Consider the following 144,179-nt stretch of genomic DNA (forward strand, 5'->3'; position numbering starts at 1 on the left):
CTGCTGCTAAATTTGCACCTCCATGATTAATGTATTGTCTGTGAGCTACAGACTAGTATTAAACAGCGATGTATATAAATCTGGTAGTTACTGGATTTGCATCCTGCTACCAACTCCAATCAAGAGCGAGTTTTAACAGTTCCGTATAGCTCAGGTAAATGAAATTTGCATAAAATGTGTCAAACAAATACTAAAAGTTAAAGTTTATTTTGTTTAACGACGCCACTAGAGCACATTGATAATTACTCATCGGGTACTGGATGTGAAACACTGACCCGTGATCTTGAGAGGAAACTCGCTACATTTTATTAGTAGTAGAAACGTAGCTTTTATATGCATTTTCCAAAAGACAGGACAGCACATACCACGGCCTTTGGTATACAAGTTATGAGAAACTGGTTGAAAAAAACGGTGGTTCGATCCTATTATTCAAGCATGTCTGGCGATGGACAACCGATCGAGTAAAATCCCGCACTTGGGGGTGGTGGTGGGGTGGGGTGGTGGTGGTGGTGTGGGTGCGGTGTAAGGCTACAACACCGACTTAACTCTTGCTAACCAGTAACAATTAACAAAGAATATGAACAGACAGCCCAAATAGCAGAAGGAAGGAAGGAAATGGTTTATTTAACGACGCACTCAACACATTTTATTTACGGTTATATGGCGTTCGGATCCCAGATAGCAGAGGCAGATAGCAGAGGCAGATAGCAGAGGCCTCTGCATTAAATATTCACTGAGAGTAGGGACGTAGTCCAAAGGTAAAGCGTTCGGCTGATGTGCGGTTGGTTTAGGATCGATCCCCGTCGGTGGGTCCATTGGGTTACTTCCTATTCTAGACAGTGCACTACGACTGGTATACTACAAGCTGTGGTATGTAATATCCTGTATGTGTAATGGTGTATATAAAAGATCCATACATATGTATGTATGTATGTATGTATGTATGTGTGTATGGATGGATGGATATATGTATGTGTGCCTATGTATGTATGTATGTATATATGTATGTATATATGTATGTATGTATGGTTGTATGTATGGTTGTATGTATGTATGGTTGTATGTATCTATGGTTGTATGTATGTATGCATGTATGTTTGAATGTATGTATGTGTGTATGTATGTATGAATGGATGTATGTGTGTATGTATATAGCCTATGTATGTATGTGTATATGTATGTACGTATGTAGGTATGGTTGTATGTATGTATGTATGTACTACTCAAAAGAATTTAAGGGTCAAAAATTTATAACCAAATAAGTTTCAGAGTGTATTAGATTGATGATGTAAACTACACCAAAATTTCTATTTATTGTTCCATATTTACAAAAAACCACAAATAAACGTCACTGTATACAAGAAAGTCACATGACATGCTGTCAAAGTTGAAGGTGTCAAACATGGATTTTACACATTAGAACATTCGTTTAATAGTGTGTGAATCCACCCCTGGCGCGAATACACTCGACACATCGTTGCCTCATGCTGTTGATCAGACGTTTGAAGAACTCTTGGGGAATGGCCTGCCACTCTGCCATAAGAAGTTGACCCAGATCATGAAGGTTGGCCGGAGGGGCATGGTTATCCCGAACTCTCCTGCCTAATTCGTCCCAGGCGTGCTCTATTGGGGCCAAGTCAGGCGAATATGCTGGCCAATCCATCCTGGCGATACCTTGTTGTCTGAGAAAGTCCGTTACCACCCTGGCGCGGTGGGGTCTGGCATTGTCATCCTGCAGAACTGCCCCGCCGCCAATCTGTTGAAGGCCTGGGAGAACCAACGGCCGGATAATCTCATTCAGATAGCGGATTCCATTCAGATTGCCATCCACCACATAGAGGGGGGTCCTGTGGTGGATAGAGATGCCGCCCCACACCATGACGCTGCCACCACCGAACCGGTGACGTTGTCTAATGTTAACGTCAGCGAAGCGCTCCCCAGGACGTCTGTAGACACGAACCTGGCCGTCGTTGAACTGGAGACTAAACCTGGACTCATCAGTGAACATCACTCGACCCCACTGAACACGTTGCCACCGCAGATGAAGCGTGCACCAGTGACGTCTGGCCGTTCTGTGACGTGGTAGGAGTGGTGGTCGAACAGCCTGGCGACGGCAGCGTAGATTATTGGCTCTCAGACGATTGCGTATGGTTTGATCAGACACTCGAGTTCCAGTCGCAGTCCGCAGATTGTCACGTAATCGGCGTGCAGTGGTTGTGCGTTGACGTAGAGCCATATTGGTGATGTAGCGGTCCTCTCTATTTGTAGTGCTTCGGGGTCTTCCCGAACGTGGACGATTTCGAACAGAATTCGTTGCTTGGTACCGTTGCCACAGTCGGCCAACGACACTCTGACTGACGCCAAGTCTCAGAGCAACATTTCTTTGCGTATTGCCATCCTGAAGCCAAGCAATAGCCCTTCCTCGATCTTCGATAGTCAGTTGAAGTCGAATTTGGAGTGTGCACCGTACACGAACGCAAGCTCCAATTATACGGAAATTCAGCATTGGGAACATGGAATACACGTGCAAAGCGTGCAAATGAAGCGCTTTGTGAAAAAGCAAGTTATGGGCACTTAGCAGACCTTTCGCTTTCGCCCTAATTTACGTGCAAATGTAAGCATGTTTTCGCCATTAGAACTAGTCGACAGTGTCAATGACAGTGGATTTTAATTCATTTAAGGGTTGCTTAGACCCACTTTCATCAAAATGGAACAATACCATGCGTGACATTATGGTCTAGCTAATATAATTGACATTCAGAAAATAATGTCGAAAATATCGTCTGACCCTTAAATTCTTTTGAGTAGTATATGTATGTATGTATATATATACTTATCTTCATTTTGATGTAGCGGGTTTCCTCTCTTAAAACTATCTGTCATAATAACCGATGATTATTAAATAAATGCGCTCTAGTAGTGTCGTTAAACCAAAAAAATACCTTAGCTTTAAACATTCGCTGATGAAACAATGAGCTGCTATGTTAGAGAAGCATTCCTGTCATTTCATTTCTCTTGTTGTTTTCAAAACGTTCAATCTTAATCGCCGAACTACTGACAGTTTAAACATGCAATGACATGGATATGGTTGTAATTAATGATAATGTCCCATTAATATTGCAACAACCTACATAATCTATTTATCGATAGAGGATGATTGATAAATTCGAACTGGGATATCCATTTTATTAATTACCACGTTGAAAAGTTTAAAATTTATTGCTTACCTTGTTCCGGCTTGCCAATTAATCAAATGTAATTACCCTCTACATATTTGTAGAAATTCAAGTCGTTAAAGACTTGGTATTAAGTGCTTTATAGAAATAGTACTACCATGTAGACTTTGACCTTGGATTTAGTTGGGAGTAAGTAAAACAAATCGACCACCCCTTGCTTGCTAGTAGTAGGAGTAACAGTAATAGTAGTAGGAGTGTTAGGAGTAGTAGTAGTAGTAGTAGTAATAGTAGTAGTAGTAGTAGTAGTAGTAGTAGTAGTGATAGTAGTAGTAGTAGTAGTAATAGTAGTAGTAGTAGTAGTAATAGTAGTAGTAGTAGGAGTAGTAATAGTAGTAGGAGTAGTAGTAGTAGTAGTAGTAGTAATAGTAATAGTAGTAGTAGTAATAGTAGTAGTAGTAGTAATAGTAGTAGTAGTAATAGTAGTAGGAGTGTTAGGAGTAGTAGTAGTAGTAGTAGTAGTAATAGTAGTAGTAGTAGTAGTAGTAGTAGTAGTATTAGTAGTAGTAGTAGTAGTAGTAGTAGTAGTAGTTAGTAGTAGTAGTAGTAGTAGTAGGAGTAGTAATAGTAGTAGTAGTAGTAGTAGTAGTAGTAGTAGTAGTAGTAGTAGTAGTAGTAGTAGTAGTGATAGTAGTAGTAGTAGTGATAGTAGTAGTAGTGGTAGTAGTAGTAGTAGTAGTAGTAGTAGTAGTAGTAGTGATAGTAGTAGTAGTAGTGATAGTAGTAGTAGTGGTAGTAGTAGTAGTAGTAGTAGTAGTAGTAGTAGTAGTAATAGTAGTAGTAGTAGTAGTGGTGGTAGGTATAGTAGTAGTGGTAGTAATAGTAGTGGTAGTAGTAGTAATAGTAGTGGTAGTAGTAGTAATAGTAGAAGTAGTACTTAGTAATAGTAGAAGTAGTAGTAGCAGTAGCGGTAGTAGTAACCGGCCTCGGTGGCGTCGTGGTTAGGTCATCGGTCTACAGGCTGGTAGGTACTGGGTTCGGATCCCAGTCGAGGCATGGGATTTTTAATCCAGATACCGATTTTGGTTCAACAAAGGCCATGGTTTGTGCCATCCTGCCTGTGGGAAGCGCAAGTAAAAGATCCCTCTTAAAAACAGTGTCAGAATGACCATATGTTTGACGTCCAATAGCCGATGATAAGATAAAAAAATCAATGTGCTCTAGTGGCGTCGTTAAATAAAACAAACTTTTCTTTACTAGTAGTAGTAGTAGTAGTAGTAGTAGTAGTAGTAGTTTTAGTAGTAGTAATGGTAGTGGTGGTAGTGGTGATGGTGGTAGTAGTAGTAGTAGTAGTAGTAGTAGTAGTAGTGGTAGTAGTAATAGTAGTAGTAGTAGTAGTAGTTTTAGTAGTAGTAATGGTAGTGGTAGTAGTGGTATGGTGGTAGTAGTAGTAGTAGTAGTAGTAGTCCGTAAGTAGTAGTAGTAGTAGTAGTAGTAGTATCAGTAGTAGTAGTAGTAGTAGTAGTAGTAGTGATGGTAGTAGGTGGTGGTAGTGATGGTAGTGGTGGTGGTAGTATTAGTAGTAGTAGTCAGTAGTAGTAGTAGTAGTAGTAATAGTAATAGTAGTAGTAGTAGTAGTAGTAGTAGTAGTAGTAGTAGTAGATTTAGTAGTAGTAGTAATGGTAGTGATGGTAGTGGTGGTGGTAGTATAAGTAGTAGTAGTAGTCTATGAAAATAATTACTGAAACTAAAAATAATAAATATACATGTAGCAGGCCTAAGTTGACCATCATACCCGTCATATATTTGACTTCATCATATCCCTGAAGAGAATTCTCAGGGGGTACATAACGTCCTTGTTAGGTTATGTATACACACTCTCGGGGGAAATAGCAGTTTTGTGCCTTTTTGTGTCTTTAATTTAAAAAGTTAATTTTGTTTAACGACACCACTAGAGCATATTGATATAGTAATCATCGCCTATAGGATATTAAACATCAAATGTTGATAATTCTGAGGCGTAGTCGTCAGAGAAAACCCGCTACATGTGTTTTTTTATATACATTTTCCCACAGACAGGACAGCACATCCCACGGCCTTCGATATACCAGTCGTGGGGCACTGGTTGGGAAGCGAAAATGTCTTAATTTAGAAATGCTTTTGTCCAGCTGAAGAAACCCTATGTTTCTATGACCGGAATCTTTTTTCTTTTTTTTTACGTGGTATGTACTATCCTGTTCTGTGGGATGGTGCATATAAAAGATCCCTTGCTGCTAATCGAAAAGAGTAGCCCATGAAGTGGCGACAGCGGGTTTCCTCTCTCAATACCTATGTGGTCCTTAACCATATGTCTGACGCCATATAACCGTAAATAAAATGTGTTGAGTGCGTCGTTAAATAAACCTTTTCCTTCCTTGCTTCCTTAACTCTGATGTAAACAAAAGGTTATGTAGTAGTCACGAGCCGATTGTACCATACAATAATAAGAGTCGCGTTTTCTTGTGTGTGTTTTGTTTTGTTTTTCTATGGGAGACCTGTCTGCCATAAATCCATTTAAACCTGTTGACAGTGTGGCGACAGCCAACGTCTCAACGCTGATATTAGTAAACATGCAGTGCACGCTTTGGCAGTTTAGCAAAATGCGTATTAGAAAGTAGTATATTCATTAAAGTGTAGTATATCCCGGCCATGAACCGTCCCATTAATCCTTGCCCTTGTCTTGTGTTGTCAAGCTGTTTTGATTGACGTTCACTGAAAGGAGGAAAAAATATCATAATATTGTCTAGAAGGCAATTTCTCATAATATGTTTTCTGACAACGAATCTCAAACGGCAGCGTTGAGTAGTTACTGGAGAGCATTTATTTTTCTTTCACTATTGTGTTTATATTTACTAAATATTCTTTAAATGGGTGGGACGTATAGCTAGCCCAGTGGTAAATCGCTCGCCTGATGTGCGATCGGTCTAGGATCGATCCCCGTCTGTAGGCTCATTGGGTCATTTCAACCAGTGCACCACGACTGGTATATCAAATATCCTGGTGTGTGCTATCATGTCTGTGCGATGGTGTATATATATATATATGACAGAGACAGGAAGAGAGATAGAGACAGAAAGAGAGACAGAGACAGACAAAGACAGTTAAAAGTTTGTTTGTTTTGTTTAACGACGCCAATGGAGCACATTGATTTATTAATAATCTGCTATTGGTTACCATAGTTGACACCCAATAGCCGATGTATTTTTCGTGCTGGGGTGTCATTAAACATTCTTTCATTCATCTGCTAGTGGATGTTAAACATTTGGTAATTTCGACATATAGTCCTAGAGAGGAAACAAGCCACATTTTCCCGTTAGTAGCAAGGGATATTTTATATGCACCATCCCATAGACCGTATAGCACATACCATGGTCAGTCGTGGTGCACTGGCTGTAACTAGAAATAAGACAAAGAGTGAGAGAGATTTTAAAATGATTTTATTATTGGAGAGAGACACACAGAGAGAGAGAGAGAGAGAGAGAGAGAGAGAGAGAGAGGGGGGGGGGGGGGAGGGAGGGAGGGAGAGAGACAACAGACAGAGACAGAGAGACAGACAGACAGAGAGAAAGATAGAGACAGAAAGAGAGACAGAGAGAGAGAGAGAGAGAGAGAGAGAGAGAGAGAGAGAGAGAGAGAGAGAGAGAGAGAGAGAGAGAGAGAGAGAGAGAGAGAGAGAGAGGGGAGGAGAGAGAGAGAGGATGAAGACACAGGACAGACAGGAGAGAGAGAGAGGGGGGGGGGGGAGGGGGATGAAAGACGTATCTCTTTTATGAAACTCGCTATACGTTTTAACCAGCGACTAGAGGTCCTATTTAAAATCACCAGTTGGGGGATATATTAATAATGATTGATTCTGGCGCTCTATATCCTGGAGCTGCTATCGGGTTCGTATTCCCATGGAAAGCTTTGAACGCTCTCGGGTGCGTTAGGTCATCTTTTAAATAACTTTCCTACCGGCTAGCTTTCTAACATGATATTTGCGACATACAGTCGGCGCCAGTGTTGAATCATACATTTTGAATTTTAAACTAGTGCTAGAGTCAGACTACCAACTGCCAGCACAAAGTTGGCCAACTCGACAGTTGCGTTGTAATTTAACCAACTCCCGACTTACGACGGGTGCGCTCAGATTAAAAACTAATGGGTCATACGAGAATCGAGTTGTAAGAGCGCTCAGACTAGCAACTGGACAGTCGTAGAGGTCGTTAGAGCAGAAAGTTGGCCAACTTTGTACTGACAGTTGTTAGTCTGACCCTAGCATTAAATATGTACACTTTATTACCTGAGGTGATATTATGTCGTATTCTGTATACGCCCAGTTATTAGAATCGAGTGTCCTTTAGTCGTGTTTTGTTTATATAAATCAGAATACGGCTAAAGTGCGTGTATTGTTAAAAACTGTGAAATTTCCAATTGGAGACGGCACAAATGTCATTAACTTGGACTGTTTAAAATATTTTAAATCTGCTACCAAAGTCAGGCCTTTAGTTTGATTATTTGCGATTTCACTCGTAACATTAAACATATATGCTTACCGATACGGAAATTTTTTATATGTTTACCGACAAGGACAGATGTTATATGTTTACCGACAAGGACAAATGTTACATGTTTACCGATAAGATCAAATTTTATATGTTTACCGACAAGAACAGATGTTATCTGTTTACCGACAAGGACATATGTTATATGTTTACCGACAAGGACAAATGTTACATGTTTACCGACAAGGACGAATGTTACATGTTTACCGATAAGAACAAATGTTATATGTTTACCGATAAGGACAAATGTTATATGTTTACCGATAAGGACAAATGTTATTTGTTTACCTACAAGGACGAATGCTGCAAGAAGAAACCCTACACCCCTTTCAAAACACAGGTTTGTAGCGTTTGTGCTAGTCACTAACATGTAAGTTTAATGTTATGAGTAAACTGAAACACGATCAAACTAAAGGTCTGTGACGTCATATTTGGAAACATGTGTTTTTAAAACATAGTATTTGGCGACCATTTGGTTGTCGAAAATTGGGCAATATCTTACTCTTCAAAAATTTCAGTTTTCTTTCTTTTTCTCTTTTTTTTTCTTTAAGCGTGTGAATTTACTAAAATTTATGAACTGCAACTATTCTGTCTATGGGATGATGCATATAAAAGATCCCATGCTGCTAATCGAAAAGAGTAGCCCATGAAGTGGTGACACCGGGTTTCCTCCATCAATATCCGTGTGGTCCTTAACCGTATGTCCGACGCCATATAACCGTAAATAAAATGTGTTGAGTGCGTCGTTAAATAAAACATTTCATTCCTTCCTTTTCCTCCTAAAAACCTATTTTATTTTGCTTGATCTTCCGTAACTGATTTTAAACTGTGTATCTGTTTATGTTTATGTATACTATAGGGATACGACTCTTGCAGTCTTACCTGATGTGTATGTATCTTTATTTATCATAGAGATACGACCCTTGCAATTTTACCTGATGTGTAGATATCTTTGTTTATCATAGAGATACGACTCTTGCAGTCTTACCTGATGTGTATATATCTTTATTTATCATAGAGATACGACTCTTGCAGTCTTACCTGATGTGTATATATCTTTATTTATCATAGAGATACGACTCTTGCAGTCTTACCTGATGTGTAGATATCTTTATTTATCATAGAGATACGACTCTTGCAGTCTTACTTGATGTGTACATATCTTTATTTATCATAGAGATACGACTCTTGCAGTCTTACCTGATGTGTATATATCATAGAGATACGACTCTTGCAGTCTTACCTGATGTGTATGTATCTTTATTTATCATAGAGATACGACTCTTGCAGTCTTACCTGGTGTGTATGTATCTTTATTTATCATAGAGATACGACTCTTGCAGTCTTACCTGATGCGTACATATCTTTATTTATTACAGGTATGCAATCCTCTGATGTTAATGGATGGTAGCCGTGGGCGAAAATAAAGTTAAACTTCGTTTTGTTTAACGACACCACTAGAACACATTGAATTATTAATCATCGGCTATTGTATGTCAAACATTTGGTAATTTTGACATAGTCTAAGAAAGAAAACCCGCTACATTTTTCCATTAGTAGCAAGGGATCTTTTATATGCACCATCCCATAGACAGGATAGCACATACCATGGCCAGTTGTAGCACTGGCTGGAGCAAGATGTAGCCCAAGGGGCCCACCGACAGGGAGTCGATTCCAAACAGACCGCGCATCAAGCGAGTGCTTTACCATTGGGCTACGTCTCGCCTATTGAGTGAAATAAAGAGCAGGGATCAATCATTTTACGAAATGTTTTACACGTAAACGTAAATTTCTGACTGGGAAAACACGAACGGTAGAAATACTAAATTTATAAATAAATTCAAATAATTTTCTTTTGTCCTTACTGTGATCTGTCTTTCAAAATGGTGTAATTTCCTTTGTAAAATAAATTCTAAAACAAAATGTTTTGTGAAATACACTCCTGCTTTGTTCTGTTCTCTTATTCTGTTTTCTCTTCACAGAATATCTCAGGTACTTCCTGATTTTGACTTTGAGAAACCTTTGGATGTCCATGGATCCCCGTTTTAGAACCGCTGATTTTATCGATTAGCTGAAAACAATTATAGTTTGTTTCGTTTAGGTTAGGTTAGGTAATTCTATTAACGTGCCTCTATCCAAAAAAGATGGGCGGGACGTAGCCCAGTTGTATAGAGCTCGCTCGATGCGCGGTCGGTGTGGGATCGATCCCCGTCGGTGCGCCCATATGGCTATTTCTCGATTTCTCGTTCCAGCCAGTGCACCACGACTGGTTTATCAAAGGCCGTGGTATGTACTACCCTGTCTGTGGGATGGTGCATATAAAAGATCCCTTGCTGCTAGTCGAAAAGAGTATCCCATGAAGTGGCGACAGCGGGTTTCATCTCTCAATATCTGCGTGGTCCTTAACCATATGTCTGACGCCATATAACCGTAAATAAATATGTGTTGAGTGCGTCGTTAAATAAAACTTTTCTTTCTTTCTTTCTATCCAAAAAAGGTGCAGGCACGTCTGTCCCATGCTCAGTCTCTGGCAAGGCTAGTGACTGAGCATGGGACAAAGAGTAATTTATCATTAAGGGGTCAATTTGAATTAATTATAAACAGGGAAAATTGGTAGGGGGATTTTGATGGCGTCAGTCAAAACAATCAACAGTACAATAGTTCCTGTTTAAATTACTTTATTTGACGGGCGATCTGAAATTGTTTCGTTTAACGACCGACATCACTACAGCACATTGATTAATTAATCATCGGCTATTGGATGTCAAACATTTGATAAATGTGACATTAGCAGCAAGGGATCTTTTATATGCCATGTCCCGGAGATAGGGCAGCACATATTATAGCCTTTGATATACCAATCGTTGGCTACTAGTTTGGAAGGGGAATTGGATGTCAAACATTTTGTAAATGTGACATTAGCAGCAAGGGATCTTTTATATGCACTGTCCCAGAGACAGGACAGCACATATCATGGCCTTTGATATACCAGTCGTTGGCTACTAGTTTGCATGGGAAAAACCTAAATCAGAGGACGGGTCCACCGAGGGGATTTGATCCTATGAACCATGAATTTTCAGCCGAGCGCTCTACGAACTGAGCTAAATCTCGCTCTGATTAAAAGCAAGGGCACGGATAAAGGTTTTTACGAATTAGAGCCACGCCAATTAGGTAACAGAGATGGAGGTAAACGTCGTTACCATGACTACAACGTTACGGCGTGTGCAGCGTCTCCATTAACAATGGACACGGTTGATTTATTGGATAATTCTACATCCAATGATTAATGCATCTCTAACGGCACGCATAGTCTTAAAATAGAACTACAAACTATTTGTTTGAAGTCGATGACCCCTTTTTCTGACAATATTTCCACCGCTTTGGGCGACACACAAAGTCCGTTTGTTGTCTTCGTAGATTCTAGTAACTTGTATGGTGCTTCGTTAGTATGAATGCAACGGATTGTATCATGGGGTTTTTTATAAGCAGAACTCCGCGGCTTTTGATATAACAGTCGTGTGGCTCTGGGACGGGTGGGGATTCGAGGGATCGATCCTAAGACCGCTGTACCATGGAGCAACAACAGTAAGTTTGTTTTGTTTAATGACACTAGCAGAGGAAATTGATTAATTAATCATCGGCAATTGCATGTCAAACATTTGGTAATTCTGACACGTAGTCATCGGAGGAAACAAGTTACATTATTCCTAACGCAGAAAGGGATCTTTTATATGCACTTTCCCACAACCAGAAAAGCATATACCACGGCATTTGACCAGTTGTGGTACATTGGTTGGACGAGAAAACACAACCAATCAGTTGAATGGATCCACCGAAGTGGTTCGATCCTGTGACGTAAGAACCTCTAACGAGCACGTCTTGCCGTTATATTAACTTACTCCCCGGGTGAACACACACACGCATGCACGCACACACACACACACGGTGCAAGAGGTAGGTAGGTAACAAGACATACAAGCAAGCAGTCAGAACTGATTTTATATTGGGGGGGGGGGACCTTCTATTGGGTGGGGGGTCAAACCACACTATGTATGTACGGGGCAAGTTCAAAGCAGACTTGGCAGCAACATCTGCCTTTTCGTTACCCTTAATTCTAACATGGCTTGGTACCCAACAAAATATGACATCTTTATTGGCAATTGATAAAAAAAAAAACACTTTCGTATCACCATCCCAACTAAAGAGTGCTCCAGTTTCATGTACCGTAAACCTTGGACACACGAAAGTGAGTCTGTAAAAATAATATATTTGGATGCACGTGAATCCTTAATCTGTTCCAGGGCTTTAATGTCTGTTCAGATTTCAGCAGTAAAGATTGATGCTGAATCGGGCAATCTCATGGAAATTATTGCGTCTGATGGAAAAACTGTAGCAGAAGCTATAGAATTCCCATCCCGTGATCCGTCTGTCTAAACAGGAATGTAAAAACAGAATCAGGGAGAAATACAAACAGAATCAGGGGACAGTAATAGAAAGAAAGAAATGTTTTATTTAACGACGCATTCAACACATTTTATTTACGGTTATATGGCGAGAGGAAACCCGCTGTCGCCACTACATGGGCTACTCTTTCCGATTAGCAGCAAGGGATCTTTTATTTGCGCTTCCCACAGGCATGATAGCACAAACCATGGCCTTGTTGAACCAGTTATGGATCACTGGTCGGTGTAAGTGGTTTACGCCTACCCATTGAGCCTTCCGGAGCACTCACTCAGGGTTTGGAGTCGGTATCTGGATTAAAAATCTCATGCCTCGACTAGGATCCGAACCCAGTACCTACCAGCCTGTAGACCGATGGCCTAACCACGACGCCACCGAGGCCGGTGGGACAGTAATAGATCAGCCCTTCGAGGTAGGCAAAGACTTTTCGTTTTTGCCTAGCTATAAGCCTCAAAATTGGTAAGAAAATATAAAAGCGACCATTGTCTTTTTTGTGTATTTTGTTCTCAGCTAGTGACCCACGACTGGTATATCAATTGTAAAGGCCGTGGTACGTAATGTTCTGTCTGTGGGGAAAGTGCATATAAAAGATCACTTGCTGTTAATGGAAAACAAAATAAGTGATTTTCACTAAAGATAATGTTTTTGAATTATGAAATGAGTATGTTGTTGTGAAGCCACAGTATTTTCCTTTCGGTATGAGACTATGTGACAGGGCCGTGCTCTACGCATGCTGTCAGTTGAGCTATCTCGGTATCACCAGAGCCCGGGGTACACGGAACCTCCAGTGCCTGCCGGGTAATCATCCGCCATTTGTGGTTATACACTCCGGTAGACGCACCCATGATAATCGCACCCGTGAAGTGGGTGAAACTCTTTGTATGTGGCCTTACATCTCCCCCATTGAGCCTAGTGGTGCAATTACTCTAGGTTGGAGCTGGTACTGGCATGAAAAATCACCCATTGCCTCAGGTGGGATACGAACCCAGGGCCTATCAGCCTCAGGTCCGATGGCATAACATTACACTACCGAGGCTGGTCAAGTCATGTCAATAAATAATTAATCAATGTGCTCTACTGGTGTCGTTAAATAAAACAAACCTTAAATTGGGTGGTAGACGGGGGGGGGGGGGGGGGGGGGTATTGTGGGGGTGGGATGTGGCTCAGTAGTAAATGTTCGCCTGATGCGCGGTCGGTCTGGATCGATCACCGTCAAAGGGTCCAAGGGACTATTTCTTGTTCCAGCCAGTGCATCACGAATGGTACATCAAAGGGCGTGGTACGCACTATCATGTGTATGGGATGGTGCATATAAAACATCACTTGCTACTAATGAACAAATTTTTTTAGCGGGTTTTCTCTGAAATTTCTATGTCAAAATTCGCAAATGTTTAATATCCAATATCCGATAACTAATTAAACAACGTGCTCTAGTGGTGTTGTTAAACAAAACAAACTTTAATTTCGTCGTTGTTGTTGTTATTGTTGTTGTTGTTGTTGTTGTTATTGTTAGTTTTATTGTTGTTGTTTTTAGTTTTGGAGTTTGTTTGTTTTGGTTTTTGGGGATGTAAGGTTTGTTTGTGGTAATTCAGGTGGCCCACATGGCCCATAGGCATTAAATTCAAGAGGATTTCCTCACACCTGAGTTCCTTTTCGTTAATTTTTAAAACAACTTATATTATAGATTAGCCTGTGCAGGTGGACACAATTTTAGATGCACGGGTATAGGATAATAAATTGTATATGCCTGCAGGCAAGGAAATATGCTTATCTTGGCACCTGCAGTGTATGGAAGCTGAAATTGGGGCGCGGAGGGGGGGGGGGGGGGGGGGGGGGGGGGGGGGGTACGCAAATGTTGTGCACAATACGACACAAATGTATTGGACAACAGTAAACTATTTCAGTGACCATATCAAAAATTATTCATAGCATACACCAATTAGTCCGATTTTAAGTTAAAGGTAAAAATGAAACAAGCAAAAATTAAATTTCGAAAGAAATTTAGCAAAAGCATTTTTTTTTCTGCATGTCATGACGTTTTTGGAAAGCTTATTTGTTTGCTTATTTTCGTGACGTTTTGTCCTCCTCTGAAAATCTCAGTTCCTTTTCTACTTTTCCTTACCCCACCCTCCCTCTAAACTAAAGTAGCATTATTATTTTTTTGCTGGGGGGTTGGGGGATTAAAGATTTATCAGTATTCTTGTAATAATTTCGCATCTATGGTCTTGCTCGTGTCATCCATTCATAGAAGGAAAGAATGTTTTATTTAACGACGCACAACACATTTTATTATTTATGGTTATATGGCGTCTGACATATGTGATTGAGCACCGCACAGATAATGAGAGAGGAAACTCGCTGCCTCCACGCATTGAGCTATTCTTTCCTCTTGGTAACAAAGGATCTTTCATTTACATCATCCCACAGACAGGATAGTACATACCACGGTATTTGTTACACAAATTATGGAGCACTGGCTGGAATGAGCACTAGCCCAATGGGACTACCGACAGGGATTGATCGATTCATAGACGTCTTTATATATATACTCTTCAAAAAAAGAAACGCAAAAGGGTACAAATGGGTTATAACTCCGATTTTATGTTTCCTACCGGTTCATGCTTTGTGAATATAAGGTCATTGCATGTCCCAAACACATTCCCACGGTTACATTCGATAAAACGCAGCTACTGTACAATAAAGTTCCAAAATGTGAATATTCGCAAAAACGCAGCCACGTGCAAACCATGTCACCACTGCACGTGTATTGTCTGCACGTGCAACATGAACACCGACAGTATAAAAGTGCAGGGTGTTCGCTTGCCTGGCCTCTGTATCTGGCCGACAATTGACAATCCAGGACATGCCACGTCTCAGTGAACCGCAGAGAAACCATGCCATCGGCCGACTAGACGCAGGCGAATCCAGAACGGCCGTTGCCAGGGCATTCCATGTGTCCCCAAGCACCATCTCCAGACTGTGGGACCGTTACCAGCAACATGGATCAACACGTGACCTCCCTAGATCCGGTCGACCACGGGTCACTACCCCCGGGCAGGACCGCTACATCCGGGTACGCCACCTTCGGGAACGATTGACTACTGCCACCTCCACAGCCGCAGCAATACCAGGCTTGCGCAGGATATCCGACCAGACCGTACGGAACCGCCTACGTGAGGTAGGAATTCGTGCCAGACGTCCAGTTCGAGGTGTCATCTTAACACCACAACACCGTCGACTCCGACTGCAGTGGTGCCAGATTCATCGACAATGGCCTCAACTGCGATGGAGACAGGTGTGGTTCAGTGACGAGTCCCGATTTCTGCTCCGACGTCATGATGGAAGATGTCGCGTGTATAGGCGTCGTGGTGAACGTTATGCGGCAAACTGCGTGCAGGAAGTGGACAGATTCGGCGGGGGTAGTGTCATGGTGTGGGCAGCCATCTCACACACTGGCAGAACTGACCTGGTCCACGTGCAGGGCAACCTGAATGCACAGGGCTACATTGACCAGATCCTCCGGCCACACATCGTTCCAGTTATGGCCAACGCCAACGCAGTGTTCCAACATGACAACGCCAGGCCTCACACAGCACGTCTCACAACGGCTTTCCTACAGAACAACAACATGAATGTCCTTCCTTGGCCATCGATATCACCGGATTTGAACCCAATTGAGCATCTATGGGACGAGTTGGACCGACGCCTCCGACAGCGACAACCACAGCCCCAGACCCTGCCCGAGCTGGCAGCAGCCTTGCAGGCCGAGTGGGCCACCATCCCCCGGGACGTCATCCGTACTCTGGTTGCTTCAATGGGCAGGCGGTGCCAGGCAGTTGTCAACACACGCGGAGGCCACACCCGGTATTGACTCCAGATGACCTTGACCTTGGTGGTGTGTCCTATCACTTACTCACAATGGACTAGAGTGAATTGTGAACAATCCTGCAACATTTGGTAATTATCGGACTCACCATTCAATAATTAAATCAATTCTCCAAATGTTACGACAATGTGGTTTTGCGTTTCTTCTTTTGAAGAGTATATATGACAGTCGGAAGTTGAATTATATATATATATATATAATTCAACTTCCGACTGTCACTTTAAAATGATTGTATTAATTGTTGCCCGATACAGTGGAGCAATTGTTTTAATAAATCACGAAAAAAAAAGATTCGTATTCCTTTCAGTTCACAGAGACATGCATGGACTACCAGCCTAAAGCTAGCGAAAGAAAGGCTTTTCCAGGTGCAAAATCATTAAAAACAAATTTATATCATCTAATGCCGCGACATATAACGATGCCTGAAGCAGCTCTTTTCCTTTTACAGTCGCTGAAATGTACAGACCCGCGTAGACTGGCCGGCGATTACACGAAATCGCTAAATAAATTCATCTTTATGGTAACAATAAATAACGACGGTCGCAACAGGGCCCCCTGTCATATCTACCATTGATCAAGGTAGAGCAACAGTTGCCGCTGTCCACAGAACCTGGATGTGTGTGGGTCTTCCTGATTAAATTTGATCAACCACCGCATGACTTAATTATAGTACAATTATATACGTCATACCCCCATCTCTGATACGTTTTTCTAAATGAATCAGCATTGACAGCGCAGTGGTTAATTCATCGAGTTCATTTTTTCCCCTGTGCCTCACGATTGGTATATTAAAGGACGTGGTGTGTGCTGTCCTTTCTGTGGGAAAGTACATATAAAATGATCCCTTGCTATTAACAGAAACAAAACGTGTACTGGGTTTATTTTAAGAGTAGGCCTTGTATTAACAACGCAGTGGTTAATTCACAGATTTCGAGGTTTTTTCCCCGTCCCAACCAGTGCCCCACGACTGGTATATTAAATACCGTGGTATATACCGTCCTGTCTGTAGGAAAGTGCATATAAAAGATCCCTTGCTATTAATGAAAAAGAATGTAGCGGTTTTTTTCTAGGAATATATGTGTCAAAACTTACCATATGTTTGACATCCTATGAGCTACAAAAAAACGTTTAATCCTATGAGCAACAAAAAAACGTTTAATTTTGATCGAGGTTATCGTACTGGTTCTAAACTAGCGTCAGTGCACAGCTCAGTTTATGGCCACGACATCAAGATTTGTCCTTCCTTAATCTGTAATCATTAATATACCCTGAAGATACAGACAAGATAGCTGATGTGTGTGTGCAGGTCAACGTACTTGAACCTTAATCGAATGACATTACAAAAATAAATTAAAATTAGTGACTCACGACTGATGATAAACATAGACTACAGATGCTATAGTGAGGTTACGCTTTTTTAAAGAGACTCAAATTTAAAGTTAAAATGAATTTTTTTATAAATTCAAAGAAATGTTTAATTGCGATAGCATAAGCACCCTACTTAAAATGTCAACATTCATTTCTGAAATTACAAGTAAATTCAGTAAACCATAAATAAACATCTTCAATATCATTTGATACTTTTAAAAGTACTGACTTGTAAAAATCTCTCTGCTATATTTGAATGTCTTGTCACCATGTGTCTTTATTTTTAAAATGTACATATATAGCTATTTTGAATTATGTTTGTATGTATTCTACGAAGAACTCCTGTTGTCATCTTGTCACTGAAAAGAACTATTGTACAATAATGCCTCTTTCAAAGTTTCAAAGTATAGCAAGAAATAACAAAGAAAGAAATGTTTTATTTAACGACGCACTCAACACATTTTATTTACGGTTATATGGCGTCAGACACATGGTTAAGGACCACACAGATTTTTAGAGGAAACCCGCTGTCGCCACTACATGGGCCACTCTTTCCGATTAGCAGCAAGGGATCTTTTATTTGCGCTTCCCACAGGCAGGATAGCACAAACCATGGCCTTTGTTGAACCAGTTATGGATCACTGGTCGGTGCAAGTGGTTTACACCTACCCATTGAGCCTTGCGGAGCACTCACTCAGGGTTTGGAGTGAGTATCTGGATTAAAAATCCCATGCCTCGACTGGGATCCGAACCCAGTACCTACCAGCATGTTGACCGATGGCCTAACCACGACGCCACCGAGGCCGATAGCAAGAAATAAGAGATCACACGAGAACTAACTAAAAACTCTCATCCACAGTGTTATGGTATTCAGTTATTCAGATGTTGCTGACATTCTACACACAATCCATTGTTGTACTTTATGCACACATTACGACATGAATAGGAGGAAGAAAGGAAGGAAATGTTTTATTTAACGACGCACTCAACACATTTTATTTACGGTTATATGGCGTCAGACATATAGTTACGGGCCACACAGATATAGGAAAGGAAATGTTTTATTTAACGACGCACTCAACACATTTTATTTACGATTATATGGCGTCGGACATATGGTTAAAGACCACACAGATACTGAGGGAGGAAACCCGCTGTCGCCACTCTTTTCGATTAGCAGCAAGGGATCTTTTATATGCGCCATCCCATAGACAGGATAGTACACACCACGGCCTTTGATGTACCAGTCGTGGTGCACTGGCTGAAGCGAGAAATAACCCAATAAGCCTACTGATCGATTCCAAACCAACTGCGCATCAAGCGAGCGCTTTACCACTGGGCTACATGAATAGAGACAGAATGTTTGTTTACAATACTAAGTGTGTTCCCTTGTGTCTTTCACTCAGTGTTTAATACTCTACTTGGTGTTGTTTCTTTTGTTTTCTAACTTGGTAGGAGTCTCCAAATAACCTGTTGCGAGCTAAACGATTTTTTGTTTAAGGGTAAGGGTTTAAGAAAAATGTAGCGGGTATCCTAAGACTGTATGTCAAACTTACCAAAATAATTGATATCCAATAGCCGATGATTAATAAATCAATATGCTCTAGTGGTGTCGTTAAACAAAACAAACTTTAATTTTCTTACAGTCGCTGGAAATTTAGGACAATCCCATAAAGCACTCGCCTGATGCGCGGTGGCTCCAGGATCGATCCCCATTGATGGGGCTATTTGGCTATTTCTCGTTCCAGCCAGTACACCACGACTGGCATATCAAAGGCCGTCGTGTCTACTACCCTGTCTGTGAGATGGTGTATATAAAAGATCCCTTACTATATGTCTGTAAAGTTAAAATGTGTTTAAATTTTATTCCTGCTTAAACCTTGAGCACTAGATCAAATTCCACCACTTATCACTGCCCCATCGGCCAACCGCTGACATAAATTTATTGTGCAGAACTATTTTTTTTAAATAACCCAACCCCACGCCCACAAAAAAAAGAGAGAAAGAAACAAAGAATAAAAAAGAACACAAAAAAACCTATTAAAAACCCCAAACAAACCCCGAACAAACATACTGAATTAATGTGAAGTGAAAGTAACAGTAATGTAAAAGTGAAAGTAAAAGTAAATGCAAGGTAAAGATAACCTTGTTCGTGGATTTTTTTTTTTTTTCAATACTTATGCTCTTATTAATTTACATGTTTACCCTTTACGACCAGCCTAGGTGGTATTGTGTTTAAGCCATAAGGCTGATAGGTACAGAGTTCGCAGCCCGGTACCGGCTCCCACCCAGAGCGAGTTTTAACGACTCAGTGAGTAGGTGTAAGACCACTACACCCTCTTCTCTCTCACTAACCACTAACAACTAACCTTCTGTTCTGGACAGACAGCCCGGATAGCTGAGGTATATGCCCAGGACAGCGTGCTTGAACCTTAATTGGATATAAGCACGAAAATAAGTTAACATGAAATGAACCTTTACATAATACGGTTTTATTATTTTACTGTCACAATTTTACAAGCGTAGGCGTATTTGTACCCCATGTGAAATGTATCAATAAAAACAAATACACAACACAACGAAACACAAGTACACAAACACACCTATATCAAAATATGTATGCCCTAATTCTTCTGATTAGAACAAAAAAGAAGGAAATGTTTCATTTAACGACGCACTCAACACATTTTATTTACGGTTATATGGCGTCTGACATATAGTTAAGGACCACACAGATATTGAAAGAGGAAACCCGCTGTCGCCACTTCATGGGCCTTTGATATGTCAGTCGTGGTGCATAAAAGATCCCTTGCTGCTTGTGACGGAACATGCTCTTATCTTTTCGCCTGTGGCGATGTTAATTGTTTTCGAGGGCCGTGTGCAGCTTGCTTACGTAATATCCCCGCACGAAGGTGGTAGTCCTGCGTCCCAATACACACCCAGACCAGGTGTGGGGGCCATGTGGAGAGTGGTTATGTAATACCTCCGCGCGACCATGGTAATTCTAGCGAACTGGCGACGGTCGGTCTGGCCATCTAAGAAAATATACCGTCCCTGGGAGTTGTGGAAATATCACATGATAGGTGAGGTACCGCGTTGTGCCCACAGGCGATATTCGCTGTCTCTGAGATTTTTGAATAAATAGATAGGATTTTAGATATATCGGGGAGAAACATTGGAAGGCTCCCGGGGAACGTTGTCCGTCTGGACTGGTAAATATATTTGTCTGCTCTGTTGTATAACCTTGATGTGATTTATGCGACTTTAAATATTTTAATACTATATTATACCAATATTATTTAGACAGTGTTTCCAGTAATCTGACGAAGTAAATTGTAGGCTTCACTGTTCTAAAATATTAAAGCGTAGCCAGTCATCCTAGAGGACCTAGGTAAACTGTAGGTTATTGTCTTTATTGTGATAGGTACCAGTATTAATTCTGTATTATAAGGTTACTGAATGAGTATTTAAGGGTTAATTAAAAATTAACCAGTTAGGAATAGAGTTGTAATTCCTTTATTAATTAAGTTCCCCTGGAAGCGTTTCTCAATTATCACACGTGTGTGTTGTATCACGGTGAAGTGATTAGAATATTGTGTAAACTAGACACCTAGTGATTAACTAATTAAGTGATTAGCTCTGGGTTGTTATTATATTGTTGTTGTTAATTAACTACTGCGGCAAGTACATTTGTCAGCCTAGTGCTAATACAGATTCCAAAGTGTATTGTGTTTTGTTGTGTTTTCTAGTGAACTAAACGTGCTATATTAACTATATTTATATAAGATCTTATCTCTGATTACTCCTAGAGCCGGGCCACTCGGGTAGGAGCCTGCCCGATACAGAGATATCTAATAGATATACATTTAGGAGAGATATTTGGATAATCGTGTTTTATTCAGTTACGGGTATTATAGGATCCCCGTGACAGGAGTAAAAATTGGGGCGCTCGTCCCGGATCTGAAACGGGACATGCATATTTAAAAAGTATTGTTTGTAAATGGGGGCTTTATAAATTATTTTTACAAATTCACTAGAAGTAGCAACGTTGTTCACTAGAAAAAAATAATAATAAGTGCGTTATACCTAAACATGGATAAGAATTTGCTGGATACGCTCAGTGTAGTGGCGATAAAACGGGCGCGTAAGGCCGAATTAGTTGAAATCGCGAGTTAGCGGGAAATTGATTTAACATCAGCTAAAACCTTAGGAGATATAAGGACAATTATTATCCAGGAAGTTTTTGGTGATAGTCCTGTTATGGAAGAAAGTGAGATTGTTCCAGAGACAGAGATAAATGAGTTGAGTGTGGAACAACAATTAGCTTTTAAAAAGCTTGAGTACGAAAGAGAAGAACGTGCATCAGATAGAGAGAGAGAGAAATAGCAGAGACGGACAGAGAAAAATAAGATAGAGATAGAGAGAGAGAGAGAGAGAGAGAGAGAGAGAGAGAGAGAGAGAGAGAGAGAGAGAGAGAGAGAGAGAGAGGGGGGAGGGATAGAGAAAAAGAAGATAGGGAGAGAGAGAGAGAGAGAGAGAGAGAGAGAGAGAGAGAGAGAGAGAGAGAGAGAGAGAGAGAGAGAGAGATAGGGATAGAGAATTCCAGTTAGCAAAATTAAAAGTGGAACATGAGTCAAGGTTGAATACTGAAGAAGTTAGACGAGAGGCAGGAAATGGGTTTAACATGTCGGAGGCTTATAGATCAGTGCCTGTATTTGACGACCAGGAGTTAGATATGTTCTTCCAACTTTTTGAACGGGCCGCTAAGCAGCTAAATTGGCCGCAGTCTAAGTGGACATTGTTAGCCGTGTCTAAGTTTAAGGGGAAGGCTAGCGTAGCTTATAATTCAATGAGTGATGAGCAAGCAAGTCAGTACGACCTAGTTAAGTCTGCAGTGTTGAGGGCTTATGAGTTGCGACCTGAGAAGTATCGTTTACGGTATAGCGAGTTGAAAAAAACGCAGGGTCAGTCTTATAGTGAATTCGTGGCTAAGAAAGCAGGGTTGTTTGATAACTGGGTGGTTTCTCATCAGGTAGGGTCATATACAGAGTTACGGGAATTGTTGATCTTGCAGGACGTTAAAAATGGGTTGCCAGTTAGCTTACGTATTCATTTAGAGGATCGTGATATCAAAAAGATAGAGGAGGCAGGCATAGTGGCAGATGATTACGTGTTAATACACAAAGCTCAGGCAGTACAGGGTAGCTCTATACAACAGGGTGATAAGAAGAAATTTCAGCCAGGTTTTTCCCGGGAAGATAACTATCGGGGAGAGTCATCTAGATGGTCAGCTAGTCAGGCAAGGAATGCACCTGGTGGGCAAAGTAAGGATAAACCTGCATTATCAGCCAATGCACGAACTTTTCGTCCACATTGCAGTTACTGTAAAAAGGATAACCATCTTGTCGGGGACTGGTTTAAAAAGAAACGCGATAATGCGCAAGTGGTCGGTTTAGTGAGGTCAGCTCCGTTAGCGAGAGAGTTAATGGGTAGTCCTATGGCAGAGAAAGTAAACCCGTATGTGTCCACTGGTATGGTTTGTGATGTAAAACAAGAGTTGAGTCCTAAGGCAATATCAATCTATCGAGATACAGGGTGTAGCCAGTCTCTTATAACGTCAGATTGTTTCGCTGGTATTGAAAATTCAGATACAGGGCGTAGTTTGGCCTTAACCTCGGTTACTGGGGAAAATACGGTTGTCCGGTTACATAACGTTTTCTTGTGTTTGATGTTTGTGACGGGACCAGTCATTATGGGTGTTGTGAAGGACTTGCCTTTTGAAAACATAGGAGTTTTGTTGGGTAACGATTTGACTAGTCAGTGTTGCCAGCCGCCAGATGACAAATTGTTAATTGAAGACAGCCCTTTACCAATAGAAGAGTGTGAGTTGATGAGATTAGATATCCTGCGTGTGTAATGACTAGGGCTATGGCCAGAAGGGTAGCACGAGACCCAGAGGAAAATTGTGATTTGTCTGATACGTGTGTGAGCCATGAAATTGGAGTGGATGAGGTTATCAGTAAAATGGTAGATAAGTCAACTGAGGACTAAATGTGGTGGAACCTGTTGACCTCCCGCAGAGGGTAAATTAACCAGTTGTGTTTGATAGAGGGGACTTACCTTGTAATAGGCAAGAGTTAATCCTAGAGCAGGGGGCTGACCCAAATTTGTTGGCAGCTCGCACTACATTGTTAACTGAGGGTGAGATGGAGGATCAGATGTCAGGTTATTATATGGACAAGGGAGTATTAATGAATAAGAGAATTAGAGACAGGAGGTGGCAGGCAACCGAACTAGCTAGGAAGCAAAATAAAATCGGTGTTTGATAGGAAGGCTAGGAGTCGGGATAAAGTGCTGCTGTATCTTCCCATTAAACGGGGTTCATTGCAGAACAGGTATTTCGGGCCATATGTTGTGCACAAACGGGTTAATGAGACAGGGTATGTGATAAACGCTCCTGATAGGGTTAGGAAAAATAGGTATTGTCACATCAATTTGCTAAAAGGTTATTTTGACAGACTGCCGATAGTTCCAGTGTTACCGGTCCAAATTGAGAGTCACTCAATTTCCTTTGATGACGTCAAGACTGCAGAGATCAAATTAACCAACAGCCAGATTCTAGCAGACTTGAGTTCTTATCTACAGCACCTTGACAGCCCCCAGTGAGCAAAGTTGACTACGTTGATACAAGACAATGTTTCCATTTGTCAGGACTTTCCAACGGTTACCAATGCCTTAATCCAAGATGTGCGCTTGGAACCCAACGCTACTCCGAGTCGACAGCATGCCTATCGGATAAAACCTGTAAAACGTGCGGCACTAAAGAAGGAATCGAAGTTCCAGTGGTCAGATGAATGCGAGAAGTCATTCAACCTTCTTAAGCAGATGCTCTCCTCGTCTCCCGTGATGGCAGCACCAGACTACCGAATGCCTTTCAAGCTGGCTGTGGATGCCAGTGACGTGGGAGCCGAAGCTGTGCTGTTCTAAGAAGACGAAAATGGACTGGACCATCCTGTAAATTTCTTCTCCAAAAAGTTTGACAAACACCAGGTGAACTATTCCACTATAGAGAAGGAAGTTTTGGCCATGGTACAAGCTCTGAAGCATTTTCAGATCTACGTGAAATCGGCATTGCATCAAATGGTTGTCTTTACTGATCATAATCCGCTTACTTTCATTCACAGAATGAAAGCCACCAACCAGAGAGTTTTGAGATGGAGTCTTCTTCTGCAGGAATTCCCAATTACCATTGAGCACATCAAGGGCACATCCAATGTAATCGCTGATGCCCTGTCCCGAAGTTGAGCGTTGTGATAATGTGTTGACGTTCTTGATTTCTGTTTTTGTTTTTATATATTTTATTGTATACCACGGACTCAGAGACTCAGTGTGATTACTGGTAGTCACCTTATTACTATGTGTTATAAATGCCCAGATGCGTCGGTTAACGCACTCTTGTTTTGTTTAAATGTAGTATATTTCCCTATTCCTAGAGTAGAGGAAATATCCTTTTTGAGGTGGGTGTGTGTGACGGAACATGCTCTTATCTTTTCGCCTGTGGCGATATTAATTGTTTTAGAGGGCCGTGTGCAGCTTGGTTACGTAATACCCCCGCGCGACGGTGGTATTCCTGCGTCCCAATACACACCCAGACCAGGTGTGGAGGCCATGTGGAGAGTGGTTACGTAATACCTCCGCGCGACCATGGTAATTCTAGCGAACTGGCGACGGTCGGTCTGGCCATCTAAGAAAATATACCGTCCCTGGGAGTTGTGGAAATATCACATGATAGGTGAGGTACCGCGTTGTGCCCCCAGGCGATATTCGCTGTCTCTGAGATTTTTTAATAAATAGATAGGATTTTAGATGTATCGGGGAGAAACATTGGAAGGCTCCCGGGAAACGTTGTCCGTCTACGTTTTTCTGCTATGTTGTATAACCTTGATGTGATTGATGTGACTTTAAATATTTTAATATTGTATTATACCAATATTATTTTGACAGTGTCTCTGTAATCTGACGAAGTAAATTGTAGGCTTCACTGTTCTAAAATATTAAAGCGTAGCCAGTCATCCTAGAGGACCTAGGTAAACTGTAGGTTATTGTCTTTATTGTGATAGGTACCAGTATTAATTCTGTATTATAAGGTTACTGAATGAGTATTTAAGGGTTAATTAAAAATTAACCAGTTGGGAATAGAGTTGTAATTCCTTTATTAATTAAGTTCCCCTGGAAGCGTTTCTCAATTATCACACGTGTGTGTGTTGTATCACGGTGAAGTGATTAGAATATTGTGTAAACTAGACACCTAGTGATTAACTAATTAAGTGATTAGCTCTGGGTTGTTATTATATTGTTGTTGTTAATTAACTACTGTGACAAGTACATTTGTCAGCATAGTGTTAATACAGATTCCAAAGTGTATTGTGTTTTGTTGTGTTTTCTAGTGAACTAAACGTGTTATATTAACTATATTTATATAAGATCTTAACTCTGATTACTCCTAGAGCCGGGCCACTCGGGTAGTAGCCTGCCCGATACAGAGAGATCTAATAGATATACAGTTAGGAGAGATATTTGGATAATCGTGTTTTATTCAGTTACGGGTATTATAGGATCCCCGTGACACTGCTAATCGAAAAGTAGCCCATGAAGTGGCGACAGCGGGTTTCCTTTCTCAATATATGTGTGGTGCTTAACCATATGTCTGACTTCATATAACCGTAAATAAAATGTGTTGAGTGCGTCGTTAAATAAAACATTTCCTCCCTTCCTTCCTTTCTGAAACGGTTAACACCGGCTTCGGTTAAGCCCTCGGACATAAGGCTGGTAGGTATTGGGTTCGCAGCGCGGTACTGGCTCCCACCCAGAGCAAGTTTGAACGACTCAATGGGTAGGTGTAAGACCACTACACCCTCTTCTCTCTCACTAATCACTAACCATTAACAACTAACCCACTGTCCTGGACAGACAGCTCAGATAGCTGAGGTGTGTGCCCAGGACAGCGTGCTTGAACCTTAATTGGATATAAGCAAGAAAATAAGTTGAAATGAATGAAAGTTTAAGAAGAGGATTTTTTTTTTATGTTTCTATTATTTTTAATGGATTGGGTTTTTTTCGGTGATGGGAACTGCCCCCACCCTTGTTCTCCCTTCCCCCCCCCCCCCCCTCGCCCGCTAGGTGACGGCCCTGGGTATGTATTTTAATATTGGATATACTAGTAGATCCATATTAGGATTGCCTCATAAATCGTCATATCGTGGTATGGAGAGTGAGGGAAGTCATCGTATGCCTGATTGATAAGAGTATGTTTGTGGTGTGTTTGGACATAATTCGATGTATTGTAAGGGAATTTGACAGGAATTTAATGTGCGTGACGTTGCAAATTTTCCAAATTCATTAAGATAATTGATTCTTAACAATATTAATGAATTAACTTTCAACTTACATACATTATTTTAAAACAGCATATTTATAAAGACGTTTAACACAAAGACAACGACATGTTTTTTTGTTAGGACATCACAAACATGATGAGATGAATGGTGAAGCTGACGATCATGTATGGTATGGGACTATTTTAACAGGGACGTGCCAGCGACACCCGCTAGGTGTCGCTGGGTATTTCCGTTCTTACTCTGTTTACTTGTGTTTTTATGGTTACTCCCTTACCTATATTGTCATAATATATTTGATGTAAAGAGTAGAATATATGTGGAGTTATATGGTGTAAGGATATGGCAGTTTTATTTGTTAATGTAAATAAAAGTTCACAAGTGACATATGTTTGTTGAAACCTATATTTTTATTGCAATTCGGCACTTTATTGCAAAACGACACTCTATAGTTCCAGAGGTGGATCTAGGGGGTCAGGGGCCCGGATTCCCCCCCCCCCCCCCACCCTTAAATTTTGCGACTTATAATTTTATTATAAATTAATTTTAATTTTTTTACGATCCCCCTCCAAACCTTCCCCAAAGTTCCCTTGGCATTCCGCCTCATGTCATTGTCACCCCACCCCCTAAATGGATTTTCTGGATCCGCCACTGAATGCCCCACACGTTATTAGTGAATTATCTCGATAACACGGGATACACCGAACCTGCAGTGTCGATCGAGTAATTTTCCCCCATTTGGAAGGAAGGAAGGAAGGAAATGTTTTATTTAACGACGCACTCAACACATTTTTTTATTTACGGTTATATGGCGTCATACATATGGTTAAGGACCACACAGATATTGAGAGAGGAACCCGCTGTCGCCACTTCATGGGCTACTCTTTTCGATTAGCAGCAAGGGATCTTTTATATGCACCATCCCACAGACAGCATAGCACATACCACGGTTTTTTATATACCAGTCGTGATGCACTGGCTGGAGCGAGAAATAGCCCAATGGACCCACCGACGGGGATCGATCCCAGATCGACCGCGCATCAAGCGAACGCTTTACCTGGGGGCTACGTCCCGCCTCCCCCATTTGGGGTCATACACACGGGAGACCCACTCATAACAGTTTGTGAAAGCCGGTTTATGAGGCCTGTGCCTACTCACTCCCCATCGAGCCCAGCGGGGTGGCCACACTCTGGGTTAGAGCCGGGTCTGGAATAAAAAAATAAAAACATTGCTTCAGGTGAGACACGAACCCATAACCTATCAGATTTAAGTCCGTCCGATAACTTAACCACTAAGTGGAGAGGGAATTCATCAACATTGTTGAAGATTGTACACCTCCGAGGCTGGCTAAACAGTAATATTTGTTATGGTTATTTTAGTTTTAATTTAATTACATTTTATTTACATTTGTATTTTTATTTTCATTACATTTTTAAATTAAGTCTTAGCATTACGGCTCATCTTACTTTAGCTCAGTTTACTTTAGTTTTCAGGGGTAAAGCGCTCGCTTGATGCGCGGTCGGTTTAGGATCGATCCCCGTCGGTGGCCTCATTGGGCTATTTCTCGTTCCAGCCAGTGCTCCACAAATGGTGTAACAAAGGTCGTTTTATGTACTATCCTGTCTGTGGGATGGTGCATATCGGAAAGAGTAGCCCATGAAGTGGCGACAGCGGGTTTCCTCTCTCAATATCTGTGGGGTCCTTAACCATATGTCTGACGCCATATAACCGTAAATAAAATGTGCTGAGTATGTCGTTAAATAAAACATTTCCTTTCCTATATCTGTGTGGCCCTTAACCATATGTCTGACGCCATATAACAGTAAGGGGTGGGGCGTAGCTCAGTGGTACAGCGCTCGCTCGATGCGCGGTCGGTCTGGGATCAATCCCCGTCGGTGGGCCCATTGGGCTATTTCTCGTCACAGTCAGTGCACCACGACTGGTATATCAAAGGCCGTGGTATGTGCTATCCTGTCTGTGGGATAGTGCATATAAAAGATCCCTTGTTGCTAATCGGAAAGAGTAGCCCATGAAGTGGCGACAGCGGGTTTCCTCTCTCAATATCTGTGTGGTCCTTAACCATATGTCTGACGCCATATAACCGTAAATAAAATGTGTTGAGTGCGTCGTTAAATAAAACATTTCCTTTCCTATATCTGTGTGGCCTTAAACATAATATTATGTCTGACGCCATATAACCGTAAATAAAATGTGTTGAGTGCGTCGTTAAATAAAACTATGTCCTTCCTTCTTTTAGTTTTCAATTCTACTAGTGTTTAACACTGTTAAGAATAAATCAACAGGATGATCCTATCTGACCTTTAAACATTATCTTGTTACCTTGTAAACCGATGACTAACGAGGCACAGTTTGTAACCATGATAATGCCAGTTTTGTTTTATATAAAATGTTTTCTGTCTATAACGCTTTACGTAAATCCGGTATATAAGGAAGTACACTTTTTCCCGCGAGTCTGTTTTAACTTGGGTTTTGTTTTAACAAGCTGTCCAGATCTGCGGAAAACGTTTTTATAATTATAATAAATGTGTCATTGATTAATGAATCTGTCTTTATTTTATTATTTTTTCCCTCTTTTTTAATTTTTTTGTTTTGTTTTAATTTTTTCATTTGCGTATGAGTGATTGGGGATGCGGGGGGGGGGGGGGGGGTGAGGAAGACACGGATTTAGTAATAACTGTTGTTGTTGTCTTGTTGTTGTTGTTGTTGTTGTTATTGTTGTTGTAATTACTGTCATTGGGGTTGTTGATGTTAGTTTTATTGTTGAGTAGGATAAACGTTTTCGTCTAGGCATCTAGCACGGTCGGTATAGAGATCGACTGAGGTGCTAGCGTCGTCGGATCGAACTACCTCAGTGGACCCAATCTCTGACTGTGTTTTTCCTGTTCCAATAGTGCTCCACGACTGGTATATCAAAGGTTGTAGTATATGTTGTCCTGTCTATAGGAAGGTGCATATAAAATATTCCTTGGTACCAATGGGGGAAAAAATATAGCGGGTTTCCTCTCTAAGACTCTAAGTTAAAATTACCAAACGTTTGACATCCAAAAGTTTGATGATTAGTAAATAAATGTGCTCTAGTGGAGCCGTTAAACAAAACTAATTTTGTTTAACTTTAACTTTCTCTTCTAGTTATTGCCTAAACCCATTTTGTATATATACCCAGTGTGTGTGATCTAGCCCAGTCGTTAGAGCGCTCGCCTGAAGTGCTCAGATCGTAGGATCAAACCATGTCGACGGACTAATTCTCTGATTGGGTTTTTTCCTGTCCCAACCAATACTCCACAACTGGTACATCAAAGGACGTGGTATGTGCGGACCTGCCTATAGAACATCCCTTGCTACAAATGGAAAACAAATGAAGCGGGTTTCCTTTGAAGAGTACGTCCAATAGCCGATTATAATCATTATTAATAAATCAATGTTATACCGTTAAACAAAGCTAACTTTAACAACACCTAGTTTGATAACAATTACAAAGACACTGTATTTAGCTGAAACCGGCCTCGGTGGTGTCGTGGTTAAGCCATCGGAAATAAGGCTGGTAGGTACAGGGTTCGCAGCCCGGTACAGGCTTCCACCCAGAGCGAGTTTTAACGACTCGGTGGGTAGGTAGGTGTATGACCACTACATCACCCTTTTCTCTCTCATTAACCACTAACCACAAACATCTAACTCACTGTCCAGATAGTTGTGGTGCGTGCCCAGGACAGCGTGCTTGAACCGTAATTGGATATCAGTACAAAAATAAGTTTAAATGAAATGAAATTAAGCTGAAATAACGGGGTGCAATAAATCAAAACAATCGGGACACTGCAATTAAAGGCGTTATTCAGCTAGATAAAAGGGACACTTTCAGACTAAAAGGGTACTTTGTCTTTGTCTTTTGGTTTTGTGTAATGCATTTCTTAGATTCTGCTAACCACGTTTTACCTACCGAAGCATGGACCAATATTTTATATAAAAACAGAAAATGTGTATGTAATACTAAAAACAGTATCTATTGTACTTCGGGGCGAGACGTAGCCCAGTGGTAAAGCGTTCGCTTGATGCGCGATCGGTCTAGGATCGATCCCCGTCGGTGGATATTTCTCGTTCCAGCCAGTGTTCCACAGTTACAGTTCTGTCCTATTTTTCTGGGGTGACGACTTGTCTTTGCCCCCCCCCCCACCCCACCCACCCCTCTCTCTCTCTCTCTCTCTCTCTCTCTCTCTCTCTCTCTCTCTCTCTCTCTCTCTCTCTCTCTCTCTCTCTCTCGCTCTCTCTAGTTATGACCCGTATCGTCTTCGTCATTGTCTTCTTTCATTCATTCATTCATTCATTCACTCACTCATTCATTCATTCACTTACAGCTAGAGTTGTGCTTATATCCAATCAAGGTTCAAGCACGCTGCCCTAGGCAAACACCTCAGCTGTCTGGGCTGCCTGTCCAGAGCAGTGGGTTAGTGGTTTGTGAGAGAAAAGAAGTCGGTGTACTGGCCTTACACCACCCCACTGTGTCGCTAAACTCGCTCTGGGTGGGAGTCAGTACCGGGAGGCGAACCCAATACCTACAGGGCTTAAGTTGACTACACCCACCGAAGCCGGTCATTGTTTTTCAAAAAGTTAAAGTTTGTTTTGTTTAACGACAACATTAGAGCACATTGATTTATTAATCATAGGCTATTGGATGTCAAACATTTCGTAATTTTGACATATAGTCTTAGACAGGAAACCCGCTACATTTTTCCATTAGAATCAAGGGGTATTTTATCTCACAGACAGAGAGGAAACCCGTTACTTTTTTCATGTCATTGTCTTCGCCGTAGCGAAGCTTTAAAACTATTAAACGTTTACGACGTGCTATTTTACATGCATACTTACAGTCTGATATATGACTCTATTTTTACCAATACCGGGTTGTAAAATCAAACACGGCTTCACTCCATGCAAATAGACTCCAATAAAACGCATATTCCTCGACAGTATCGGCGCGGCCGGGTATTGTAAAAATAAATCTTTAGAGCCTTTTCGGTTTTGTTTAGTCACCTACTAACTGGGTCATTTAAATGTATAATGGAACGTCCGTATGTTTGTCGTAAAATCGCACAGCGGTGGGCCCCCACAATTTAATCCTACTGTATGGAGACGATTTTACGTTTTATGACTTGATTTAGTAGTTACCATGGGTGTACTGAATTTAAATTTAAACCTAGGAGATATAACTGTATTTATTCCACACTCGATATAGCTATGAAGTAGCCTAGTCACTTTTTTTATGGATAGGTGCCGAATAGGGGAGGGAGAGGTAGAGGGGGAGGGGGAGGGGTATTAGTTTTTGGTAACTGTGTTCCATAAAACAAAAACTAAATATTACTAGGATTTGTATGAACTTTGTTCTGATTGTGTTCACGTGTCGCGCGCACACCTACCTTCCAACCCGCTTACATAAGCGCGCGCACACACACACACACACACACACACACACACACACACACACACACACAGAGGAAGACACACATACGCGCATACACACAATTATACATACGTATATTCACAGACGCTCATACGTACGCTACGGTGGTGGTCTGGGAACTGCGGACGATTCGGTGCCACAGGTTCGAGTCCCAGTAATGGCACGAGACAATTTGTGAGGCCAAAAAGGATTTTAACCGCTATGCCCGTGCGTACCAGTCAAACTCGACATACATACACTATATAGATATTCGTACATAGTACTAATACGTAGTACTGTGTATGTTCATGTTCATTAAAAGGTACGTATATACGGTCATACAAACTGACGTAAAACTACAAACAGGGCTGTTGAGGATAAAATGGTTTGATGACGGCGGTTAGCGAGATCGACGACTGTGTCGTGACCTTACACCCACCCATTGAACAGAGCACTTACTGACATCTGACCTGTTCGGTGTCTAACATGTTATGGTGACAGAGAAAACACAACAGGAAAAGACACAGAGGAACACAGAGACAGACAAACAGAGATAGAGATAAAGTTCTAAAGAGATAGGAGAGAGAGAGAACGGAGAAAGAGAGAGACATAGACAGAGAGAAGAGAGAGAGAGAGAGAGAGAGAGAGAGAGAGAGAGAGAGAGAGAGAGAGAGAGACAGACAGACAGACAGACAGACAGACAGACAGAGACACACAGAGAGAAAGAGAGAGAGAGAGAGAGAGAGAGAGAGAGAGAGAGACAGACAGACAGACAGACAGACAGACAGACAGACAGAGACAGAGACACAGAGAGAGAATGAGAGACGGAGAGAGACAGAGACAGAGGTCGAGAGAGAATGAGAGAGAGAGAGAGAGAGAGAGAGAGAGAGAGAGAGAGAGAGAGAGAGAGAGAGGGAGAGGGAGAGGAGGAAAGAGGGGGTTCAAAACAGACAGTGTGTGTGTGTGTGTGTGTTTGCGTGCGTATGTGCGTTAGAGTACGTATGTACGCGTGTGCGTGCGTGCGTGTGCGTGTGCGTGTGCGTGTGTGTGAATGATATTTTATTTTCACTTTTCTGTAGACCGGATAACACATACCACGGCCTTCAATATACATGTGGAGGGACACTATCGATCCTACGAGAAGTCGTTCCACTTTAGCGAGCGCTCTCGCGTCCTGGACACGAACCCAGGAAATTGCCGACTGCCTACTCACTACATCACCGATTGCGAAACACATAACCTAGATCGGTATCGATTTTGGTTCGGGTACCCAACTCGGATTGACGCTGCAATCCATGACGGATCAAGGGTCTTGTAAAAAGGGGAAGGAAGGAAGGAAATCTTTTATTTAACGACGCACTCAACACATTTTATTTACGGTTATATGGCGTCGGACATATGGTTAAGGACCACACAGATATTGAGAGAGGAAACCCGCTGTCGCCACTTCATGGGCTACTCTTTTTGATTAGCAGCAAGGGATCTTTTATATGCACCATCCCATAGACAGGATACCACATACATCGGCCTTTGATATACCAGTCGTGGTGCACTGGCTGGAACGAGAAATAGCCCAATGGGCCCACCGACGGGGATCGATCCCAAACCGACCGCGCATCAAGCGAGCGCTTTACCACTGGGCTACGTCTCGTCTCTGTAAAAAGTGGAAGGAAGGAAATGTTTCATTTAACGACGCACTCAACACATTTTATTTACGGTTATATGGCGTCGGAGTGTAAAAAGGGGATTTATAGAATTAAAAAAGAACAATTTATACGGGCGGGGGGGGGGGGTCACGAGACCCTGTGACTACACACACACACACACACACATACACACATACACACACACACACTCCCGCCCTCCCCCATATCCTTCAATGCAATCGACATTGCTTAATTTCCAGGTTATTACGAGTTTCATCTTCTTCAATCTCTTTCACCTTTTGTTATATTTTACACACTAAAATGCTAGTAAATGTATAAAATGAGACCCCTTGGGGCTAAGTTATGGTTAAAGATGCAATAAACAGTTTTAAAATTGCTTTATATAGGTGGAGTTATTTTGTCTTTGTGTACATAGATGTTTAGAAAAATATATAAGTACGAAAACGTTAATATGTTTTGGTATTTTCAGTAAATAGACGGAGCTTTACAATTCAGTACAATAGTACACTGTGACAAACACACACACACACACACACACACACACACACACACACAAAAAAGGTTTCCGGGCTAACAGCCAATCAGAAGCGTCCATTGTTATGCGGCCTTTTTCTCACAATGAAAAGATGTTGTGGGTTATTTCCGCGATGGGTAAACACTGACACAATAATTTGTAATTTTTCTGTTTGCGATTAAATTAGCTTCCTTATAACACTACGAGGCGACGGAGCGGAGAAATTTACAACAAAACAGGCAAAATAGTGAATGAATGAATGAATGAATGAATGAATGAATGAATGAATGAATGAATAAATAAATGTAGGTATAACACCAGCACGTAGTGTTGGGTGTTGGGCGGGGTGTTAAACTGAGTTTTAACTAACACTGCTTTCTGTGTCCTGTCCAGCTAGAAATAACACCCATACAAAATCAAAACATTAGACTAACAAACAAAAAAAGTAATAATGTTTTTTTTTATTTTTTTAAACAAAACCTGGGAGATTGATGTCAATATAAAAATTCTAAATTAAAACTTTCAAGGGAAGGGGCGGGGGATTAATCTATTGAATTCAATTCATCCCTCCCCCACCCCCACCCCCCACCCCAGCCCCCAATTAAATGCTTTTCCCTCATTAAACATGTGCCTAACAACTGGTGTATCAAATACCGTGGTATGTGCTGTAATGAAAATGTAGCGGGAAGATTGAAGCGGGAACTATATTAACGTGCCCATATCCAAAAAGGTTTAAGCACGCCTATCCCAGGTCTGGTCTCTGACATCGCCAGTGGACAGTCCTGGGAGAGGAAGGGGGGGGGGGTGGAAGGGGGATGAAAATGTAGCGGATCTTGTCTAAGACTATATGTTAGGATTATCAAACTTTTCACATCCACTGGCCGATGTTTAATATACCAATATGCTCTAGTGGTGTTATTAAACAAAACAAAGGCTATCTTTAGTTTGCGGTGTGGAGATTGTACAAGAGACAGGCCTGTTGTAGGGAATTATTGATGGTCAGGAGGGATGGAATAATTTAAATAATGTTAATATTGATAATAAAGCTCGCACACTGTTGGAGGGTAGAATGTGTTCCTATGTTAGGCTTTCGTTTTGTCAGTGGTTTTCGCTACATTCTGAAACTTTTTAGACTTACTGACCATAGTTACCGTGGTACGTACCTAAAAGACATTTGAATCATCTAGAAAAACTAGAAACACGTTAGATTTACTAAAAAAAAAAAAAAAAAAAAAAAAAAAAAATTAAAAAAATAAATATATATATATATATATATATATATATATATATATATATATATATATATATATATATATATATATATATATATATATATTTATTTTTTAATTTTTTTTATTTTTTTAATTTTTTTATATAAGCTAGAGGTTGTAATTTGCAACATAGGCATGATGCCAACAAATGGTAGAAGACAGTTATTTCTTCCCCCTTCAACTGATAGTTGGTTGCATGTATTCTTGTCACGTCGGGGCGGGACGCAGCCCAGTGGTACAGCGTTCGCTCGATGCGCGGTCGGTGTGGGATCGATACCCATCGGTGGGCCCATTGCGCTATTTCTCGTTCCAGCCAGAGCACCACGACTGGTATATCAAAGGCCGTGGTATGTACTACCTTGTCTGTGGGATGGTGCATATAAGAAATAGCCAAATGGGCCCACCGACGGGGATCGATCCCACACCGACCGCGCATCAAGTGAACGGTTTACCACTGGACTACGTCTCACCCCCTATGTTACCTAAATGTCGAAATATCCATATTATCAGATACTAAGTTGCGATAGTTTAAAATGTGCTGAGGTGCCATTAAAAAAATATGTATATTTCGTGTGTTAAAGTGTGTGCTTGCACAAACAGCACTTAAACTAAAGGGACTATCCTGAGTTTGATTCATTGTAAAACGTTTACGACTAACAGAGCTTTTTTATGGTGACTAAAATTGCATATAAAATAATTTTCTTGTTTAGAATATCAGTGTCTGTATTTATAGAAGGTGTCCCATGCGGTCCTAATGTTTGTAGTAGTCCAAACCGGATTTTACATCCTAATAATTTCGTACGTACAAAAACAAATATATATATTACCAAGTTTTCGTAATATGAACAATGTCTGCTACAAACATTAGCGCACGACCCCAAACATACTGGATATACAGACATCAGGGGCGTGCGCAGGAAATTTTGCAGGGTGGGGGGGGTCGAGGTGTCTGGCGAAGCCCGACACCGCGAGCGCCGCAGGCTCGAAGCCCGTGGCGGGGGGTCTGGGGGGGGATATGAAATTTTTGTTCGCCTTGAGCAGGAGGGGTTTCGACCCCCAAACACACACACACACACCCGCGCACACGCCTGGACACTGGTATTTTAAACAAGAAAATGTATTTAATATGTCATTCCCTTGAAAAACATTTCCTTCGTCTTGAAACAGGTCGCTTGGAGACTCAACCTGTAAGGACAGTTTACATCTCCTACCCACGATAGAATTGACTGTAGACTCGATCTGTATAAACTTTTAGTAATACATAAGGAACACTTCTGCATTTGCAGGTGAATATTTACTTTTTTTCTTCTATTATAAAATGTAATATTCGGAATTGAAAACATTTGATGGCACAAGCAGCTATACATATTATATAATCCAAATTGTGTCTTGCATACGTGTATGTGTGTGAGTGTATGTGTGCGTGTGTGTGTGTTTTATTCATTCATTTTATAGTTATCAACAATTAACATTTTTCAACACCCACCAATTGCGTTTGATGTTGACAGTAGCTTATATATTACACAGACACACACAAACAAAACACAAAACGCATACGCTCACGCACACACACATACAAAACACACATACACACATACAAAACACGTGCGCGCGCGCGCGCACACACACACACACACATATACCACATACACTCACACACATACCACACACGCACGCACGCACGCATACACCACAAACACCACACACGCACACACGCGCGCGCACACACACACAGACACACACACGGACACACACATGCACATGTACACACACGTACACACACGCACACGCATAGACACACTCACACACATACACACAGACACATACACACGCATACATACACACACCACACACATACACATACACACACACACACACACATACACACATACCACACACACACACACACACACACATACATACACACATACACACACATACCACACACACACACACACACACACATACACACACATACCACACACACACACACATACACACACATACCACACACACACACACACACACATACCACACACACACACACACACACACACACACATACCACACACACACACCTCGATGGATCAGTTGTGGTATTTCATTACGCAACTAGAGCTCAATGACTGGTATATCAAAAGTCGTGGTATGTACTGTCTTGTCTGAGGAGTGCTGAGTAGCTGAGGTGGTGGCAGCAGATTTCGTCTCGGAACACGAGATCGTCGTTCAATGACCACGTACTAGCATTAAACAAGTTAAAGCTTGTTTTGTTTAAGGACAACACTAAAGCACATTGATTTATTAATCAGCTATTGTAATTCTGACACATAGCCTCAGAGAGGCAACCCGCTACATGTTTCCATTAATAGTAAAGGGTCTTTTATACACGCTCGTGCTAGGGTTTCGTTAAACATTCATTAATTCATTTTATATGTGAACCATCCCAAATACAAGATAGCGCATACCACAGGCTTTGATATACCAGTCGTGGTAGACTGGCTGGAAAGAGAAATAGTCCAATGGGCGTTCCAGGCGAGCGCTTTATACTTGTACACGTTTCACTCCTAATATACGACCCGCTGGTTTAATAAGTGCCACGGTTGTGGGATATGTGTGTGTGTGTGTGTGTGTGTGTGTGTGTGTGTGTGTGTGTGTGTGTGTGTGTGTGTGTGCGTGTGCGTGCGTGCGTGTGTCCGCGCGCGCGCGTGGAGAGTGACCTGAACCCCAGAAGTCACTCCAAATATACTGGTCTGCGAGCTAAAGACTTGTGGTACCACCAATCGTAAGGTCGTGCACCCAGTCGGGACAGGTCGTGACTGGTCGCACTACCGATCGTGAAGTCGTACGACAGGTGGCACCACCAATCGTCAGGTTGCATGACCAGTAGCACGACCAATCGTGCGACTACTTGACCCATACACTGGTGGTGCGCCCGTGCGCGACTGGCGGTACAACCATGTACGACCTATTTGCGACCCGTTACGATTTGCAATCGCAGGTCAGACGTTTTGAACATGACCATCGATCTTGCTGCGATTGATTTTGCTCTGGCGATCACCCACGACCTCTGCAACCAGTCGCGCACACTTTCTACGATTTTTCCTGCGATTCCAACATTTTTCGGTCGCAACCTGGTCGCAGGCCCGGTGTGATTGGGGCTTTAAACCCCGTTCTCACTTGAACGATTTTCTACGCGAATTCAGTATTTTGATGATTCGCACACGTTGTAGAGGTGTCGTGTGTATTTCGGACATGTCGCATGCCGGTGCGACATTTTTCAAATGTTTAAAATTATCGTACGGCTGTCTCTAGGTTCGCACAGTTCGCATTGGTCGCATAGAGGTTGCAAAGCAGTCGCACGGCAGTATGATAGGTCGCACGGGAGACGTAAGTGAGTCTTAAGGGAGCCGAGATGTGCGACTCCCAGCGGACCCCCTGCGACTCCCGTGCGACATCCATCAGACTTCCGCGCAACTGTCGTGCAACCTGTGCAAATCTCATGCGAGCGTATGCGAGCCCGGTGCAGAAAGGCAGTCGCATGGCAGTTGCACAAGTGAGACTGGGGGGGGGGGGGGGGCTAGGTAATTCGTACGGGAATCGCACGGCTGTACAATCTTTTAGTCGCACCGCAGTTGTATGAAAAATCGTTAAAGTGAGAACTGGGCTTTAGGGAAGCGGTCTGACGAATGGAGTTGTCAGGTGGTCTGAATGGTAATAAGATTGTCCAGTGGGTCTGAGGATTAGCCTAATGGTCTATGAGGGTTGTGAAGTGGTCTAAGGGGGCTGTGGTGTGTTCTGAAGGGTAGTGACGTTGTCTGTGGTGAAATGGTGGGGGGGGGGGGGGGGGGGTGAATGAAGTTTTCTGGGGATAGTGAGATGTTCTGAGGTTGTGTGGGGTAGTGAGGTTGTGTGAGGGTATTGCGTTTGTGTGAGGGGTACTGACAGGGGGTTTGGGTGATAGTGAGGTGTTTTGAGTGGTGGTGAGGTGGGTTGAGGGGTGGTGAGGTGGGTTGAGGGGTGGTAAAATGGCATGGTGGTTAATCAGGTTGTCTAAACGGTAGTGACGTGATCTGAGGGGTTGTCATGTGTTTTGGGGGTAGTAAAGTGTTTTGAGGGGTGGTGAGGTGGGTTGAGGGGTGGTAAAATGGCATGGTGGTTAATCAGGTTGTCTAAACGGTAGTGACGTGATCTGGGTGGTTGTCATGTGTTTTGAGGGTAGTAAAGTGTTTTGAGGGGTGGTGACATAGTCTAAGGGGGTATTAGTTCACCAAGGTAAACATCTACGGTCCGTTTTTTAACATTTTGACATTTATTGGACCCGATGTTTACAACTTTAATAGCAAAAAACAAGCGTGCGTTTTCCGCCCAGATTTTAGGCGGAAACTATACAACCACGGAATTAATTATTTCGTGGCGAAATATGAGATGTACTAACAAATATAAACACTTACTGTATAAAGAAAACCTCCCCGACTTACGTTTTACGTATAAATAGACAGTTTGTCCAAATAGTAATCCTGCATTAATCCAATTGTCAGTTACGAATAAAATCTCGAATATTCCCGCCGGCCATTATGAGCATATTTAAAATGTGATTGAAAACTGTTGGCGGAATCGGATTATTTTTATTATTCGTCTCTGATTCACGAGTTTCTTCCACGATACTTAATGGAATATCACGTTTAATAATAATAATAACGATAATAATAATAATAATAATAATAATAATAATAATAATAATAAATATATAAACTAATTAATGAATAATATATTTTTTTAATCAGTTAATAAATAATAAATAAATTAATAATAACAACTAAATAATATAATAAATAATTAATTAATACTTAATAAATAATAATATAATAGTAAATTATTGAATAATGTTAGTAATTATAATAAATAACATAATAAATAAATTATTGATTTAATAATAATAAATAAATTAATTAATTAATTTAATTATTAACTAAATGAAAACGTGTTTTTTTTTTTTCATTTATAAATGTTTCCATTACACACACATACACGCACACACACTTATATACACACAAGACAGAGGGGGGTTGGGGGAGACAGACATAGAGAGATGAAACGGGGTAGCAAGAGATCACACATTTGCTTGTTTCTTGTTGTTTTCTTGTTAATGTGCATTATTCGTAATTTAGTGTGCTTACCTGTGTTTAACACACATTGGTACAAGGCAGTTGTCTCAAGCAGCAACTGTCACCAAGTCACACTTATGAATTAATTACATTCAACAGCACAGTTAATATTCAAATGGTTACGTAGGAATCAAAATACACATCGGTTTAACCAATGTGCAGACAGGCACAAGGCAGTTATCACAAGCAGTCACAGTTATACATTAATTATTACAATAAATGTTCATCTGGTTACTAGGCAATCCTCAACAACACAGTTCATGTTAAATTAGTCTAGTAGGAATAAATTATCACGAACAGCAGTTGTCATCAACAGTATGAATGAAACACATCAGTGCAAAACAACTGTTGAGGATAACCTCGCAACCATATGACAATGTTTTGTAATTAATGCATAAGTGTGACTTGATGACAATTGCTGCTTGTGATAACTGCCTTGTACCTGTCTGCACATTGCCTAAACCGATGTGTACTTTGATTCCTACTTAACCGTTTGAACATTAACTGTGTTGTTGACGATTGCCTCACAACCATAAGAACATGTTTTGTAATTACAATGCTGTGCAGATTTGTTATGTAACTACATATGACTTATAGTACAATTTTTGAAAGTAGTTAAATGAATGTTTCAAGGAATAAATTAGATGGAGCTGACAATCGTTATAACATTTTAGATTTACATGTATAAAATATTTTCAACAGCCAGTTTAACTTTCAAATTGTGTTTCCCCATTTCTTTGTGTGTCTATTCACCTTTCCCCAGAACTTGCTATAAAAGATTAATATAAATATTATGAAAGATTAATGAAACTATTATAATCAATGATTTTTTACGTTGTGGGGTTGGGCGCTGTGCATGTTAATTACAAGAAATTTATATTAATTGGGTTTTTTTAATTAAATAAAAACCCTAAAATAACTAATAACCAGTAATTATAGCTAAAAAAACAACAACAAAAATTAAAACAAAAAGAAGAGTAAAAATTAATAATAAATAAATAAAGAAAGAAAGAAAGACATAAAACCCTTAAAATAACTAATGACCTGCAATGATAATTAAACTAAGATTTTTTTTAAAGAAAAAAAGAAGAGAAAAACCTTTGAAACACATGTAAGCAATGGCCTGTAATAATAATATTTAAAAAAAATACTAATAATTTTTTAAAAAGTAAATAAATGAAGGCCTTAAAATAAGTAATGTCCTGTACTGACAATCATTATTTTTTTAATAATAATAAAAAAGAATAATACACCTCAAAACTTGAATGTGATATTATTATTAATAATGCATATAATGCAACCCACACAAAGCACATATATAGAAACAAAAATAACAAAATAAATAATCAATTCCATTCAGTTCAACAATATTTCTTTTTATTGCTTGATACGAATAATTTTCGTTCCGCAATATTTTCATTCCGCATTTTCGATGTGCCAGGATAAAAATAGCTTTCAAATGTTTAAATGTGTCATCTTCAAACATCTAATCCTGGAAAGGTTACCAAAGGTATTGTAATTAATATTTTTGTCTGAAATTTATTAAAATATGTTGTTGTACTTGTTGAGGCTCTTAAATAAAGCACATATGCCTGATTTTATTAAATCGTGATTGCAAATGGAAAATTCGATCCAATGGATAAACGTTACGGCACAGCAATAAACATCACAATAATAAATATAGTGCCGGAGACGTTTACCTTGATGAACTAAGGGGGTATGTAGTAATTCTATGGTAAGTAGGGAGTAAAAGAAGGAAGGAAATGTTTTATTTAACGACGCACTCAAGCACATTTTATTTACGGTTATATTGTAAGGATTTGGTAATGTGTGACATTACCAGTAGTGCATTTTATAAATAATATCTGCATTATTGTTGACGTTCGTGTTGTAAGATAATACACCTTTAAAGGGACACACCCTAGTTACGGCTATTTGTTAACCATTACGGCGTTGTTTTTCGCTATTAAACCCCGTTTTTCACAAATAAAATTGCACTTTATTTACATTTTATTATTTAGAATACACATTTCCATTCACCTGAAGTGCTTTTTGTAATCCTGATGTTTGTAAAACCACGAAATGCATTTTTTGCATTTTTTTTACAAGGCGTGCTGTCGAGAAAAAACCGTTAAGCAAGCGAGGTCCAATCTATTTTTAGAGGGAATCTTCCTGTGTAAACGTCACAGATGTTGGTATACCACGTGACCGTTATCATTTTGGTTCGGTTTGTTTTCTCGTGCACGGTTCGCGCAATCAACATCCGATTTGTTATTGTTCATTTGTGAGATTTTTCTTCACAGTTCGTGAACATTTTCAGTAACAATAAAGTTCAGACAAGTTAGTGTCTCAATACAAAACGTTACAAACCCTTAAAACCAATAATTTTGCTAAGTCTTGCGATATCTGGAGAGGGGATACAACCAGGACAGAACAGTTGGAACATGTCCAGGAGAGGTGAAAAGAACGCACCCCAAGTCTGTGCGCACTCTGTGAAATTTGTCGTGACGTAGGCATTGTTGTGCTTCGAACGACATCTACCGGTGACATCAGAATACTAACTTTCAAAATTATTTCAAGCAATTGGGACATGGGGATTCCCATGGTATTTATCGATATAAAACCTGCTTTTTCACTCCATTTGATAAAAACGTGATCTAAGTGTGTTACAGGTTTGTAGATTAACCAAATTATAATTTATTTTCGATAGAATCAAACAAGAACGTTTGTTTACATTCTTCTTTACACTTATTTTAATGGCAAGTTGAATTATTCACAATTCATACGACATATCATTAGATTTGTTTAGCATTAATGGAGGTATTTATTACCGTATGACAGATGTTATCAGTTTCCAAGTGGAAATAAGATTGAAGATTAGCAATAGTAGCTCGTAACATGTATGTTATATGAAAATGGCGCCAGAGTCTCGTTCTGAAATACTTCCTGTCATAATTCGGAGAAAAATAACGGCTATTTGGAGAGCAGAGGTGTGACGTATTATTTTTAGTCACGTGACGGGCATCCCCCGAATAAAGCCAATTTCTGTAGCGTTCATATTACTTACAGAAGTCGTTGAATACTAAGACGTTTTTATGTCAGGAATGAACATATTATTCTTTATCAGTCGTTATCTAATCACGAGAGATGATTAAATATGTCAAAGTACACATCTGTGTTCGAGCCGCTAACTGTCCGACCACCCTGTTAATGGGCTGCCTAAATTTGCGACAGTAAAACCACCGATATAAGCCTACGTCCGCAAATCGGAAAACACAGTAGGGTTATCCCCTAATTATTAGTCTACTACTACCTTTTGGGGGTGGATGGGGTGTTTTATCGGTGGGGGGGGAAGGGGGGGGTCTATAAAAATGTACGATTAACGTGCATGCACTAACTCACAAAGGGCAGGCTGAACTTGTCCCTGCACGCAGAACTGGATTCAACTGGGTTAAATAATAATTAAGCCAACCTTTGGACGGCAAAACATGCCACAGTAGGCTCCTATATTGTTTTGCTTTGTTGTTTGTTTATTTGTTTTGTTGTTGGGATTTGTTTGCTGTTTTGTTGTTGTTTGTGTTGTTGTTTTTGTTTTGTTTTTTAAGGGGGGGGGGGTTGAGGGGGGGAGGGTTACGCTGTACATTAAACCGAATGACCACTTTGCAAATCAGTTAAAATAATTTGCAAACGTTAAACGAAAAACGACTGGCTGGTCGTATGCCACATTTGTGACGCTAAAAAACATGTTATCCGTTTTCGAATCAAGAACTATAGCGTTGTAACCGTCTAGACTCTCCCCTGCTAAATTCCATGCACACGCGTTTCCTCTTAAAATCTGACGCCATATAACCGTAAATAAAATGTGTTAAGTACGTCATTAAATAAAACATTTCTTTCTTTTTTTGTTACACCAGTCGTGGTACAGTGAAAATGTCTGAGTGTTATTGTAATAAGGTGGCCTGTGGGTTACAATGAGGGGATGCTCCACATATATTATAAATAATAAAACTTTACTTTTTAAATATATATATATATATATATATATATATATATATATATATATATGTATAATACAGTCGGAGATCCGCCATTATGCCCATTTAATCGAGCTTTAAGATAACCTAGTTACCACGGAGTGACCTGCTCTGAAAACGTTCAGTCGGTATGTTCAAGCGAGTCGTCGGCAGGATAACCTTGAACTGAAACGCGTTATTAAATTACTCGAGTGCGAAAAGTAGTCCCCATTTTCCCGTCACCGCGCTAACAAACCACAATAGAGTTGAAAACGATTCACGGGGAAAAGGAAGACTCGACAGGTACGTTAAGTTTGCTAGTGTCTTGCAGTTGTTTTCATATTTTCATTATTTGATTCATCATATCCAAGGTCGCATCCTCCAGGGGAAGGCGGAGGAGGGGGGTGGCAGCTGCATCCCCATCCCCTCTTGAGAATCTCAAAATTGTGTTGTTAATATTATTATCCCAGAAAACAGCATGGCTGAAGGTCGGATTTAATCTCTGTGTTTTTTCTTCTTTTTTTTCATTGCATGCGTTCATCGTAACACTCATTTCTGCCAGTGCACCACAACTGGTGTAACAAAAGGCCGTGATATGTACTGTCCTGTCGGACGGATGGTGCATACTAGTATATAAAAGATCGCTTGCTGCTAATGCGATTATTGAAAAGAGTAACATATCCGACCATTACCCCCTCACAGGGTTAGATTTCGATTTAGGGTTTTGAAAAAAAAAAAAAAAAAAAAGTATTTAACGACGCACTCTACACATTTTATTTACGGTTATATGGCGTCAGACATATGGTTAAGGACCACACAGATTTTGAGAGGAAACCCGCTGTCGCCACTACATGGGCTACTCTTTCCGATTAGCAGCAAGGGATCTTTTATTTGCGCTTTCCACAGGCAGGATAGCACAGACCATGGCCTTTGTTGAACCAGTTATGGATCACTGGTCGGTGTAAGTGGTTTACACCTACCCATTGAGCCTTGCTGAGCACTCACTCAGGGTTTGGAGTCGGTATCTGGATTAAAAATCCTATGCCTCGACTGGGATCCGAACCCAGTACCTACCAGCCTGTAGACCGATGGCCTAACCACGACGCCACCGAGGCCGGTTTAGGGTTTGGGTTTGGGTTAGGGTTAGCTTTTGGGTTATACATGTATCAATATAATTGGGGGGGGGGGGGGGGGGGGGGGGGGGGGGGGGGGGGTATAGGCGGAAATCTTTCCCATATTACCGTAATAAGAAATGTGTTGAGTGCATCGTTAAATAGTTCTTATAAGAGCAGATCAAGAGGTGGCTTGGGGTGGGTGGGGGTGTCTAGACCTTACGACGATGAGCATTGTTTAGGGTGTTTATAGGGGGAAGGGACATAGCCCAGTGGTAAAGCGTTCGCTTGATGCGCGGTCGGTCTAGGATCGATCCCCGTCTGTGGGTCCCAATGGGCTGTTTGTCTTTCTAGCCAGTGAACCACGACTGGTATATATCAAAAGCCGTGGTATGTGCTTTCCTATCTGTGGGATGATGCATATAAAAGATATCTTGCTACTAATGGAAAAATGTAGCGGGGTTAAACAAATAAGATTGTATGTGTCCCCTAGTGGTGTCGTTAAACAAAACACAAACTTTTTTAACAATTTACATGACATTTACGGTGGCAAGACTGATCGCACAAAATGTCAATTGCAATTTTTTATTGTCACCACAGGTATAAACAACGTACGAAATGTCACTGTGTAATAATTGTTCATGTAATAAAAGCTAAGGAACTGAAAGGTTATATATTATAGTATTTGCACAGTCAACCAGTGTCACATATGTCCACCAATCACAACTGCAATTACATTTACTCCTTGTGGGTTTGACAGTACTCCTCGAATGCTGACCTTGCAACCACATGATTTGGTATCATAATACCTGACCTGAATGTCTGCCTTTAGAATTAAAGTACACGAATCTGGTTTGATATCAATGAATATTAAGTAAACGCATGCCTTATTTGAGGAAAAACCCATTGACTACAGGCTGGTAGGTACAGGGTTCGCAGCCCGGTACCGGCTCCAACCCAGAGCGAGTTCTTAATGGCTCAATACAGAGCGAGTTCTTAATGGCTCAATAGGTAGGTGTAAGGCCACTACACCCTGTTCTCTCTCAGTAACAACTAACCAACTAATAAACTAACCCACTTTCCTGAACAGACAGCCCAGATAGCCGAGGTGTATGTGCCCAGGACAGCGTGCTTGAACCATAATTGGATATAAGCACGAAAATAAGTTGAAATGAAATTAATTGACTACATACATATTGCATGTACTCGTATGTTTTCTTTTTAGTGGGTGGGGGTGGGGTGGCATGTTGTTATTATTTTGGTGGACTGAGTGTTTCTGGGGAAAGATTAGTTTTAGACAAGGCATGCAAGAATAGTGCAGTTTGGAGTACTGAGGGTGTGACAGTCCAATTTTGTTCTAATGCTCGGCTCAGACTATCAACTGTCGCGACGAAGTTAGCCATCTCGACGGTTCCGTTGTAATTTCCCCAACTCCCGACTTACGACGGGTGCGCTCAGACTAATAACTACTGGGTTATACGACGAGAATCGAGTTGTAAGAGCGCTCAGACTAGCAACTGGACAGTCGTAGAAGTCGTGACAGCAGAAAGTTGGCCAACTTTATACTGGCAGTTGGTAGTCCAACATTAGTATTATGTTGTACCCTGGCAGGACGTAGCTCGGTGATAAAGCGCATGCTTGATGCGCGGTCGGTCTGGGATTGATCCCCGTCAGTGGGCCCATTGGGCTATTTGTCGTCACAGCCAGTGCACCACGACTGGTATATCAAAGGCCGTGGTATATGCTATCCTGTCTGTGGGATGGTACATATAAATGATCCCTTGCTACTAGTGGGAAAATGTAGCGGGTTACCTCTCTATGACTCAAAAATGGCCATATGTTTGACATCCAATAGCCGATGATTAATAAATCAATGTGCTCAAGTGGTGTCGTTAAACAAAACAAAGTTTTTATGGTGTACCCTGACTTTAGGAAAACGTTATAACCTAGGGGTCGGGACGTAGCTCTGTGGTAAAGCGCTCGCTTGATGCGCGGTCGGTTTGGGATCGATCCCCGTCGGTGGGTCCATTGGGCTATTTCTCGTGTACCACAACCGGTATATCAACGGCCGTGGCATGTGCTGTCATGGCTGTGGGATGGTACATATAAAAGATCCCTTTTTGCATTAGGGAAACTGTAACGGGTTTCTTCTGAGGACTACAAGGCTCGAACGTAAGAATTTATCACCCACGACTAAAAGGTTATTTTTCTAAATGTACATGTAGTCAAATGTCTTCAATCTATGTCAATAAACTTCAATAAACAAGAATTTATTATAAATGGAATCATGGACTACTAGCATAAGCTAACATTTAACGGGACTTGGTGTTTCTGAGACGAAGTTGCGACCAATTACTAGCAAATTAAATCTGCAATTGAGGTTAAAATATCAGACACAGTTAGTGGACACAAAAGACAGAATGACTTCTGATCACGTGACAAATTTGGCGCCAAATAAGTCGGGGATTTTTCAGTCGGAGATTGCCAGAACGATAAAAAAATTAAATGTTTTGATTGCTAAAATATTATATAACTATTATTGTGTTTATTAAACATACAAATGGATACTAGTATGGGACACAACATAGGCTGTTAAAAAATCGTGTTAAATTAAGTTACGGTAACTTCCGGAAGCTACTGAAGTTTTTTGTCAGTTGCGCTTTCGTACACAACGCGGCTTGTTTTCTTTGATGTCCAGTGTGCACACTCATCGATGTTTTTCAGTGTGAAAAAAAAGTGTGCATTTTAAAACAGCGGAGCTGGGTGCTGTAAATTATAACAGGATGCAGAAAAATAAAGAGTGGCGCAGAAAAATAAATGGGGCTGCCTAACGTGAAAAGGGGCGGCATATCACGAAAGTAAGGAGGCAAAATGCAGTGAGAACGTATATTATACAACAACACAGGGGACGCGCATGACTAAATATCGTTCCATTGTGTGGTACTAACTAAACGCCCATTAACGCCCATTAACTCCCACAAGGATCCAAACGTCCGTGATAAATACTGGCAGATAATGTTCACAAAAGTGCCGTCGTTGCCTCCGTTAAGTTCGATCCCTGAGTCTGACTACAAATCAGATTTACCAAATGTTTGACATCCAATAGCCGATGATTAATAAATCAATGTGCTCTAGTGGTGTCGTTAAACAAAACCAAGTTTAACCTTGTAACCGCGCCACATCACGTTCGTTTAGAAGGCTGGTGGGATAAGATAACCGTCTGTCAACAAAATACACCCAGTGAATGTATTCACCTCTTCTTGCCCACTAACCGTACAAAGGAATGTGGAACTACTTTGTACGTGTTTTCTGATATCTAGACTTGCTCGAGGCTTGGTATAGGATTTTAAAGATGTTTTATTTATTTTTTATTTATTTTTTTGAAGTGGTAAAGAAAGAAATGTTTCTATAAAGAATGAATGAATGAATGTTTAACGACACCCCAGCACGAAAAATACATCGACTATTGGGTGTCAAACTATGGTAATGCAAACAAATAAAGTGATGATCAACATCAATATAAAAATTCAAAATTTCTATAAAGATAATCTGACAAATTGTGAACTACTGCTTTTACGTGTCTATCGTTTTGTTCTTCTGCTTCTGCGTTCAAGGTATAGTTGATCATGCTTTAGATTTGGAGTCCGGGTGTGGTGATAAAAACCGCGGTCTCTGTCAAGTGTACCGGCCTCGGTGGCGTCGTGGTTAGGCCATCGGTCAACAGGCTGGTAGGTACTGGGTTCGGATCCCAGTCGAGGCATGGGCTTTTTAATCCAGATACCGACTCCAAACCCTGAGTGAGTGCTCCGCAAGGCTCAATGGGTGGGTGTAAACCACTTGCACCGACCAGTGATCCATAACTGGTTCAACAAAGGCCATGGTTCGTGCTATCCTGCCTGTGGGAAGCGCAGATAAAAGATCCCTTGCTGCTAATCGGAAAGAGTAGCCCATGTAGTGGCGACAGCGGGTTTCCTCTCAAAATCTGTGTGGTCCTTAACCATATGTCTCACGCCATATAACCGTAAATAAAAGGTGTTGAGTGCGTCGTTAAATAAAACATTTCTTTCTTTCTTTGGAGTGGTAAAGAAAGACATGTTTCTATAAAGATAATATGACAAATTGTGAACTACAGCTTTTGCGTGTCTTTCGTCTTTTTCTTCTGCTTCTGGCGTTCAAGCTATAGTTGATCATGCTTTAGATTTCGGGTTGTGGTGATAAAAAAACGCGGTCTCTGTCAAGGTTGTTTGGCGTTTTTTGGAAACCCAAGGCTAAACAGCCAGTGTTGGTCTGTTCTAAATTAAACAATATAATGTAAGAGCAAATATGGTGCACTGTTTCTGGAAATAATAACGAGCCTCGGTGGTGTCGTGGTTAAGCCATCGGACATGAGGCTGGTAGGTACTGGGTTCGCTGCCCGGTACCAACTCCCACCAGCAAGAGCAAGTTTTAACGACTCAGTGGGTGGGTGTAAGGCCACTACAGACTATTTTTTCTCACAAACCCCTAACTACTAACCCACTGCCCTAAAACACTAAGATAGCTGGGGTGTGTATGTGCCCAGGACAGCGTGCATGAACCTTAACTGGATATAAGCAGGAGAATAATTTGAAATAAATGAAAATTTACTGAAGATCGAGTGCATGTGCGTCGTGTGTGTAAACACTACGTTGATTTGAGAAAAAAAATTATTCTTTTTTTCTTTCTTTTTTCCTTTTTCTTTCTTACTAACTGATAAACATTTACATGTACCAGCATACATTCATGTTTATGAAGCTGATGTCATCTACAGATTATCTATTGCTATTTAATGTATCAGTGTTTCCATTAATATTTCTGTAACAAGAATGCGTAGTGATGATGTCCTATGATTTACTACCAGCAAAAAAAGTTGTTTGTTTTGTTTAACGACACCACTAGAACACATTGATTTGTTAATATCATCGGCTATTGGATGTCAAACATTTGGTAATTTTGGAATATAGTCTTAGATAGGAAAACCGCAACATTTTTCCATTAGTAGCAAGGGATCTACACAATCCCATAGACAGGATAGCACATACCACGGCCTTTGATATACCAGTCGTGGTGCATTGGCTGGTACGAGAAACAGCTCAATGGGCCCACCGACGGGATCGATCCCAAACCGATCGCGCATTAAGCGAGCGCTTAACCACTGGCCTATATCACGCGCCTTTCCTCCAGCAAGCGACAACGTTTGTTTGCATTTTATTGTTTATTTTGGAGCTCTGGCCTTAATACTGGATAAAGCTGTCCTTCTGTTATCTTGTTACGGGTGTTACATTGCAAAGTAAATATTTGACCCAATTACCCACGGCCTCGTTCCCCAGCACATTTTATATTTCTCATGTCCCCCCATGTGGATCCCCCCCCCCCCCCCCCAATATACAATCCTGGGTCCGCTCAGACACAAAAGCACATCAAGACCTGTGATATATCAGTCGTAGAGCATTGGTTGGAACGGGAATACAACCATTCATACTGTTTTATATATTTTTTCGGCAATAATATGTATAGTATGTTTCATTCTACTAACGAAAACAGTTACCTACGAGGGGCGGGGCGTAGACCAGTGGTAAAGCTTTCGTTTGATGCGCGGTCGGTTTGGGATCGATCCCCGTCGGTGGGCTCATTGGGTTATTTCTCGCTCCAGTCAGTGCAACACGACTGGTATATCAAAGGCCGTGGTATGTACAATCCTGTCTGTGGGATGGTGCGTATAAAATATCCCTTGCTGCTAATCGAAAAGAGTAGCCCATGAAGTGGCGACAGCGGGTTTCCTCTCTCAGTATCTCTGTGGTCCTGAACCATATGTCCGACGCTGTATAACCGTAAATAAAATGTGTTGAGTGCGTCGTCAAATAAAACATTTCCTTCTATTTCCAGTTACCTATGTGACCCCAGCAGGGTTTTTTTCCCCATCCTCATCACGTGAGGGCTGGTATGTCACGGTGGCGGGTTCGTATCCCAGTCACCCAGACTGTGTGCTTATTTAGTTCCGTACGCCAACTGGTTGTTTACCGACAGTGGTGTCTTCGAAACCCCAGTGATATAGGATCACGTAAAACTAGTTACCTAGCTACCTACCTTACCTGCGGTAAAGACTCGTATAGACTGGGGGAAAAAAGTTTGTTTTGTTTAAGGACACCACTAGAGAAAATTGATTTTGTTAATCATCGGCCATTGGATGTCAAACATATGGTCATTTTTACAGTCATAGAGAGGAAACCCGCTAAATTTTTCCATCAGTAGCAAGGGATCTTTTATATGCACCATCTCACAGACAGCATAGCACATACCATGGCCTTTGATATGCCAGTCGTTGTGCACTGGCTAGAACAAAAAATAGCCCAATGGGTTCACCGACGGGGATCGATCCCAAACCGACCGCGCATCAAGCGAGCGCTTTACCACTGGGCTACGTCCAACCCCTTCATATAGACTGCATACGGCGCGTGCGTGCGATTCAGCGAAATACAAAAATCGAAATACATTAGTTTCAATGAGAGTGGATTCGTGCGATGCGTGAATGAAATTATCGTATATTGTGTACATGCCCAAAAACGTGAGCCGTATACGCATCAGACGCGAGAGTCAGGCCACACGCATGCACCGCATCCAGTCTATGTAAGCCTTAAGCATTAACCGGCACCGCGCCGCGTTTTAAGCCCCGCCCCGGAACCACCCACTGGCCTTGTTAGAGGCTGGATCCGTGGTAGGTGTGCCTGAACCTTTATTGGATATGGGCACGTTAATAGAAAGAAAAAGTAAAGTAAAGTTTGTTTTATTTAACGACGCCGCTAGAGCACATTGATTTTTTATCTTATCATCGGCTATTGGACGTCAAACATATGGTCATTCTGACACTGTTTTTAGAGGAAACCCGCTGTCGCCACATAGGCTACTCTTTTTACGACAGGCAGCAAGGGATCTTTTATTTGCGCTTCCCACAGGCAGGATAGCACAAACCATGGCCTTTGTTGAACCAGTTATGGATCACTGGTCGGTGCAAGTGGTTTACACCTACCCATTGAGCCTTGCGGAGCACTCACTCAGGGTTTGGAGTCGGTATCTCGATTAAAAATCCCATGCCTCGACTGGGATCCGAACCCAGTACCTACCAGCCTGTAGACCGATGGCTTGCCACGACGCCACCGAGGCCGGTCGTTAATAGCATTCAAAAGAAAGAAAGAAATGTTTTATTTAACGACGCACTCAACACATTTTATTTACGGTTATATGGCGTCAGACATATGGTTAAGGACCACACAGATTTTTGAGAGCAAACCCGCTGTCGCCACTACATGGGCTACTCTTTCCGATTAGCAGCAAGGGATCTTTTATTTGCGCTTCCCACAGGCAGGATAGCACAAACCATGGCCTTTGTTGAACCAGTTATGGATCACTGGTCAGTGCAAGTGGTTTACACCTACCCATTGAGCCTTGCGGAGCACTCACTCAGGGTTTGGAGTCGGTATCTGGATTAAAAATCCCATGCCTCGACTGGGATCCGAACCCAGTACCTACCAGCCTGTAGACCGATGGCCTAACCACGACACCACCGAGGCCGGTGACACGTTAATAGAGTTCCCATTCCCATTCCATTACCGCGTTTTAAGCTAAATTTACAACGAACACTCTGTGGTTCGTCAGTAGGCTGGTTAGGTTATTTATCGTCCCAGCCAGTGGACCATGACTGGTATATCAAAGGCCGTTGTATGTGCTATCCTGTCTATGGGATGATGCATATAAAATATGTCTTGTTGCGAATGGGGTTTTTGTGTTTTTGTTTGTTGTTATTGGTGAGGATTGGGGGGGGGGGGGGGGTCTGGGTTTGTTGTGGGGTTCCGGGGGGGGGGGGGGTCGTGTTGTTGGGTTTGTCTTTTGTTGGGGGTTTTTGTGGGGGGTTTTGTTTGTTTGGTGGGGGCAGTGGGGATGGGGTGAACCAATTACTTACAGTACATGATGTCCGAAAACATCAGCGTTGCTCACTACCGCTGAATGTATGTGTGGTTTGAATGGTGTCTGCAATTACTTCACTGTGACTACAATGGGCTGAGAGGTTGGTGTTGGGGTTTTCTTTACGCCACTGACAGGTTTACTTTCACGGTCTATAGTGCGTGTCAAACCTTGCAACAAGGTCAACTGATTACCTCATTTTCACAACAGCTGTTTTAAGCTGTTTGTGATGATGATGATAACTTGCTTAACGTGCCCAAATACCGACTAAAGAAGTTCCGAATACTGTATTGTACTATACATAATGATGATGATAACTAGTTTAACGTGCCCATATACCACTAGGGTTTCGAACACGCCCATCCCGAGTCCGACCTCCGATAAGATTGGTGACCCGACTCGGGATGGAGGAGCGGGGGGGGGGGGGGGGGGGCGTAGAGTTGAAAATGGGCAGAATTTTGAAAATAGCAATTAGTAAAAAAGTTAATAGAATAAATTTAAAAAAAAAAAAAATTACAAGCCAAAAATTGACTGCTCGGCCGAATATTTATATAATTTGGAGCATTTTAGAAGGACGGTCCAAAATTAAATAAGAGAAAGAAGAGAGGATCGGACTATTTAATAATAAACAAAAAAGAGAGTAATTTCGACAAACTTTTGAACGCATATCTAAAAGTTTAAAGTCCGATCGATATGTCCACGTGAGTGGCCTCGTTAAGGCCGTTTGGGTGCACAGCTTATAGGGACGAGATATGTAATTTCTTTCGTTTGAGATCCGAATTAGAAAGAAACAAGGGAGGTAATATGTATTTATAGAGGGCGTTATGTATGTGGTATAAAAGGCAATGTATCATGTGATGAGTTCTCTCAGTTCAGTGGTCGGCAGTCAGAATGACGAATAGATTATTATATTATTTTTTATAACTGTACTTGGGCTGTTCAGGGTTGGCGAACCTTTATAATACGTATTACGTTTAGAACAGAGTTCTCAGACTGACAAGTCTTCATAATATGTTTTGTTTTGAATTATACATTATAACATACAAATCTTTTTTACATGTTGCAGATTATTATCGGAGTTGGTCCTAAAGGAGGTTGACGAACCCTTAGAATACGTGTTGAAGAGTCTGTATTTATGTCGTGAGACTGGCCAAGTCTTGATAATATGGTTAAACTTGTTGCTATAATAAAGCTCGTCTGGTCATATTCGGCACTGACTGTATGCAATTATATGGAGTTTGTTTCTTCTATATGGGCCAGAATGTTTATTGTGGGGGGTGGGGGGTGGGTGGAGGGGTCTAGGAGATGGGTTGCATACCCGTTAAGAAAACCCCTAGATTGACAGTCGAGAGACGTTGAAGGTGTAGTGCTGTGCTGAAATACAGATCTTGAGAAGCCGGATCCGTCTGAACGAGGTAGAGTATCAGACTAGGGTATAGTCCAGTCGTCATGGGTTGGTATAGTGGTGCGGACGGGCCCGACTCCGGAGGATACGAGATGGTATCACTATAAAGCAAAGTAAAGTCTAGAAAAGAGTAGTATGGGCCGACCCCGCTTCCTATTTCTTCTTAGAGTGGGGCGGTCAATCTTCCAGTGCTGCTAGGACAGGCTCGGACATGTAGAGACTAAACGCGAACAACCGTGGCGTTCTGCAGAATGGCCGTCATACGAGTCACGAAAAAACAAGTCAACATAGTTAGACGGAGAAATGACGTGGAGGCGAGGAATCTCGCTAAAACAAGAATCCAACCTGGTGGTGCAGGCTGTCGAAACGAGAAGCGTTCCAGCGTTCAATCAGTTCTAATAGCCGCATACATCCCAGTAGAAAACTTCATTTCGCTGACAAAAACTACGAAATGAAGGACCCCAATAGACCATGGGCCCACTATAACCACCCCCCCCCCCCCCCCCCCCCCCTAGGGATTTGTCAAGATGAGTATATCTTTGAAGCCTATCCATAGACATATTCAAATCAGCTTGTCTGCAGGCAAATCTGTTGGGCACGTTTAAGTGTAGGCACCCTATTTATTTTTAACGGGAACTTTCTGATCAAGGTGAATGTTCCACATAATTTTCAAAAATATTTGAAAATAATTCTGGACTATATCACTGCTTTTACTTTAAAGCTGAGTTACTGGTGAATGTATTCCACCAAATTTTTTAAAATTTTTGGCATCTGACTAAGCATAGTGAGTCAATGAATTTGAAATGTCCTGAATATTACAAACATAGTATATGAAAAAACTGCATGGCAATGTTCAAGTTAACATCCAGACATATTTTGAACAGGTTTAAGACCAAATTATGAATGCTATTCATGCTAAATTACATGTTCATAACAACAAACCACAAAGCAATGCAATATATGTGGTATGGATATAGTACCGGGGTATACTCACCAGCAAAAGTTACACAGTTCCCGATATACGTAATTCTCTACGTACATGTGTATATATACATACCGTACCTAAAACATTCTGATCCTTTTATTATTGTATTGTATTTAATATCTGAAGGCAGCATTACTTAAATATGGTGCAGTACATGCTGTATAAACCATTTACATGGATATTTTGAATATTTGTATATTACACACGTCTTATAAACATAAAAAGTGAATTTACATACCATTATAGGCAAGTCTGCATAACATATACAATTTATCTGTCTCACAACAGTTCATCTTACAATAGCTAAGTTTGTTGTTGCTTTTTGTAATATTTTAGAATTGCAGTTCTATTTATATTATGCTTAACTTATGTTTAGGTGTATATATTTGATATCTACATAGAATATTGTCATCAGGCAAATATCTAGCACTATAAAAATCTAACTTTCATTCCCAATTCTCAATCATTTTATGTGACCCAAATTTGATATATGTGAAGTTTACAATTTTCTATTTCTACATCCTTCCTTTTATTCTATTAAGTAGATATTAATAACAATTACAAAACAATATAATATGAGGTATGAATAATTATATACTTCTCAAAATAAGTTACTAGTGAGCAATGCCAGAAATGTATTAATTTCTATGTATACACACACTTAGGATTGCCTGAAGCTTTTATTATTAAAAAAACAAATTGACCTGGCTTTTTTCTATAGCATATTGAGGCTTCATTATTCAAATATGGTTAAGTATATGGAGTTTATATACTATGTTCACAAATTTATGAAGATGTCCCTCTGTTCTTAGTACCAGCCAATTATAAGTACCTTTCCTCGGATGTGTGTTAAAACATTTACAATTCATCTATCTCACAGAAGCTTGTACTATTTTTAAAAACATATTTGTATTTAAATTGTGCTTAATTTATGCTTAGGTTTATATAATTGACATCAGATATAGTCATCAGGCATATCTAGTACTTGACTTTCTTTCCTATTTCAGTCTTATCATCTGACTTAAATATAATGTCTATTATGTTCACAATATCTGTAATTTCTTATTTTGTCCTCTGGGCATTTGCTCTTGTTCCTCCCTCAGTATGTCAACAGCTCTTGTTATCATATCACAAACCATCCAATTCAGCTCCAGTATTTCTTTGGACATTTCTCAGCCATTTCTATGTGGTTGAGGAATACCCTGGACTTCATGATATGACTAATACCATATGAGACCATGGCAATTTGCTCTCTTCCAATTTGCTCTATTGGTACAGCATATTTTCAGGGGATATCTACTGGATTGAAGGTTTGCAACTAATCCACAGTAGCATAATAACAGCATTCGTGGTTTGGCACTAAATTTCTCATGTGAAAGGGATTCTACCAAGCCACACTTGATCTAAGGAATCCCTACAAAAGTCTTAAGAGACTAGAAGACCATTTAAATGAAAAAAAGAAAACTCTGCCCTCAGATTCTTGGGAAGAGGGTTCTATTTGTGAGACAAAGTACATGTTTCAAACGCAAACCATGTCTGAGGGTGTTGTAAAGTGCACAAGAAAATGCAGAAACAAAGATTATACTTCAATGTCTGTACATTGCTGCCAGTTCACCATCCCAGATACGGACATTTGTATACACTCAATTTGGCAACAAGAGTCATCTTATAGATGTGCACAGCATCATTAAGGATGCAGGGAAGACACCAACTAGCAATTCCAGCTGTGCTTGCCATTACTGGCTATGATACCAACAGTGCTTTTATGCAGAATGGAAAACTGGAGGTTTTGAACATTCTCAAGCAACACCAAGACTTCCTTGAAATGTTGTTAGCTCATGGAAGTTCAGCAAAAATTGATGTTCATATATTTAAGAAGCAGATCATTTCATATACCTTCTCTACGGAAGTGCAGGTGCGAATAACATACAAAAACATCATGACTTGACAAATATCTGGAAATGTTTGTTGCCAAACCAAGGATGATAATATTGAACTACAGTAGAGTATAAATCAGCCTTCTCCACTCTACATGTATGTATTCACTGAGAATGCTCTGAGAATGCGCATAAAGAGAACAAATTGCCAAGTTGTCATTTGGTATCAGTCATGCCAGGCATACCAGGCTATTCCCCAACCAAATGGTCATATGGCTGAGAAATTTTAGAAGGCACACTAGAGATGAAATAGTGATATGATACCACGAGAGCTGATGGACATACTGATGGTGGAACCAGAGCAGAGTCTGGAGAAGGAAAATACCAGAAATTGTGAACATGACAGACATATTTTAATTGTATGAAAATGCAAAGGAATATGAAAGGAAGTCAAAACTTTCCCAGACAATATTTGATGTAGAAACTAATTATATACACTTGAGCATAAGTTAAGCACAATGTAAATATAAAGGCAAATCTAAAAATATTACAAACACAGACTAGTATAAGATGAACTTCTGTGAGATAGATGACTTGTACATGTAATGCAAAAGAAATTATGGTAGGTACACAAAACTGATGCTTTAAATTTTTTAACCCTGGTGTTTAGTAAAGAGGGACATTCATAATATTGATGCACATACATGTATACTCAACAAAATTAATTAAGGGCTAGTAAACTTTCTTATAATAGAATTCTTTGTTACTGTCATATTATTTTAGCATGTTTTGGTCATATATATGGCTTCTATACATTGTTTCAGTAAACTTTTACTGGTTATACACGCAAAAAACACTGGGATTTCACATACTTATGAAAATTATTGAAATGAGCATTAGGCAAATATTTGTTACACATTTGTTTAGAATGTTTTTTGTCATTGTGTTCCCTCAAAATTGTTATTTAAGTCATTAAGTTTAAGAACATGCCACAATGCTGACAACTTTCAACGGAAGAAGTTGTATTTTCCCCCATATTTAAAGGAAAATGCTAAAATATCTATTGGACCTTAATTAATTTTGAGTATAGTATAGGCAGATATACTGAACCATATTTGAATAATGCTGCCTCAATATATTAAATACAGTGCAATTTTAAATAATAAAAGGTTCAAGCAGCCCAAAATATGTGTAAATATAGAAAATAATGCATTTCAGGCATTGCTTAACTTTTGCCGATGAGTATATCATTATTCATACCACATATTGCATTGTTATTTGGTTTGTTACTATTAACGTCTAGTATAGGATGAATAACATTCATTTTGGCCTTATATCTGTTAAAAATTTATATGGATGACAACTTTATCACTATATTTAATTTTTCAATATAGTGTTTTTGGGACACAAAATGTGCAACAAAATGTGCAACGGTACCCCCATTCAAATGGCGATATTTTTTTAATCCACCAACATTTTTGCTGCAGACAAGCAGATATTAAATTCATATATAATGAGGTATCTAAAAATACTTCTCTCCAAATTTCCCGGGGGGGGGGGGGGGGGGGGGGGGGGGATTCGGTATCTGGCCCATGGACTACAAGTCGAGCACACGAAAGCACGTGCAGTGTGCACCAGCGAAACAAACACGTCTTACCGTGTGGAGCTCCAGACTGGGAATGAGGCTGTTTGTATGTGAGAAAATACTCAAATCTATTCTCTTTCTTTACGGTTTTTACAAACTGTTCTGTTGAAGCACAGCTGCCTAACTTAGTTTGGAAGGTTTGCAAATTGCAAATTTCGTCGTTGTAGTTGTGTTGTTGAATTATAGTAAGAGAAATCAGAAGCTTAGTTTTACACTCTACCTAGATCTACTAATGCAGTTACAAGTTTGTTTTTCAGCTAGATATTTCGTGGCAGTTCAAACATTATCAGAGGCGGATCTAAGGGCGGGGGTATCTCAGGGGCCCGCCCCCCCCCCTACATTTTGCGATAGTTATAATTTTATTATATATTAATTTTCATTTTTTTTACAACCCCCTCCATACCTCCCTCAAAGTTCCCTTGGAATTCCATCTCGTATCCCTGCCTCCCCCCCCCCCCCAATGGATTTTATGGATCCGCCACTGATTATAAAACGGTGGGTGTCGTATCATGGGATGTACACACGTATTATAAAACGCTAAGGGAAGAGGAGGGGTGTTTGTCAAAAGTTATATACTAGTAATTATATAGCATTTTCAAAGTAATGTCTTATTTTGTCTATAAACGAAACTAAACAGTCCTGAACATTTTATTCCGTAAGAAGATATTTTAGGCAGTATTTATTACCAAGGAAAAACAAACAAAAATACAAACAGGAAATCCAGTAATGTTTGTCAAAGTATGTCAATACAGTGATAGGGACAGGAGTGCTGGTTGTTGATAAGTGCTGTGTAATGTTAGATGCAATCTGATTAAAATTATCTAACAGCACTGCGTGGACTCCCATGTCCAGGTGACATTTCATCTATAAATAACAATTTAAATATCGACCTTTTATAACGTTATTCGGGAGCATACAAATTCAAAAAATATCGGCTGAAACTATTTATGCAATAGGCGAACTTGTTGGTCTATTTCATTATTGAAAAAACGGGGGGGAAAGTGCAGTAATAAAAGTGCAGTAATATACTAGTATAAACAGATTTTGTGGCTATACCATCACGGGTTGGTTTTTTTCGTCTTCAAGATGATGATGATAACTAGTTTAACGTGCCCATATACCACTAGGGTTTCGAACACGCCCATCCCGAGTCCGACCTCCGATAAGATCGGTGGCCTGACTCGGGATGGGGGGGGGGGGGGTGAAAATGGGCAGAATTTTGAAAATAGCAATTAGTAAAAAAGTTAATAGATTAAAGAAAAAAAGAGAAAAAGGTTACAAGCCAAAAATAAAAAAGAATTGACTGCTCGGCCGAATATTTATATAATTTGGAGCATTTTAGAAGGACAGTCCAAAATTAAATAAGAGAAAGAAGAGAGGATCGGACTATTTAATAATATTACAAAAAAGAAGTAATTTCGACATAAAATTTTGAACGCAGATCTAAACGTTTAAAGTCTGATCGATATGTCCACGCGAGTGGCCTCGTTAAGGCCGTTTGGGTGCACAGCTTAAAGGGACGAGGTGGGTTGCATCCCGTCAAGAAAACCCCTAGATTGAAGTCGATAGACGTTGAAGGTGTAGTGCTGTGCTGAAATACAGATCTTGAGAAGCCGGATCCGTCTGAACGAGTAGAGTATCAGACTAGGGTGTAGTCCAGTCGTCATGGTTTGGTATAGTGGTGCGGACGGGCCCGACTCCGGAGGATACGAGATGGTATCACTATAAAACAATGTAAAGTCTAGAAAAAGAGTAGTAGGGGCCGACGCCGCTTCCTATTTCTTCTTAGAGTGGGGCGGTCAATCTTCCAGTGCTGCTAGGACACGCTCGGGTATAATATCCGCCCGGTCCCCTCCATTATTATTTTTAGTTAGGGTTTAGGGTTAGGGTTAGGGTTAGGGCTAGGGCTAGGGTTAGGGTTGGGGTTAAGGTTAGGGTTGGGGTTAGGGTTAGGGTTGGGGTTGGGGTTAAGGTTAGGGTTAGGGGAGGGGGTGACCGGGCGGATATTTTTCCGCAGACTGTCGAAACGAGAAGCGTTCCAGCGTTCAGTCAGTTCCAATGGCCGCATACATCCCAGTAGAAAACTTCATTTCGCTGACAAAAACAACGAAATGAAGGACCCCCAAGTCGAGCACACAGAAGCACGTGCAATGTGCACAAGCGAAACAAACACGTCTTACCGCGTGGAGCTCCAGACTGGGAATCTTCGTTTTGAACCGAATTTTATATAAAAGTTTATATTGAAATTAGTTTCCGGCATACTTCGTTATTCACCCGAATCATTTCGTATACCCTCGGCATAAACCCGAATGTTTTCAAATTCTTTTCAAATCACTGGCATGATTTTGCAAGTAAGGTTTTGATTGGTAGAATGAAAGGTCAACTGGACATGAGCTCCAACGGGCTGCTGTTAGATCCACATTTAATAGTGGAGCTAATTTTAATTAGATTGTGTTAGATGGGAGAGTGATGTTGGCATTACAAAACAAAATATATGAGGATGGCGGGGGAAAAAATGCTTGGCGTAATGGTTTAAATTCTCTTTTAAAATTCTTGAAATTCTAAGAAATTCTGCAAAGAAAAACACAAATACTGAGGGGTCAAAAAGTGTATTATTTTTCGTTGAAGTAACGCAGCTACGCCTCACCCTTACCCTGTCTCCTTTCCTCTGATATCTTCCAGTATAATTATATATAAACTCTTTTCTTTGTTTTTTTTAGGAAATATGTTGTCGCAAGATCAAACTGTAGCAGAGAAGGTTCGCGATTTCTATACAGAAGTGGCCAAGAAGTGCGAGTTCACGACTAACGTGAACAACTACCACCTGTCTGATGAACACAAGGAGCTCGTGAAGAAAGTCCACAATGAAACCATGCGCAGGTACGTCAGTAGGCGATCACTTTCAGTCGTTTTGTTCGCGTGTCGGTTACGCAATTTTAAATTCACACGAACTGGTTATCGGTTATGCATTCTAAAATGAAAAGTTTTTTTTTTTTTAGAATCATCAGAGCTTTATTTGCTGTGCAAATTATAATTAGTGTTTACAACGAAATATTAAGTTGCCTATGTGAAAATCACGTGTTCCGAGTTCCGGTTACGTACGATTTTGAAATATTGTCCAGTGCATTTCTGTTACCCATCCGCATTGTATTATATTGTACGAAGGAAATGAAGGAAATTTTTTATTTAACGACGCACTTAACACATTTTATTTACAGTTATATGGCGTCAGACATATGGTTAAGGACCACCCAGATATTGAGAGAGGAAACCCACTGTCGCCACTTCATGGGCTACTCTTTTCGATTAGCAGCAAGGGATCTTTTATATGCACCATTCCACAGACATGATAGTGCATACCACGGCCTTTGTTACACTAGTTGTGAAACACGGGGCTGGAACGAGAAATAGCTCAATGGGCCCACCGACGGCAATCGATCCTAGATCGATCGCGCATCAGGCGAACGCTGTACCACTGAGCTACGTCCCGCCCCTATATTGTACGACGATCACGACTATGATGATGATGATAATGATGATGGTGGTGGTGGTGAATATGATGATGATGTTGGTGATGATGATGATGCTGCTGATGATGGTGGTGATGTGATGGTGATGATGATGATGGTGGTGGTGGTGGTGGTGGTGGTGAATATGATGATGATGTTAGTGATGATGATGATGCTGCTGATGATGGTGGTGATGGTGATGATGATGGTGGTGAATATGATGTTGGTGATGATGTTGGTGCAGCTGGTGGTGGTTGTGATGGTGATGATGGTGATGGTGATGATGATGGTGGTGGTGGTGGTGGTGATGATGATGATGATGATGATAATGATGATGGTGAGTGTTCACTGTTATGATGATGATCATGATGATTTTAATAGTGATGTTGTTGGTGGTGGTGAATATGATCGTGATAATGGTGTTCCACGTATTTTGTACTTACATTTCCAAATTTAATCACGCTGTCATCTATCCAGACGCAGGGGCGAGATGTAGCTCAGCTGTCTTCGCTCGATGCGCGGTCGGTCTGGGATCGATCCCCGTCGGTGGACCGATTGGGCTATTTCTCGTCACAGCCAGTGCACCACGACTGGTATATCAAAGGTCGTGGTGTCTGCTATCCCGTCTGTGGGATGGTGCATATAAAAGATCCCTTGCTGCTAATCGGAAAGATTAGCCCATGAAGTGGCGACAGCGGGTTTCCTCTCTCAATATCTGTGTGGTCCTTAACCATATGTCTGACGCCATATAACCGTAATTAAAATGTGTTGAGTGCGTCGTTAAATAAAAACATTTCCTTTTCTATCCAGACGATGGTATCAGTCAAATTGTTTGTTTCCTGAACGTGCCACTGGTTGACGTTTGTTTTCGCAGGTATTACGGATCTGGATTCATGATTCCGGAAAAGATCGAAGGTGTCCGGATCCTCGACATAGGCTGTGGTTCGGGCAGTTACGTCTTCATCCTCAGTAAGCTGGTCGGAAAAGATGGACACGTCGTCGGCATTGACATTATTCCCGACCTGGTAACGTTGCTCCAGATTAGTCTTTTTGTTGTTGCTGTTGTTATTGTTGAATTAATTAATATACTTGTACTAGATGTCATAAGAGGTGTTGGAGCAAAATCTCAAAATGTTCTGACCTGAGACCTTTTTACCCATGTATTTCCGTCAATCTACCCTCAAAATTAGTTGTAATCCATATAACAATGCGTAGTGATTTATTTGAAGCCCTATATAACCGTTTGGTAGTAATGCTAATATAAATAATGTTGTTATCCGTATTCTGGTATTTTCGTTTTAATTCGGATTCTGGTATTTTCGTTTTAATTCGGATTCTGGTATTTTCGTTTTAATTCGGGCAAAATACAGCCTGTCCCCTATAACAATGGGAGCCCGTACGCCTATGCTAGATGTAACTCGTGCTACGGAAACGTTTAGATATGGTGTTGTGTCCTTACACTGGGGTTGTCCTAAACATATAAGCGCCGTGTAGATGGTCAGCCCTCATTAGCCGATGCTGTATGCAATTCTATGTTAAGTAACAAAGATGGCTACCTCCATTATGGTTGTATTTATGGAATTTATGAAATACGGTAGTCGACTGGATCTAAGCGCCAAAAGATCGTGGCGAAATGTGGCATCGGGTAAGTAAAAAGAAGGCGGTCGGCAGTAATTAGGTATGGGCAATTATTGGTTAAATCAAAATATTATAAACAAGAACGCATTCGTTCATATTGTGTATTGTTAAAACCGGCCTCGGTGGCGTCGTGGTTAGGCCATCGATCTACATGCTGGTAGGTACTGGGTTCGGATCCCAGTCGAGACATGGGATGTTTAATCCAGATACCGACTCCAAACCCTGAGTGAGTGCTCCGCAAGGCTCAATGGGTGGGTGTAAACCACTTGCACCGACCAGTGATCCATAACTTGTTCAACAAAGGCCATGGTTTGTGCTATTCTGCCTGTGGGAAGCGCAAATAAAAGATCCCTTGCTGCTAATCGGAAAGCGTAGCCCATGTAGTGGCGACAGCGGGTTTCCTCTCAAAATATGTGTGGTCCTAAACCATATGTCTGACGCCATATAACCGTAAATAAAATGTGTTGAGTGCGTCGTTTGGAGTCGGTATCTGGATTAAAAATCCCATGCCTCGACTGGGATCCGAACCCAGTACCTACCAGCCTGTAGACCGATGGCCTAACCACGACGCCACCGAGGCCGGTGAAAATGGAATGAAGTTAGGTGGGAAATGATGGCTTTCACAGCCATGCCTACTCTTCTGATTATTAGTAAAGACAGATAATTGAAATTAAATATCAAGCAAGAAACACACACAAGAACAGCTATTGATATTTATTTATTTATATATCCATTCATGCTTTTTGTGTTTTATTTTAGTTTATTTTACAGGGCCATACCCTCCGGGGGTGGGGGGGGGGGGGGGGGGCAGTTGCCCCCCCTGAGAATCTTCTTCTGTTTTTTTAACTCCAGAAAATAGCATACACGTCTCAGGGTTTAATTTGTATAGTGTTTCATTTGTTTAAAAATTATTCGATGCCCCGTATAAACTTCGTTCGCTACAGTTTAGAACACCCATGCGAAATGTCTGCACATAAGCCTGCGGCTATTGCGTATATTAATTGATATACTGCACAATGAGCTTAATACATCTAACAAGTACATGAAAACATAATTTAAGCAATTAACCCCCGTCCTCCAACAATGTTCATGGAAACATAGCATTGTATGATATGGCATGGACATTTTAGTAATAATTACTGACATTATTATCATGCCAATATATGTGTACTAATATACACGCACGCAAGCACTTGACATCATATATCAGAGAGAGAGAGAGAGAGAGAGAGAGAGAGAGAGAGAGAGAGAGAGAGAGAGAGAGAGAGAGAGAGAGAGAGAGAGAGACAGACAGACAGACAGACAAACACGCACATACACACGCGCGCGCGCGCACACACACATACACACATACATACACAGACACACACACACACACACATACACATACACACACAAACACATACAAACACACACAAACACACATACACACACACACACATACACACACACACACACACACACCTTCGCATAAAACTTACTCCACATTTTCAAGTCATCTTTGCAGTCTTCAGGAGCGGGTTGTTCTGCATAAACGTCACTGAGCAGAAATTCACCTCCTTCCTGGAAATCCATAACTGGTTCAACAAAGGCCATGGTTTGTGCTATCCTGCCTGTGGGAAGCGCAAATAAAAGATCCCTTGCTGCCTGTCGTAAAAAGAGTAGCCTATGTGGCGACAGCGGGTTTCCTCTAAAAACAGTGTCAGAATGACCATATGTTTGACGTCCTATAGCCGATGATAAGATAAAAAAAATCAATGTGCTCTAGTGGCGTCGTTAAATAAAACAAACTTTACTTTTCCTTCCTGGAAATTTTCATTTCAATTCATTTGTATTTATTTATTTATTTATTTTAGATTCTTCTGTGCAAGGAATACTCTCGCTATCACTCGGAGATGTGGGGTTACCTGGCGCCCAACTTTGAGTTTCTGTGCGGAAACGCGGAGACGATGGCTCGGGAGTTTGATTTTCTTCCCGGCAGTTTTGACGTCATAGTGTAAGTAAACTTAGCCACGCCACACGTTACGAGAGCCTCATACAAGAATTTCCAAGGGAATGAAGGCGACGCCACGCGATACGAGTGTCTCGTGTAATAATAGCCATGATAATAAAGGCGACGCCACGCGATACGAGTGTCTCGTGTAATAATAGCCATGAGAATAAAGGCGATATGAGTGCCTCGTGCCATAATATGAGTGCCTCGTGCCATAATAGCCATGAGAATAAAGGCGACGCCTCGCGATACGAGTGCCTCGTGGCATAATAGCTATGTGAATAAAGGCGACGCCTCGCGTTTTGAGTGCCTCGTGCCATATAAGCCATGTGAATAAACGCGACGCCACGCGATACGAGTGCCTCCTGTCATAATAGCCATGAGAATAAAGGCGACGCCTCAGATACGAGTGTCTCGTGTAATAATAGCCATGATAATAAAGGCGACGCCACGCGATACGAGTGCCTCGTGCCATAATAGCCATGATAATAAAGGCGACGCCACGCGATACGAGTGCCTCGTGCCATAATAGCCATGAGAATAAAGGCGACGCCTCGCGATACGAGTGTCTCGTGTAGCCATGAGAATAAAGGCGACGCCTCACGATACGAGTGCCTCGTGCCATAATAGCCATGAGAATAAAGGCGACGCCTCGCGATACGAGTGTCTCGTGTAGCCATGAGAATAAAGGCGACGCCTCACGATACGAGTGCCTCGTGCCATAATAGCCATGAGAATAAAGGCGACGCCTCGCGATACGAGTGCCTCGTGCCATAATAGCCATGAGAATAAAGGCGACGCCTCGCGATATGAGTGCCTCGTGCCATAATAGCCATGAGAATAAAGGCGACGCCTCGCGATACGAGTGCCTCGTGCCATAATAGCCATGAGAATATAAAGGCGACGCCTCGCGATACGAGTGCCTCGTGCCATAATAGCCATGAGAATAAAGGCGACGCCTCGCGATACGAGTGTCTCGTGTAATAATAGCCATGAGAATAAAGGCGACGCCACGCGATACGAGTGTCTCGTGTAATAATAGCCATGAGAATAAAGGCGACGCCACGCGATACGAGTGCCTCGTGCCATAATAGCCATGAGAATAAAGGCGACGCCTCGCGATACGAGTGCCTCGTGCAATAATAGCCATGAGAATAAAGGCGACGCCTCACGATACGAGTGCCTCGTGCCATAATAGCCATGAGAATAAAGGCGACGCCTCACGATACGAGTGCCTCGTGCCATAATAGCCATGAGAATAAAGGCGACGCCTCACGATACGAGTGCCTCGTGCCATAATAGCCATGAGAATAAAGGCGACGCCTCACGATACGAGTGCCTCGTGCCATAATAGCCATGAGAATATAAAGGCGACGCCTCACGATACGAGTGTCTCGTGTAATAATAGCCATGAGAATATAAAGGCGACGCCTCGCGATACGAGTGTCTCGTGTAATAATAGCCATGAGAATAAAGGCGACGCCTCGCGATACGAGTGCCTCGTGCCGTAATAGCCATGAGAATAAAGGCGACGCCTCGCGATACGAGTGCCTCGTGCCGTAATAGCCATGAGAATAAAGGCGACGCCTCGCGATACGAGTGCCTCGTGCAATAATAGCCATGAGAATAAAGGCGACGCCTCGCGATACGAGTGCCTCGTGCCATAATAGCCATGAGAATAAAGGCGACGCCACACGATACGAGTGCCTCGTGCCATAATAGCCATGAGAATAAAGGCGACGCCACACGATACGAGTGCCTCGTGCTATAATAGCCATGAGAATAAAGGCGACGCCACACGATATGAGTGCCTTGTGCCATAATAGCCATGAGAATAAAGGCGACGCCATGCGATACGAGTACCTCGTGCCATAATAGCCATGATAATAAAGGCGACGCCACGCGATACGAGTGTAATAATAGCCATGAGAATAAAGGCGACGCTTCACGATACGAGTGTCTCGTGTAATAATAGCCATGAGAATAAAGGCGACGCCTCACGATACGAGTGTAATAATAGCCATGTAAATAAAGGCGACGCCACGCGATATGAGTGCCTCGTGTCATAATAGACATGAGAATAAAAGCGACGCCTCACGATATAAGTGTCTCGTGTAATAATAGCCATGAGAATAAAGGCGACGCCTCACGATACGAGTGTAATAATAGCCATGTAAATAAAGGCGACGCCACGCGATACGAGTGCCTCGTGCCATAATAGCCATGTGAATAAAGGCGAAGTAGTGGAAACACCCACTCGCCCCCAAGTTGATGAGGCCACTGGGAGGGCTTGTAGGGTCCTGAAAAGTGCTTTAGGTATTGATATCAGTCAACAGGATATAGTGAATAGGACCTGTCAGTGGTATAAAATACCTTGCACCGGCGGTTCTATTGGGGAGGACAGCAATATGTCAACCAATGGTGGCCCTATCAATAATAATAACAGTGTCTCAATAGACTAAACACCACACATTCATTTGCCATAATAGAACTGCTTCAGCTCTAAGACTGATCATATCAATGGTGGTGTAGGGGTAAAATCCAATAAAGTAAATATTGTTGATCAGGGCCTCACTATCCTACAATGGAACGCCAAGGGGCTTAAATCTCAAAGTCACGGAGATGAACTTAAAGTATACGTTTCAAATAATCCAAAGATAGATATTATTTGTGTCCAAGAAACGTGGATAACAGATCAACAACTTAAAAAAAACGGTATATCCATTTAAAATTAAAGGATACACAGCCATATTTTTTAACTCTAATGTAACCACCAGAGGTGGATTGGCATTTTTTTTTTTAAATAATATAACTTATACTAATCTACCCAACACTGAACTATATCAAAATATAGAAGTTAATGGTATTACTTTATATGGTAATAAAGATAAAATTAACCTATATAATATATATATATATTCACCCCAGAGGAGAACAAAAAAATATTACTGATACAGACTACAATAAATTGATTACTAATAAAGATAAAACTATCATTCTTGGAGATTTTAACAGTAGAAATATCCTCTGGGGGTCACTAACTACCTGTAACAGTAGATATATCCTCTGGGGGTCACTAACTACCTGTAAACAGGATAAAATAATTGAAAAACTTTTAGACAATAAAGATCTAGTATGTCTTAATGACGGTCAACCACATTTATATCAGATAGTAATGCAGCCTGTACATGTATAGACCTAACTTTGGTATCTACAACAATAGCCCCTAGTTGTGAATGGGAAACCCTTGATAATTTAGGTAGCGATCATGTACCAATATTAATAACTTATAAAATAAATTCAGATTGGAAAGAAGAGCCTAGATTAAAAAAAATAATGGAATTATGGTAAAGCCGATTGGCAACTTTTTTATAATCTCTGTAAACAATTAGATGTTAAAAGTATTAAATCAAACAATATAGATAAATTTAATGATGAGTTAATCAGTAATATAATTAAAATAGCAGAACAGGCAATTCCGATTTCAACTCTGGGGTCTAGAAAGACTACAGTCCCTTGGTGGAACAAGGATATAGGGCCCTCATTAAACAGCGTAATAAACATAGATATATAATGAAAAAGTATAAAACAAATGAAAATATTGCTAATTACAAAAATAGTACATTTTTAGTTACCCAAGCTATAGTAGCTGCTAAAAAACAGTCTTGGGAAAACTTTTGCTAATCTATTTCCCAAGATACAAATTATAAGGAGGTCTGGTAAAAAAAATCAAGAGTATACAAGGCAAAAGATTTTCTAACCCAACTCCTTTAGCCAATAATAAAGAGTACAGAACTAATCAACAAAAAGCAAATATATTTGCTCAAATATTTGCAAATAATTCAAGTAACTGTAATTTTTCTAAAGACTTTCAAAAACAAAGGAAGGACAAAGAAAATAATAAAATACCCTTAGACGCTAAATTTAATCCAAAAGAACTAGATATTAATGTTAAATTTACTAAACAAGAGTTCATCCAGGGTTTCGTCAGAAAAATGGGGACAGCTACCGGACCCGACAATTTTAGCTATGTGTTTTTTCAACACATGCCTGATGAGATCCTGGATGTCTTCTTAGAATTATTTAATCTCGTATGGAGCCAGGGGCACATTCCACCAAGTTGGAAAGTGGCCACTGTCTTCAGTCTACATAAAAAAGGAAAAGACGCTAGTAACCCAAACAACTATAGGCCTATATCCCTGACCTCTAATGTATGCAAGACCATGGAGGCCATGGTCAACAATAGACTGTCGCTTTATCTAGAAAAACATGGGCTAATTAGTAAATTTCAAAGTGGGTTCAGAAAAAATCATTCAACCATAGATCATCTTGTGCGGTTGCAATCCGAGATTAATAGGGCATTTTCCAAAAGCCATAAAGTAGCAGCAGTCTTTGTTGACATTGAGAAAGCCTATGATATGGTCTGGCGTCATGGGTTGCTTGAAAAGGTATACAAGATGGGGATTAAAGGTAATCTATTTAATTTCATAGATAAATTTATTTCTAATAGATTTTTTAAGGTTAATGTTAATGGGGTTTTCTCTCAACTAACAAACTTGGAAAATGGAATTCCACAAGGCTCAGTCATTGCCCCAACTTTATTTAGTATATTTATTACAGATTTGGCAAAAGCAATGACTGATAATATTAAATATAAAAGCGCAAAATTTAGTATCGGGCTATTCGCAGATGATACTGCTTTTTGGCGGACAGGATTGGTCCTAATATTCTAAAATAAGCCATCCAATCAGACATAGACAAAGTTACTAAATGGTCCGATTCTTGTGGAATCAAACTATCTGAAACCAAAACAGTTTGTATCTTTTTCAAGCACAAAGTTAGAGGTCTGAGCTATAGGTTTAACCTAACTCTAAACAATAAAAATTTAAATCAAGTCAACAAAGTTAAATTTCTGGGTATAATATTTGACCAGGCCTCACCTTTAAACACCATATAGATGATATAGTGGCTCACAGCGGGTCATATATAAATATACTCAGAATTCTTTCTGGAACTAGTTGGGGAGCAGATAGACAAACCCTAATAACGCTTTATAACGCCTTCGTAGTTTCCAAGCTTCAATATGGAGCCCAAGCCTTCAGTTGTGCTGACCCCAATATATTAAACTCTCTAGACTTAGTACAAAATAAAGCATTAAGAATTATATCTAAAGCCTGTTTAACATCGCCAACAGCTAATATACAAGCAGAACTCGGTATTCCCCCTCTAACACAAATTAGAAATAAACTCTGTCTAAAATACTGGATGAAATGTAAAAATTTAACACCCCTTAAACCAGTTAATGAAATTATTACTCATACAGCTAACACCATCGGATTGGGGTTCAAATCCACGGAAGGGGTGGGAGACTCATTTGGTATATTGATGCACAAACTATGTAAGGCACTAAAAATCAATAATTTGCCAATAAGCAATGACTCTTATATCAATTTCTCACCGTGGCTACAAAATAGACCATCGGTACCCCTCCTTATAAGAGAAATAATATTGGCAAATAACTATGAACCCTTTAAAAATTTAATTTTTAGAGCCAATGCAGAAGAAATATATAATAATCATGTCCATATCTATACCGATGGATTCAAAGAACCGGCCTCTGGAAGAACAGCCATGGCTTTTTATGTCCAACCTGACACCCCACCCCCCCCCCCCCCCACCCCCACCCCCCACCCCCCACAACAATTCATAGGGAGATCTAGACTACCAGACTATGTGTCAGTGTATACAGCCGAAGTTATGGCAATATTCCATGCCCTACTCTGGATCAATTCAAATTTTAACTCTATCAATCGTAAAAACTATGTTATTTTTTCTGACAGTCTTAGCTCTCTTTTAGCCATAAGGGGAGCTGACTCTGCCAGAAAGGACCTAATTAATAAAATATATGCGCTTCATGACCACCTCGTGAGTAAAGGTATCGTCATTACCCTTGAATGGGTACTCGCCCACGTGGGGGTCATAGGCAACGAGCACGCGGATTCTAATGCAAAAAAAATCGTTAAAAGATCCCGGGGTTGGCTGTGGACTGGGATACAATTATACAGAAATTATGTCCATGGCCAATGTCGAAATCTTAAGAATATGGCAAGCTGAGTGGCAGCTCAATAACAAGTGGCATCTTAGCCTTAAACCCAAAGTTAATAAGCCTGGCCCTACCTCTAAAAGTATATATTTAACCAAAATCTTAACTAGGCTACGTCTTGGAGTTGTTTCAGGGCTTCAAGACACTAAATTTAAAACTAGAATAGTCAGTTCCCCTAACTGTCAACAATGTCATGTGTTAGATAATGTTAACCATTACTTATTTAACTGTAATAAATATACTAGTATAAGGAATATCTTGAAAACCAAATTTGTAAATTTAGGCCTGGCTTTTAACCACTTCCATCGGTTAGTAAAATAAACATGGCTGTGGAAAGGAATCCAAAATCAGCCAATAATATCTTAGATAGAGTACATGTGCTCTAGTCCGTCCGCGCATCGCTGGTAGTTTTAACGTTTAATCATTCCCAGTCTGGAGCTCCACGCGGTAAGACGTGTTTGTTTCGCGTGTGCACACTGCACGTGCTTTCGTGTGCTCGACTTCGGGGTCCTTCATTTCGTTGTTTTTGTCAGCGAAATGAAGTTTTGTACTGGGATGTATGCGGCCATTGGAACTGATTGAACGCTGGACCGCTTCTCGTTTCGACAGCCTGCACCACCAGGTTGGATTCATTTTTAGCGAGATTCCTTGCCTCCACGTCATTTCTCCGTCTGACTGTCGACTTGGGTTTTTTCGTGACTCGTATGACGGCCATTCTGCAGAACGCCACAGTTGTTCGCGATTAGTCTCTACATGTCCGAGCCTGTTCTAGCAGCACTGGAAGATTGACCGCCCCACTCTAAGAAGAAATAGAAAGCGGGGTCGGCCCCTACTACTCTTTTTTTAGACTTTACCTTGCTTTATAGTGATACCATCTCGTATCCTCCGGAGTCGGGCCCGTCCGCACCACTATACCAAACCATGACGACTGGACTATACCCTAGTCTGATTCTCTCTCTCGTTCAGACGGATCCGGCTTCTCAAGATCTGTATTTCAGCACAGCACTACACCTTCAACGTCTATCGACTGACAATCTAGGGGTTTTCTTGACGGGATGCAACCCATCTCGTCTCTTTAAGCTGTGCACCCAAATGGCCTTAACGAGACCACTCGCGTGGAGATATCGATCGGACTTCTTTTTTAAAAATATTATTAAATAGTCCGATCCTCTCTTCTTTCTCTTATTTAATTTTGGACTGTCCTTCTAAAATGCTCCAAATTATATAAATATTCGGCCGAGCAGTCAATTCTTTTTATTTTTGGCTTGTAACCTTTTTCTTTTTTTAATTTATTCTATTAACCTTTTTAGTGATTGCAATTTTCAAAATTCTGCCCATTTTCAACCCCCCCCCCCCCCCCACCCTCCATCCCGAGTCAGGCCACCGATCTTATCGGAGGTCGGACTCGGGATGGGCGTGTTCGAAACTCTAGTGGTATATGGGCACGTTAAACTAGTTATCATCATCATCATTAACGTTTAATATCAATATCCAAGGAATCCAATCCTAACCAATTAAATCGGAGCTTTCTTGGTGTCTACAAGTCGGTCCGCGTGCTGATATGCACTCGTTTTGTTATTGGGGTTTTTTTATATAATAAAACATACTAAGGTCGGGCTTGCGGGACTTAACGACGGGTCTCGAAGTGGTATTCGGTAAGTTCCGGTGGGAACGTGGGGGACAATAGCTTGGTTGTTGTTGCCTCGCGCCCATCCGGGACTCCCCCCATGGGCATACATAGGGGGTGGTTCGATGGGTTCGACCGAACCCCCCCTGAAATCGCTTTTTTATAATTTAATATATCTGATATTATTATATTTACTCAACATAGAAATATGCCCAATATCTCTGCAATCTATTTTGGAACCCCCCTTTTCAAAATCCCTGACATTATTATATTTACTCAACATAGAAATATATGCCCAATATCTTTGCAATCTATTTTGGAACCCCCCTTTTCAAAATCCCTGACATTATTATATTTACTCAACATAGAAATATATGCCCAATATCTCTGCAATCTATTTTGGAACCCCCCTTTTCAAAATCCTATGTACGCCCATGCCCCCTGCTAAACGCACAGCTGTCCGTTAGGGTATGCCCTTCAGGATCAATGTCTGACCCCAGCCCGGTCCTTGTTTAATTTAAATTAACACGGGGTCTGGCCTGTAATCTATTATAAGTATAAAATATAATTAATTTAAATAGAAAATTGGTGGAGCACTTCTGGTTGTCTCTACTTCTTTCGTTTTCTTTCTCTTTTTTTTCTCTTTTTTTTTTTTCTTTTTTTTTTTGTATAACAGCTTGAAGGAACTGGAGAGGATATTCTGTTGTGTATGGCCCCGACACACTGGGTACCAGCCTCTGGCAGGGCGGTCCCGGAGGTTAGATGCGACCTGCAACCAATATCTAATTTTCTTTTAATTTCAGGAAATCACACTATTTAATTCATTAGTGAATATAAATTTTACATTCTTTTTCTTATCCATCTTATTACAGGCTATCTTGGTAACCGGTACATTTTTTATCTTGTTGCCATGAATGCTAGTTTAGGCTACATTAGTTCAATGTAAGTTATGGACTTGTATAATGCTTAATTTAATACTGCTTTGAATGTTTAACCAATTATGCTTTTATAATATAATGATGTTTTATTTATATGTTTTTTTTATGTTTTTAACTGTTAGTTTTCTTTTATTATTACGTGTTTTATTATACCAGTTCTAATTGGCTGTAATGAGAGTGTGTATTCCTGGCAGAATTCACCCCCACTAAGCCTTCTTCGTATATTGTGTATTTTATATTATATTTATTAACATGTATTTTATATTACAAACATTTTTAAATTATTAACATTTTTAATTATAAATTGCATGAGTTCTTTTAACTAATTGCATAACATGTTTTTATTTTTACAATTAAAGCGGTCATAGGTTTAGATCGCTCCCTCGCCTGCCTGAGCTACTATTTAGTCTCGTCAGTCAGGCGAGGCATTTGTACATTAATGGCTTGTCTGGGCCATCCGTATACGTGACACATAGTACATTGGTAATATGTACTTGCGGCGGATGTAGAGGAATTCCTTGAGGACACCTTCCAAAACGACAACCGGAGTATAACACTGGCTCCTGCTATTCACTCCACCACACGAGCTCGACGGCTGGCAATACTTACTATCATAGTATGGGTCATCACCTTATGATCCCAACCTAACACTAATTGGTCATCACCTTGTGACCAACCAATACTAACTGTATATAATAATACATCATAATGAAATGATACCTAAGAAGTATAGGGATATATAGTCTAAATAAGGAGATAGGTATATATCGGGAAAAATAATATTGTACACCTAGGTGTATTCCTAGAGCCTCATAAGCTCAAAAATTTCACTATCCACCATCTGCTGGAATGGTCACCCAGGACCTGGGGCGGCGGGGGGGGGGGGGGGGGGCTGGGTACGCTGGAAATAGGGCGTTAGTGCATTGGCGATTGGGTGATAGGGTTAGGGCTAGGGTTGTCTTGCCTACCCCGCCCGCCCGCCACTTGTCGTGGGTGTCTCCGGCCCTGTGAGGTGGTGGAAAACCTGCCCGGGTGTTGGATCGCCTAACCAGATTGGGCGCGATGCCCACCCCGATCGTTGTCCTTTCCTCCAGGGCTAAGGTAAAATTTAAATAAACTAATTATATATATTTTTTAGATAGCCTGGTCAAAAATAGTGTCTAATAAATTCTATTAGAAAATAATAACACTATCTATTTTATTTAGAATGACACATAAAAAATATTAAAGTCCCCCTTATTTAGAGTAAAATTCAAAAATCACCCCTATTTTAACCCTCCCCTCCTGGCCCAGCCATTGGCAATGCCAGAGACTGAACCAGGGGGGGGGGGGGGGGGGGGAGACATGCCTGAACCTTAGTGGATATAGGCATGTTAAAAATGATCTAACCCTAAACTAAGAAAGACTGTGATCTAGATTTGGGGTTTTTGTAATGCAGATATTACTAGACGCAATCTTGAAGATTTCATTTGGGGTTTTCTCTCATTTTAAAACTCGGTGAAAAGATGGGGGAGTAGTTGACCCTTCCAGTCGTCGGGGCTTTTGGTGGTCATGATTGGCTGGCCTTGTAATGTATACAGGGCCGGATTTAGACCTTGGGGGGGGGGCAGGGGGACGGGGCACTTCAGGTTCCTGGGCCCCTCAACATAGAAATTAAATTACATGACAAATAAAAAACTAAAAAACTAATTTTATAATTTTTACATTTTTATAAAGGAAGTCCTTAGTCGGGATGGGGGACTCTGGCAGGGGGGGGGGCAGGGCATTTGCCCTCTTTTCCCCCTTATAAATTCGGTACTGAATATATATATAATTGCTACTAGCATGTTCTTTATTAAAGAAAGTATTACACAGCACTTATATCCATACAAACAAAAATAAAGTACACATAAAACTTATACATAATGAGTAGGGTCACTTATTGAAGATAATGTGTAAAAATGTACTGTTGTGAAGAATATAAAAAAAAAAAAATTCACAGCGTCTGAACATAGCAACTACCCACTTTAGCACTGTTCAACCTACCTATAATTTTTTTGAATATTTGGCCATCTGTTATAAATTGTATTTAAACTATTATGAATGTAGTACCTCCGGAATCACAAAACGCGCGTAGCCCAGTGGTAAAGCGATCGCTTGATGCGCGGTCAGTCTGGGATCGAACCCCGTCAGTAGGCTCATTGGGCTATTTCTCGCTCCATCCAGTGCACCACGACTGGTACATCAAAGGCCGTGGTATGTGCTATCCTGTCTGTGGGATGGTGCATATAAAATATCCCATGCTGCTAATTGAAAAGAGTAGCCCATGAAGTGGCGACAGTGGGTTTCCTCTTTCAATATCTGTGTGGTCCTTGACCATATGTCTGACGCCATATAACTGTCAATAAAATGTGTTGAATGTGTTGTTAAATAAAACATTTCCTTCCTTCACAAAACACACGTTGTTGTTTTTCAGATCAAATGGTGTGTTTTGTCTTCTTGGGGACAAGGCAAAAGTATTTGCCGAAGCATACAAGTTGCTGAAGGTTCGTGTTCTCCATTCTCGTGTATTCTTATTTTCGTGGATATATCCAGTTAATGTTCAAGCACGCTGTCCTGGGCACTCACCTCAGCTGTCTGGGTTGTCTGCCAACGGCAGTGGTTTGTTAGTTAGTCCTCTTCGAGTCCACTGCAACATAGGGCAGAAACAAGGGTCCTCCACTTGATCCTGTCTGCAGCCTGCTTTGCAGCCTGGTCCCAACCTGCGTGTTTTAGGGCAGTGTGTTAGTTGTTGGTGGTTAGTGAGGGAGAAGTCGGCGCAGTGTGTTAGTTGTTGGTGGTTAGTGAGGGAGAAGTCGGTGCAGTGTGTTAGTTGTTGGTGGTTAGTGAGGGAGAAGTCGGTGCAGTGGGTTAGTTGTTGGTGGTTAGTGAGGGAGAAGTCGGTGCAGTGTGTTAGTTGTTGGTGGTTAGTGAGGGAGAAGTCGGTGCAGTGGGTTAGTTGTTGGTGGTTAGTGAGGGAGAAGTCGGTGCAGTGTGTTAGTTGTTGGTGGTTAGTGAGGGAGAAGTCGGTGCAGTGGCCTTATACCTACCCACTGAGTCGCTAAACTCGTTCTTGGTGGGAGCCGGTACCGAGATACGAACCCAGTACTTACTAGCTTTAAGTCTGATGGATTAACCACTACACCACCGAGATATGTTTTTGTTTTGTTTAATTTCGAAATAATGGATTTTATTTAAATTTTCAAAAGTACTTACGCGGGAATACGGTTGTGATCGATAAACAATAGGTGCGGATACAGGATTGTTTTGTAGGGGTGTGGGGGGGGTGTGGTATCTGCAACTATTTAAATTTAAGTTGCATATTAGCGATGAATGCACTTTAAAATACGTAGAAAAACATGTTTCGTTGTCAAGACTCCTCCCCACCCCGTCTAGACTGCACCTATCGACGTTTGAATAGATGCATTGTCGTGTTGGATTAGCAAACATTCCGTGAAACCTCTGTCATGAACAGAATACTGGTAAGGATGTTCTAAACATGGGCGTACGACCCGGGGGGGGGGGGGGGGCAGGGGGGGGCAATTGCCCCCCCCCCCCCCCCCCAAATTCAGGAAAAACAGTGGGAAAACAGTGGGGAAAATGCGGGCAGTTTTTATCTGGGTAAAATTTCGGGCAAATCAACCCCTCCAGCCCCCCGAAATCCAAGAGTCCCCATACGCCCATGGTTCTAAAATCTTCATTGACTATTGTATGTCGAACAGTTGGTAACGTTTAGTGAGACTGGCCAGGAATCAATCAAAAGTACGTGAATGTTAGTATCGCTCGCTGTTTCAACCTAGATTTGGATCATTTTTATGACGTGTTTTGTGCTTCCAGGAAGGAGGTGAATTTCTGCTCAGTGACGTTTATGCAGAACAACCCGCTCCAGAAGACTGCAAAGATGACTTGAAAATGTGGAGTAAGTTTTATGCAAAGGTGTTTGTGTGTGTGTGTGTGTGTGTGTGTGTGTGTGCATGTGTGTGTATGTCTGTTTGTTTGTCTGTCTGTCTGTGTCTCTCCCTCCCTCCCTCTCTCTCTCTCTCTCTCTCTCTCTCTCTCTCTCTCTCTCTCTCTCTCTCTCTCTGTGTATCTCTCTCTCTCTCTCTGTGTCATCTCTCTTTCTTTCTCTCTCTCTCTCTATCTCTCTCTTTCTCTCATATATCTCTTTCTCTCTATATATCTCCTCTCTTTTTCTGATTGTATTATAATTTTATTGATTTAGTGTGTGTGCGTGTAGGGTTTTTTTGTGGGTTTTTTTTTTTTTTTTTTGGGGGGGGGGGGGGTTGTTGTTGTTTGGTGGGGTGGTTTTCTTGCATTAAATCCGCGACTCAGCCATGCAAGAATTCCAAACTATTCAAACAAACGGTTCAGAATGATGTCGAAATACATAATACATTCTTCGCATTGCCAATAGACTACTTTGGAGTTCGAACTGCGCAAGTGCGACATTCCGGAAACAGGTTATAGCTAAAACGGACCCCTGCCAAAACGGCCCCAAACGAAAATGGAACCAAATTGGACAAAATGGAACCTAGCGTTGTCTGAAACGGCACCACAATCCATGGCTATATGGCTAAAACGGACCCATCCCATCCCCACAAGGCACAAGGCTACTTGACACAGTTGTACTAGATAAAATAAAATTTCATAACTTTTTTGCCCAGATGAATGTTTGTTATAAGTAACACACTCACATTTATCACCAATCACAGGACTTGCGGTGTTAACTTCTCTATCGAAAGTTCGGTGCACCTCGAACTTTGACCCAGCCGTAAATTATTTGGTTTAGTACTACCTATAGCCAAATCGGTTCCGTTTTCGCCAACAAAAATGTTTCCGTTTTGATAGTGGTTCCGATTTAGTCCAATTCCCAGGAAACGGGGCCTGTCAAAGGTCAATAGTTACTAAAAATTATTTGTTTACGTTGAAAGTATGTTCTATTAAATACTTGCTGGATGTTACTTTAATTTTGTAAATCTATATGAAAGAAATGTGAATAAAAAACGTAGTCTTATTCAGAATATTTCAACATGTATATTTGTTAATCAAGGTTTGTGGTTTGATTTTGTTGCTAAATTACCAAGTGTCCTTAATGTTTTTGTCATTAAATATATAAATATATTAAAATATTGTTAAACAAAAGTATATTCTCTATAGCATGACGGTCTAGTAGAATTTCTGGTGGACTAGTAAATTTTAGTTGGTTCTGGTCCGGCCGGCTAGTATAATATTTTCCATTTCTGCACCCTGTTTAATGTAAGGTTCTGTTAGTCGTAAACATGTTAACATGGCATCAAATTCACGCCAGTCCCTTTAAAGGCATACTGTCACAGATTTAAGGACCTTATTTCTCTAAAAATGGATAATAAATAAAAATTACATTAATTGTTGGAAACAAAATCTAGCTATCGCATCACCTTAACTGAACCATGATGGAGTGAAATCCATGTCATCCCTCTCGGCAATTTTAGTTTTTGAATTATGGACCATTGCCATAATTCAATTATTTTTACAAAATGTCATTAATAAATGGAGTATGGTGGTTATGAAGATGGTTGAATAAAGTACATTTAGGGACAAATCAAATTATTTTTGTTCAGGTAATACTTTGTTAGACCATTAAATAGGTCAGTGGTCTGTGACAATATGCCTTTAAATGGTGATTTATAACGAGTATTATTATTTTTCAGATTTGGGTTTAACGGGATCGCAAGTCTGGCCTCAGCTCGACTCTTTCGCTCAGGCGGCTGGATTCACTCGTCCTTACTTGACAATGGCAGGACCTATTGACGTCAGTGAGGAATACAAAACCAAAGTCCGTAAGTCGTTAGTCTGCAATTGTCATCCTTTATTCGCGATGTAGGGCAGTATTATTTTTGTTAATCATTAAAATGGTATGGTTCCTGAAAAATCATTCAAATTAAAAGACTTGTTTCGAGGAATAACCGTAGCATGTAGTATTCTTTATATTTCTCTGATGACTAATACATCCAAAAGTGAAAAGTAGGCCTAATTAACAAGCCCTGTAGGAAAATTTATAATTATTTTTCATGAATACATACTTTCGAATGCGTTATCCAATTTAATCCATTCTTCACTAAATAAAAGCACGAATGAAGATTAGGCTAAAATCGTACGAAAGTCTACATACCATTATAGAAAGTCAAATTATTATTACTTTTCACAAGCACTTCATCAGAGTTTCGTTGATCTTGCAGAAAGCCATAAAACGCTAGTTGTGGGCTGTTATTACAATCGTTCACATCTTAGGTGCGCGATTGCACTGGCGCGCCTAAGACCACCTTAATTTTATCTTAGAAGTGTTTTTATCGTCCACTTAAAAACTAACAACAGCGCGTCTCCCGCTGGTAGTTTGAAAAGTTGCTTTAACCCCATTCCATTCCAATATTTATTTACATGCTCATATACCACGAAGGTTTCAAGCATGTCTGTCCTGGGCATAATCTCTGGCCTTTGCCAGTGACTAAGTCCAGGACAGAAAAGGGTGGGGGATAAGTTTGAGGTGGGCAGATTTTGGAATAAGAATTTAGTTGTGTCCAGCGACTGCGCGGACCGACTAGTAGACACCGAAAATGGGCCGTGTTCTGACTGGCGACCGGCCTCGGTGGCGTCGTGGCAGGCCATCGGTCTACAGGCTGGTAGGTACTGGGTTCGGATCCCAGTCGAGGCATGGGATTTTTAATCCAGATACCGACTCCAAACCCTGAGTGAGTGCTCCGCAAGGCTCAATGGGTAGGTGTAAACCACTTGCACCGACCAGTGATCCATAACTGGTTCAACAAAGGCCATGGTTTGTGCTATCCTGCCTGTGGGAAGCGCAAATAAAAGATCCCTTGCTGCCTGTCGTAAAGAAGAGTAGCCTATGTGGCGACAGCGGGTTTCCTCTAAAAAACAGTGTCAGAATGACCATATGTTTGACGTCCAATAGCCGATGATAAGATTAAAAATCAATGTGCTCTAGTGGCGTCGTTAAATAAAACAAACTTTTTTTTGTTCTGACTGGCTGAATTTCGATTCCTTCGGGTCTAACTAGAAAAAGCTAAAGTATACGGAGACTAACTGCACCTAACATCATGTCCGGACTAAGAATTTAAACCCAAAAATAAGTTTGACTGCTCGGCCAAAAAGGTTTTAAGGTGATTTGAGCAATTGAACGGGCGCCAAAGTAAATTGCGTTGGACTATTTATAAAAAAATAAACATAAAAATTTTGAAACTCGATCGAAAACGTTTAAAGTCCAACTAAGCCCAAAAAGGAGGATACCTGTCCTAGTTAAGGTTGGTTTCTCGGGGATCCTGGAGTTGCTCGGAGAGACGGCAGCTGGTCTTTTCGCTGGCGTAGAGCCTGTACAACCGTGGAGTAACCGGGGCCGCAGACTGCACTGAGCATCTTGTGAAGAGACCTGTTGTCTATCTTCCAAAACAAGACGCACTGTCTGTAGATCTGCTCCCTCCGATGGGTCACGATTACTCCCGGCGTACTTCCAAAGGTCTTGTGATGGATTTCGTAGCTGCTGCCGTCCTCCATTGGCTTCCAGTCTATGTTGGCGTATCCTCCCCGCAGTTTTGTTGGTTGAGTGGTGTCCCCTTGCATGTATGGGTGGAGCTGATGTCGAAGTCCACCCAGGGCCAGGCTCCATTCGTCCTCGTCCTCGTCCTCGTCCTCTTGTAGGGGGACGGCTTCCGGCGGCGGCTTGGTCTTGGCTGGTTGGGTGGCCGGTGAAGTCGCCTTCCTTGTCACCGCCGGAGCAACAAGTCCATGTGGCGACTCGACGGGAGCGGTCGTTATTGACCGCTGCACCGGAGTCGTCGTCTTGGGGGTGGAGGTCGAAGTCGGTGGTGGCACACTCGTTCTTTTGAACATCTTAATGTCCTGAGTGGTGTACGGCCGTTCCGGGGTTGCAGGGTCCGCTTGCGGTTGCTTCCTCTCCGGAGGACTCGGTGGGGGCGGGGTCACAGAAGGGAGCGCCACTGGCGGTTGAGCCGCCAGCTTTGTCCCCCCCCCCGGGCCGTCCCTAGCACTGGTTTCTTCCTTCTTCTTCCTCTTCCGGTCCCCCCTTTCCTCTTCTGTGGAGGCGGGTCCCCGTACACCAAAGTCACGGTCGCCCGTGACCCGGTGTACGTGACGCGAAACTCCAACATGGAGCCGAAGCTGGCAATCAGTCCCCCCAGGTGGGGGGGGGGGGGGGGTAGCTCGAGAGCGCAGGTAGACACGTCCACCTTCATCGAAAGACAGCTGGAGGCTTTAACCCCAGTCGACTCTGACCAGTCTTTGAATATCGTTACACTAACTGAGTGATTGTTCAATGTGTGCCATTTAAAACTTCGGGGTGGGGGTTTTTTCAATTTGTGTAAGAATTTTCCTATCCAACGCAAATTTATCACTCGCCTGAAGCTAATGAGGAGATTGATTTATCGCTCGCCTGATTTTTTCAAACGTACATAACTGGAATTCAGGGCCATAGCTAGCAGGGGGGGGGGGGGGGGGGGGCAAGGGGCAATTACCCACCTCCCGAAAAAAAATCCGGAAACAAATTATAGAAACTTAAAGAAAATCTCTTCTTAACCGTTTAAAGGTAGAGTCAACTCAAACAAGAGCCGTATGTGTTGGAAAGATGCATACCCGGACCACCAACACATACTGACACTTTAGCAAATGAAAAACGCGTAATTTTAGAGTTAATAAAAAAAACATGATTATTCCTGCTAACTGGGGGCAGCCATTTCGTTTCGTTTTTGTGACGTCCGGTGGGATAGCTTGGGGCGAAGTGACGTCAGCTCCGGACCATCTTCTGTATGTACAGTGTAAACAAAAGCAGTAATTTTCGACAAGGCGCTTCTCTTTGATCAACCTGACTTGTAAAACAGCATAAATGACGTAATAATATAATCAACTATTTAACTAAATATATTTCAAGTTGCATTAACGGAACAAAATGGGGTTATAGTATTTTTCTCTGTGAACTATTGACAGTGATAAACCATGTCCATTACAATTTTAGGGTCGACAGGTAATATTCCACAATACCGGTATGTATTTTTGTGTCTAGACAGCGTCAATTAATTGGCTCGTCTGGTTACCAATCAAATACACACCTGCCAATTAGGAACCACAGGTAGAAGCAACTAACAGCATAGACCAATTAACTAAGAAAACACTCCGTGTATCATTTCAGTACGTATGTTAATGCATGGGCAAAACATTGTGAATTGTTTCAACTTGTTGTGTAGCCACTTTGACAATGGTATTTTATTTTGTATTGAAAAATAATATATATATATTGATATACTTATTGCTGGCTTACTGGGATGTGTATTATTACAGAACATTGCAATGTATGACTATTTATCATCCCGCAAAAACCAGGTAGATTGCGTTTCTCTAGTTCTAAGGCTCATTCCTGACGTTACGCCTTAAGTATTATGTAACCACCAGCTCGCCAGAGGGCGTACTCACTGAGATGGTACAAAATGGCTGCGCCCGTTATATATAATAGCCGTCACATTTAACCGTTTTATTAATTAACTATACGATTATACGTATTGATATTAAGCAATAATGTGCATTATATATCGTTGAATATGCATACCAGGCCAAATGCCTTAATTGTCCTCTCCTTTAAGGATTTTTTATACTATTAACTACTCAGCACCCCCCCCCCCCCCCCCCCCCCCCCCCCCCAATTAAAAAAAAAATCATAGTTACGGCCCTGGAATTAATTCCGATGTCAACATATAAAATGTTTATATTCCGTTGTTACCAGCTGTCAATTATTGAATCATAACCGTGAAATCATGAAAAATAAATACTTGTAGTTAGTTAACAGTTGACACACTAGAAGACATCACGGGAATATGACTCTTAGATAGCTGAAATAAATGTTGTAATTTTGTGTAGTAGTAATAATTACTTCTTTTTCTCTGCAGGAGGCGGTAGGTATTGTAGTGCCGGAAACAGGCTCTTCAAGCTCCCAAAGGGGGCACACAGGGGCCCGGCGCAGGTTACTTACAAAGGAGATATCAAGGGTTGCGAGAAGACTCTGAAATGGGATGTCAGTTTAACCTTTGAAGTAAGTGTATTATATTGAACTAAAGGTTAGGTCAGGTCAGGCCATAGGGCTTAACGTAAAGTAAAAAGTAAAGTTTGTTTTATTTAACGACGCCGCTAGAGCACATTGATTTTTTTATCTTATCATCGGCTATTGGACGTCAAACATATGGTCATTCTGACACTGTTTTTAGAGGAAACCCGCTGTCGCCACATAGGCTACACTTTTTACGACAGGCAGCAAGGGATCTTTTATTTGCGCTTTCCACAGGCAGGATAGCACAAACCATGGCCTTTGTTGAACCAGTTATGGATCACTGGTCGGTGCAAGTGGTTTACACCTACCCATTGAGCCTTGCGGAGCACTCACTCAGGGTTTGGAGTCGGTATCTCGATTAAAAATCCCATGCCTCGACTGGGATCCGAACCCAGTACCTACCAGCCTGTAGACCGATGGCCTGTCACGACGCCACCGAGGCCGGTAGAGGGCTTAACGTGCACATTCTCAGAGCAAGCTGTTGTAGTGCACGCCTGTCATGGGCGCAGGTGTCTACCCATTCAAGCTCCTTCACCCAGGACAGGAAAGCATTGAAGTAGGTGTAACCCGTGCTTTTTATAGAAAACTTGAGATGAGGTGTGGTGGTTTTCCACTTAGATAGAACAATATATACCAAAATATAGATTTTTTAAAGCTGGAAACATTTGCTAAATTATAACGTCGTTCGCCGTGCAATTGTTCAAATGTACCGGCCTCGGTGGCGTAGTGGTTAGGCCATCGATCTACAGGCTGGTAGGTACTGGGTTCGGATCCAAGTCGAGGCATGGGATTTTTAATCCAGATACCGATTCCAAACCCTGAGTGAGTGCTCCGCAAGGTTCAGTGGGTAGGTGTAAACCACTTGCACCGACCAGTGATCCATAACTGGTTCAACAAAGGCCATGGTTTGTGCTATCCTACCTGTGGGAAGCGCAAATAAAAGATCCCTTGCTGCTAATCGGAAAGAGTAGCCCATGTAGTGGCGACAGCGGGTTTCCTCTCAAAATCCGTGTGGTCCTTTACCATATGTCTGACGCCATATAACCGTAAATAAAATGTGTCGAGTGCGTTGTTAAATAAAACATTTCTTTCTTTCTTTCTTCGTTCAAATGTCACCAGGAGGTATACATATCGCAGTGTTGAACTAATGTGGATATACACAATGAAAAAGTGATCTTTAATTTCAGGCAGGGAAGCCCGTGGATGTGGATGCCGAATTAGCAACAATACTGTTCTACAGTCGCTTTAAGACAAGCTTCGACTTTAAGGACATTCCAAGTGCAAAATCCAACCGGGTACGTTTATTTGATTCACGAGGCATACATTGAGGTGTTGTTTTTGTTTTGTTTTGATTTGTTTTTGAGGGGTTTTTTGTTGTTGTTTTTCGTTTTGTTTGTTTGTGTTTGAGGGGGTTGAGTTTTTTGTTGTTGTTGTTGGGTATGTTTTTTGCAGGGTTTGGGGTTGTTGTTGTTGTTTTAGAGGGTTGTTGTTTAGGTTTTGGGGGAGGGGCGAGGTTGTTTCTTTGTAACTTAATGCGGGTGGTAGGGTATATGATAATAATCTGCAGTAGAACAAATGTGCAGTGAAGGAAATGTTTTATTTAACGACGCACTCAACACATTTTATTTATGGTTATATGTCGTCAGACATATGGTTAAGGACCACACAGATACTGAGAGAGGAAACCCGCTGTCGACACTTCAAGGGCTACTCTTTTCGATTAGCAGCAAGGGATCTTTTATATGCGTTGAGTGCGTCGTTAAATAAAACATTTCCTTCCTTCTTCTTTTATATGCACCATCCCACAGACAGGATAACACATACCACGGCCTTTGATATACCAGTCATGGTGCACTGGCTGGAACGAGGAATAACCCAATGGGCCCACCGACGGAGATCGATCCCAGACCGACCGCGCATCAAGCGAGCGCTGTACCACTGAGCTACGTCCCGCCCCAAATATGCAATGAATGGCTTCATTGTTATTAAAAACCTTACATATATGCATTGACCTAGCACGTGTGCCTGAATTTACTGATTTAGCATTATTACAAATGGTTAACGTTTTGCTAACTTTCACTTTCAGGTTCAGAATCCTTTCACGTACATTGACGAGCAGACCAAGAAGGGCAACCCTGTCCCATTCTCGTACAGAGTGGAGTAATCTCCCCTGTTCTTCTACCTCCCATGACGGACCATTTTATACATTTCATGACGCTTCTGCACTATAATTACTTCTAAGTTAAAATATGAGTATAGTTTAAATATCTAGGCATTTAGAATATATTAGATGCATTTTTGTTAGATCTTACCAATGAAGACAAATCAAATAAAGCTGAAAAGCAGACCTGCTGGAACAATATCTTAAATGTGAAAGTACAGTATCTAGCGCTAGTAGTCGGTTAGAGGGTTACTAGCTAGATTTGTATATTTATTTATACAGAGCAGGACACAAAAAGATACATTTTCGTCCTCAAGTGCCCCGGGCCTGTGTCCTCTTTCAGTTCCTGGAAAGAAATCTTACTTTAATTGGACAGTGATCTACCTTTAAGGATCATCAATTATGTTCAGTCTTGCTAAAGATTCTCAGAACTGTAATGTAAAGCAACTCCTGAATGCGAATCTTTATTTTCAGCTGGAGTAGGCATGGGATTTAATACTGGAGTTGGGATATCAATATACCATTTCCCATAATTTCTGTTGAAGTGGTCATCATGGATGTCTTCTTAGGATTTCAGGAGGAACAATGGTGGTTCTCTGCTGGGCTGTATATCAAATGAGGGAAAGCAATTACCGGCAATATCTTAGAAACACTTATACCATCATACCCTCCGTTGGAAATTATATTTACTCTTCAATTGTTTATAGTGCATTATTATATATTGTTGCTCAGGTATTTAGTTATGTGTTTGCAATGTACATGTTTATAGCTACCTTTGTTAAAGTGCTACCTTTGTTAAAGTGCTACCCCAATTAAAGTTATATTTAAATCTGTGATGGCTGCAAAACTCATGATCACTTCACCAAGGCTTTTCTGACGTAACCCGACTTGTATACCAGGATTTGTCAACATCATGGTTTTGAGCCTCATTTCCTGAATCGTAACAAATAATAATCAGGCTGTCATTCATTTCGTTGTGTTGTTTTTAAGGCCTCAGCTTATAGTCAGGGAGCGAAAACTGAAAAAGGGCTAAAATTAAAAAAAAAAAAAAAAAAAAACTAACAACAAACAAACAAACAAACAAACAAACGGGTTTAAATTGAAAATAACTTTGAAACGTCTATAATAACACATTTTAGAAAATTCCAGGTTGCCCCTGAAATATGTGCCCTATTTAATAATCGCAGGGCAGACCAACATTTCAAAACTTCTGATACACTTGAAATACAAAATTGTTCGTTGGTTGTGGTTTGGGGTGGGGATCGGGTTGTACGTGTGGTTGTTGTTTTTGTTTGGGGAGGGGGTTGTTGGTTTTATTTTTGGTAAAAAAAATTTGGTGGGGTTTTTGGGGGTTTTTTTGCTGGTTGGGGCGGTTTGTTATGTTTTGGGGGGTTTTGTGGGTGGGGTTGAGGTTTTTTTTTTAAGATTCATATAGACTGCGTGTGGCGCGTGCGTGCGTTGCGCCTAAAAAAAATCAAAATACATTAGTTTCAATGAGAGTATCTGGACAAGATGCGTGCGATGCGTGCGTCTGAAAACGCATGCGGTCAGCGGCAATCAAATAATCGTATATGATGTATATGCCCAAAACGCAAGCCCCACATATATCAGATGCAACAGTCGGAACGCACGCACGCACCACATTCAATCTATGTGAGCATTCGGTTTCTGCATCTTTTACTTCGTCGCATGACATAACCGCCCACCAATACCATACAAAAACTATTTAAGGGTAAAGCCTGTTATCGCGACCTCCTCATTATCGTGATTGAATAATCAATTTTCGTAGTAAGCTGCTGCGTGGTGTTAGCTAATGGACATCCGAAAGACGTGTTTCTTGGATTCCAAGCAGGAGCTTTGGCATTAATAGATGAAAGTTGTGCAGAAAAACGTGCATACTTCAATGTAAGTAGTGGCGAATTTGACAAATTAGCAAGTGTCTGAAATCATGAAATGTCCCAAATTGTAGCATATGGAGCACCAGATTCTGTAAGAATATCATATACTACACGTGCTCCTCAGATTTGGGACATTTGTTTTATAGACAGGAAGAGAGGCCAATGCTTTATTTCTGTGATTCAGGTGCGAGATATATGCCAGTGATAAAGCGCTTGCTTGATGCGCTGTCGGTATTGGATCGATCCCCGTCGGTGGGCCCATTGGGCTATTTCTGCACTGGCTGAAGCGATAAATAGCCCAATGGGCACACCGACGGGGATCGATCCCAGACCGACCGACTATTGTCTGTTCCAAATTTAAGAAATAATGTAACAAATGTGTGGGGTTTTCTACATTTTTCTAGTAAAATTTATCACCATTCTCTATCTATACATGTTATGGTCATCTCGATGTATTCATATGCCATCCATAACCACCATTATATGGTCTTGTTTGACCATTTTTGTACTCTGGTGACGCGTTTTACTATAGATACCTAATTTTCGTTTTCGGCTCTTTTGGGGTAGGGGTAGTATAAGATCTTTAATAAGCTGCTATAAGGAATCATAAAGATGACTTGGGGACATGAAGTTAGGCTAATTTGATATCAAAATACATTTTGTATTCATATATTTATAATTTTACACCACTTCAACCCTTATAGTCTGTTCATAGGCCTATAGGTTCCGATGGTTTAGTCGTTTTAAATAATCTACCAAAACATACATGTTGGCCAACCACAGTACCAATCACTTGCAGAGTTAGGCCTACCATGATTCATTATACACGGGGCCCTACAGAATTAGCTATAACAAAAAACAACCACAACAAATACTACGTTCACTTTCATCATGGATGCCAGGAACTACAGACATGTGCATGTGTCAAAATGTTACTTTGATCTAGCTCAAATGATTGTTATCGTGAAGGCCTAAAACTTCCAGTAGGCCTACAGAGATGGTGAGTATTGACTTATGATATACGTTAATCCCACTTGTGCATACTTTGTGAGGGCTATTTTATGTAGGTCACCCCTGCAATGCATAACCATTGCATGTACATTGCACACCTGTATGCTGTAGGCCAGTTTCTATTGATACTCTATACTGTGGATGGATGGATGTAGCCCCACTGTGGCGATGTAATTAAACATTGCAATGATTGTCAATGTAGCCCTAGATTAAAAGGCTAGGTATTTTCATAAAAATTCTAGACATTGTCCCCGATGTGTTTCACAACATTAAAGTGATTATGTCCCAGGTAGCGGAAGTGGCAAGAATTGGAATTTCGTGGTAAACGAAATTCTAGTAAGACCCTCTATATTTCACATGTGTAACCTGGCTAGTGTAGGTATATGGAGCCGCTCATCCAAGGCGCCATCTACATTTTTATAGGTGTAACCTGAACTGCACGTCCGTGGAGTCACTGGGACTATGCTCTATGATTTCTATTAACCCCAATGCCCACTAGGTATTGCCACTTGTCTGATTCCGATTCTCATAAACGTTGTTTATTTCAGATGTGAAGCCATGGCATAGCCCCCACAGAAACGCCCCAAACTTGACCCCTAGTATAAGTAAATATTGTTATCTAGATTCGGGTATTTTCGTTCAATTCGTGCAAAAATCAGCCTACCTCACCCACCTGAAAAAAAATGGAAGCCCGTACGTCTATGACTGTGGCGTATTTCTTACTATTCGAACCCTTTTTTAAAACTGCAAACAAACATTACTTAGATTTTATTCTTTAAGTTATTCATTTCCGTACATACGATGTGTTTCTGGTTATCCTGGTGTTTCTAATACCACGAAATGCATTTTTCATAATTTTTAAAAACGTACATACCTCTGAGAAGTAACGGTTATGGAGACGAGCTCTCTTGGCTATATTTTAAGGGTATTTCCATGTTTCAGCGTCAGACTCTTGTTTCAGGCTATTGCAACTATCCAAATGTGTCACAGGTTTGTAGATTAGCCAAGCTTAGTATCTATTTTCCCGGGGTGAAACTAGGGTTTGCGCCTTTAAGGTTTTATAAGAATGTTGCCAGGTCTGAACATCTCTTACTTTTACTCATCAGGTCCTGGTGATTTTCCTTTCATCCATTAAAAAACACAAATAATACCTTTGCCGGTTTAATGTTACGGAGAGAATATAACCTATCTAACAGTGTCTTCAGACTTTAAAACTACATTCCATGGAATATGTTTATTATTTAAGCATATAGAACAGAAAATCCAATTACGTTTGGTGCATATATGACGCCGCACTCCGCATTGGTTTCACTACGCTGGCTTATCCAGGTCAAAAACAAAGCCATGATTTTGAAAGTGGAACACTTTTGACGGGCTCGTACCGATCTCGGTTTTCATTGGCTTATCACAAGTATAGAATTCCCCAACAAGAGATCACGTGAGATTTCACAATTTTTGAACAAATTTAACTGTCTTGATTGAGGGGTCGTCTCATATCTCCAAAACATATTTATATCCATAGAGGTATGGTATAAGGTCTTTCCAGGGGTCGGTGAGTGGGGGATTTGCCTTTAAATGTTGACAGTGGCCAACTGTTGGCATTCGCGTTACATGTAAGGGGGTGTTACTAATTACGTAACGCTCTTGGGGTAGAGGAAGAGGGTACTGTGTTTGATTTACGTAATATTTTTCAGGACTATATGTTATTTTTATTCATTACTTAGACCTAAAAAGGTTTTTTTTGGAAATGCGCGGTCAGTATAGGATCGATCCCCATCGGCGGGTATACAAAAAACCCATGGTATGTGATATCCTGTCTGTGGGATGGTACATATAAACAATCCCTTGCTAACAAAAAAATGTAGCGGGTTTCCAAGGCGCGTGTGCAGGGATTTCAGCGGGGTTGGGGTTATAGACTGTGTTAAGCGAAGTTTATATGGGGCCATGCTCCCCCAAAAAATACATTTCAATTTTTTTTAAGCTTGGGCAAGTAAGGGTTTCGACCTCCAATACCCTCCCCCTGCACATGCACCCGATTCCTCTCTAAGATTATATGTCAAAATTACCAAATGTTAGACATCCAACAGCAGATGGAAGGAAGGATAGGATATGTTTTATTTAACGACGCACTCAACACATTTTATTTACGGTTGTATGAGGTCGGATGATTATCAAATCAATATGCTTTATCTTTGATGTCGTTAAATAACACACACCCCCCCCCCCCCCAACTTTACCCTTTCCGAACGAAATAATATTTATTTGAATTTGTCGATTTTAACACGTAAAATTAAGAAGTGAAAACGTTCATTGTCTACTTTAGTATATTTTATTTTAAAAATATATACATGATTAATGTGTTACTAGTATACAAACTAAACTTTGAAAGTTCTATTAACACTTTATAAAATATCAATTTTGAAATAGGAAGGTACGACTGTCGATAATACGTTGTCAATATCAAACCGGTTTTAACTAATGACTAGTACCGTATCCTCAACCGAACGTTCTTCGTACAGCGCTAGATTTCACTTTTAATTTTTTGAGACGGACCCTACAATTTGAAATCGGCAAACGCACGTGTTAACTGAAATTAACAACAGGCTGTCGTTTGTGCTTTGTCTAGCTATGGCGGCACAGGCGACGAATCAAGCGTATACGTTTGACGATATCCGTTCATAGCGAACACACACGACTTTTTTAAAAGTGCATTTGAGCTTGTTTTTTTCACATTTGTACATGATGTTATAATATTGTAACCAGAGAATGTTACGGAGAGAATATAACCTATCTAACAGTGTCTTCAGACTTTAATTTTACGGAGAGAATATAACCTATCTGTGTCTTCAGACTTTAATGTTACGGAGAAAATATAACCTATCTAACAGTGTCTTCAGACTTTAATTTTACGGAGAGAATATAACCTATCTGTGTCTTCAGACTTTAATGTTACGGAGAAAATATAACCTATCTAACAGTGTCTTCAGACTTTAATGTTACGGAGAGAATATAACCTATCAGTGTCTTCAGACTTTAATGTTACGGAGAAAATATAACCTAACAGTGTCTTCAGACTTTAATGTTACGGAGAGAATATAACCTATCTAACAATGTCTTCAGACTTTAATGTTACGGAGAAAATATAACCTAACAGTGTCTTCAGACTTTAATGTTACGGAGAGAATATAACCTATCTAACAATGTCTTCAGACTTTAATGTTACGGAGAAGATATAACCTATCTGTGTCTTCAGAATTTAATGTTACGGAGAGAATATAACCTATCTTACAGTGTCTTCAGACTTTAATGTTACGGAGAAAATATAACCTAACAATGTCTTCAGACTTTAATGTTACGGAGAAAATATAACCTATCTAACAATGTCTTCAGACTTTAATGTTACGGAGAGAATATAACCTATCTAACAATGTCTTCAGACTTTAATGTTACGGAGAGAATATAACCTATCTAACAATGTCTTCAGACTTTAATGTTACGGAGAGAATATAACCTAACAGTGTCTTCAGACTTTAATGTTATGGAGAAAATATAACCTATCTAACAATGTCTTCAGACTTTAATGTTACGGAGAGAATATAACCTATCTAACAATGTCTTCAGAATTTAATGTTACGGAGAGAATATAACCTAACAGTGTCTTCAGACTTTAATGTTATGGAGAAAATATAACCTATCTGTCTTCAGACTTTAATGTTACGGAGAGAATATAATCTATCTGTGTCTTCAGACTTTAATGTTACGGAGAAAATATAACCTATCTGTGTTTTCAGATTTTAATGTTACGGAGAAAATATAACCTATCTGACAGTGTCTTCAGGTGTTAATGTTACGGAGAGAATATAACCTATCTAACAATGTCTTCAGACTTTAATGTTACGGAGAGAATATATCCTAACAGTGTCTTCAGACTTTAATGTTACGGAGAAAATATAACCTATCTATGTCTTCAGACTTTAATGTTACGGAGAGAATATAACCTATCTAACAGTGTCTTCAGACTTTAATGATACGGAGAAAATATAACCTAACAATGTCTTCAGACTTTAATGTTACGGAGAAAATATAACCGATCTAACAGTGTGTTTAGAATTTAATGTTACGGAGAGAATATAACCTATCTGTGTCTTCAACCTTTAATGATACGGAGAAAATATAACCTAACAGTGTCTTCAGACTTTAATGTTACGGAGAGGATATAACCTATCTTACAGAGTCTTCAGACTTTAATGTTACGGAGAAGATATAACCTATCTTACAGAGTCTTCAGACTTTAATGTTACGGAGAGGATATAACCGATCTGCAAGTGTCTTCAGACTTCAGATTTAAATGAATAAATGAATGAATGAATGAATGAATTTAGCGACACCCAAGCGTAATAAAATACGTTGGCTATTGTCAAAGGTAAGTACATGAATGAAGTCAAGACGTCTTTAATATAAAGGATAACTACTGATTTGAAACACATACAATCATACAATTACAATATAAACATAGTCTAGAATTTTACAGGGTCTTTCGTGCACACTTGCATGGATATGACAACACATATCACAGACCTTCATACGCCAGTTATGAAACACTGGTTGTAACGGGAACTAACCTTGATAATGCATTATGAACAGAGCTGGCAACTCCATTGTGGAAACTAAACTAACTGTTAATGGTGTCAAAATACTGGAATAGGTTGACATTTAAATTTGATATAAACATCTATTTATATTTCGTTGTTAAATTTTGCAGAAGTACATTTCTAAATTTAAAAAATGTTAAACTCTACAATCAACCCTGACTTATCCGTGCATGTATTGTCAAATTCCGGAAATCAGTCATCCAACCACCTAGGGGCGGGGTGTAGCCCAGTGGTAAAGCGTTCGCTTGACGCGCGGTCAGTCTGGGATCGATCCCTGTCGGTAGAGCAGTTGGGCTATTTCTCGCTCCAGCCAGTGCACCACGACTGGTGTATCAAAGGCCGTGGTATGTGTTATCCTGTCTGTAGGATGGTGCATATAAAAGATCCCTTGCTGCTAATCGAAAACAGTAGCCCATGAAGTGGCGACAGCAGGTTTCCTCTATCAGTATCTGTGTGGTCCTTAACCATATGTCTGACGCCATATAACCGTAAATAAAATGTGTTGAGTGCGTCGTTAAATAAAACATGTCTTTCCAACCACGTAAGTAAGTACTGAAACAAAACAAAAACATGGTCTCTAAATTAGTAAAGGTGATCTCTACTTAAATTAGGGTTCGTTTATTTAAATTTTTGTTGTTTTTTGTTAGGTTTTGGGGTTTTTGTGGAGGGTTTTGGGGGCCTTTTTAGGTGTTCCTTTTTTGTTTGTTTGTTTGTTTTTGTTGTTGTTGTGGGGGGGGGGGTGGGGGTGGGGGGTGAGCTGTTGGTTTTTGTTGCTTTGTTTGTCTTCTTTATCTTCTGCTTTCTTTGATGGTCTAGGATTGATCCTTGTCGGTGAGCTCATTGGGCTTTTTCACATTCCATCCAGTGCTAGACAACTGGTGTAATAAAGATCATGGTATGTACTGTCCTGTCTGTGACATGGTATATATATATATATATGTATATCCTTGCCACTAATCGAAAAGAGTAGTCCATGTAGTGGCGGCTGTGGGTTTCTTCTCTAATTGTTTCTGTCGTTCTTAACCATATGTACGACGCCATATAAATAAGGTAACTAAAATATGTTGAGTGCGACATTAAATAAAAAAAAAAATCTTTCTTTTCTTCTTTGTTTTCTTCTTCTTCTCCTCCTCCTTCGTCTTTGTTGACACAATTTCTTCGATACGAATCTTTAACATTGTTTGTGTACGATAACGTCTCTTTAATGGCGGTTTAATGAGGGTCTGGTTGCGTGTACATTCGCTATCCTTGTTGGAACAGCAGTCATTAATCCCGGTCGAGAGATGCTGTGTAAATTAACCCCGCCCAGCCCTCTCCCCTCCCCCTCCCTTCGATTTCTTTCCTGTGATTTATTTTTGTCGAGATATTTTCTATAAAGAGTTTTTGTAATCTCGGACGATAGATGTTGTTTAAACTAACCCCTCCTACCCTCACCTCCCTCACCCTCAATTTCTTTTCCGTGATATAGTTTTTTTTATGTATGCTTCACGCCATTTTTTACACACCCGTCGGTGAGAACACCAGGAGTTATTTTTGATAACACATAGTTGTTTACACACTATGTTAATGTGTGTTAATAATTTCAAGACATACGACTGGCTGCTTATAGGTGATGGCCAGGTCACCAATGTCATACGTCCAATACAAAAAAACAGCAAGGTGAAAATCGATTACACTGTAACGTATAGTTAACCCGGCAATCATGTGTCTGCAACGCGTAAATCAGCTACAAGTGCAAAGGGTTGTAAATACTAGTATCTTTTAGTCGATAAAGATGTTAAAATTTGCTTAAAACCTGGTTTTTGAGGATATGTAAGAAACAGAATAATACATTCGTGTCCGTTAGATACCATTTATCTCACAACTCGTTGTTTAAGAACGTATCAAACACGCTTTCGCTCGTTAGATACATTTTAAAACAACTCGTTGTGAGATAAATAGTATCTAACGGCCACTCATGTATTATTCTCTGTATAACTGTAGACAAAGTGTGTTATGTGCGTCGTTAAATAAACCATTTCTTCTTTTTCTTATACTTCGTTTGATGCACGGTCAGCCTAGGATCGATCCCCATCGTTGGGCCCATTTGGGTTATTTCTCGTTCCAGCCAGTGTACCATGACTGGTATATCAAAGGCCGTGGTATGTGCTATCCTGTCTGTGGGATGGTGTCTATAAAGAGTTCCTTGCTACTAACAGACAAATTTAGCGGGTTTCCTCTCAACGACTATATGTCAAAGTTATCAAATATTTGACATCCAGTTGCCGATGATTAATTAATCAATGTGCTCTAGTGGTGTCGTTAAAGAAAACAAACTTTATTTTATTTATTTATTTAGCTTTTGCGAGCACACGTTAACCTGAACACGCTGCTGTAGGCCTGTTTCCAATATTACAGAAAATACTCTTCGGGGAAAACTTAACTTGATTTGTGAATATAATACAAATGGCAATTATTTCCAAACGCCTCCACTAATAACTGTAACTCAATTATATAATGTGTAATTACAGTCAAATCAAACATTGGTTTGTTTACGAACACTTCATACACTGTCTTCATGGTCTGACCCTAGTGTAGGGGCATATGTAGCTACAACAGGGCCCGTGGGAAGTCCATGTTAATTTTTGGAACCAACAATATCACTATTGTATACAGTTTCATAAAAAAAAATATGGTTCCATTTTTTTGTGATGAATAGCAAGGTCATTTTTTAAGTCAACAAAGGTCAGCACTATAAATATGTTCAAGGCGCTAAGTGAAATAATGTGTTATCGTATAATGTCTTTAAAATACTGGCATGTAGTAGGGCCTCCACGAGTCCAAAATATAGGCATGTAGTAGGGCCTCCACGAGTCCAAAATATTGGCATGTAGTAGGGCCTCCACGAGTCCAAAATATTGGCATGTAGTAGGGCCTCCACGAGTCCAAAATATTGGCTGGTAGTAGGGCCTCCACGAGTCCAAAATATTGGCTTGTAGTAGGGCCTCCACGAGTCCAAAATATTGGCATGTAGTAGGGCCTCCACGAGTCCAAAATATTGGCTGGTAGTAGGGCCTCCACGAGTCCAAAATATTGGCTGGTAGTAGGGCCTCCACGAGTCCAAAATATTGGCTTGTAGTAGGGCCTCCACGAGTCCAAAATATTGGCATGTAGTAGGGCCTCCACGAGTCCAAAATATTGGCATGTAGTAGGGCCTCCACGAGTCCAAAATATAGGCATGTAGTAGGGCCTCCACGAGTCCAAAATATTGGCATGTAGTAGGGCCTCCACGAGTCCAAAATATTGGCATGTAGTAGGGCCTCCACGAGTCCAAAATATTGGCATGTAGTAGGGCCTCCACGAGTCCAAAATATAGGCATGTAGTAGGGCCTCCACGAGTCCAAAATATTGGCATGTAGTACCACGAGTCCAAAATATTGGCATGTAGTACCACGAGTCCAAAATATTGGCATGTAGTAGGGCCTCCACGAGTCCAAAATATTGGCATGTAGTACCACGAGTCCAAAATATAGGTATGTAGTAGGGCCTCCACGAGTCCAAAATATAGGCATGTAGTAGAGCCTCCACGAGTCCAAAATATTGGCATGTAGTACCACGAGTCCAAAATATTGGCATGTAGTAGGGCCTCCACGAGTCCAAAATATAGGCATGTAGTAGGGCCTCCACGAGTCCAAAATATTGGCATGTAGTAGGGCCTCCACGAGTCCAAAATATAGGCATGTAGTAGGGCCTCCACGAGTCCAAAATATTGGCATGTAGTAGGGCCTCCACGAGTCCAAAATATTGGCATGTAGTAGGGCCTCCACGAGTCCAAAATATTGGCATGTAGTAGGGCCTCCACGAGTCCAAAATATAGGCATGTAGTAGGGCCTCCACGAGTCCAAAATATAGGCATGTAGTAGGGCCTCCACGAGTCCAAAATATTGGCATGTAGTACCACGAGTCCAAAATATAGGCATGTAGTAGGGCCTCCACGAGTCCAAAATATAGGCATGTAGTAGGGCCTCCACGAGTCCAAAATATTGGCATGTAGTACCACGAGTCCAAAATATAGGCATGTAGTAGGGCCTCCACGAGTCCAAAATATAGGCATGTAGTAGGGCCTCCACGAGTCCAAAATATTGGCATATAGTAGGGCCTCCACGAGTCCAAAATATAGGCATGTAGTAGGGCCTCCACGAGTCCAAAATATAGGCATGTAGTAGGGCCTCCACGAGTCCAAAATATTGGCATGTAGTAGGGCCTCCACGAGTCCAAAATATAGGCATGTAGTAGGGCCTCCACGAGTCCAAAATATAGGCATGTAGTAGGGCCTCCACGAGTCCAAAATATAGGCATGTAGTAGGGCCTCCACGAGTCCAAAATATTGGCATATAGTAGGGCCTCCACGAGTCCAAAATATTGGCATGTAGTAGGGCCTCCACGAGTCCAAAATATTGGCATGTAGTAGGGCCTCCACGAGTCCAAAATATTGGCATGTAATAGGGCCTCCACGAGTCCAAAATATTGGACTCGAGTACTCGAGGGTCAAACGCGATGTGTCTTCCATGTTGTACGGGTACTTGAGTTCTGTGAACAGATTCGAATCTTGCTAGACTCGACCCGTACCCGAGTACTCGAGGATCCGTGCCTGAGTACTCGAGGAACCGTTCCTGAGTACCCGAGTACTCGTGGAGACTCTAGCATTTGGTATCTTTAAAAAGGACAATGTAAACTACACTAAAACATTAATAAATGTTTTAAAAGGCGGACCGAAATGTTTAGTGTGCTGACTACTAGATGTTATGTCACCTTTGGTCAAATGTACCAAAATATTTTCACAATTTCTTTTTAAAAGAGGAGGTGTTTAGTGTCTGTCAAACAGGGTTTGTTCAGTGTCTCTCAAAAGTAGGGGTGCACACAGCTCTGCTAGTGTGTACAACATGGGCATTGACTAAAGCGCAAGTAAGTTTGCGAAGAGATGTGCGCAATCGTGTCACTTTACAATGGGTAGTAGGTCTTTAGGACTACTAATTGGGGGCCATCTATAAAGTAGTTACGCTCACAGTAAGGGATTGTTTTACCACCCCTTCCCCCCCCCCCCCGCCCCCCATGTACACAGTTTGTGCATTTGATCATTAACCCCCACAATTCTGTATTCATTAAGTGTCGCCAAATCTTACAAATGGGCTGAAAGTTGTATTGATTCAAAAACACAATAATGATAAAAGTTGACTGAAATACTTGTATTCAAAAGGAAGTTTGCTTCTCAGATTGTTCACAGAAAGATCATTTACTTTTATTTCTAACTGCTAAAGTGGAAAACAAAACAAACTGTGGTACATGATTCAGCTCTGTGACTGCATTAGTCTTTGAGCAACATGAAATATAAATTATGCATTCATTCTACTGTAGGATGTTGGTGATGTATAGGGAAGCGAGTCAGTTTTCCCCGAAGAGGCAACGCTGGCCTATATATACTAGGACATCCACTAATTCACTACCGTCAAGAAGATCTGCTACCACTTTGAGTTCTGACATCTTCATATGAAGGCATCTGAGAGGCACAATTAAGTGATATTCACTATGATATAATGGGCATATATACATTCGAACTGTTTTCCACTGACATACAAAGGCTGGTCCAGGATGATTATGGGCATTTGGTTGGTATTCAGAATGTCAACGTCCGTCTTCATCACACACACATACATACACACACACACCGGCCTCGGTGGCGTCGTGGTTAGGCCATCGGTCTACAGGCTGGTAGGTACTGGGTTTGGATCCCAGTCGAGGCAAGGGTTTTTTAATCCAAATACCGACTCCAAACCCTGAGTGAGTGCTTAGCAAGGCTCAATGGGTAGGTGTAAACCACTTGCACCGACCAGTGATCCATAACTGGTTCAACAAAGGCCATGGTTTGTGCTATCCTGCCTGTGGGAAGTGCAAATAAAAGATCCCTTGCGGCTAATCGGAAAGAGTAGCCCATGAAGTGGCGACAGCGGGTTTCCTCTCAAAATCTGTGTGGTCCTTAACCATATGTCTGACGCCATATAACCGTAAATAAAATGTGTTGAGTGTGTCGTTAAATAAAACATTTCTTTCTTTCTTTCATCACACACACGGCGTGATGAATAGGCTGCGTCACAGAAAAGGCATGCAAGAGAAATGATGGCCACATTCACTGGTACTCACTGGCTGATGGTTATTAAGGAATACAGCCCACGATATAATCATGCCTTCGTCCCCACTGCACAGTTCGAAAATGATTCTAGGTACATGCGACTCGTATGCCCTATAAGACCTTGCAATATATCCAATGGATATATGTCAGTGTAACATGAACCCTGTGAATGTGTTGAACATAATTAAATATGTAAGTCCATTTTCCCAAAGAAATGGTTCGGTCATTGGAGTAAACTTGGCCACCTTCACATGAATCAAAATTGGTAATAAATCTTAAGGCAGAGATGAATTTTTGTTGTAGAATGCAGGACATTGCAGTTCAGGACATCTAGTTTAAAAATTTTTACGGGGGAGCATACCTCCGAACCCCAAAAAGGTTTGCTTTGCTCCCTCGATCTCATTAAGACCCCACCACCACCACCCCCATCCACCAATGTCTACTTGCTTTCGCCGTGCCTGCACTGTAAGTACCAGGTTGGAACCGTTGCAACAATAGCTGTGTGTTCTACGTGAATATCCACTGTCACACAAGCATCTTATCATTTTAGAAACATTTTAATATATCAGGGACGGGCAGAGGCTACTAACTTTGGGGACCGCCCTCTCATAACCCCCCCCCACACACACACACACACACACACACACACACACACACACACACACATACACATACGCGCACGCACACGCACGCGCGCACGCACACACACACACACACACCTGCTACATATGACCCTGATTATATACGTAAAATAATCATTTGGGTGCTTCCCAAGTACTCACCATCCATCCATCTATCCAACCATCCACCCCTGTCTGGTATGTTTGGGAATAACCCTTGGAAAGACTAGCCGATGATTAATAGTTTAGTTGGAAGTCATTAGATACTAATTCATTTTGTTCGTTAAGTGAAGAGTTGACATTTCGTATCAATGAAATGCGATTTCACTTCGATTAATAGTTAACCCTAATCGCAGACAGTTTGCACATTGGTAAATTATTAACAATTATTCCGGTCTAAATCTATCTTGGAGTCCATAAAACGTGGTCGTGGTGTTACGTTCTCAACTACCTTAAACGTTTAAATATACGTCCAGCCGTGAATGATAGCTGTTTTTAACCAGACATCGAATCTATAAAAAAAATAGTATAAAAAAAAAATTAATAATTGTTTACAGAATGGAAGGTATTGCGTTCGCATCGTAGGACTGGCTCCCACCTAGACTGAGGTTTAACTGCTTAATGGGGTGTGTATAGTGTAAAGCTAATACACTCACCACTCACTACTGTTACGTAGTACCCTGGATAGGGGGCGTGACGTAGTCCAGTAGTAAAGCGCTCGCCTGATTCGCGATTTGTATGTGGTCGATTCCGCTATATGGGCACATTGGGTTATTTCTTGTTCGAGCCAGTTGGTGCAACTGGTATGTGCTACCCTGTCTGTGGGATGAAATGTCTTTCTGCTAATTGAATAGTGTATCCTTGAACATATGTCCGATAATAAAATGTTCTTTCTCTATTTCTTTCTTTCTTTCTTTCTCTATTTCTTTCGCTGTCTTAGACAGCCAGCCAAATATCTACGGTGTGTGTGCCCAGGACAGAATGTTTGAACGTAACCAAGCGCGGATCCAGAGGAACACCGAGGGTGTGTGTGTTCCTCTCTTTTGTTCGCAAAACGTAAAACAAAACTTAATAAAAGCCTGTTCAAACACCTCTTACCATGTTCGGCGCCTCCCCTTTACAAATTCCTGGATTCGCGCCTGGTAACTGAATATAATAATAAGGAAAAAAAACAAGTCAAGTAATATGAAATATAGACAAATCTTAATGAGCGGCTATTACGTGTTTGACACTGTGACCCTTTGGTCTAGAGACCAGAGAAAGAAAAGACTGTCTATAGCCTATTTGTTTAACGACAACATTTTAAACTGCGTCTGCGGGAAATTATGCAGGCTCTAGACTCTGGCGAGCGAAATTTCTAAGGGGGATTCAGGCCATGCACAAATATTACTTACCCTTCCTTGCAAACGGCGGTACGGGACTTCTGTCGAGGGATTTACGGTATTTTCGTCTAGACCAGCACACATTTGATTGTGTTTTTCTTAATTTACATTCTATATTATACTCCTTGAAATCGTTTATATTTATTGTAGCTGTTAGGTCACCTCTGGTGGTAGAACGTCTGTCTGCGGTGCAAGAGGTCACGCGATCGATCCCACTCAGGGCCGTAGCTAGGTTTTGTTTGGGGTTTGTTTTTGTTTTTTTGTTGGGGGGGGGAGTTGGGGGGGGGCAACTGAGTAGTTAATAGTCTAAAACTCCTTAAACGGTTAAGAAGATAATTTTCTTTAAGTTTCTATAATGCTTTCCGAATTTTTTTCTTGGGGGGGGGGGGGGGGGGGGGGCCTGTAGACCGATGGCCTACCACGACGCCACCGAGGCCGGTCCCACAGACAAGATGACACATACCGCAGACATTGATATACCAGTTATGTCAGTACTGGCTGGAACGGGAAATAATTAATCTCACCAACTTCCCAAACTCGAGTAGGACCTTTGACCTCCGATGTAATGTATAATTAATTAAATTAAATCAAATGACATTGCTGATAGTGTTAACATTTTGAAAAGCAGGCTGTCACATGGCATATAAAAATTATTTAAATATATAAACATATTTTTTTTATTGAAAACCCTTATTTTTGGTACAAAAAAAAAGTTTCAATGTTTATTGTATCTTAAACATCTTGATTCTATCTTGCGCAGAGATACGATTTTGAATGTGTTAATGATTTTGTCGTTCACACCAAGTCGCTCATATACAGCGATCATGCATAAGCATATTTATTTGGAATAGATAAATAGAGAATAAAACACGAGTGGTCGTTAGATACCATTTATCTTACAACGAGTTGACCGGCCTCGGTGGCGTCGTGGCAGGCCATCGGTCTACAAGCTGGTAGGTACTGGGTTCGGATCCTAGTCGAGGCATGGGATTTTTAATCCAGATACCGACTCCAAACCCTGAGTGAGTGCTCCGCAAGGCTCAATGGGTAGGTGTAAACCACTGGCACCGACCAGTGATCCATAACTGGTTTAACAAAGGCCATGGTTTGTGCTATCCTGCCTGTGGGAAGCGCAAATAAAAGATCCCTTGCTGCCTGTCGTAAAAAGAGTAGCCTATGTGGCGACAGCGGGTTTCCTCTAAAAACAGTGTCAGAATGACCATATGTTTGACGTCCAATAGCCGATGATAAGATAAAAAAATCAATGTGCTCTAGCGGCGTCGTTAAATAAAACAAACTTTACTTTTTTACAACGAGTTGTTTTAAAATATATCTAACGAGCAAAAGCGAGTTTGATACGTTTTTAAACAACGAGTTGTAAGATAAATAGTATCTAACGGACAGGAATGTATTATTCTATGTCTTACATATCCTCAAAAACCAGGTTTTAAGCTGATTTTGCACTCGTAGCTAACTTACGCGTCACAGACAAATGTTTGTCAGGTTAACTATACGTCAGAGTGTAATCGATTTCGACCGTGCAGTTTTTTCATTGAATGTATGGCATTGGTGACCTGGTCATCACCTAGGAGCAGCCAGTCGTTTATCTTGAAATTGTTAACACACGTACATGTGCAAACAAGAATGCGTTACCAAAAATAATGACCCTCTCACCAACGGGTGTGTAACAAAACAAAACCACGTATTATTACTAGTCAGAGCTTGTATAGCTTTTACTCCGTAACTATTTTGGTGATCCCTTCGAACTTTGACACGGAAGTTTCTGCTTTGGTACATCTCACAAAACACACTCGAGCCATTTTACATTTCCGCCATCGCCTTGCCGTCTGGGTGCACATGCTTGTATTCCCGTTATCTTATCAATCATTCTATCCTGCTGCAAAGGCCGCGGTGCAAAAATGTCGTCTGCTTCCGGTGTACATCCAGTTTGAAGTGATTTCTTTCTTTCTTAGATTTGTTAAACGACTGAAGCCTGTGAGATGTTTTAATCACGACCACTGACAAGCATGTATATGGTCTCTTGGAGATGGCTAAAAGTAGATTATTGTTTTCGAGTGTTTCTGTCGGGTTTCTAGAAACCGACTGAATTCAGACTGTATCGAACTGTGTGGGTGGACTGTGCATGCTAGACAGTGATAAAATGGCGGCGCCATTCCTAGGAAGGCAGAATTACAAGCAGTGAACCTATGGTTTCTAGTAAAAAAAAAACCAACCCAGAATGGATCGTGTTTGTAGTAGCCTATCAAATGAAAGGTAATCAAGAAAGAGTTTAGAAAAACAACTCTCCACATTTGGCATCCTTGCTTCTAAGTTCGGAAAGGATTGTAATGTTTTCTAAAAGACACCTCTGCACATTTTAAGCAACAGTTAGCTGATGTCTTTCAAATCTGAATGACAAAACCTAATACATGGTCAGGGCCGTATCTCTGCACAATGCAGAGTCGAATGGGCATTTGGCAAAATAGTGGTTGATTATATGAATCTTTACATATAATAGTGCCTCGTCTATGGGAGGACATCCACTCTCGGGAAAAAACATTTACTGGATATTGCACCGCCCCCCCCCCCCCCCCCCCAACAAAAGAGGACTGCTACTCCCAGACTAGTTTACTAAATCAAAACAAACACAACAGAGTTCATTAGAATAAGTACAGCTGTAATGACAAGCACTCATGAATCACTGTCATAACTGATGATATGAGGTGTTCGCGAAAGTTGAGCATATCCTGCCCCACCGGTGGCATCCGTCATGAGTAATGCACCACAGCTGCCGTCTGTTATTTCAGTTTACAAACGATGAAGAAATAATAAATGTGTAAGAGTTTCGTAAAAGAGATGGAAAGGTATGCATCGTATTTAGTAGATATAGCCTCCAGATATATCTGCCATAAAACCATTTGACTGCTCTCGGGAGTCCAAGACAGTAAGAGAGAAAACAGGCTGAGCAGGCAGTTTACAGTCATTGGTCTGAGTGATTCATGAGCAGTTTGTTTCTGTTTAACGACACCACTAGGGCACACTGATTTGTTAATCATCGGCTATTAGATGTCAAACACTTGGTGATTTTGACATATAGTCTTAGAGAGGAAAACTCGCTACATTTGTTTTCATTTGTAGCAAGGGATCTTTTATATGCACCACCCCACATACAGAATAGCACATACCACGGCCTTTGACATATCAGTCGTCGTGCACTGGCTAGAACGAGAAATAGCCCAATGGGCCCAGTGACGAGGATCGATCCCAGGCCGACCGCGCATCAAGCGAACGCTTTACCTCAGGTCTACATCTCGCCCCGATTCATAAGCAAGAAACTGAATGACCACCATTGATCATGATCATTATGTATCATCGTCATAAATATCATCATCATCATCATCATCATCATCATCAGTATCATCCTGGCGCGGATTAAAAGAGTGAGTGCTGTATTGTGCATCCCTTCCTTAACTTCGAAGTATCCCAAAAATAAATATATTGAATGTTTGTTTGTTTAATCTGTTGTTCTTTGTTTGTTTGGGCTTTTTTTTTTTCAAAAGATGTAATACCATGATCGGCAAGGTGTTTCTGGGAAGGAATGCTTGTATATAATGCACTAAAGTATAGTTTGGAATATTTTAGATGCTTATTTTTAAAATGATGCATCCCCATTCCCAGAATATGTCTGCATCCGCCCCTGTCACCATCCATGTCCAGTGGCAGATCTAAGAGTGGCACCAGCTCCACTGGGTTATAACTATTACCTGTGGATCCAGTCTGATTAAAATACACTCCACTGGTCTATAACTATTACCTGTGGATCCAATCTGATTAGGGCGAGACATAGCCTAGCTTGATGCGCGGTCGGTCTAGGATCGATCCCCGCCGGTGGACCTTTTGGGCTATTTCTCGTTCCAGCCAGTGCTCTACAACTGGTGCAACAAAGGCCGTGGTATGTACTATCATGTCTGTGGGATGGTGCATATGAAAGATCTCTTGCTGCTAATCGAAAAGAATAGCCCATGAAGTGGCGACAGCGGGTTTCCTCTCTCAGTATCTGTGTGGTCCTTATCCATATGCCTGACGCCATAAATAAAACCGTAAATAAAATGTGTTGAGTGCGTCGTTAAATAAAACATTTCCTTCTTCCCAATCTGATTAAAATACGCTATACTGGGTTATAACTATTACTTGTGGGTCCATTCTGATATAAAATACGCTCCACTGGTCTATAACTCGAGATAGGCGTGTTCGAAACCCTAGTGGAATATGGACACGTTAAACCAGTTACTAAGCTACGCCTGTGGATCCAATCTGATTAAAATACGCTTCACTGGGCTATAACTATAACTGGGGGGAGGGGGGGGGGGGCAGGCTGGGTTTTGCCCGTATTAAACGAAAATGCCCGAATCTGGATAACAACATTTATTCATGTTAGCATTACTACCAAATAACTATATATGACTGCAAACGAATAACTACTAATTTTGATATGGATTACAACTAATTTTGAGGGTAGAATGATGGAAATACCTTGTAAAAAGGTCTCAGGTTAGAACATTTTCCACGATTATCTGTATCATCCCCCTCCCCTCCCATATCGTACGCTTATGGGTAGACCAGTGGAGCTGATTTCAATCAGATTGAACTTTAATATAACGAAGATGGCTGTGGAGTAGAATATCCCTGTTTGGTGTTTGAGTAGTATATTTTACAATTGAAAACAAATTCAATGCCTATGTACATCCTGAGGGGCGGGACGTAGCCCATTGGTAAAGCGTTCGCTTGATGCGCGGTCGGTCTGTGATCGATCCCCGTCGGTGGGCCCATTGGGCTATTTCTCGTTCCAGCCAGTGCACCACAACTGGTATATCAAAGGCCGTGGTATGTGTTATCCTGCCTGTGGGATGGTGCATATAAAAGATCCCTTGCTGCTAATCGAAAAGAGTAGCCCATGAAGTGGCGACAGCTGGTTTCCTCTCAATGTCTGTGAGGTCCTTAACCATATGTCCGACGCCATATAACCGTAAATAAAATGTGTTGAGTGCGTCGTTAAATAAAACATTTCCTTCCTTCCTGTACATCCTGAAAGCCCAAACTTTCCCGTATAGAAGCTGGATGCAGTTTAGAATACCCATGTTTGCTCTTTGAGTATTATATTTTACGATATAAAAACAGATCCAGTCCCTGTACTTCTCAAAAGCCTAAAGTTCCACAGATCGATTTTCAATTTAACAGCACTGTTTTTCATTTTCTCCAGAAGATCGTCTGGTACGTGAGAAACATAAACCAAATTTCACCGCTAGTCATCAAAATAAACACTGATAGGACGTTTAATATAAAGTCACTCACCCTAGCTACCGATGTGTTATTTTTTCTGCTTGGCATAAAATGATTTTTAGAATACGACCAGAAGCACTTTTGTTTGATCATTTAAGCAAGAAGTTATTAATAATGAGTATGTTACTGATTAAAAAGCTGTAACAGTCTCTCTTTTTTCTTTTCTCCTTTTTTTTTGTTGTTTTTTTTGTTTTTCGTTTTTCTTTCGTCTTTTTGGGGTGATACTTTTTTGTGTGTTGTTGTTCTTTTTCATTTTTGTTTTGGGGTTTTGGTTGTTGTTTTGTTTTTTTGTTTAGTTTTTTGTGTGGGTTTTTTTTTGTGTGTGTTTTTGTGTTTTTTGGTGGGGGTTTTTGGGAGGATTTAGGGGGTTGGTTTTTGTTGTTATTGTTATTTTTTAAATTCGAGGAAGGGAGAGTTGACATATCTATTAACTTGAGCCAGTGTTTTTAAAATACACGTAAAGACAAGCAGCTTGGTGGAGTGAGTTTCCTGCTTCATGATTGGTTGTGACGTGTACCTACAAATGTATAATTATTATATATATATATATATATATATATATATATATATATATATATATATATATATATATATATATATATATATATACAGATGGAAAGAACAAGAAATTAGGGAACACACGGTATTATAAATCAAATTTAATGCATTACTAGCAAAGTTAAAACTGCATAATATTAAAAAAATGTAATATAAAACGGAACGTCAGCAATGTGGGATTGTGGGCTTGAATGTCAGTGAGGCGGGGGGGGGGGGGGGGGGGGGGGGGAGGATTTACCTCAGTCGCGTGAAGTGCTTGTGTCACAGGATCCAACCACCTCGGTGGATCCATTGAACTGATTGGGGGGTTTTCTCGTTCCAACCAGTTCATCACAACTGGATAAGGAAGGAAGGAAGGAAATGTTTTATTTAACGACGCACTCAACTATTTACGGTTATATGGCGTCAAACATATGGTTAAGGACCACACAGATATAGAGAGCGGAAACCTGTCGCCACTTCATGGGCTACTCTTTTTCGATTAGCAGCAAGGGATATTTTATATGCACCATCCCACAGACAGAATAGTACATAGCCTACCACGGCCTTTGTTATACCAGTTGTGGAGCAATGGTTGGAACGAGAAACAGCCCAACGGTATCGATCCTAAACCGAACGCGCATCAAGCGAGCGCTTAACCACTGAGCTACATCCCGCCCACACAACTGGTCAAAGGCCATGGTATGTGCATTCCTGTCTGTGGGAAAGTGCATATAAAAGATCCTTTGTTGAATTAGGGAAAATGTAGCGGGTTTCCTCTTATGACTACGTGTCAGAATTATCAAATGTTTGACATGCAGTAGCCGATGATTAATTAATCAATGTGCTCTTATGGTGTCGTTAAACAAAATTACCTTTAACTATTTATGTGATCCCTTTTCTTTTTTTCCCCCTGTCAGTATATGTATAATATGCATTTTCCACATGTTTAACATTCAACAGTCAATGAGTAAACATATTATTTTGAGATGTTATTAACAAGTCAGCCTGACAATCCTTTTATTGCCTACAAACATGTGTCCTCGAGTATAATAGCCTTCGTCGACGTTTTTCTATAACAAACAACTGTAATTGGATAGTTCTATATTTGGTGCAATTTCCAAACATCGATTTGTCGAATTTAAAAAGCTTCTCTTCTTTACACTACAAAGCTATCTGGAACGTGATGTGAATGAAAGCCATGCTGAATAGTCACATTGATCAAAATACATACGACGTTTAGACCTTTAACTGAAATGCAACAATGGCGCATTTACGACGCTACGTTTCAGTGGATCAAAGTAACTTCCCCGTTCGTATGATTTACATTTGAATTCCAATCGAGAGATGCATTCTGGAGCGGTATGAACGCAAATATTTTCATCTAAAGTTGGGTTTATAGCTTTTCCCCCTGCAACGTTGAAATAACACAAAGAACGCTACAACGTCTGCAATATAACATTTTTATACCAATACTGTAACTCTAGATTCGACTATTTAAATTATTTATGTGATCTCGCTCCAGACTGTTGGCGACATTTCGCCAAGTATTGTGCAATTACAGGTTTTTCATTTCTTTGTATTCTTGTTATGTGGGCAGGATCGGGCGCGTGTGCTGAGTGGGTGGGGGTCGGGGTGACCATGTTATAGTTAGCCACAAATTATTCGGGAAACCCCTCTTGTCGCCCAGTACAATACTTATTATTCCCGAGTTAATTATGGAAAGATTATGCGTTTGGATCGATTAATTTGTAGTTGTTTATAACAAATAAATGTGAAAATAACGAAAATAACGAAAATAACGAAAATGTGAAAATAACGAAAATAACGAAAATGTGAAAATAACGAAAATAACGAAAATGTGAAAATAACGAAAATAACGAAAATAACGAAAATGTGAAAATAACGAAAATAACGAAAATGTGAAAATAACGAAAATAACGAAAATGTGAAAATAACGAAAATAACGAAAATAACGAAAATGTGAAAATAACGAAATATTGTAGTGTCAACTCTGACATAGGACCTTTAAGTGTAGTAACCGTATGTTAGACATCAAATAACCGTAGTTAGAAAATGTACTGGGGTGTTGTTCAGTAAACGTTTTTTCTTTCTCTCTGCCGCTCTGCGGTCTTAGTTTTCTCTCTGTTTATATATAAGGTGCGATATGTAGTCCATTGGTTAAAGATGGACATCCTTTGGTCGATCCATTAAAATATTTCTCTTTGCAACCATTGTATCATAGCTGGTGTATCAAAGGCCGTCGTATACTAGGGGTGTCACGATAAACCTACTTCACGATACGATACGTATCGCGATACATAACCCACGATACGATACGTATCACGATACGTAACCCACGATACGATACGTATCACGATACATAACCCACGATACGATACGTATCACGATACATAACCCACGATACGATATGTATCACGATTAGAGCCTCCACGAGTCCAAAATATTGGACGCGAGTACTCGAGAGTCAAACTCGACCTGGACCCGAGTACTCGATAATGAGACTAAGGAATAAAATGAAATAGCATTATGCATCTTAATTCCAGCGCTGAAAATGGATGCCAAATTATGCCATTGTATTGTATTCCAAATATTTAACTTTTGTTTTCCCTCTATGTCTCAAAGCTCTATAATGGAATCGGCGGCAAGCATATGGAAAAATGACGTAAAAAATATAATTAAGCGAGAGTGCTCTTCGTTGCACTGGTATTCGAATCCTGTTAAAGGGACATACCCTAGTTTCAACCTGTGGAAATTAACACTATGTTTAGTTAATCTACAAATCTGAAACACATTTGGATAAAGTTACAATTGAGTGAAACATGAGTCAGTGACTTTGAAATGGTGAAGTACCCTCTGAAAACAAACTAAAACTTGACTCCATAACTGTTACTTCTCAGACGCACGTGCGTTTTTAAAAATATAAGAAATGCATTTTGTGCGATTAAAAACACCAGGGTGACCAAAAACATTTCGAATGTACGGAAATAAATAATCTAATCAATAAGATCTAAATAATGTCTGATTTCAGTTATCAAAAACGGCTCTAATAGTAAAGAATATGTCTTAGTGTTTAAAAACTAGGGTATGTCCCTTTAACGGACTCGAATCGTCCTAGACTCGGCCCGTGCCCGAGTACTCGAGTACTCGTGGAGACGCTGATCACGATACCTACTTCACGGTGTATGATAGAGGTGTCACGATACACCTACCTCACGATACAATACGTATCACAATACATAGCCCACGATACATGATTGACGGTGTTTGATGTTGGTGTCACGATACACCTACCTCACGATACAATACGTATCACAATACATAGCCCACGATACATGATTGACGGTGTTTGATATTGGTGTCACGATACACCTACCTCACGATACGATACGTATCACAATACATAGCCCGCGATACATGATTGACGGTGTTTGATGTTGGTGTCACGATACACCTACCTCACGATACAATACGTATCACAATACATAGCTCACGATACATGATTGACGGTGTTTGATGTTGGTGTCACGATACACCTACCTCACGATATGATACGTATTACAATACATAGCCCGCGATACAATATATATAACGATACATGATTCACGATGTTTTGTTTTTTCAGTAAGACAAGAATTTGAAGTTTGGGTGAAATTATTTTAAAATAAGGATAAAAGTTTGATAGTGTGGGTGTCAGACGCATACATTTGTTTTCCCTAACTTGTCAATACGATACGATACTGGTATTGGTAAATATACAATATTCAATAAATGGTCAAACTATGACGCAATATCGTGATCGTCACGGTAAAGGGTTTGTATCTTATTGTCAGCAGTAAAGGGTACGTGATCTTATCGTACAGTAAAGGGTATCGTGTATCTTATCGTCAGCACGTGTATCGTGTATATCATCATCAGCATAAAGGGTATCGTATATGTTATCGTCACAATATCGTGTATATCGTCAGCAGTAAAGGGTATCGTGATATCGTCAGCAGTAAAGTGTATATAACAGATACATGATTCACGATGTATTTGTATTTTTCAGTAAGACATCGTGTAAGTTATTGAAGTGTATGTGGTGAAATTATTTTAAAATAAGAAATAAATATGATAAAAGTGAAATACTGATTAACCATAGTGTTTAATGTGGAAAGTTCACATCGCAGTATCGTGTATCTTATTTGATCATATCGTCAGCAGTAAAGGGTATCGTGTATCTTATATAGCAGTTGATTTGTTTTCATCAGTAAAGGGTATCGTTAATGCAGCATAAACTTGTCAGCAGTAAAGGGTATCATCTAAGTAAAGGGTATCTGGTTATCATCAGCAGTAAATGTATCGTCACCAGTAAAGGGTATCGTGTATATTATCATCAGCAGTAAAGTGTATCGGGTATATTATCATCAGCAGTAAAGTGTATCGTGTATGTTATCGTCACCAGTAAAGGGTATCGTGTATATTATCATCAGCAGTAAAGTGTATCGTGTATGTTATCGTCACCAGTAAAGGGTATCGGGTATATTATCATCAGCAGTAAAGGGTATCGTGTATGTTATCGTCAGCAGTAAAGGGTATCGTGTATGTTATCGTCAGCAGTAAAGGGTATCGTGTATATTATCGTCAGCAGTAAAGTGTATCGTGTATGTTATCGTCAGCAGTAAAGGGTATCGTGTATATTATCGTCAGCAGTAAAGGGTATCGTGTATCTTATCGTCAGCAGTAAAGGGTATCGTGTATCTTATCGTCAGCAGTAAAGGGTATCGTGTATGTATCGTGTATCGTATATGTTATCGTCAGCAGTAAAGGGTATCGTGTATGTTATCGTCAGCAGTAAAGGGTATCGTGTATCTTATCGTCAGCAGTAAAGGGTATCGTGTATCTTATCGTCAGCAGTAAAGGGTATCGTGTATGTTATCGTCAGCAGTAAAGGGTATCGTGTATCTTATCGTCAGCAGTAAAGGGTATCGTGTATGTTATCGTCAGCAGTAAAGGGTATCGTGTATGTTATCGTCAGCAGTAAAGGGTATCGTGTATGTTATCGTCAGCAGTAAAGGGTATCGTGTATCTTATCGTCAGCAGTAAAGGGTATCGTGTATGTTATCGTCAGCAGTAAAGGGTATCGTGTATGTTATCGTCAGCAGTAAAGGGTATCGTGTATGTTATCGTCAGCAGTAATGGGTATCGTGTATCTTATCGTCAGCAGTAAAGGGTATCGTGTATCTTATCGTCAGCAGTAAAGGGTATCGTGTATCTTATCGTCAGCAGTAAAGGGTATCAGTGTATGTTATCGTCAGCAGTAAAGGGTATCGTGTATGTTATCGTCAGCAGTAAAGGGTATCGTGTATGTTATCGTCAGCAGTAAAGGGTATCGTGTATCTTATCGTCAGCAGTAAAGGGTATCGTGTATGTTATCGTCAGCAGTAAAGGGTATCGTGTATGTTATCGTCAGCAGTAATGGGTATCGTGTATGTTATCGTCAGCAGTAAAGGGTATCGTGTATGTTATCGTCAGCAGTAAAGGGTATCGTGTATGTTATCGTCAGCAGCAATGGGTATCGTGTATGTTATCGTCAGCAGTAAAGGGTATCGTGTATGTTATCGTCAGCAGTAAAGGGTATCGTGTATGTTATCGTCAGCAGTAAAGGGTATCGTGTATCTTATCGTCAGCAGTAGTGGGTATCGGGTATGTTATCGTGTATCGTTATCTTATCAGCAGTAAAGGGTATCGTGTATCTTATCGTCAGCAGTAAAGGGTATCGTGTATCATCGTTATCGTGTATGTTATCGTCAGCAGTAAAGGGTATCGTGTATGTTATCGTCAGCAGTAAAGGGTATCGTGTATCTTATCGTCAGCAGTAAAGGGTATCGTGTATCAGTTATCGTGTCAGCAGCAGTAAAGGGTGTCGTGTATCTTATCGTCAGCATTAAAGGGTATCGTGTATCTCATCGTCAGCAGTAAAGGGTGTCGTGTATCTTATCGTCAGCAGTAAAGGGTATCGTGTATCTTATCGTCAGCAGTAAAGGGTATCGTGTATCGTGTAAAGGGTGTCGTGTAACTTATCGTCAGCAGTAAAGGGTATCGTGTATTTTATCGTCAGCAGTAATGGGTATCGTGTATCTTATCGTCAGCAGTAAAGGGTATCGTGTATCTTATCGTCAGCAGTAAAGGGTATCGTGTATCTTATCGTCAGCAGTAATGGGTATCGTGTATCTTATCGTCAGCAGTAAATGGTATCGTGTATCTTATCGTCAGCAGTAGTGGGTATCGTGTATCTTATCGTCAGCAGTAAAGGGTATCGTGTATCTTATCGTCAGCAGTAAAGGGTATCGTGTATGTTATCGTCAGCAGTAAAGGGTATCGTGTATCTTATCGTCAGCAGTAAAGGGTATCGTGTATCTTATCGTCAGCAGTAAAGGGTATCGTGTATGTTATCGTCAGCAGTAAAGGGTATCGTGTATCTTATCGTCAGCAGTAAATGGTATCGTGTATCTTATCGTCAGCAGTAAAGGGTATCGTGTATCTTATCGTCAGCAGTAAAGGGTATCGTGTATCTTATCGTCAGCAGTAAAGGGTATCGTGTATCTTATCGTCAGCAGTAAAGGGTATCGTGTACGTTATTGTCAGCAGTAAAGGGTATCGTGTATCTTATCGTCAGCAGTCATGGGTATCGTGTATCTTATCGTCAGCAGTAAAGGGTATCGTGTATGTTATCGTCAGCAGCAATGGGTATCGTGTATCTTATCGTCAGCAGTCATGGGTATCGTGTATCTTATCGTCAGCAGTAATGGGTATCGTGTATCTTATCGTCAGCAGTAAAGGGTATCGTGTATGTTATCGTCAGCAGCAATGGGTATCGTGTATCTTATCGTCAGCAGTAAAGGGTATCGTGTATCTTATCGTCAGCAGTAGTGGGTATTGTGTATGTTATCGTCAGCAGTAAAGGGTATCGTGTATCTTATCGTCAGCAGTAAAGGGTATCGTGTATCTTATCGTCAGCAGTAAAGGGTATCGTGTATCTTATCGTCAGCAGTAATGGGTATCGTGTATCTTATCGTCAGCAGTAGTATAATGTATCTTATCGTCAGCAGTAAAGGGTATCATGTATGTTATCGTCAGCAGTAAAGGGTATCGTGTATGTTATCTACAGCAGTAGTGGGTATCGTGTATGTTATCGTCAGCAGTAAATGGTATCGTGTATGTTATCGTCAGCAGTAAAGGGTATCGTGTATGTTATCGTCAGCAGCAATGGGTATCGTGTATCTTATCGTCAGCCGTAGGGTATCGTGTAGGGTATCGTGTAGTTATCGTCAGCAGTAGTGGGTATCGTGTATGTTATCGTCAGCAGTAAAGGGTATCGTGTATCTTATCGTCAGCAGTATGTTATCGTCAGCAGTAAAGGGTATCGTGTATCTTATCGTCAGCAGTAAAGGGTATCGTGTATCTTATCGTCAGCAGTAAAGGGTATCGTGTATCTTATCGTCAGCAGTAAAGGGTATCGTGTATGTTATCGTCAGCAGTAAAGGGTATCGTGTATCTTATCGTCAGCAGTAAAGGGTATCGTGTATCTTATCGTCAGCATTAAAGGGTATCGTGTATCTCATCGTCAGCAGTAAAGGGTGTCGTGTATCTTATCGTCAGCATTAAAGGGTGTCGTGTATCTCATCGTCAGCAGTAAAGGGTGTCGTGTATCGTCAGCGTGTATCGTGTATTATTGTCAGCAGTAAAGGGTATCGTGTATGTTATCGTCAGCAGCAATGGGTATCGTGTATCTTATCGTCAGCAGTAAAGGGTATCGTGTATGTTATCGTCAGCAGCAATGGGTATCGTGTATCTTATCGTCAGCAGTAATGGGTATCGTGTATCTTATCGTCAGCAGTAATGGGTATCGTGTATCCTATCGTCAGCAGTAATGGGTATCGTGTATCTTATCGTCAGCAGTAATGGGTATCGTGTATGTTATCGTCAGCAGTAATGGGTATCGTGTATGTTATCGTCAGCAGTAATGGGTATCGTGTATCCTATCGTCAGCAGTAATGGGTATCGTGTATGTTATTGCTAGCAGTAATGGGCATCGTGTATCTTATCGTCAGCAGTAATGGGCATCGTGTATCCTATCGTCAGCAGTAGTATCGTGATACGTCGATGCATCGGTGTATCGTGACGCCGCTATTGTATACGTGACAATCATACCGTCAACATCACCTTTTAATTCTCATAATGACAATCCATGACAGGTGATGATGTTTATAGTTTAAATATTTCATTTGTAACACGTTTATGATTAAAACAAATGTTAATGCAACTGTGATAAGTACGAGTGAAACCTTATCCCATCTGACATTATCTGTAACATATCAGTGGTAATAGATACCACTGGAGCCATATTCACAAAACATCGTAAATTTACATTAAAAGGACTGTCCTGAGTTTGCAGCCATTGTAAGATGTTTGTGTATACAGAGCCTTGTTGGCGACTACTAGTTCATACTAAATACATTTTTTTGTTTAGAATACCAGTGTCTGTATATCGAATGTGTTTTGCGGTCGTATACTAATGTTTGTAGCACTCAGTTTTTACTTTAATTCGTGATATATATTTTTTTGTCGTACGTACGAAATTATTGGTAGGTAAAATCCGGTCTGGGATATTACAAGCATTAGGACAACAACAAACACCTTGTAAATACAGACACTGATATTTTAAATAAGACAAATGTATTTAATGTGTACGTTACGTCATCAAAAAGGCCCCTGCGTGTGCTGTAACCTCACCGTGGTGCAGGGGTGTAACATTCTCTTTGAGAATGGCCAATACAGCACAAAATTGAAGTTTTTAGTAAAATTCAGTATCCGTAAAATTTTGTGATATTTGTGTTTTTGCAGTTCTTTACACTGTTTTTGTTTGTCTTGAATTTTTATATTGATGTTGATCATCACTTTATTTATTTGCATTACCATAGTTTGACATCCAATAGCCGATGTATTTTTCGTGCTGGGGTGTCGTTAAACATCCATTCATTCATTCATTCATTCATTCATCAAAAAGGCTTTATTGGTCGGAATAATTTTACAATGGTTGTAAATTCAGGACTGTCCCTTTAACGTTTGACAGCATTAAGTTTCCATGTGTTGTGTTTTTAGTCACACAAAAAATTACGTAATTACGGAATATAGATCACGATAAAGACGAGGGAAAATTATTTATGCATTTTTCGAACTTAATTATACGAATGTTTGTTTAAATGTGGATTCGGTAGTCTAGTTTTACCCATAAACGTAAATTTACGACTGAAAAAAAGGTTATATAATACAGTTCGATATATAATTAAATCACTTTCGTTTGTCCTTACCGTGACCCATATTATATAGTGTCGTAGTTTCCTGCTCTCTCGCTCTCTCTCTCTCTCTCTCTCTCTCTCTCTCTCTCTCTCTCTCTCTCTCTCTCTCTCTCTCTCTCTCTCTCTCTGTGTGTGTGTGTGTGTGTGTGTGTGTGTGTGTGTATAAAATATAAATATAAACCAAATCATAAACTATATGTGACAGTTACTACCAATATATATAAAAGTGTAAACTAAAATAAACCTTGGCAGGCATATTGGTAAATGGTGGCAATCTTTAAAAAAAATTATATCCATATTGCTTCTAGCTGTACAATAATATAAAAGCTTATTTCAATGATATATTATTAACAACAATTCTTGATTTGCACCTAAGCAACCCCACCACCTATTACAAAATAGGATGTCACCTATTGTTGCTACCACAATTCAACTCTACACCAGGGCTAGGAATGTACATGTACTAGAAACATCCCTCAAGCAGCCTAAAGCGATAAATCAAATGTGTAGTGGGTATTGTTCTCAGCCATTTTGTGTTGGTCTTGGCTCACGGACTAAAAGTATTACTAACATTATGTAGTCAATTAAAGCGATGAAAACATAATGCATTTATGCTAGTGTGCAGTAAAATGCGATGGTGTTGTGTATGGGGGGGGGGGGGGGGTCTAAAGTGTGACGAACAAAGCTTTTAGAAATGGTCAGGTTATGCTGCATCAGAAAATACTTTTTTTATTACATGCTGTGACCAGGGGTGAAACAGTTTCGATCCCACTACCCCCGATTACGCACTTGGTATCAGAAAAAGAATCTTTACTCAGAAATACTGTCAACTCGTAGAAGATACCGAGAGGTTAAGACTTGTTTGGGGCGGGTGATTTAGCTTAGTCTCTAGAGCGTTCGCCTGGTATGCTTGGGTTGGTAGATCGAACCACACTGGCGGACCCATTAGTGTTTTAAGCCCCAGTCACACAGGGCCTGCGACCAGATTACGACCTAGCTGCGACCGAAAAATGTTGGAATCGCGGGAAATCGTAGAAAGAGCGCGCGACTGGTCGCAGGGGTCTTGGGTGATCGCCAGAGCAAAATCAGTCGCAGCAAGGTCGATGGTAATTTTCAAAACTTCTGACCTGCGATTCCAAATCGTAAGAGGTCGCAGACAGGTCTTACATAGTCGTACCACCAGTCGCACATGGACGCACCATCAGTCGTGCATGATCGCGGGTCAAGTAGTCGAACGATTGGTCGTTGCTACTGGTCCTGCCACCTGACGATTGGTGGTCTCACCTGTCGTACGACCTCTCGATCGGTAGTGCGACCCGTTACGACCCGTCCCTACTGGTTGCACGACCTTGCGATTGGTGGTACCACCAGTCTTTAGCTCGCAGACCAGTATATCAGATTCTAGCTCTGGCTCTGGCTCTGGCTGGGTACTCTTCCCACGGGCCTTTCCCTTTTTGAGAGGCATAGCAAATTATAGTTTCAGTTGAAAAGTGAGAGCTAGGTGACGACTGCTGCTGACGCACGATCGCGAGCCTTTATATCTGATCGAGCGACCCATCTCATGACTGGCTGCGATCGGTCGTGAGAGCGGTCGCAGATCGCCACGATTGATCGTGCGATCGGTCGCTGATCGCCACTACTAGTCGCACGATTACCTACGATTGATCTTGCGATCGATCTTATCCAATCGTTGGTGATCGCACGACCACACGTACCACCAATCGCACGATGACTTACCACCAGTCCTTAAGTGCAATCGCAGTATGCGATCGCAAATGGAGATCGTAGCGAACACTGCCAATTGGTCGTACCTCGGCCAAATTACCACCAATCGCACGATCCCGAAAACGTACGATCCAGTGTGACTGAGGCTTTATCGTTCGAACCAGTACCCTACGATTGGTATATCTGATTAAAAGCTGTGATATGTGTTGTCCTCTCTGTGAAAGGTACTAACCAGTGTCCCATAACTGGTATATCAATGGCCACGGTATGTGTTGTCCTGTCTGTGGGGAAAAGTGCACATAAAAGATATCTTTCTACAGGGAATCTATAGCAGGTTTCTTCTGAAGATTATGTGTCAGAATTACCTTGAATGTTTGACATCCGCTAGCCGATGTGATTATTAAAGGGACATTCCTGAGTTTGCTGCAATTTTTAAGATGTTATCGACTAACAGAGAATTTTTAACGATTGTAATTATATATTAAATATATTTTTGTGCATACAATATCAGTGGCTGTATATTAAACGTGTTTCTGATCGTTCTAATATTTGTACTAGGTTCAATTTCATTTTATTTCCTAAAACATTTTTTGGGCTTCTTACAAATATAAAGACGACCAGAAACACATTGAATATACAGACACTGATATTCTAAACATGAAAATAGATGTAATATGTAAGTTTAATCGTATAACTATTTTATTAGTCGGAAGCATCTTACAATGCAGGAAAGTCAGGAATGTCCATTTAATTAATCAATATGATCTAGTTGTGTCGTTAAACGAAGCAAACATCTTTTGGGGGGGGGGGGGGGGGAGAGAGAAAGTACAAAATAACATTATACTGTCTATACTGTTTCCGGTTTCATTTAAGCCTAAATCTGGCTCTGGCTTTGATACACTTATTTAAAAAGCTCGACGACATAATAATCAAATCCTTTTAGGAAATCAAGTCTGCAGACTTGTATGTCGTTCACTGATCCCAGAATCTCGCGGGCAATAAACGTTTGGCCTCTTACTCTTCTGAGCTATCCAATAAGACGATGTTACCCAATGAATGTCGTTAAACACTCAACGAGGAGCACTGCCGATTGCTCCCCAAGTGACTATCTCGGTTATTTAATTCGTGCTGTGAGAATCATAGAATAATAAAGCGTTTAATTATGTTGCTGGTTGAATATCCGCTTTGGTAATATTTCAGTGCCGCCTGAGCAAGAAAACAACTTGTCGGGGGATTGGGATCACAAAATGAATTGGCGTGCCTAGCATTCGATTGTGCTTAAGCACGTGCTTTGTGGGCAACCAATTTGGTCTTCGTCGTTCTGTGTGTGTGTGTGTGTGTGTGTGTGTGTGTGTGTGTGTGTGTGTGTGTGTGTGTGTGAAAGGATAAAATGAATTGGTGTGTCTAACATTGGATTGTGTTTAAAGCACGACCATCGTGTGCATCCAATTTGGACTTGGTCGGATCGCGTGTCTGTAACAGGATATTTACATCAGGAAATGAGTGTACGCTTCTGGGCTCAAGCATATATATCATAGCCATTTGCTGTGATTTTAGATAGATAGATAGACACAGATAAATACTACGTGTTCGTTTCATTATTTATCCCATGGCACAGCCGTCTGAAGGAGAAGCACGGAGAACGTTCAGGACACGGCAGTACTTTCCTCAGCTACACTGGTGTCTCAGTCTGATGGTTTGAAGAAGAAGGAGAAGAGGAAGAAGAAAGAGGAGAAAGATGAGGATGGTGATGATGATAAGAAGAAGAAGAAAATGAAGAAGGAGGAGGAGGAGGAGAAGAAGAAGAAGAAGAAGATGAGGATGATGATGGTGGTGGTGGTGGTGATGATGATGATGGTGGTGATGATGATGATGATGATGATGATGGTGGTGGTGGTGATGATGATGATAGTGGTGGTGGTGATGATGATGATGATGATGATGATGATGGTGGTGGTGGTGGTGGTGGTGATGATGGTGGTGGTGGTGGTGGTGATGATGATGATAGTGGTAGTGGTGGTGGTGGTGGTGATGATGGTGGTGGTGGTGGTGGTGGTGGTGGTGGTGGTGGTGGTGATGATGATGATGATGGTGGTGGTGGTGGTGGTGGTGGTGGTGATGATGGTGATGATGATGGTGGTGGTGGTGATGATGATGATGGTGATGGTGATGATGATGATGATAGTGGTGGTGGTGGTGATGGTGATGATGGTGGTGATGATGATGATGGTGGTGATGATGATGGTGGTGGTGATGATGATGATGATGATGATGATGGTGGTGGTGGTGGTGGTGGTGGTGGTAGTGATGATGATGGTGATGATGATGATTGTGGTGGTGGTGATGATGGTGGTGGTGGTGATGATGATGGTGGTGGTGATGATGATGATGATGATGATGGTGGCGGTGGTGGTGGTGGTGGTGATGATGATGATGATGATGATGATGATGATAATGATGAAGATGACTGCACTAGAGCATATTGATTAATTAATCACCGGCTATTCAATGTCAAACATTTTATAATTCTAACACTCTTCGAGGAAACCAAATACTTTTTTTTTTATATATCAACAAATAAATGTCATATGCACTTCCCCACATGCAGGACAGCAATACCATGTCCTTTGATATACCAGCCGCGGGGAAATGGTCCGACGGGATTTTTTTTTTAAATCAGAGAATACTAATACACCTTTTAGGATGCAACCGAAGGCGTTTGATCGATCCTACAGCATAAGCACCATAGGGTAGCGGTCTACCGACTGCGCTAGATCATGTCCCACTATGTTGACAAAAACACTTATCATCTGCTGTCAATTCTGGATAGGGTGGTTGTGTGTGAGCTTGAGTCGACATCCATCCTTCAAGTCACTCCTGGATCCGCCGCTGGACTATGTTGACTATATGAGCTATTTTGAGAAATCTTAAATTCTGTCATAATGTAATACTAATTCGCGAACGACGTGAACGACAAAGAGCGTGTCTCGGCACCTTTCAGTACATCATTCCTCTAATGGACCCTTTCTATGTAACTCCAGTCCACTTTTCAAAACCGCTTCTGTAGTCGATAATTTCCCCCCAATTCTCCATTCGTGCTATTTATAAGTCTTGACGCCAAATCAGGCTACTTTTGGTAATGAAATTTATATCCTTTTCTAGAGTATGCTTTTAACAGAATCTGGAGTCGGATTCAGTGGGATTACACATGGTCGGACAGGGCCATTTTTTCTTTCTTTCTTGCTTTTTTTTCTTCTGTTTTTTCTTTCTTTTAATTTTAAGGTTATTAATATTAAGTCACTATATAATTCCATCCAACAGCAAATGAAATTTCCAATTTTCTGAAATTGCGTTTAATTACAGTTTAAGCACGCTGTCCTTGGTAACCAAGTAAGACCAAAAAACCATCAACAAAAATGAACGAAAAAAAACAACGAATTAAATAGATTTAAAACAGTGTTCTTGGGTGACATTCAACAAGCTTTTATTTCTATTGATTTATAAAGTGGCTGGACGTAACATGGTGGTAAAATGCTCACCTGATGCATGGTCGGTCTAGGATCGATCCTCGTCGGTGGTCCCATTGACCTAATTTTCGTTCCAGCCAGTGCACCACGACTGGTAAATCAAAGGTCGTGACATGCACCACCCTGTCTGTGGGATGATGCATATGAAAGATCCCTTGCTACTAAGTGGGAAAAAATGTATCGGGTTTACTCTCTCAAATTACCCAATGGTTTGTCATCCATTAGCCGATGATTAATAAATGAACCTGCTCTAGTGATGTCGTTAAACAAAAAACTTTAGTGTACTAAATGAATGGCTGTTAGTGTTACATGTAGATATAAATATCTTACAAGTTGTTTCAAAACATATCTATAATTGACGAAAGCGAGTTGGATACGTTTTAAAACAATGTGTTGTATAAAAATGGTTTCTAATGTCCAAACAAGAATGTACATAGTATTCTATTTTTTACATATCCTAAAACATCAGGTTTAAAACTTCGATCTATAAATTACTATACATAAAACAAAAATACTGCTCTTCTGAAGACACAAAATCGAGTTGTTTTTCTGTCCTCTTTTCAGAATAATCCCTGATTCCTTACTGATGTCGCTCACTCCCACTCACACCCATATCCCAACTAAACTGTGTTGAGTTACGATCCTTGGTTACGTTTTCATCCCTCTGCAAATACAGACGGACCAAATATCATGTGCAAACACCAACAGACGTGGTAGCGTGAACAAAGAACGAGGCAATGGAAAGTGCTTACACAGGCGCGTGTGCAGGAATTTTACCAGGAGGGGGTCTAGACTGTGAGGGTCGAGTCATGGTTCTCCGAAAATATATTATGAATAACGAAAATTTGCTTGAGCGGGGAAAGGTTTCCACCCTCTAAATCCTTCCCCTGCACACGTACCTGTTACAAGCTCTACGCATAACTGAACGACAAAACCGCTAAAGCTATGGTCCCACAGAGCCTGCGTTGGTATACGATGGGCTACGATGGAACATCGTGGAACATCGTAGAGCATCGTGGAGCCCATCCTGCGTCGACGTACGATTTTGTGGCCTCCGAGAGCCATCGTAGGTTGGAAAATCATCTTTTGAAATGTTCAAAAGATGGTCTACGATGGTCAACGTAGTAGACCATCGTAAGACTGTCGTACGACCGACGTACGGCCGTCGGACGATGTCGTAGACTATCGTATGACCACGTAGATAACTTTCACTGGTCCACAGGTAAATACCTGACACGTACGATATCGTACGGCATCGTTGGAAATCGTACGACGATCCTGCGAGGACGCAGGATCATCCTGGGTCCTCGTAGCCACTTTGGGAGCAGCTACTTTGGGAGTATATAAACACCAGCCATCACTTCATCATCATCAGGTGCTGGCTGACTTCCCTTGCCCTTGTCCTTGCCCTTGCTCTTGGTCTTGCCACCTTTTGCCATCTTCAAATAGTTGTGTACTGAACTAAAAGTGGAATTGAACTTAATTATATACCATACTGTGATGACGAAGGACGTCGTAGGCCGTCGTACGATGTCGTAGACCATCGTACGACCATCGTACGACCACGTGAGACAATCGTGGGCCTATCGCGGGATGCTCGTGCGATGTCGTAGGATGTCATACGACGTCGCACGACTTTTTCGGGTTACCTCGACTACCAACGAAAGCTACATCATACGATGGTCGTACGATGACGTGCGTCGTCGTATGATTGCAATAGAATAATATTTTATTGTCTACCATCGCGGGCCATCGTAGGTTTAGGCCATCGTAGCCCATCGTATACCAACGCAGGCTCTGTGGGACCATAGCTTAACGTGTTAAAAGTCGTATATCTGCATGAAGCAGTCTTAAAGGAGAGGACAATTAAGGCATTTGACCTGGTATGCATATTCAACGATATATAATGCACATTATTGCTTAATATCAATACGTATAATCGTATAGTTAATTAATAAAACGGTTAAATGTGACGGCTATTATATATAACGGGCGCAGCCATTTTGTACCATCTCAGTGAGTACGCCCTCTGGCGAGCTGGTGGTTACGTAATACTTAACGCATAACGTCAGGAATGAGCCTTAGAACTAGAGAAACACAATCTATCTTGTTTTTCCGGGATGATAAATAGTCATACATTGCAATGTTCTGTAATAATACACATCCCAGTAAGCCAGCAATAAGTATATCCAGCACTATATATATTATTTTTCCATACAAAATAAAATACCATTGTCAAAGTGGCTACACAACAAGTCGAAACAATTAACAATGTTTTGCCCATGCATTAACCTACGTACTGAAATGATACACCGAGTTTTTTCTTAGTTAATTGGTCTATGCTGTTAGTTGCTTCTACCTATGATTCCTGATTGGCAGGTGTGTATTTGATTGGTAACCAGACGAGCCAATTAATTGACGCTGTCTAGACACAAAAATACATACCGGTATTGTGGAATATTACCTGTCGCCCCTAAAATTGTAATGGACATGGTTTATTACTGTAAATAGTTCTGTAAAACTACTGATTAAGTAGACTTTTCCATCTAAAACCACAGAAATGACCAATTACGTAGTCCCAAAGAAAAGAAAATTATCACTTGGGTATCGTGGGTTGTCGTTTTTGTTCCAACGTAGCATATCAATAGGCCTAATAGTGTACATTTTTCCTTTGGATTAAACTTTTGTTTACACTGTACATACTGGAGATGGTCAGGAGCTGACGTCACTTCGCCCTAAGCTATCCCACCGGACGTCACAAAAACGAAATGTTTTTTTATTAACTCTAAAATTACGCGTTTTTCATTTGCTAAAGTGTCAGTATGTGTTGGTGGTCCGGGTATGCATCTTTCCAACACATAAGGCTCTTGTTTGAGTTGACCCTACCTTTAAAGATGTTTTAATAAGGTCGTAACTGCTGTCATGAATCTCTCAGGTACTTCGTCTATAAGAAGACTGCCAATTCCTAGGACGATACGTTCTACTTTATCTGTAGGCAGACTGCCACTACTAATCTGGTTACGGTGCCACCTGGTGGGTTGTCATTATTTATTTACTTATTTATTATTGTTCTCGCAGGGGAAGCTCAATAGTTAGAGCGCTCGACTTATGTGCACTGGGTCTTATAATTTTAATGTTCTTGCTTATATCCAATTAAGGTTCAAGCACTCTATCCTGGGTACACAACTCGGCTATCATCTACCCATTGAGTCGTTAAAACTCACTCTGGGTGGGAGCCGGTACCGGGCTGCGAACCCTGTACCTACCAGCATTATGTCCGATGGCTTAACCACGACGCCACCGAGGCATGTTCTTTTAATTGATCTCCCTCGGTGGGGCCATTGAATTATGTCGCTTTTCATCCAGGGCTCACCGACTGGTATATCAAAGATGGTGGTATGTGCTTTTCTGGCAATAAGAAATTACAAATGAAATAGTGAAAGCTTTTTCGCTGATAGTCACTAGAAGTAGCCCATATCATGATGGTTGAAAATTTCGTCCACTTCACAGTTTATATTATGTTTGAAAGTTTAAAAGGTTTGTTTAACGAACTCACGTGAGCACTTTGCTTAATTTATCATCGGCTGTTGGATGTCAAACATTTGGTAATTCTGACACGTAGTCTTGAAATGAAACCCGATATATGTTTCTATTAAAGGAGGGGACAATTGAGGCATTTGGCCTGGTATGCATATTCAACGATATATAATGCACATTATTGCTTAATATCAACAAGTATAATCGTATAGTTAATTAATAAAACGGTTAAATGTGGCGGCTATTATATATAACGGGTGCAGCCATTTTGTACCATTCCAGTGAATACGCCCTTGGGCGAGCTGGTGGTTACGTAATACCTAACGTGTCACGTCAGGAATTAGTCTTCGAAATGAAGAAACAAACCATACCTGATACATCGCAATGTTCTGTAATAATAGCCATCCCAGTAAGCCAGCAACAATTTAATTATATATTATTTTTCAATACAAAATAAACCACCATTGTCAAAGTGTTGAAATAACTATATTATGTTTGGTACATAAATGAATCCATGTACTGAAATAATAATCGGAGTGTTTTCTTGGTTAATTGGTATTTTTTTTCCGTGACCTGTACCTGTGGTTCCTGATTGACAGGTGTATATTTAGACGGTCCCCAGACACTGTGTCTAGACATATTAAAAAGACGTGCCTCTTTTATTAAGATCACAGGGTATTGTGTTGTAACCGTACGGATACCCCTTCAGTCGTAATGGGCATTATCAGCCACCCTGCTTTATTACTGTAAGTAATTCTGTAAAACCCTTGATTAAGTAGACTTTCCCATCTAAAATCACTAAACTGACCAATTACGTCGTCCCAAAGAAAAGAAAAGTATCACTTGGGTATCGTGAGTGGTCGTTTTTGCTCGAACGTACCCTACCAATAGGCCTAATAATATGCATTTTTTCTTTGGATTAAAAAAAGAAAGAAAAATAGGCCTACTATAACTCCATTTCGTTCTATTGATGCAAATTGAAATATATTTAGTTAAATAGTTTATTATACTATCAAGTCATTTATGTTTTTTTTTTTTTTTTTTTTACAAGTCGTGTTGTTGAAAGCGAAGCGCCTTGTCGTAAATTAGAGCATTTGTTTACACTGTGCATAGAGAAAATGGACGGAGCAGACATACTTCGCCCCAAGCTATACCGCTGGTCGTCACAAAAACGAAACAAAATGGCTGCCCCCAGTTAGCAGGATTAGTCATGGGTTTTTTTATTAACTCTAAAATTACGCGTTTTTCATTTGTTAAAGTGTCAGTATGTGTTGGTGGTCCGGGTATGCATCTTTCCAACACATAAGGCTCTTTTTGGAGTTTAGTCTACCTTTAAGAGCAAGGGATATTATGCACTTTCCCACAGTACAGGACAACACATACCACGGCATTTGATATACCAGTTGCGGGTCATTGGTAATGAAGAATATTACATAGCCGTTGATTAACCAATGCACTAATTTAAAAATGTGTTCGGGTGTTAATTTTTTTGTTCGTTCGTTCGTTTGTTTGTTTGTTTGTATGTTTGTTTGTTTATTTGTGTGTTTGCTTGTTTGTGTGGGGATTTTTTGTTTTTTGTTTGCTTTGTTTGTTCCTTTGTTTGTTTGTTTTTAAAGTGCCGCAGCAGCTTGTGTCATGGCAAACTCACACCGACCTGTATATTTTATAAGAACGTTATGCATACATGCATATTAATTAAGTAAGCGTAGAATATTGACTTCCTGCTTGTCAGCAAAGGAATAAATTGAGTTAGACAAGCGATGTCAGATCTTGCTCAGGGTTACATTTCTCGTTTGGCGGCAAAATTAACAGTATCGTCTGGAATCAACATCACGCGACTGTGGTCATCAACAAATGTTTATTCCCAATCAACCGAATTGAAAAAATCAATCCGAATACAATTAAAGAACATCTTTTTGCAAATTCTTTAATTTGGTGAATAAGTCAGGCTCGGTAATGGGAATCATGGTCGGCGCTCTGGACCGAACCATCCAATAAAAGAAAAGCTCAAAGATTATCAAGTGATCCAGAAGATAGCTTTCTTGTCTCCGCCATTTTTTCCCCTGCCTCGGCATGCATTCCAAGTCCAAAGCTTTTTCAACTGTAAAATCGAATAAAGTTGGAGTTAAAAGCTACTGAAAATATCGTCATATAACTACGTTTAAATGAGAGGAGACGGATGCATCACGAGAAATCTTGCCAATTTCTAGGTGGTTGTTGTTTTTTTTTTTTTTGTTTGTTTTTTTTGCTTTTGAGTAGCCTACCTAAGAGAGCATCTGAGCATGTTTTATTTTCACACTAGAAGCATTTTCCTCATACATTTTGAATAGGCCTCCAATGTTTTTGCCATCTGCCTATTGCTATGGAAAATATTGCGAACGATTTGAAAGTTAGAAACCGAATATATGTAGGCCTAGGCTAGGCCTATATAGTAAGCCCTAGGCCAATATTTAGGCCTTAGTGGAAATTGCCTATTAAATTTATAAAACCTATTATTATTAAATTATAATTTAGATTACTGTAAAAATGAAATACATGTCACTGTGTTTTACTATCATATCGAATCGTTATAGATCGGCACTAAATACCTATACTTTATGTGCTCGGTATAATATTTACCAAAGTCGTAGCGTTTTGGCAGTCAACGCATGCGCCCTTGGCATTCCAAATATTTAGAAACTTTCGCATCATTTAGAAGTTTCCACAAGTTGCCGCTGCCCAAGACTAGGTTACTATCAGTTGTAAGTTTGTTCTTGTGATCTGTTTGTGTTTTAGCGCTGTCTGTTGGAACCGATATGGTAATTATATGCAGGATTTTACTTCGTTCAAAGTTGTTAAAGAGTTTTGTTGAAAACCAGTGTTTACTTCCAGGCTTGTGCACTGGACTGACCGTGTGCAGTGGTTCCGTATGACGTATAGTGTCCAAAAATAAATATGCCTCCCTTACTGTCTGGATCAGGTCAGGTCATAGGGTTTAACGTGCACATTCAGAACAAGCTGTTGTAGCGCACGTCCAGGACAGAAAGGTGGGAAGGAAAAGGAGGGACCGCCTGCACTGGCAGGTCTAGGGAGCACCAGCAGTTTTGATCAAGATCAGTAGCAGGTGGGGATGGGTGGTGGTGGTGCTATGGAATTGTGAATGGAGCATTTAATATGCCAAAGAGAAAAGGTGCACGTTTTGTTTTGAGGAAATTTAGCACAATTTTGAACGGTGGATCAAAAAGAAAAGGGTTCTGGAGCTGTTATAGGTTTTGATCTTAGTAAGTCAAGAGTAGCTTGTTAATTAGACCTCAGTGTTGGTGTTATGTCTCCCTAGGTTGCCCATAGGGCCCTTAGAAAGGGCCTGACCGCTTCTGGTCTTGGCATGACAACCCATGTCTGGATCAAGGAAGGAAATGTTTTATTTAACGACGCACTCAACACATTTTATTTAGTTACGGTTATAATAGCATCAGACATATGGTTAACCTTTAGACTACTGGATTAATTTTTAACAAAAACCACGTTGAGTGGGTACAAGTTTATAATTTTTACTCACATATATTCACTTAAATGTTTCATAAATACATGAAATAAAGTTCATATATGAATCGGTGAGTATTATTTTCGTGTCTTTTTTTTGTAATTTTTATTATTTTAGATCGGCTAATGGTGATTAAAATTAGGCAAAAAATCGAAAAAGTTGCGTTTACTTACGGGCATTTGTGGCCAGCTGTCCAGTATTTATGTCCATTATTCCCGATAACAGTGGTTTTCTGACCAGAATTTTTTTTAAAACCCGAACTACGATTCATATTGCAATATTTGGTGATTTTCGTTGTTGGTAAAACGATCAAATTTATTATCAAATTAGCTGTTACAATCAGCTATCGATCCCTGAAAATTACCGCGACGTGCCGCCATTGTTGTCAAGCGAAAATACTTGCCGAAAACCACTTTTTGAACTCAAAATTTCAAGGTATTTTCAATTGAAAAAATCAAAACAAAAACCACCATTTTGAAAAAAAATCTTTTTTCTTTAATTATATTTCCGTTTCCGGTGAGTGTCGTGTGCAAAACGGCGGGAAATATGAATTGGGGAATGCACTGTATACAGTGTACAGTATATCGACTGACGTGACGTCGGGCGAGATATCTCGCCTGCAGTAGTCAGAAGGTTAAGGACCACACAGATATTGAGAGAGAGAGGAAACCTGCTGTCGCCACTTAAAGGGATCTTTTATATGCACCATCCCACAGACAGGATAGTACATACCATGGCCTTTGTTATACCAATTGTGGAGCACTATCTGGAACGAGAAATATCTCTCAGCTCTGAATCAATGTCGAATGTTTGATGGTGAAATAGTGATTCCATATTAATACATTCACATACAGGTCCCTGCTTCCACCCCTATTGCCCCGAACATCTGTAACAACCACTGACTAGCCAGGATTTTATAGGGGAGAGGGGGGGGGGGGGGCACATTGCCAATGAGTCAATAATATTATGGGGCAATAGGAAGATCTATATAATGTGGAGAGAGAAAAAAAAAAAGAGTTGTGATTGGGGGGGGGGGGGGGTATTGCCTCCTCTCTGGCTACACCAGTGATAACATATATAAAGCCACTTCTCAATATCAAATATATAAGTATTATGGTGTTTGACAGGACTTCTAGATTATGGTAGCCCCACTCCCATGGCAAGTGATATTCAATGTTGGGCTAGTAAATAACTACTATTGCCATGACTGATGGCTAGTGAATATTTTGGGTCAAATGTTGCAGATACCGGGTAAGTCTATTTTGTAAATATGAATATTCTGCCCAACCCCAACCCCCCAATGTTAGTGTTTTTAAGCTCTATCTTCATGTTTAGGTGACATATTTGATTATTAATATTAATTAGTAAAATTGTATTAACTTAAAGAGAAGTAGGGCTAGTGAATTTTTAATCATGGCTAGTAAATTTTAAAAATCATTGATCCCATGGCTAGTGGATTTTATATAAATTCTAGAAGCCCTGTGTTTGTGTTAACAAGTTTACATAAATGTAGTTCTCAACATAATTAGTGGATTACTCATTAAACATTGTATGCAGTTGGTGACAATATTTAATATATTAAAAATAACCTTCATTTAAATTTAATAGTTTTCAGTAATAAGGACACTTTTTGTTTTTGTGGGGAGCAGGACTTAACGCATTGGTAAAGGGCTCGCTTGATGCGCAGTCAGTTTGGGATCGATCGCTGTCAGTGGGCCCATTTGGCTATTTCTCATTCCATCCAGTGCACCTCGACTGGTATATCAAAGGCCATGGTATGTGCTATCCTGTCTGTGGGATGGTGCATGTAAAAGATCCCTTGCTGCATTAGGAAAATGAAGCAGGTTTCCTCTGATACTATGAGTCAGAATTACCAAATGTTTGACATCCAATAGCCGATAATTAATTAATCAATGTGCTCTAGTGATGTTAAACAAAACAAACACACACACTTTTTGTTTTGGATTTTTTGGTCAAGTATTATGGTTCACGGAGTTTATTTGAAAGTTGGGAGGGGGTGAAAAAAAAGTAAATATGTATTTTAGGATCTGAACCTGTTAATGGGGAGGGGGGTGTCAAGACGTAGCCCAGTGGTAAAGCGTTCGATGGATGTGCGGTCGGTCTGGGATCAATCTCGTCGGTGGACCCATCAGGCTATTTCTTGTTCTAGTCAGTGCTCCACAACTGGTGTAACAAAAGCCGTGGTATGTACTATCCTGTCTGTAGGATGGTGCATATAAAAGATCCCTTGCTGCTAATGAAAAAGAGTAGCCCATGAAGTGCTGACAGCGGGTTTCCTCTCTCAATATCTGTGTGGTCCTTATAACCATATATCTGATGCCATATAACCGTAAATAAAATGTGTTGAATGTGTCGTTAAATAAAACATTTCCTTCCTTTATTGTTAATGGGGTTCAGGGGCATGTTCTCCTGAGAAACTGGTGAATATTAGGTGTTGATTAAATGAAATGAGGCATTTCCAGCTTCTTTATCACAGTAAGTTGAGTACTCAGTGATGTCATTAAAAATAAAAATAGCAGGTGAAAATCAAATTATAGGCGGCCATTAATCAACAAAAAGTCAACAAGCATTGTTTATTGGAAGTTCGATACCCGGTGACAATTGATTCGACACCCGGCGACAATTGATTCTGTAGTCTGTGAAAAATCGTTGGGTGCCAGCTATTAATGACATCCCTGGTACTGTAAGCATGTCAGGGCCCAATTTTTCTAAACATCGTAATTTTAAGCCTAGTTTTGCATGTAAATGTAAATGTACGACTCAACCACAATTCTTATTACTATTATAGTACAATAAATATAGTATGAAGTACACATATTTCATTTTCTTTTGTTCTTAAAATGCTCCATCTTCCATAGGGATGTAATTTTCTGCATGAAATAGATGTCAAACACGTGTGTGAGCGTACGTTCAGTATAACTGCTTGTTGCAGACGTAAACAAACTTACGATGCTTTATGAAGTTGGCTTCGGGCCTATTTTTGGGGGTTTTTGTGGAAAGTTTGACTTAAAGAGTGAAAAGTAAAACATGCCCGACGTGACCAAAATGGACATCACTTTTTTAACACTGCAGTCACTGGAGGCCCATGAATGACTGTTAATGTTAGATACTATAGTATTTATAAATCTTACAAGTTGTTTCAAAACATATCTATAATGAGCGAAAGCAAGTTGGATACATTTTAAAACAATGTGTTGTATAAGAAATTGTTTCTAATGTCCAGACAAGAATGTACATATAGTATTCTATTTCTTACATATCCACAAAAAAACAGGTTTAAAATCAATTTGAATATATTTTGCAACTACATGTACATATAAAAAGTATTTTATGGCACTTGCAGTTAACTTATGCACAGAACAATCAGTTGCAAGGTACATGTGAGTATAAATAATACATCACAAAGCAATCAACATCGATTGTGCTTATTTTATTGGATGGTATGGCTGTGGCAATTAGGTAATCATATTTCTTTAAATCGATAACATACGTGTATTACTACAATGTGATATCATAAGTAACTAATGATGTTGTCGCCAACCAAAAAAAAATCTGATCTACATGTATGTAACTGTAAGTGAAGTCTGCAATCATATCACATGAGTTGCATGCATACTAAATATACAGAACTTCACATACGTTGTTTTCGCTCTCTATTTATTGCACAAGTTTATTTTGTGCAAGAATATGTACCACGAGACCACATAGCGGTTGAGTGGTATGTTCTTTCGCAAAATAAACGAGTGCAATAAAACGGAAGTATTTATTACATACCTTCTTTCATGTTTTACAAAAATGGTTTTTAATTATAAGTCATAACAACACTTTGTTAAATCTATGATCAAAACTCTTTTCATGGATTTACTTAACATTAAAAATCATACTCTGTGGCAGCCTTGTGTAATGTTTCAAATACGATGTGACGTCATTTGTAAATCATATATGACGTCAGTAAATAAAAGGTGGTAACTGCAGTAAATAGAAAAAGGGAATTCCCCATTTAAAGGTTCCGGTCCATATCACACATAATGTGTGATACAAAATAACTTCATCACACGGTTTCAAAATGTCTTTATTACTATGAACTAGTAAGATTGAATAGGTACATGTAATAATATTATTTCTTTTTAATATACTAGTCGTGGAGCACTAATTATGGTATAGGAAGCATTTTGTTCAGGGTGATTCTGTGGTATTAATTTTTGTTGCGGACAGAATTTTCACAGACTTCAACCAAGAATATTTTTACTAGTATTTATTTTAGAAACTTTCTATTAGACCTACATACCATGGGTATTGCAATGAGTAAAACACATCTGAACAGTATTGCATCAAGTTTTAGGGATCGATAATCAATTTTTAAACTGATCACAAATGTTGCTAAATTGCTAATAAGATTTTTGAAAACAAAATGTTCCCTGTAATAGGAAAATAACACATTGGATCCTCCAAGGGGACATGACCCACTACACATCAGTAATGCAGGGCTCGAACGTAAGAATTTGTCTCCCATGGCAATTTTTAAAAGAATTGCCATGAGTGAAACAGCCCACCGATAGCAATTTTGAGCCTGCCTATGGCAATTTCTTTTTAAAATGACATTTGCAGAAAATAAATATGACTGAAAGTTAATTTTTCTGTATGTAAACATATTTCAAATGTGAAAATATTAAATATTGGCAGATTATGTACACCAGGTGTATGAATTTTGCTATTGTTGAGGAGTTTTACCAACAGCACAAAAGTGCTCTCTACCTACGGCAATTTATATCTCAACGATGGCAATTGCTGTCAGTGCCGTCGTTAAGTTCGAGCCCTGTAATATTATACATGATCAATGCATGTGCATTCTGTTCAACCTCGGATAAGCACTGCACCCATTGAGCTGCATGCTGCTACATCAACAGGAAGGGAAGATAATTTGATGCATGTGGTAATTGGTAATCAATTCTCCAGGGTGCGTGTGTTTGGCAAGAGGAATGACGTCCATTTCCAATGAGACACTTAGACGATTACTGCAGATAACATAGCCACCTGAGATCCCTAATGTTGTTACATTGGTTGCTCGCTGTATTCTGATTACAGAAAGACACTGGCCTATCTGGGAGAGTGAGGGATGGGGGGAAGGGGAGTGGAATTCGAGAGATATAGCTCAGTGGATTGGCATGGGACATTGTGTTTAGGATCACTTGAAATTTGCTATATAGAAGCAAATTTTAGAGATCACTATGCAATTCTGAAATGTATATAGAAAATTTTAAAAAGAATTATCAAGCTATGCAATTCTGAAATGTATATATAGAAAATTTAAAAAAGAATTATCAAGAATTCATTTAAAAACAGGCTGTATCGTGCATATATCCATCAACCCCTACAGTTAAAAAAAATGGCCATGGCAAAACAAAATTGCCATTGAAAAATTCTTGAATATAGTCCAAAGAAAGAAAGAAATGTTTTATTTAATGACGCACTCAACACATTTTATTTACAGTTATATGGCATCAGACATAATGGTTAAGGACCACACAGATTTTAAGAGGAAACCCGCTGTAGCCACTACATGGGCTACTCTTTCCGATTAGCAGCAAGGGATCTTTTATTCGCGCTTCCCACAGGCAGGATAGCACAAACCATGGCCTTTGTTGAACCAGTTATGGATCACTGGTCAGTGCAAGTGGTTTACACCTACCCATTGAGCCTTGCGGAGCATGAATATAATCCAAGGCCAAAAAGTGTTGCAGAGAACTAACAACTCCATAACAATCTCCACGGTATTGCCGATTGCCGTGGGCAGTTGCAGGGGTTGTCCATTTACATGTATGTAATTTTGAGGAAACACCACAGCACAATTTGAACTATTCAGCAGGCATACACATACATGTGCACATAGATCATGTTTTGACCGAAACTTTATCATTGCAGGGTTCGAAATAAAAAGTACAATATGGCCTGTTATTTTTTATTTAATAGAACTTTAGGTCAGACGAATAATGGCTTGCTAAGAAAATAATAATGACCTAATATGGCCTGCTGAAAGTAAGACAGCGGGCGGGGTGAGGAGAGAATTTGGAACAGTGTATGAAAATGTATGACCTCAGAGATGTCCGAACCCGGGGTGGACATGCTCGAAACCTTAGTGGTATATGAGCATGTTAAAACCATTACATTACATTCAGAGATGTCATTTAGAGCATTATGGAATTAAAATATAACAGAATTTTGAACTAAATAGCAGATTAAATAATCATGTACATATTTCTTTAAAAATTACCTGTGATTTCTTTATGAATTTATCAGGCGAATTTCTCTATTACCTGCTACATTTTAATTAAAATGGACTGCTTTTCACATTCTTGAGGGGCGGGACGTAGCACAGTGGTACAGCGCTCGCTCAATGCGCAGTCGGTGTTGGATCGATTCCTGTCGGTGGGCCCATTGGGCTATTTCTCGTTCCAGCCAGTGCACGACGACTGGTATATCAAGAGCCGTTGTATGTGCTACCCTGTCTGTGGGATGGTGCATATAAAAGATCACTTGCTGCTAATCGAAAAAGAGTAGCCCATGAAGTGGCGACAGCGGGTTTCCTCTCTCAATATCTGTGTGGTCCTTAACCATATGCCTGACGCCATATAACCGTAAATAAAATGTGTTGAGTGTGGCATTAAATAAAACATTTCCTTCTTTCACATTCTTGATGTACACTGTATTTATCTTACTCATAGTTAATTAATTAAGTCATTTAATTGGTAATCATATTTTGAGAGGAAAAGAATTATATTGAGGCTGAACAAAGAAAATATTTGTAATTTTTGTTTACTTGTATTCATAATTAAATTTCAGACTCAAGATGTGATAGTTGATCTGAATCATTAAAATAAATCATCTTGTTTTTTAGTTTGTTTTTAAAGTTTGTTTTTATTTAACGACACCACTGGAGCACATTGATTAATTAATCATCAGTTATTGGATATCAATCATTTGGTAATTCCGACTCTTATTCAACAGAGGAAACCCGCTATATTTTTCCTAATGCAGCATGGGATATATGCACTTTACCACAGACAGAAAAGCACTTACCATGGCCTTTGATATACCAGTCGTGTTGCACTGGCTGGAACGAGAAATAGCCCAATGGGCCCACCGACGGATTTCCTAGATCCCAGATCGACCACACATCAAGCGAGCGCTTTACACTGGGCTACATCCCACCCCTCTTCTTTTTTTTTTAGCTACATGTCAATGTGGATGAGCCAAAATTTTTGCCAAAGTACCTATTCAACTTTTAAAATGGCAGAAACGTGGTTATTAGTCCCCTACCAGTCCGACCGGAGTAGACTATAGATTTCATCTCTGTTCTTCTGTCTGTCTGTCTGTCTGTCTGTTCGTCCATCTGACCCACATATATTTTCCAGATTGTTTTTCACAATGTCTTGACAGGGTTTCTGCCAGAGGGTAAATCGGGTATGGCGCCGTACCCAAATGTTTTGCAGATTTTTTTTTTTTAACTAAACCTTTTGACATGGTTATATTTACTCTTGTCATTACTGTATAATTTTCCTAACCCTAACCCTAAACGTAACCTATTATCTTCTAGGGGAGGCTCCCCCATACTCCCTGTTGACTGTGGTTGCATTCAATTCCATAACAGCATACCCAAAAATTTCTTTCTGGCGGAAACCCTGCTTGAGATAATGAGCTGAAATTATGTGTATTGGGGCGATCACACTGGCCCGAATGAGCTTCCGTTTGTTTTCCGTATACGGGAGTGGTGTGATTTTTTAAACTGGCCGAATGTGTTTTCCCCAATGTATCACCAAATGCTTTCCGTTTGTTTTCCGAATGTTTTCAGTATGGTTTCAGAATGCTTTCAGAATAGACCGAATACTTCCCGCATGTTGACTTTGAAAGGTTTCCTTTCCGAATGCTTTCAGAACACGGCGAATCGACCTAGAAAGGACCGAACTCTTTCCACATGCTTTCCCACAAGGGTTTGGAAAGGGTTCGTCATGTTCTATGTCCATTCGAGGTGTTCGGAAAGCATACGGAACATACTGTGCATTCTGGAAGTGTACGAGCAGTTCGGAAAATGTTCTGAAAGAATACTGGAAGGTTCCTCTATTTGTTATACATTCGGCGGCATAAATGAAAAAAAATCCGGAAAGGATACTGAAAACGTTCTGAAAGCATTCGTCATGTTCTAGGTCCATTCGGGGTGTTCGGAAAGCATACGGAACCCAGCACCTCCAAATTTTCATTCCAAATGCACCAAGAACTAGACGCATGCTTCCCGAACGTTTTCCGTACATGCCGTATACTCCTAGAAGGCTTCCCGAATACACATGGACGCCACATTCAGATGGTCGATGAAAATTATTTTGAACATGCACGACAAATTTTTGGAGCTACCGAATGCCGTTCCGTATGCATCCGTACGGAGCCGAACAGCCAGTATGCTCCTAGAACACACCGAATGCTTCCCGAATATGATCCGTTCGCTCCCCGAACACCCAAATTCCTATTCGGAAAACAAACGGAATGGCATTCGAGCCAGTGTGATCAGGCCATTAAGCTTTATCATATGTACTGTTACAGAGCATAAGTTTGACATTTATGGCAATTTACCCATTTTTCACAGAACTTGGATGATAGGGGACATTATTTTCTGAACTTTTATTTTTGCAATGCTTATAAAGATATCGAGATGCTATGTATATTGCTTTATCATGTACTGTAACTGATCAAGTTTAACTTTTGTGGCGATTCACTCATTTTTCTCAGAATTATGGGCTTTGAATTTAGGAGATCTATACAAATATTTGTTGGGCCTGGTAGGAAACATGTATTGCATTAGCAGTACTTTCAGAATGTTTATTTTCCGACAAAATAACAATCGTCATATGAAATTATTTTGCCATCTAAATTAAAATAAAATTTACCAGTTGTTCTTAAATTGCACAGTTGGGAGAATTGTTGAATGGCATGCAGAGCTATAAATGTTGCCATGCGTGTACAAGCAATAATAAATATTATTCTTATTTCATGTTCGTTGTGATTCACAGCTACGAATATAATGAGAAATGATAGTCCGGTTAATAACCAGTTTCCATAGCTACCTCCTGTTCTGTCGTCCATTAAAAATGTTGTGCATCCATATTATCTTATCAGATTCTGTCAACACTCATTCTAGACATCAGCTGTGGTACTTCTCAGAAAATACAACAAAATTACAGTCCACACATCGACTGTCTGCATAATGATGGTACTCCAGTAGTAAATTTCTCTTGTCCGTACCGAGGAGAGTGTGCATCACAACTTGCAAATTAGCATTTTATTCCCCAAGCCGCTACTCTGAGACATTAGAGCTGGATGATAATCAGCATTAAGTGGAAATTACTGGATTGTCCCCTGTCCGTGGCTTGTCCGTAATGTAATTGTACGTCGTGAGACACACACACACACACACACACACACAGACAAACACGGGGAAGGAAATTCAAACATATAATTGGGAGTTATTTCTCTGGACATATCAGCCACCTGGAGTGTATGTTTCCTGGTTATAAGACATCAGAATTTCCCCATTGTTTTCTACTTTATTAACCCAATGCTATAATTGGTGCACAGTTACATTTGATATATTCAGGGCTAGCTCTGGCACTCGGCAGTTGTGAATTTCAAAAACAATTGGCAAATTTTATTTTAAATTTGGCGAAATAATTTCATGAAATAATTGATATTTTGATAGAAAATATCTGTGTTCCTACAAATTTTTAAGTTTAGTAGATAATTTGGCAACATATTCTGTTAAACTTCTCCTTTCTCAACAATACCAGCGATGGATTTGATTAGTGTTGCTCTCCTAGCAACACCACCACTGGACTATCATCTAATAAAAGGGGAGGGGGGTGTCGAAGCTGGGGGGTTGGGTTGGGGGTATTGGGGGGTCACCGGAAATAGGTGGTAGACGCTTAGGTTTGTCCGGGAACAGCTCCCGCCAAGGTTACCGATACAATTGACACCCTTCCCCTTTTTTTCCTTTTAATCTCCCAACTACTAAACAAAACTATTTCTCCACCTCTCCTAGTAACAACTCCCCCTTTTTTTTTTCGGATAGACTATGGGGCAATTAATTGGTAAAATTAAAAATGATATACCGTATTAATTATTATTTTTTCGGGCAGCCCATTCAAATGCGACAAAATTTTAAATTAAAATAAAACCTAGAGATCTGTATTTAGTAGTGACAGTTTTTGGAAAATTGCACACAAAAAATATTTAATTATTTATATTAAAGTCCCCTGTTTGTTAATTTTATAATTAAATATCAACATTGTCCCTTAAAGTTTTCTGCCCTGAGTCAGGCCACTGGCATCCAGAGACGGGACTCAGGATAGACATGCTCGAAACCTTCGTGGTATACGAGCATGTAAAAAATGTCAAGTCAAGACATATATTCTACTGACTCAGGGCTAGCCCTGTATATCTTCATTTATATTTCTTTTGTCTTGTCTGCCTCTTCCAATTAACACAACTCTTTTGTTTATAAATATATTAACAGAAGTACATGTACTTCTATTAACATCTTATATTGTAGTGTTGTATATTAATTATTGTATTGCGCAAACATTGAAATTCAGCATAGTCAGGGATTTAGATCTCACTAATTTGGGCACAACGGGGACTTTTCTGAGTGCAGGAAGGTCGTTTTAGTTCAGTACTGTCATTAACAGCTGCTGGAGAGTTGTCAATATTCGGAAATGCATTTCAAGTTATTTTAATGAAAATAAACTTACATGTAACATGGTTCAGCACATCTAGACAAAATGTGGGGGAAATCTTAACAGTAATTAAAGTCTGTTGTTAACAATGTGGTTTGGACTTTAGTTCTAGTTAATTTATTGTAAAATAATTTATTTGGAATTCCATTAGATTTTGTGTCTGTTAAAAATATCAAGGTCCGTTGAACATTTTTGGGCCACTTTATCAAATTAATTTTATCATTAAATATCTATTAAAATATTTGCATTTCTTTTGTCGTTTGTTTGGGGTGGGACGTAGACCAGTGGTAAAGCGTTCGCTTGATGCGCTGTCGGTCTGGGATCGATCCCCATCAGTGGGCCCATTGGGCTATTTCTTGCTCCAGCCAGTGCACCACTACTGGCATATCAAAGGCTGTTGTATTTTATTATCCTGTCTGTGGGATAGTGAATATAAAAGATTCCGTGCTGTTAATCGAAAAGAGGAGTCCATGAAGGTTTGACAGCGGGTTTCCTCTCTATATCTGTGTGGTCCTTAACCATATGTCTGATGCCATATAACCGTAAATAAAATGTGTTGAGTGCATCGTTAAATAAAACATTTCTTTCTTCCTTCTTTTGTCGTTCAGTATATTTTAAGTCATACATGATGTACATTTATTTATGCCAAAATAAGAATAATTTCACTGTCCTCCACCTCACAATTTTTGAAACAGCTTAGCTAGACCTATAGTTTATTAAAAATATTCACTGTTATAGTACTATAGACATGATTAATAAATCTTCCTTATCGGATTGTCTGTCAAATACACACTGTATAATGCCAGAATAAAAACATTATTTCGATGTCATCGAAGTTATTTCTGGATTGCCCGTCAAAAAATATACCTATATGTACATTTGTACACTGAGCATGATTAATAAGTGTTATCGGATTCTCCGTCATCATTACTTTGTGCCTCCAATGTTGTGCCAGGAGCTCATTAAAGGAAGCATTATTACGGAACCCTGTTCAGTACAGATGCCAAGCAGGCTCCTTGATCAACCAATGATGAAGTAGCCCGTGGGACGAGAGTAAATTAACAAGCAAATCCTCCCATCTAGTCTGTCAAATGAAGAGACCGATGGCACAATATCGGAGCTCCATCATATACTATCAATATCATATACATTTGTACAGCAGAGACGGTGAAAAAACTGAGTCATTTTAACTCCCAAGGAAGAATATAATATTGTATGGTTTGTTGTTGCATTCTGAAATGCAAAGGTTTTGGATTAAATCCTGTGCTATAAGATTATGCTGTGCGAATAATGCTTGAGTGATTGAGTAAGTGTGTATTGATGTTTGTTGTGCATATCTCTCTCTCTCTCTCTCTCTCTCTCTCTCTCTCTCTCTCTCTCTCTCTCTCTCTCTCTCTCTCTCTCTCTCTCTCTCTCTCTCTCTCTCTCTCTCTATATATATATATATATATATCTCGACTTCCCTCCCACTATCTGTATCTCCCTCCCTTCCCCGTCTCTCCCTCTTGTAACATTTCATTATGCAGAATTCATTCAAAACTATAGTTTAATAAACTCTTGTATTTTCCTGTGTTATTAATATGATTATATGGTCAGCTGTCTTGATATGACAAACAAGCTTGTCACAACATTTTAATACCTTTTTACATTAAACAGTGAAAAATGTGTCCATGCAACCTTTTTGTCATTAATAATTATTTTTGGGATCTATCTGTTGGCCCATTGGGCTATTTCTCGTTTCAACCAGTGCACGATGACTGGTATATCAAAGGCTGTGGTATGTGCTATCCTCTCTGTGGAATGGTGCATATAAAAGATCCCTTACTATACCAATGGAAATATGTAGTAGGTTTTCTCTCTAAGACTATATGTCAAAATTACCAAATGTGTAACATCCAATAGCCGATGATTAATAAATCAATGTTCTCTAGTGGTGTCGTTAAACAAAACAATTTTTTTTTTTAAATCATTATTTTCACATTACCTACATGTAAGTTAGTGACATCATCTGATGTATACTGAACTACAAAAGCATTGCTAATTAATATCAATTTAGTTT

At 40.4% G+C, this 144,179-nt stretch overlaps 1 protein-coding gene across 4 annotated transcripts; it reads left to right on the forward strand.

Annotated features, from left to right (window-relative positions):
* The first annotated feature begins 45,107 nt into the window (after positions 1–45,107).
* On the forward strand, positions 45,108–89,006 carry LOC121379220 (arsenite methyltransferase-like). 4 transcript variants are annotated; one of them, XM_041507727.1, is made up of 10 exons: positions 45,108–45,251; positions 62,670–62,829; positions 64,333–64,483; positions 66,953–67,092; positions 78,213–78,282; positions 79,613–79,694; positions 81,466–81,594; positions 85,723–85,865; positions 87,068–87,175; positions 87,967–89,006. In XM_041507727.1, the coding sequence occupies exons 2-10, from the start codon at positions 62,675–62,677 to the stop codon at positions 88,042–88,044; spliced, it is 1,056 nt and encodes a 351-aa protein (XP_041363661.1). In that variant the 5' UTR covers positions 45,108–45,251; positions 62,670–62,674; the 3' UTR covers positions 88,045–89,006. The 4 variants fall into 4 exon arrangements, with proteins under 4 accessions (XP_041363661.1, XP_041363664.1, XP_041363663.1 ...); XM_041507730.1 differs by lacking the exon at positions 45,108–45,251 and adding an exon at positions 59,979–59,999; XM_041507729.1 differs by lacking the exon at positions 45,108–45,251 and adding an exon at positions 60,003–60,086.
* The last annotated feature ends 55,173 nt before the right edge of the window (positions 89,007–144,179 follow it).

Source organism: Gigantopelta aegis, chromosome 8 (assembly GCF_016097555.1).
Source record: "Gigantopelta aegis isolate Gae_Host chromosome 8, Gae_host_genome, whole genome shotgun sequence".
In the NCBI taxonomy this organism is placed as follows: domain Eukaryota; kingdom Metazoa; phylum Mollusca; class Gastropoda; order Neomphalida; family Peltospiridae; genus Gigantopelta; species Gigantopelta aegis.

Coding starts and splice junctions, on each gene's coding strand:
- LOC121379220 (XM_041507727.1), top strand. CDS start 62,675: ATGTTGTCGCAAGATCAAACTGTAGCAGAGAAGGTTCGCGATTTCTAT. Junction 78,283..79,612: donor AAGCATACAAGTTGCTGAAG/GTTCGTGTTCTC, acceptor TTGTGCTTCCAG/GAAGGAGGTGAATTTCTGCT. Junction 85,866..87,067: donor ATGTCAGTTTAACCTTTGAA/GTAAGTGTATTA, acceptor CTTTAATTTCAG/GCAGGGAAGCCCGTGGATGT.